Genomic DNA, 143,698 nt, shown 5'->3' on the forward strand with positions numbered 1-143,698 from the left:
CACTTTACCTCAAGCATAGTAGGTGTTAATTTTCTTCTGGCCTCTTGGCTGGTCTGACACTTACACAGATCTCTTGCTGTCATCTGCATACATTTGTATCTTGAATCTATCATTGCTGTTGGAGGATCATTCATACAAATGCATGACAGAGATAGATTCCTGTGGGACTCCCAGAATACAATGTATGAATGTTGATTGGCTATCACTTACTAAACTCCTTGTTTTCTTTGTAATAAAGATTGTTTCCATGCCCATGTAGTCTTACTAGTAAGATTAAAACTAGATTGTTTTGGAAATCATTGTGACAGTGTCTTTAAGATCAGATATAATCTTCACCTGGAGGCATCAATTTGCAGTTTCAGCAGATTGTCTTCATTCAAATTCAAATTTTATTGGGTGTAAAGAGGACCATCCAGCTTCAAGGTGCGCTGCAAAATGCTTACCTTTACTAATCATTTCATAATCACCAGACTGAGGCACTGAAATAATTGAGGCACACCCTTGGAAATATTTCTTCTTGAATGGATAAAGAGAATAGAATAGAATCGGAATCTCTTCAAATGCTACTTTCTTTAAGGGTCAAACAATAAATAATGAATACAGCACAATATATACTGTTTCACCCCCTTTAACGGGTGAAATATTGTAGACAGAAGGAGGATGTGATAGAGTTGAGAGGCACTGACTGCATACAGTGCTTTCATCTCAGTATAGCTATACAGTGAAGCACTATATACCAGTATGATTTGTGCCCACTTTGTAGCAGAAGACCTAGATGGCTGAATCAACTGCCAGCATTGGACTTCAAGTAAGCCTTCAGTTTTTGAATAATTCTGTAACACATGGAAGAGTCATTAAAAACACCAACATACCTGTAGTTCCCTCCCCAACATCAGTAGGGTTTTGAATGCAGCACATCATAGCTGAAGGTGATACAAGTGTGATTTAAGGTTTGCTTTTTTTTTTTTTTTTTTTACTTTGGTCTCACATTTGTCACAGATCAAAGACAATTATTTTGAAAATTAGAAGAATTTTATTTCTATTAGAAACAGAAGAGCATGTTTGTATTGTATTTTCTTCAATACAAGGTTGTTCAGTTACAGCTTTGTTCAAGATGGAAAGGAATGATGACACGAATGCAACATTCATCATTAAATAAGTGTGATACAAAACATACTTTGATCATTTTTGATTTCTAAAAAACACTGCTGTACACACGTGTCTACATTAAGAGTAACTCCATTCATCCATAAACCAGTTTTTAAATTAATTGTCCAATTGCTATTCATCTGGGATTCATTAAATGCTTCTAGCTACCATAACTGGATGTAGTGATCAACACTACATCTAGCCTAATAATATCATAATGACAACGACTGAATGTTAAACGATTAAACTGAAAGTGTAGGAAATACCCCTTATGCAGTCGTGTCACAAATATTGGGGGCGCTGTTCTTTTGAGCCTCTAAAGATGGCGACCCGCGGCGTCAGCGGCACACGTCAATCCTCAATTCAATTTGTAGCTGTCTAAATATAAGATCGGAGACCTACACTTTGACGTCCAGAAATTTAAATCATACAAAAAAATCTGTAATCTGTAAAAGTCTCGAGGATTGCAACACCTTGTTCAACGGACCTGACGACATATGTAAAACTCCAACTTGGAGTTAAAAGGTGGTTGCATCTGACTCACCGCTCTGGGCAGTAAATTATGCATGCCGCCAATCAACTCTGCCGATTCACTCAGCTCACCGAGCTGTTGAATTAGGTCGCTCGTTCAACTCCGTTTATCCAATCACAGGTGGGTACCCGAGGGGGCGTCTCCAGCTCATCAGAATTATAGCGTTACCGCCCCCTTACGCCTCCCTGCAAGATCTACATATAAGGTGGGTATGTGGTTAGCTTTCTAGTTAACTAGCTAAATTATTATCATATCGTCTTTGCCAGCTAGCTATCTAATGAGTGCAAACAAAAGACAAAACCATTCCTTCGAAATTGTTCAGTCCCTCATGTTCGGATTCTGCTGAGATGTCAGTTGCCTAGTGAATGTGACAGTCATTGTAGCTAGTGCTCTAGGGTTTCCATTCACTTTCAAGCTGACAGCGGATTTTTTGTGGCAAGTGTGCGTGTAAAACCGGTCTGCCAGCAAAAGTTTACAATTTTATAATATAAGTGAATGTAAAATATTTTGTGAGTCACTACAAAAAGTGACAGATTTGAGTTTATTGAAACCATTGCTGATCATTCTGAACGATGGAAGAAGGTAAGTCATTTATTTTATTGGCAACAATTTTTGTGTCTGGATGTGAGACATTCTTTTTTTGTCCTGAGGTGAAGACAATACAGAAACGTGTCGTTTTGAAACATTCCAACAGAGCTATCTGAACTCAGCTTGTTCTGTCTGGCATGCTCCCTTTTGCCAGTCTTTTTTTTTTTTTTTGGCTTGCATAATATGATTGTGCAGTACTGTACAATAGGGAAGTATTCCATGAAATCAGCAGAAACATCACTGTTCACACATTGTTATGGAGGAAGGTGTGATTTTCATAGCGGCACCTATGGTTTGGGCAGAACATAATATGGGCCAAATACTTTTCATAACTAATAGTCTTCCGTGTTTATGTATACTTTGTGTGCCAGGCATAGTATAGCAAACATCAAGGCATCAAGAGAATATTTTGTCACAAAAGAACTTACTAGTTTGTTCTCAGTATAATAGTTCTCATAATAGTTTACAGTAAAATTTACAATATAAATGTGAAAACAGTGGTATTAAAACAAACACTTTAATACCAATGGAAACCATATGAGATATCAACATCTGCATTGACTATGGAGGCTATGTTGTAGATATTTTAATTCAAGGCATGGGCATGATATTGGCTAGAAGTAATAAAGAATTGAAATATCCAACGACTGTAATCATGGTTATGCAGATTGTGTCTCAGACACAATTCATTGTTGTAGTTGTATTTACTTGTGATGGTTGACCACTTAACAATTAAGGGTGCACAGACTATCAGTATGTCTGTATGATCTGTAAGCCTATGTCTTTATAGCGTGCTAGGTATGGAAATCCCTTTTGTCTGCATTGCAGTTTTGTTGGATAAATTAGAATTTGAACACCAATTCTTGGGAAAAGTGTAGCAATTTTTGAAATTCATTTAAACTTGTTCGCATGTTATTCGAACTGTCACCAGTGCTAACATAGATATTGCATTGCTGCCTCAGATATACTCTATCCTGTAAGCATTTTAATATTGCTTGTTTGCACATTTTGTGAAATCTTAATGTGATCTTGACACATGGCTAGGAAGCAAGGGTAGGATTCACCCTTCTGTTATTATGGCCTGATAATTTCCTCTGAAAATGCAATAGCTAGCAAGCTGGCAAATGTCTGTTTTATTATAGTATGTTATACTTTGGCATTTTATATTTTGGAACAGGTTTGAAATGGATGAGCAACGTGTTGATTTGGTTATGAATGTGACAGTAACAGTTGCTGTAATTGAAACGGTAGCTAGCTAATCAGCTAGGATATGTTAAAGACATTTTATAGACTGACACTAACCTGAAAATCACAACAGAAACACTCTACGAATGCTGGGGATAAGGAAAAATGTTTGCTGGACAGGGCACAGTATCATAGCAGAACTGATACAGTTGTTTCTGAACAGTTGGAAAGCACAGGTACCTCACGAAATAAAGGATAAAAGATAATGCATCTTAATAGGGTGTTGGGCTTCCAGGAGCCACCAGGGCAGCTTCAGTGCATCTTGGTATAGACCTTTTGTGTCTGGAGCTGTATTCCTTGAGAAATTCAATCAACTGCTGTTTTATTGGTGGTAAAAAACGCTGTGACAGTCGCCACTGTAGATTCTCCCATAGTTGTTCAACTGGGTTGAGATCTGTTGACCGTGATGGCCGTGACAAATGTTAACATCATTTTCATGGTCATAAACCATTCAGCGACTACTCGTGTTCTGTAGATGGGTGAACTGTCATCCTGGAAGAGACTGCTCCCATCAGGATAGAAATGCTGCACCCCACAATGCAGGCTTTGTATTTATAGAATTTACCTGGTCCTGTGAGGGGCTGAGTGGACTTAAGACCATGCCAGGAGAGTGCACCCCATACCATAACAGAGCCAGCAGAATCTTTTACCTTGGGAGACAACAGGCGGGCCTGTAGGTTTCTTCTGGTGTGCACTATGCAGACTATGCTCAGACTTCCATGCCAGCAACACACCTCTCTCAAAGTCACTGAAATCTCTTCCTCTGGGCTTGCACAGCATTTTTATATATGACGCTGAGCATGATGGGATGTTAATTGCTTAATTAACCAAGGAACAACACCTGTGTGGAAGCACCTGATTTCACTGTACTTTGTATGCCTCGTTTACTCAAGTGTTTCCTTTCCCAAAGTGTTTTGATAGTTACCTTTATTTCAGACCACCTAGTCTGTCGAGGTATTAATCTTACATAAATGAGCCATACCCAGCAGAACATTCTACTACAGTAACAAGAGGTTATATTTCACCAGAAACTGCGATTTTTGACACTTGAAACCTAACTACAACATCAACTAGCCAGCAAATTTGAGTTGTGGCTATGCTTACTGAGCTTGCTCGCTGTAGGCCGGGAGAAAAGCCACTGGGTGATGCTCAAAGAGGAGGAGAGCTGAAGGCAAAACTAGTAGAGTACCACCTGTCACCCCCAGACCTGCTGTGCTCAAACAGAAAGCAGTTTGGTCCTTAGTATCCTTAGAATGCTTAGAGTGCTTTATTCTTAAACTCTTTAGAGTGCTTAGAGTTTAGTTTTGTACCTTGTCCGGAGAGATGGCTGGCTGCCTGCCTATTGAGTGTTGTAGCTGCTGAGAGTAAAAGGTGATACTCTTCTTTTCAAACTTTCACATACACAAAGGTTATTTAAATAGAGTGAGTGTCAGAGTTTAGGCATTTATTTAATCTGACATTGAATAAGTAATTTTACTTGACTTTAGTGCTATATCAGAGACTTTATCGAATATCTCAGGCATAGTACATACAAAAACTAAAGCAAATTAGTCATGTAACTTCTACATCTGGACAATCCTCTGCATTAAGCTCCACTTGATGTCTTTGTAGTCTGCCATGTCCACAGTGCAACATTGAAAGTGTTTTATATAAATCCTGCTTTTGTGCAAGCGCAACATTCCACAGTAATCCATTAATCCACTAATTTTTAGTGAATCCAGTCATTTTTGAAAACTGTAAGTTTGCATGCCAAGTGGTAGGGTAAAACAAAAGAGGTCACAACAGCAAGTTCCCGCTGCAGATTTAAACTTGAAAAGCCAGTGCCTCTTCTAACTAATTTCCTCAATTCACTGTTCCCTTTTGCTACCAGGTAGGTCCCGAGAAATTATTAAATTAAGTGTTAAAGGAAAGTATTTAGTTACTGAGATTTATACTTTTTGAGAGTATATAAAGTATGATGATACAGATTGTACAAACTGTACAACTGCGGAATCTGAAAAGAAAAATCAGAATTTATTTTTAATCACCTAGAACCTTGCCTCAACATTCACACAATGCTTTGTTTACACCAAAAAACCAACCTTGCTGTAACCTTTTAACAAGTATTTCCCTCCCAAACAAACTCATGAAAAAATTCCTTAATGGGTGAGAGTACCCTTCTTAGTCAATGTGTCTGCAAGCAGTCACTAACAGATCTTTACTAGAAATTACAGAAGTAACTCATACTGCCCTGCACACCACATGACTCAAGTAAAAACAAGCAAACTGCACAAATCTGTATGTTTGTATGTCATAAAAAACAGGCTTTTAAGACATAAAACATCTACATACAATTTTGCACAAATTCATTTACAGTAATGGTGAACATTGCTATAGTGTTTTCAAAATATCATGCAAGTCCAGACACACATCATATCTAATGTTACAAAGTCATTGTAAAGTTGCACTAACTATATTACCAGTTGCTACATTGGGACATCATGCATTTGCAAAAATATGCCTCCAGAGCTGTCATGATGAAGTCACAAAGACAAGTCAAAGCAAACCAAACCACAAATTTTCTGCAAAGTTGTGACTGATTACTGAGTTTACTGAGTATTGCTTTCCTCTGTTCTGACATGTTGAACATTGCTAGAATTCACTTTGGTTGAATGGCTGGCATTTTTCAAGACATGACTGCTAACTAACAGCGCTTCAAGACCCTCTTCTGAGATTATTTTACATTTCAAAGTATACTAGCAGCTGCAGTAGTATTACAGTGATACATTTTTCACTTTATTGGTGTGAAACAAGTTTTAAAAAAATCATTTGCAGTGTAAACCCTCACCTTTCCCAGAACTTAGATGGTACACCTGGCTATTCATCAGTATTCAGTATATCAGTGTGTTGGTGTTGGTAGACTGTACACATCTAAATTACTGTACATTGAGTGGGATGTCCAGAGTGGGGCAGTGAAACAGAGAGACGTTGCGTGTTTGTTGTTTGCCGCCGAGTTAGTTTTATTGTTTTGATAATTAGCGGGCCTGGAAGTTTCAGTTGCGGCCCTATTTAGTTAGAGGCTGATCGAGCGGCTCATTAGAATAATGTATTTCATCAGTTGTAGAACGAGCGTTTGATATTCTTCTAGATCAGTTTTGTTTCACTCTCGATAGCCAATTCGTGTAAATTTTTATTTTAAATGTTATTTTAAGCTAATACTCACATTGTCTTGTGCTTTGCAGATATAGTTTGTATCTTTTTACATTGTTCTGAAATCTCTATTAGTTTGTTCTCCACAGCTGCATTACTAATTAGCTGGTGTATCTTATTGACCTTCCGCCGACAACCTGTCCAGAACTATCGACCAGTCTCTGTCCTTCTCTTTCTGTCTAAAACACTTGAACAAGCTGTGGCTAACCAGCTAGCCGCCTTTCTCTCCCGGAACAACTTTCTTGACCCTTTTCAGTCTGGCTTCAGGGCTGGTCATTCCACAGAGACTTCCCTATTCTCCATTACTGAGGCTCTTCAATCAGCCAGGGCTTCCTCCCACTCCTCAGTCTTGATTTTTCTAGACCTCTCTGCAGCATTTGATACAGCGGACCTCGCTCTACTTTTATCGACCCTGGCTATGCTTGGGGATTGTTGACACCAATCTTCTTTGGGTTGAATCCTGCTTCTCTTCTTTTTCAGGGTGTCCTGGAACGATGGGTTTTATACGGGTGTCTCTCAAGGCTCTGTACTCAGCCCCGTTGGTGGCCCATTATGATATATTTTGGATTTAGTGTTCAGTAGCTGAGTATACTTGGCTTCCATTGCCTTGTCAGGTTGCGCAAGTTAACTTGTGGTAGGGCCTGAATGGTGTTATGCTAACACTTACTGGTCTGAGAGTGTTGTTAGCCTGGTCTGACACTTGCTCATTTAAAGGAATGGATGCACTTATGTTCCATTGTGCTGGAAGTTGCTCTGGATGAGAGTGTCTGCTAAATGCATGTAACGTAAAGGGGCAAAAGCTCATTTGGGCTCACGTTCCTTTCTAACCATCACCACGTGCGCAGCTGAATCGCATCTTTCTTTGATCTGCGAATCCAGAACCGTGACACTCTCACAGACCAGACCAGCTTGAGTGTTTGAATTGTGTGCTACACTGGGTAAACCTGTCCCGCTGCCAGGCTGATGAAATTGGGTGTGAAGCTTTCGTTTTATTCCGCAGAGCCGGGTGCGAGAGGAGCCGCTCATGCGGTGGTGAGGCGTGCTGTGTTTTCCCATGCTCACTCGCGTGGAACAAACGCTTTAAGCGCTCTGCCGGCATCGGTCCCAAACAAAAGGGTGATCGGGAGCGCAGCTGTCATGTAAAACCAAAGATGGTGGAGGCGCTTCTTTCGATGGACAAAAATGTTAACGCGTAAGCTTGCCTCTGAATTCAGTATTAGATATTATTAAAGGGGAAGCCGACAATTATATTTTTATGTGGTTCTTCATCATATTCTTTCACCCATGAGGGTGGAGCCTTTAGATCCTTTTCCAAACAGAAGCGAAATGGATCCATTATTTCAACACACTCAACCCTCCTAGTTTAAATGACGTTCTGGGTTTAGATTTCTTGACGCATATATTGATACATCAGTGAATTCTGCTCTGTCTGGTGTTTGCTCCTCCCCCAATGGTCAGACTATGTCAAACAACACGTCTGGCTTTAGGCACAGCTACATTGCTCATACACAAGGACTGCCAGTAAGAATTTTGAATGTATTATTGCATACTATTGAGCTGACCCATGAATACTTTTCAGTAATAGCTCATTTACCTGATCATGCATGTGTTTACTTGTGCCATGTAAAATAAAAACAGAGGTCAGTTCACTCCCAGTGGTGGACTGAACTTCATGTATTGATTAGGACTGCAGAATCATTTACCAGCTTCCAATGCCAACATCAAACACAAATATTCAGACTTCACCTTAAATTCCAGAATTTGGACTTGTCCTACACAGACACCCCCCCCCCCCCCCCCCCCCCCCTTACTTTGACACATTTAATGTCAAGCCATAGTAGCCCATGCTACTCTCCTCCAAGTCTCATTTTTTGCATTTTACAGGAAATCCGCGCCTTAAGATGACAGAGTTCTGGCAGGAACACTCTCAGCAGGCGACTGTGCAGGAGATGATGCTGGACTCCAGCGCGGAGCTGCTCACCCTGCAAGAGCTGCCCGAGATCCTGGCCATGCTCCCCAGTCTGGAGGGAACCACGGTGCTGGAGCTGGGAGCTGGCATCGGGTCAGCCGCCACTGCCTTTCTCTCTCCTTCTGTCTCTGACCTTAACATCATAACATCCTCTCGCTGTTTCGGCCATTTTCTGCTCTAGAAATGTTTGTGCGAATCACGTTGTAGCTGTGTGGATACTCAAACTGAATGCCTGGTTTTTGCGTCATTGATTAATGGTTACCTAATAACAGCCTTGCTGTGTTTCCAAATGTTTGCCATCCTTTCATCAGATCTACAGCTGTGTAGTCTGATACTTATCAAAATCAAAAGTTTAATCTAGGGGCTGTTGAAATTTGTAAGACAAACAACCTGTTGTTGAATCCAGGTGAAGGAGTGCATTGGCAGGTGTCTGTCTTGCTATCCATAGCTATAGAACACATTTCTCTCTGCTATTAACTTCCTCAGCTCAGCAGATCATAGTTGCTTCAGTCATAGTCATGTCATTATGTCTGGCTCTAAGCTCTAACTCATGATGGTACCCTTTCATACATATTTCAAAATATATGGAATGATAGAACAGGACTACTCCCTTAAAACCAAACCACAAAGCAGGAGGTTTAAATTTTTACTTAGTTAAGCCACCCCATAATGTAAAAGCTAGAAAATACAACCCACAAAATGCATCAGTAACATGATGACTTACATGACTTTTCTTGTAACCATTGACTGATGCAAGCAAACAAAAAATGGATTACAGACATTGTTATGTAATGAACACTTTACTGGTCTTCATCCAACTAATATTTTAGACAGCTCTGTCTAGTAATGGGGAGTCTGGTCAAAGCTATGATACACAGAAAATACTTTTCTATGATAAAGTAAAGACACCAATAATCATGTAGAAAAATTGCTTTGGTGTTTCAGTATGTGGCATGTGCATGATGATAATTACTTTGTTAAGATACCTTTTGTGAATGCTGGACAAGGCATGAAGCTCACAAATCTATCCAATGAGGATCACCTACCGAAAGAACAGGGCCTCTATTTAACTCCAATAACAACCAATTTGTAATCAGCTTTTGCTTGTTAAATTTGAGCCACGGAAGCTTCAGTCTAGAAGCTTTTCAGATGCATTTCACTAGACAACACATTTACCAAACGGATATTCATTCAGTGCACAGTTTGGGACGATCTTGGTTAATTACTGGGCAAGTGAGTTCCATGTTACTCTGCAGCTCTGTACCAAGTACTCTGTGCTTGCTGTGACCCATTGCCATGCCCCATCTAACCCGTCATCCACCATGGCTCTAACTCTGCAGGCGGTATACTCAGCATCTCCTGAAGCAAGCTCACCATGTCACAGCTGTGGACTTCATGGAGAAGTTTGTGGAAAAGAACAAGCAGGACAACGGTCACCATAACAATGTAGACTTCATCCAGTCAGATGTCACTCATTTGAATTTCTCCAAGAACAGGTGACCATATGCCCTAATCAGTCTGTAGTCTGTAAAGTTGAATTTTTCTCTAAAATTCACTGATATTTTCTTATTTTAACTGTGCTTCTCCTTTCGTGAGCACTTCACAAGCTATGGGTTTGCAAGAGTTAATCGTTTTCATTGAATTGTTCTAAATGAACCATTTACAGTAATCTGGCCTTTACTTTAAAACCAAATGTCAGGAATACAATAGATGTGTTTGTTATGGATGAATGATATTCAAGGATTCAGCAAATGCATTCCTGAATGTGCTCTGTGGACAGTCCTTCAGACATAGGGTTATATTCACTTGCTTCATTTATATTCAGAATCAAATCACATATGTCCTAAATGTGTGACAGTTGTGGAAAGGTAGATTCTCATGCTACATTTATACAATTCATACATTCCTTTTTAACAACTCTCGTAACAAACAGAACTTAGAATCTTTGTGGTTTGTACACATGCCAGAATCCAGAAGGTAACAGTACTAACATGGACATTACAGATTTGTGCAGACCCACAGATATTTATGTCAGTTGGATCAGCTGTTAGTGTACAAAATTGACTCAATTACTAGCTATAGTTGAACTAGTGGATCTGCATAGGGCAATGAATGAGCATGAGCATCTGTTTCTCTCTCTGACTGTCAAAGCAGCAATTGTCAAAGACAAGCTCTGCAAAGCTTGTTGGTTCCATAAAGGAGTCAGCGAGTGGCAGTTAAGACTAAACACCTACTTGTGGAAAATAGTGTGGAAACATAGCAAATGGCAATGAACCGAACTTGATTTCTGAAATATTATTTTAAAAGAAGCAAATACATGCACAAACACAAACTGGAACAAAAACCAGGAAAAGCATGTGAATATTAAAATCGTTGTGCAAGTGGCTTGCATGGAGAAGAAGATATAACATGCAAGCAGCATTGTATGTAGCAATAAGGTGACTACCCATGCATACAATTCCAGCTCTGGGTGTAGTCCTAATATGCACAGGGGTCATTTATAAGGGGCAAACTATATCAGACTTAAAGGCCTGATGGACAAAAATTGGATTCATTATAAATGCAGACTCAAACAACAAAGAACTGTCTGGACCCCCATGTCCTCCTGTATTGTTACTGAAAAACGCATGCTCAGTTTTTGAGAGACACGTGTTTGGTTTCCATCTCCAGGATAACTTACATAGTGCTGAAGGTAGTGTGTACATGTTTTACTTCCTCTTCCACTTCCTTGGTCCTACAAGAAACAGTACAGCATGGATCAGCAGAGCCGCTATAATTGGCGAATAAACCTTATTAAATGGAGTGTAGAAGCATCCTCAGATTTCTGGGTGACATCATGAAAGTGATCCAAAAACACACAGAGATTGGCACAAATTCTCAATGAATCTGGTAAAAAGCTGAATAACTGTAAATGTGTGCATCACATACACATTTTCAAAGCGGGTGTCCCCTGCTCCCTTTAATCTCAGCTTTTGTGTGTTCAACACTTGTGCCAAATGTCCCAAATCTACTGTAACTTTGGTGCCAGGCACTGTAGTTAGGTAGGGTGCCATCTGGATGGCTGGCCTTGTGCTCAGAGGGTATAAGAAATTATGTCTTAAATATATTCAGAGCCCCTACTGTTCGTTCATCAGTACTACAGGTGCATGGTTTAAACTTTAAAGCATAGCGTATGTATCCTGTGTTTCTGCTGCAGAGATAGAGTTGACTGTTCTGATAAGACACTGTAGTAGTGATTGCCGTATTAGATGGACGGATGAAATTTTAACCAAAAACATGAAAACAATGCATGCTTGTCTATTTTTTAGTGTATTGACTGAATCATTAAATATGTAGATGAAGGCTACCCAGCCATTAATCCTGGAGAGCAATTGTGAATGCTGGCTGATGTTGCAGCTAGGCATTTAACCACCTGATTCAACTTATAATCATAGATTAAACTGGTTTAGCTTTCCACCCCAATAATGAGACTGCTGAATTTCCACATTCCAGGGCCAGAGTTGAGTAGCTTGGAGTTGAGTTTATTTAGCAAAGACGGAGTAAATGTTTTGCAACTCTTAACAAAGGTGAGGCAGTCCATAGTCTGGGTCATGAACCTAGTACTTGTTTGATAGCAAATGTAACATTATGCTAACAGGAGTAGGATGTATAAAATCAAAGTTTGTTCCAGGATCAGACTGATCAAATGGCCATTAAACATTCCAGATCATAAATTCATGTAGACAAAGTAGACTCTCACCACCATTGCTCAGGCTGTTCCTTTTGCTGCTGTTCATTGTCTGTGTGGTAGCTCTACTATGTTGAAATTCAGCATCTTGATGACACTCAGCTGGGGCATTCCTTTGTAAAGCAAATGGTTGTTGTAGTCTTTTAAACAGTGGCCATCTTGAGTTGTAGTACACTGTGAAAGCTGAAATTCAGTGGTCTGTGGCAGCAATGTTTTTTTTCTTGTAGCACCTTGAAAAAATTGTTGTGAGGTCAGGTCCTGTACATCAATAGTAAATGTGATCAGGACAAATAGATAAATGGTTAAGCATGAGTGTGAAGACAATATGGCAGTCATAATTTTATGTATAAACTTATGATTAAACTTATTTTATGTATAAAAATTGCATAGAATAATTATCAAGAAATTACAGAGAACAGAAGATCAGTCCTAGCCAAATTTCATGCAAGATGGTTAATGAGAATTTCTCTGAAAGACTCAATGCAAACTATATTGTTTTCCCTATAAGTGTATGATTTACAAACTTGATAAAAGGCTGGCCAAGGATGCATGGCAAATCTCATGCACACTGGTACCCCAATACATGAGCATTACATTTTTCTTCATTTCTGCAGCACGTTGCAAGGATTTCAAAATATCTGTGACCTCAACCATCTCTGATGTATAACACCCACATGGGTACTGCATGGTGGTCATTCTGTGGCAAAATGCTCACTGCGTATCAACTGAGGTAGAGAGGGAGGGAGTGATTTATCCGGTTAAACTGGGGGATTATTTGGGGGCCAGGCTGACAGAGTCTGATTGGGAGTTTGGCCAGGATACTGGGGAATCACCTACACTCTTTTCCACTAGTGCCGTGGGGTCCTTGATGAGAACAGTGACGCATGACCTCAGCGTAAGGTCTCGTTGAAACGATATTGTCCTTTTCAGCACAGTTTCCCTATCACTGCACTGGAGCATCAGTCTCCTATAAGGTCCAGAGGGAAGACAGCCCCCTACTGGCCCACCGATGCCATTGCCAGACTTGCTTATGTTTTGCCAGGAGGTGTCCCACTGAAGTACTAATGAAACCCATCCATGCTTAGATCTGGCCATTAGGCAGGGGGTATTGCAGGGTCCTATGGCTGCTAACTATCAGAATTTTTTTTTGAGTATAAAAGCTGGGCATTAGTTCAGAAATGACATTTTTTATATTGCGTGTGCTGGCCACATTTTTCAAGAGCATTCAAATTTGGCAAACAAACATATGGCCAACAATATTGTTATACCTATTCTAAGATTAAAATTTACCCAGCAGTGAATAAGCTTTCAGGGCTTTATGCTGTTGGATTGATTTAAAAGAAATTAATTTGTAATGTGTGGTGATAATACTGGATTTGTACCCAAATCATGTCACCAATGGCAGGGTTTCTGTTACCACAGTATAGGTTAGGCAGCTTTCCTGGCCAAAAGATCTCCAGAACAGAGCAGAATATGTGCCTTTTTTCATTAGTGGAGAACAATAGTTAGGTGAGTGGTAATGGTGCTAGTTGCACAGGATTCTGAAAAGTATACATGTGCACAGTCACATGCAGGATGTACCAGTCACTTTAAACAGAGAGTGCCATGAGCACTGGACCAGGGTAAGATTTACCTACCCAAGTCCTTAAATCAACTATTATGGGCTATGAAAGAAGACTGATCTTGGACCAGCAGGGCTTAGTGAAGCTCTCAGACATTATTGGCTACATGGTGAATGCCGTGATGCTGAAACAAAACTTAAACCAGATTATCACACCAAAGACCAAAGATCCTTTACAGAAGCTAATTTTTAAGTATCGCTGACACTAAGATAATTACCCTCATTGTCTTTGTAGAAGTTTCAGACAATTTTAAGAGAAGCCTAAACTCAATAGTATTACATAAGCTTTATTAAAATTCCAATGCAATTCCACACAGCAAAAAAATAGTAAGTAAATAAATGAATAATTCATAATTTAACCAAACATAATGTTTTATTTTCAATCTGCGTAGAATGTAGATATATAAGTAATTATAAACTATAAAATGACTGCCTTTCTGCAAAAATAACAGAGGCCAGTCTTTCTATAAGTGTAACTAGCTGGAGAAGCGCTATGGTTTTTCACACAACGTTTGCGCTTTTCTAGCTACGATCAGGTTATATTGTATCAATGTTGAATAAACTGCATGTGTTTTATATCATCCCATTATCTGACCCTCACAGGGCTAAAGCCTTAGGTAGTAGACAGTTGAAACCTGTTCATTTTTGGAGTTCTCTCTACTTCAGCATGATAAAGTTCACGTATCTCACATGATATGGTGTTTCAGATCAGTGAGATGATGTTTGCATGATTGGACTGGAAAAAACACTAGCTTATATATAAAGTTTAAGTACTTAAAGTTACAGAATTACATAAAAATGTACAGAATATGAAATGCAGATCTAATCTGAAGTCTACACTAGTGTAATTTTATATTACAGATGTGGAAAATGCTTCAACAACATCAACAAAGGAACTTCATTTGTTTAGTTTTTAATGCTGGAGCTTACATTCAGATACCGATCATGATAACACGTCTAGCAGGTTATACACATTAATGCAATTAACTTTAAAACTTAATATACAACATTCAATACATAACAATATTGTCAATATAAGTATTACTGCACAGAGAAAACACAAAAATATATTTTATTATTTTTTTCAGAAAAATGTGCAACCAATGTTCAGCTACATAGTCAATTATAGTCTATTGATGGCTGTCAGTCAACATAATAAGTAGTAATTTGAAAGGTAATGGAAGTAACTAAACATAAATATTTATTTTGGGGTTCACCTGTCTCAGGTTTGACCTGATCTTCTCTAACTGGCTGATGATGTACTTGAGTGACGAGGAGCTGCTTTCTCTGACCAAGAGCATGCTGGTCTGGCTGCAGCCGGGAGGCTACCTCTTCTTCAGGGAGTCCTGCTTTCACCAGTCAGGTGAAAAGCTTTTACCATTCTTCCACTTCTGTGGTGATATTTTAATGATGAGTGTAATTCTGTTTAATTACAACCTCAGTTTCAAATTTGATTTTCAACTTCTGGATCAAACATGAATTGCATTCTGGTGGCTTTTTGTTATCTCTTTTGTTTCAGCTTTGAACTTGAGTTTGTTTACATATTACATTACGTTATTGGCATTTAGCTGACACTCACCAGAGTGACTTACGTAGCTTACAGTTTTTTTTACAATGTTATCCATTTATATAGCTGGATATTTACTGAGGCAGTACCTTGCCCAAGGGTATAGCAGCAATGCTCTCTGCTTTTTATGTTTTTATACTATCTATCAGTGTGTCTAGACTCCAACCATCAAACGCTTCTGAGTCTCAAAAAAGATTGTGACCACAAGTGTTGAATCTCTTCCTACAGGAGACTGCAAGAGGGATTTCAATCCCACTCGTTACCGCACGCCTGCCCAGTACAACCACCTGATGACGTCGGCGGTTATTGTGGAGGAGACAGAGGGAGCAGGCAAGCAGGCCTTTGGCTTTGACATAGTCATGTCTAAGGCAGTACAGACCTATGTCAAGGTAAATAGGGTAATGAGTTGTATTGGATCGCATTTTGGTAAAACAACAGAAACGTGGTAGGGGAACGAATTTTTGGATTTGTCAAAAGTTTGTAAGTTTGTAGTTTGTAGTCTTAATACAACTTTCACACAAAATGTTATCTTCTGTCCTTGACCTAGACAGAATTGACTGTAGGCATTACTATAGCATCCAAACATTGTATGATATATACAGTTATTGTTAATAGTCTCTATTATTTTAATGATAGAAATCAAAGTATAATTTAAAGTATTTACTGATTGATGCACAACAAAACTACTCTTTTCATAATGTGGCCAAACACCATGGGTACAGAGGCGGACTACTCTTTTTGGTTTTGGCTTCTATTACCCTGCATTTTAGGGCAGTAAACACCAAAGGTGCTGGATCTATCTTGTGTCATTATGAGTATAATCTGTAAGGACTAAACACCAAAACTGAGTGTGCCACCTATTGACATTTGGTGGTGGTGGGGGGTGCAAGAACCAAAGATCCTAAATATGCCTATTGTTTTTGTTGTAGTATTATTATTTTATAGTATGGAGGAGGATAACCTAGACTTACTTTCTGCTCATTTCCCCTTTAGGCTCAGAAAGAAGCCTTAGTCTTTTGTTTCTGTATTGGGGACGGCATGAGACCTGATATGCTGTTGCCATATCGCTACTATTTTTGCCTCGAACAGGACTTCTTGTCCTCTCCTGTTTCTTCAGTGGCACATTGATTCTAGGCTGCTGACGTCCACCTTGAAATATGAAGCAAGTAGATGGGGTGCTACGAAGTGGGGGGGGGGGGGGTGAGATGCGTGACTGTTTGTCCCGTTTCTTAAATTTTAAACGTTGTTAAATTTGCCATTCCTCCCTCTGGCCTTTCCAGATGAAGAACAATCAGAATCAAGTCTGCTGGCTGATGCAGAAGGTTCCACGCAACAGCGGCGCCAACCAGGGCTTCAACACTTTCCAGGAATTCTTGGACAAGCAGCAGTACTCGCGCCGAGGCATCCTACGCTATGAAAAGATCTTTGGCCCTGGGTATGTGAGCACGGGGGGGCCCAGCACCACCAAGGTAGGCACAGACAAGCTCTTCCAGCCTCACTCTGCATCACGTACACAAATACAGTTTTTAACTTAGACACAACAACCTTTCTCCTTACCAATACCTGTGTGCACCTCATTTGGGTAAATTTATGTTTTAACTCCAACTTCTGCATTACTAATGATCTGGGAAGCTCAGATTTCCCATAGCCAAAAATCACAAGCATTGTACTGTGTGTAGTACTTGTGTGTGTGTGTAGTACATGTGTTGTAGTACTTCACAGATGCCACAAAGACTGACATGCAGATAAAGGTGTATTTAATACAGCACCCAGTTTAATTGCCTTTATTGCTCATACTGTCTGTCCTGTGCTTTCTTGCTGTGGGTCATCAACCTGATAGGAGTTTGTAGACCTTCTGAATCTCTCCCCTGGTCAAAAAGTGCTGGATGTGGGATGTGGAATTGGGGGTGGAGACTTCTACATGGCGAGGGTGAGAGCTCATTGTGTCACCTTGGCATATTGTTTGGAATTATCTTAATTGTTTTTTGTGCTTGATGTGCAACTTTATTTACATACTTTCTTTTATAGACATTTGGTGTGGAAGTCCATGGCATGGATTTGTCATCAAATATGGTGGAGATTGCGATGGAGAGAGCTGTGAAAGAGAACCTGCCATTGGTGAGTCTGCTGCAGTGGTGTGTGCCGTTTCTGTCACCTCTGTTGTTCTTGTGAATAAAGCATACTCCTCCACTAGCAAGATTCAGGTGCTGAAATGAATATTTTTTTCCCTGCATTGTTACTCTGTGAACCGTAAATTAAATTCCACCTGGTTTGTTGTTTATCTTTGCACATATGTAGGATTAGTATAGTATTGCACATCAATAAGTAAATACATTTATGTATTTATTAGATACCAGATCAATGTATTGTTGTAAGTGGTACTATATAGATTTTCTTACCAAATTAATAATTATTGTAATGTTTTAATATTTGATTGATCATTATTATACATTTTGTATCTAATGTAGTCAAAATCAGTTCATGCATAATTTAATGTAAAAGTCATTAAATCAACCACATGCTGAACATAACAAGATCATATACATTAGCTGTTGCTACCTTACCTGCTTTACATACTTCAAAGTTCACATTTATACAGTGCAAATGAGAGGCATATTACTAGAATTTTCACAATTTCTGTGTCATGATTGTATGCATTTTAAGGGCATCTGTAAAATGCTAAAACTGATCATCTGGAGGGTGGTGTTCATTCCATTTTCCTTTGGGTGATGTTCATATTCTGGTTACATATTCTAATGTTTTGTTTTGTCATGTGCAAACCTTCAAAAACCCGATGCGTCCTTTCTTCAGGTTCAGTTTGAAGTGGCAGACGCCACCAAGAGAGTCTTTGCGGAAGGGTCCTTTGATGTGGTATATAGCAGGGACACCATCTTGCACATTGCTGATAAGCTGGAGCTCTTCAAGCACTTCTACGTGAGTCTTTAAACAGATGACAAAGCAAATGTGTTCTTTGTACTTCCGTAATGTCTCATGCATAATGCACAGTAACATACTTTTGAGGGGGTCCTGTGGTGGGTATCTAGAAACTGTTCAGATCATTGTAGCAGGATGCTTTAGCACCTCTGGTTTTAGCCGTCTTTGTTCAGCTAGCTAGCTTGTATAAGAAAACAAGACGTTTAATGATGAGAAAAGGCCATTCAGCTCAGCTATGCTTGTCATTTTGCCTGCAGTCACGCACTGTGTCAAGCAAGGGCCTCTACTTTCGCAATGAATACTATTCCGTGTATTATTACCTCCGAGAGGAAAACTATCTGGTGTCAGTGCGAAATTTCCCTCTAACTAAGGTGTTATGTTTATGCCTGCAGTCATGGCTAAAGCCTGGAGGAAAAGTCCTGATCAGCGACTACTGCTGTGGGGAACGTCCTTGGTCACCAGAATTCCAGGAGTACGTCAAACAAAGGGGCTACATCCTCTTCACCCCACAACAGTATGGCAAGGTACAAATCCACTCACTCAAGATTGCATACTTCACATCTGCTAAAATGCATTGTGGAGGCAGCTGCAAATGGTCATCCTCAAGCTGTTGTTATGCACGTATACAGTGCCACTCAGTGCCAGTGTCAAGTACCTTAAGATGGACAGATCTTATTTTGATTCAATAGTAATAGTCTTCTCTAACGTTAACAACACTAGCAGTGATGAGATGTTTGGACACACCTGATTAAGACAATGGGAAGCATGCATTCAAAGACATTTTGATCTAAAGACTTATGCTTAAATGCTTGAATTTGTTTTCTTAGACAAATATAAATTGTCAGGTTGATGCCTATGTATCTATTTCCTTCCAAAAAATTTTTTTTTTAATTTTTTGGCTATTTTGAAGAATCTAAAATACTAATTTTGACCCTCCAAACTTTTGACTGGTACTGTATGTGTATCACATCAGGGTATATCAGCAGTATATCCTTGTAATGTGACCTTGCGTGGTTCCTCCCCCCAGTGCCTGGAGCAGGCAGGGTTCACACGCGTGCGGGCCGAGGACAGAACCTCTCAGTTTACCCACGTGATCAAGACAGAACTGCAAAGAGCAGAGGCCATGAGAGAAGCTTTCATAGAGGTAAACAGACAACAGTCTTTCACACACACACGCAACACAATATGCAGGCAGTGACCTAATACTTACGTCAAATCGATGGTCTTTTTTTTTTTTTTTTTTTAATTTTTAAACTAGGAGTTCTCTGAAGAAGACTACAGTGCCATTATAAATGGGTGGAGAGAGAAACTGCAACGGTGTGAGAAAGGAGACCAGCGCTGGGGGCTCTTCTATGCTGAGCGAGACTGAGAGAAAGAGACTGAGAGCTTTGATAAAACGTTCAACAAGCAACCTGTACACTGGACTGTTGAATCTGCAGAGGCAATAACCTCACCTGGAGAATGGCTGTGTACCTGAACGGGGACGGTTTGCACAGTTAGTTGTGGAGCATATAAAAGTTCTAGTAAATCTGATCGCAGGCATGACTTAAAAGTTGATCGTTGATTCTGAAGTCGATTCAGTGGGCCAATTTCTTGTGAATTACGAGAGCACAAATACTCTTACAGCTGTTTTTTTATTACAGCTCTGTTAAGAGTTTGAGCAATTTTCATGCTGTAGGACCTGAGACTGGAAAATGTTTAGCAATGATAAGGATGTTAAACACTGTACTGTAACATGTACATGTAAATAGACAAACAAATGAAAAATACATACATACTTGCAAATAAAGTTTTACCTCCACATGGTCTGGTTCAAGTGCTGGCACCAGATTAATTTAGCTAGCTGTCTACATGTCTCCCAGCCCAGGGGTTAGTGCGTAAACAGAAGAAAACACTTTGAATTGCCACCTGGACCTACTGATGAAGTAACAACCATTAAGATATCGAGAATGACATACATACCCCCCATGGTCCAGGTGTACTGCTGTTCATTGATGTATTCCACAAGAGTCACCAGTAACCCCTTACTATCTTGGCAGTATTAGTTACCCATTTTGAAACTTACATTAGTTTTATGAAAATGATTGCAATTGCACCCTCACATATTATCCATGGGGATATGAGTAAAAGAAACAAGAAGTACAGGAACAATTTCGGTATGTTTGAGACTGCACATTTTATTTTTTGATAAAAACTATGGTTCACATACATATTTAGACAACGGAAGTACACACACGCACTTTCGCATGCGCGCGCACACACACACGCACACAAACATACACACATACAAATCCAGCATAGATGTCCTGTATGGTACCTGATGCTAGGTTTGTGTTCTGTTTGAACCTGAAGTGAGCTTACCAGTTCTGATACTGGGCTTCCAATGCATTTATGCATTATCTCCTATGGCCTTAGCGTTTACTTTGAGTGAAATACATGAGCAAATGACATTCCTTCACCTTTCAAGACTCATTACCTCAACACAAAATGCATATAAAAGCCTACAAAGTGTTATCAGTGTAATGATTGTTGTTCAGCAAGTAACATATTCACATTCACACATTCATATAAAATGTCTGATCCAAGAGTCAAAATTCAGTAATTTCTTCTGCTCTTAAAAGAAGCGTCTGGTGAAAATCTTTGGATATCTTGTCTTCATAAAAACATTAATAAGATGTTTTCCGCAAGTCACCCTTTTGCTCTTACTTCTACAGCTAATAATTGTAATAATTTATAATAGTAAGGCTTACCAAAAAATTACTTTTATCTTTGCATAATCATGCTAGTGTTCAATGTACATAAAGCACAGCGTCTGAAGAGTGTACAGAGTGTACAGAGTATTTCAGTCAGTTCAGACCATCATTAATATGTAACAAACTAACTTTTTACTTCAGTTATCATTCTTCACAGCTGAAGCCAGGTATCACACCATGGATAGTTTCACAGGTAGCTACATTTTATGTTATGTGGGACCAACAGACTACAGGCACTGTTTCAGCTGGGCAAGACAGCTATTTAGCAATCGAGACATCCAATTACTTCAAGCTACATACAACCACTACTATTACCAAGGCAAGCTGTTCAGTGCCTGCTCTACAACTGATACATTTTTCTGCGCTAGCAACCCTCTTATATACAGTCTTAAGTAATTCCAAGTTAGCAAACACTTATGAAGTGCAAAACTTCAAATCACTCTCTTCAGGAGGACTTCAATACTGCTTATGAGAGCAGTAAATTCTTTAAACACTCCACTCTGGTGAGATGAGAAGGCAAAATGGTAGCATCTCTTTAACTGATTTGCTTAAACGCTCTCAACTTCTCAGGGACAGATACCATTTATTTTTAGAAATAAAAACAGCAGGAAGTGTAACAGCACGTTCTGTAGTGCCCATTTTATAGCCACTAAAACTACTAAAATCATGAAATGTGTACTAACCTAAAAAGAACTTACCAAAACTGGGTACAGAAAATGGATGGCTACTCAATATTTCAGAACAATCGTACAAAGTTACACATTATTCTGAATATACAATTTTTTGTATTGGCAAATACTGAAAGCTTGCATTAAAGCGTAACAGTGTATTACCATACAAATCTTTAAGCAGTTAGGCCGTCAAAATCTAGCTGTAGCTGCTCTGAGTATAACTCTTAAAATATTCCAATACAGACAGTAATACTTTTACCAGACAAATCAGAAAACATCAGAAAACTGACTGTATGATGTGCAAATTTAATCAATGTACTTTCTACCCCTTTAAATGTACATGCCTCTAAATCTCACTATACTCCCATCGAAGGAGTGACATGGGGAAAAGCCTAGGAGTATTAAATTCCTTTCCAAGAAGACCTTTATGATCAAGCACTTCACTGGATCTCACGAGCTTGGATTCTTGTTGCTAACAAAGACATGGCTGACGGCAGATGATTACAGCTCTCGCCGATCCTCTCCTCCAAACTATAGTTATGTTTCGAAGGTATACCAGAACAGTGGAGGACGTGGGGTAGTAGTGTTTATTCATATATATACTGAAAGCTTGTGAGATACAATCTTAAATGGGCTTGTGCTGCACTTGTATCAATACAAGATTATTAAAAAACATTTTATGCCAAAGATTGGCATGTACTAGCACGGTATAGAGGGTGTACAAATGTTCAGTAACTTTCATTTTTTTTTGCTACGACGGGTACAGGATGTACACTGCTAAAGGCAGTCATTTTCCCCAGCCATCAAGCACGACAAAAACTGGAAGGTAAATCCTCCTCACCACTGCACAGCTTTCAAAAACTAAAAGTAACTATGGTAGTCTGCTTAACAATAAACAATACAAGAGAAATCAATTTTTCTCAGCTAATATTGTATATAATATTGTATATTATATATACAATATATAAAGGAAAAACACGTCAAGTAAAAATGTATTTAAACGTATTTAACTTAAAAGTGCAAAATGCAAACCGGGCTTGAAATTTCCCACTGCTCACCATTTCCAAGAAAACCACCACCCTGGCTCTGTCTTCTTTTTGTGAAAATGATCAAATCTCTCTCTCTTGAAGAGGCAGAAATACTGGACAATGGTTATGACAGTTTGAATGTTTCAGGATTCCCTTCCTTAAATCATTCCCACTATTACAATCAGAAATGAGTTAACCTGTTGTGTATCCCACTGTGACATTAGCCTTTGTTCTAAGCAATGGTATTTATCCTTGCTGGTCCCGTTGGATCACACCGACTCATTACCAATTTTCTGGTCAATAAATTGTGCGGTTGAAATAACCACTAGCACTAGGTGGTCAATCATACGTAAAAGCTTTAGTTAAGAATGCTCATAACTTTACTGCTCTTGAGCTTTTTGCACATTGAGTACTAGCCGATTATGCAAAAACTGAAATGTTCACGTGCCTATTTCCATAAGCCTTGTTTAACACCGATGTTTTTGGAGCGTACGTCTTTTTCACCTCACCTTTAATGCCGAGGTTTCTGTGTGCCTATGCACATGCCTTTTTACTCTCAAAAGGAGCATTACAAAGTGCAACCATTCTTCATATTTTCAGAGCGATAATAACTTATAAAATCTTTCATACTCAGATGTAGTCAACAACTCGATAAAGCCATACCGTTAATTAAAAAAACAACACTGGCATGAATATAGTAAAAACATCAGGACTCAAAGAAAATTCAATGTAAAAATGCCAGCCAAGCCTTCCTCTGGTGGGAGTGTCAGTGCAGTGACCTATCTGCAATACAGACTTGTGGTTGACGGACGTGCCTGGGGTGCCCTGTGGGCGGGGGGGGGGGGGTTTGGGAACCCCAGGGCTGGACGAGCCCTCGCGTTCTGTCATCGTCACGGCCGCCGTGCCCGGCCGGCAGCGCACACCCCCCCCCCTTACAGCGCCTCCTCGTCGCACGCGGCCTCCCCGACCAGCAGAGAGTGCTTGTCGGGCTCGCTGAGCGCCATGCTGTTGAGCGAGCGCTTGTCGGAGCGCAGCGAGTTGATGGAGGCGCGGCTGTAGTTGACGAAGCGGTCGAAGAGGCTGAGCTTGGGCGAGGGCCGGTGGCACTCGTCGATGCCGATGTGGATGCTGACGTCCGACAAGCTGCTGTGCTTCATCTGCCCGCGCAGCCGCGACTCCAGCTTCTCGGCGCTGGGCTTGGTGTAACTGCAGGGGAAAGGGGGCACACTGATGCTGCTGCATTGTAAACCAAGACCAAAATGTCACATTTCTAGATGGTTATGGCATTCTATTTTTTAGCTTATTTATTTTAATAATATTACTGTAAGTTTGTCCTACAAGGGTTTCTATACTCCATCAATTCTGAAGCATGTATCAAATTCAGAATCGATTTTTGAATTACTGTAACTAAAATGCATTTTGTAAAATATCATTGTATAATTTCTAACATTGTAACATCTAACATCTTTTCATTTCAATCACAGTTAAAACTGAATGATACCAAAATCTTCCTATTGTCATACTGCTCTGGTAAAACATTGTGGTACATGACTTTGTCACTGTTAGCATGGACGGGAGTGTAATTATACACTTTGCCTTAGGGTGACAACTTTCACTCAAAATCTTCACCAAATTATTTAAGCTGAAGCTAGAATACCCTGACAATATACAACAAAGAATCTCAAAAAAATCTTTTCGTTTTCATGTCTAAATTACATAAATAACTGCATGGAGTCGGTATCTGACGAACTGCAGGTCACATGTGGTGATGAACAGTGGCAATTTTATGTACTTCACTCACTCCCTCGGCTGCTGAATAGGGTGTCAGAAATATCTATCTACGTCAGTTATTACAGTACTGAAAAAGTATTCTGTCCATTATGGAAAAACAGTGAAGGGTAAGAAAGGCGGCAGTGTAGCATAGTGGTTCAGGAGCAGGACTCGTAACCGAAAGGTTGCCGGTACACTGCTGCTGTACCCTTGGGCAAGGTACTTAACCCACAATTGCCTCAGTAAATATCCAGCTGTATAAATGGATAACATTGTAAAGAACTGTAACCTATGTAAGTCGCTTTGGATAAAAGCGTCTGCTAAATGAATAAATGTAAATGTAAATGTAAAAGAGCTGGGGGAGACAGAGGCACCCACCATTTGAGTAGGAGGGAAGAGAGCACCACGGAGACAGAGGAAGCAGCCATAGCAGCAGAGCCCATCCAAGGCTGGAGGACGAGACCCACGGGCAGGAACACACCTGCACACACGCCACACAAATGACATTTAGCCAACTTTACAGCCTACGGGCAAAAAGAAGCCAGTCAAATATGACCATCCTGTTTCATACAGACATTTAGTGTTGACTGCAAATAGTCAAGTTTGGTTTACCTGCTATGGAAAAGACATCTGCTTAGGCACATGCCATTATTAATATATAAATGGTGATTAAAACGGTGAAATTCAAAATGATACATTTGAAAAGACAAAAACAGAAAATCCAGTTCACAACAATAAAAATGAATCATCTGTGCCTTGCTAATACCTACCAGCAGCAATTGGAATTCCAACAAGGTTGTAAATCAGCGCAAAAACAAAGTTGATTCGAATCCGTTTGACGGTCTTTTTAGACAAGTCAATGCTTCCCACTACGTCCAAGAGATCGTTCTGTGAACAAGGAGAACAATTAAACAGGAACAGCTCAACTACACCTCTGTGGATGTTTCAACAAACAAGAAACCTAGCATGAATGAAGTATTAAATCCTACTGGAAGATAAAGCACAGTCAGGAAGAAGTTTCTTCTGTAAAATCTGAATAAGTTCAGTATTAAACAAACTTAAAATGATGACTGTCTGTCTAAGTAACGCGTGTAAGATCCGTAACTCACAGAAGACCATGAATTTCAGGAGAAATTCAATCCAATCACTATGGCAAAAACCATATCAATGACTATGCATCAAGCTGAATCAGGATGTATTTTGCAGAATTATTAATCTGAAGTGTATATCAAAGGGGAGCAAACACTGAAAATTAATACCAGAGACACCCCTAACTTCCTAACAGTTCGTATTTAAATTGCGACACCAAGTTGAGGCAGTGCAGGTATTGTTCAACAAAACTGTGATTCCTGTAAAGTCCCTGTCACAACCTTAATGAGCGTGATTTTTTCTATTATATTTTCATGCAAACACATGGTGTAAAAATGAGTGAAATACACTCTGAAACAACGGATGGTAAGTGCAGTTTCTTTCATGCATTTCTTAGAGAATTATCTTGTGTAGCGTAGCTTTTCCGCTGGTCACTCTTAACCTTCATCTTGGCTACATCTGTCTTTAGTTTTGAAGTCACAGTGCTGTAATGTACAGACGAAGTGGCCCTAACCTAAGTGACAAAGTGGACTTTAAACTAAGTCCTCATAGGTGCCTAGCAGTATTAAAGCCCCTCTGTGCTACCCGTCTGTCCCCCGCTGCTCCTCACCCTGATCAGCACCACGTCCGCAGCCTCGATGGCCACGTCAGTGCCCGTGCCGATGGCGATGCCCACGTCCGCCATGGCCAGCGCCGGGGAGTCGTTCACCCCGTCCCCCACCATGGCAACCCGCCTGCCGGCCTGCTGCAGCTGCTCCACTTTGGCCACCTTATGAGAGGGCAGCACCTCTGCGAACACCTTCCTGATGCCCACCTGGAATGAGCGGAGTTACAGAAGGCGCCGACACAAAGAAAGACTTAGCTCACTATCCTGTATCCATGTGGAAAAACATGGGTGGGATTCTAGCCTGCATGCTTTCAGAGTTGTAGCGGTAATACCGTAGTTAAGCATGACACGCAAAATCTTTTAATTTTGTATACAGGCACATCTATTTAAAGATAATTTTCATTTAATAGCATAGTGGTTAAGGAGCAGGACTCGTAACCGAAAGGTTGCCGGTTCAATCCCCGCTGGGACACTGCTGCTGTACCCTTGGGCAAGGTACTTAACCCACAGTTGCCTCAGTAAATATCCAGCTGTATAAATGGATAACATTGTAAAGAACTGTAACCTATGTAAGTCGCTTTGGATAAAAGCGTCTGCCAAATGAATAAATGTAAATGTAAATGTAATATTCGGCATGTTTGTGGGCACAGTTAAGCTGGCGCCCCCTTCCTGCAGCAGGGTGCGGTGCAGGACCCAGTGTACCTGAGCAGCAATGGCCCGTGCGGTTTTGCTGTTGTCCCCCGTCATCAGCACCACCTCCAGGCCCATAGATTTGAGCGTGTGGACGGCTAACTCGGCCTCGGGCTTAACGGTGTCAGAGATGGCGATCATTGCGCAGAGCAGTCCTGAACAGAGACACGTGAAGACAGATTCAGAGCTTGACGGAGCAGGACTGAATGGAAGAGGACTGGGAGATGTCCTTCGCAGTGGTGACCTCACCGTCGATGGCCACCAGGACGGCGGTGCGGCCCCTGCGCTCGTGCTCGATCATGGCCTCGTCCACCTCCCGGCGCACCTGGAGCCCGTTCCTCCTCATCCACTCCCTGTTCCCGATTAGGACCGCGTAGGACGCGGACTGCACCTGGGCTGGACCCGCAGAACACACACAGTGTGCAAATAAGCATGTGCTGAATCCGGTCTCACAACTGGCCATATGCCTCAGCGGTTTAGATCTGTAGGATTCAGTGACTCAAACCCGACTCTCACATGCCTGACGTGGATGTGGAGTTTTGCTTTGCAAAATGTGGCGTGAGTGATAATCGTGACTCATCTTGTGTGCCACAGTGAACTACGTAATGGAAAAAGGGAAGAAATGACCAAAAAAAGCCCAGCGTGGCAATATTTCACAGTGAAAGAGGGCAATTCCAGTAAGAGAATATATATCACACAGCATTGGTGGTGTAAACTAGGCCAGATAAGACATGCTGTTCAGAAAACCAATGATAAACATTTTGAAGCTCATGCAGATGAAGCCCTTTGTTGAGTCAATCTGTCCCGTGACGGGAACACTACGGTTAGCAACAGCAGATACCACGATTCCACTGACCCCATGATGGGCTCAGATGATGTCAGATCCCTCAGGCAAAGAAAGGAAATGAAACTCAAACAGTAATGCTGAACAAAAAAACTGCAGCAGACTCTGGACAACACTTATGGAAAAACCATGCATGCATCTACTGGCAAGATGACAGTAGCACGCATGTAACATTTCTCTGCTGTGGAGACTAAGATTTGCACTGCTGCTTCAACTGCTGAACCAGGATACAAAATGTGCCATTGTGTCTCTGACAATACAGTCCTTGATATACAAGTAGTCACAGAAAAACACATGAAAATATCCACTGGTTACTCGTCAGCATTAGCACTTACATGCGACATCCAGAAACAAATGAACAAAGCATGCATTAACCACACTGAACTGATAATGGCTACAGTCACATAAAATACCAAAAAATTTAAATAAATCAGAAATAAAGGGGTCTCATTGTAGCATAGTGGTAAGGAGCAGGGCCTGTAACCAAAAGGATGCTGGTTCAGTTCCCTGCTGGGGCACTGCTGCTGTACCTTTGGGCAAGGTTCTTAACCCACAATTGCCTCAGTAAATATCCAGCTGTATAAATGGGCGATATGTAAAAACTGTAACCGACGTAGGCTGCTCTGGATAAGAGTGGCTGCTAAATGGCAATCATGTAATGTACTGTAAATACACTTATCCGAGTTTCAATGTAAAACATATGGCGGGTGACTCACTCAGGGGTTCTGGCTCCATGATGAGGGGGTGCGAGCCGGAGCCGGTCATGCTGTCGCCGATCTGCACCAGGACGGAGTTGCGCTCGTTCCTCTCCTCGCCATCGCCGCCGCCGCCGTCGTGCCGCTGCAGCGCCTCCGTGTTGCTCACCTGGCAGTGGATCCCGCAGCCCGGCACCGCCTGGAAGTCCGTGCACGTGCCCAGAACCTCGTTCCTCAGCTCCTGAATGAACGCAGGAGAAGCGGTGAGAACGCGCCGGTCGGGAACATTCTGGTGAGAGCCGTCAGGGGTACGGATGCGCGCGGACGGCGTCTCCTAACCTTTTTGCAGTGCTTCGCGATGGCCGCCCCCAGCGGGTGCTCGCTGTTGTTCTCGGCCGTGCCCACGATGGCCAGCAGTCGGGATTTGGGCATGCGGTTCGCCTCCACCACCAGCTTCACCTGGATCACTTCGGGGGTGCCGTACGTGATAGTGCCAGTTTTGTCAAACACCACCGTCTGAATCTGCAGAGGGAACAGCAATCATTTCAGCAACAGATAGATTATGGGCTAAATGTATGACATGATGCTGTACACGATACAATAAAGAAGAGGAGTTCAGGGTGCAGATAAATAGTTGCACATATAGTAGCTGCAGACTAAACGTGAGACTTACTTTAACGTCTATGTACTGACTTTCAGACATTTCAGAGAAAGTGTTGATGCTAGATGGCTATTTTTTCTTACCACGGTAATGAATTTTTTAATATATAGCATTTGAAACGGTCCTCTTATTTTAGTACATCATGAAAAGCCTCATGTTTCAAAATCAGCAGCCATCAAAGTACCTCATCCAGTTGACTTTTTTATTCACAATGTGACTTAAACGTAGACTTGCATTTGAATGCAGATTCTCGTAAAAATGAGATGGCACTATTGGATTTCAGGGCCTGTGGGAATCGCTCGCTCACCTTGTGCGCCATCTCGAGGGGCTCCCCGCCCTTGATGAGGATGCCGTTCTGCGCGCCCACCCCGGTGCCCACCATGACGGCGGTGGGCGTGGCCAGGCCCAGGGAGCAGGGGCAGGCGATGCACAGCACGGTGATGGAGGCCTGGAAGGCGAAGCGGATCACCACCTCCGTCTGCGAGATGCTCTTGCTGTAGCCCTGCAAGCAGGAACGCCCACGGTGAAACACCGGCGAGGTACAACAGGCGAAGCGGTCAGCATTGCTACGTTACTTTATGTTGCTGCAGCCAAGGCGGGAACGGGCACTCAGGAGAGTAAGAACTTCAGCTCTGATGTGTTGACACTACTTACCAGGCAGGAATGTAGAGGTTATAGACTAAGGCAGGGTTTGGGTGGTGGAATGACAATCTCACTGAAAAGTCAGCAGACATTCTGTACTGGAGCAAGAGCAGAACCGTGTTCCTACACAGTTACCCTCACCCCAATCTCGACCACACACCATCTGTTTTATTGATATTTGTTCATTTCATAAACCTGGACAGCTACATTTCACTAGTGGTGATAAATAAGGGCAAAAACATGGTTCAAATGGAGAACTCCAAGGCTATATGTAAAATAGTTTGACTGATGATGCCATTTCAAGGACTGTATGCATGGGGAAAAGAAGAGTGGGATTCTAGCCTGCCCGCTTCCAGACATGCAATGGTATTATCTTAGTTCAGGGGCAGCCAACCCTCTCCTGGAGAGCCACTTGTCCTGCATGTTTTAGATCTCTCCCTGCTCCAACACAGCTGATTCAAATGATCAGTTTGTTATTCAGCAGCTTCAGGAGTTCATAACGAGTTGATCATTTGAATCAGCTGTGTTGGAGCAGGGAGAGATCTAAAACATGCAGGACAAGTGGCTCTCCAGGAGAGGGTTGGCCACCCCTGTCTTCGTTAAATAAGACATGTGAAATGTTTTAATTTTGTAAACAAGCACATCTATTTAAAGATATTTTATTTTAAAATTCAGCATGTTTCTGTGCACAGTTAAATTCAGTGATCTTAGAATCGACACAAAACATCATCCAGGTAATTCAGGTCCTACCCGAGTTTGGCCCATGATGCCCGTGATAATCCCACATTAGTAACCCCACATTTATTTTATCATGAAACGGTCGGAAAGATGTCGAACAGTGCGTTCCGGGCTGTATGTATTGATAGTGATTTTGTGGTTGTGATTTTATAAGGTTGTGATAGGGACTTTAAGGTAGGGTTATATACGTTTTTAGTAGGTTTTTACTGCTTTAAATGTTTACCCATTTCCCCCCAGTTTAGGACCATAATATCTGTGTGACAGGTTAAATCCATGGCCAAGGTTTTCCCATAGTTCTGAGTGTGTATATGTAACTAATGAAAAGGCAGTCAGAACATTCATCTGGGCACAACTCAGAAACACTGACATAATGTATTCAACTTCAGTCTTGCCTTTGCTCTGAATTCAGCAGCTGTTAGGGCATACTAGTTCAATGGTGAAAACTAATACAAAAATCATATATTGAAAATATATTTCAGCTAAATCATTATATTGAAAATATACGTTGTTGAAAATATACATTAAATATTTAACATATGTTGCAGTATACGGCTGCTTTGCATTAATATAACTTGTATTTAAATGTATTTGCATATATTTTTCTCAATGTACACTTTAATTAAAGCAATGGACTTTACACCTTTAAAACTGCACAGCGTGTTTCTCTCACACGCTCTGCAGACGTGCGGCACCAGGCAAAGCCCGGTCTCCCCGGGAGCAGAGACTGCTTATAAAAGGCACAGGAAGCCTGGTATCAGCGGGCTGGAGTACGCAGGAGTTCAAGTGTCCTTCTCAAGGGCGGAGGAATACAATAAAGCCTTGAAGGTCAGGAGCGGAGATACTGTAATCTACCCGACATTTGATAGGGAGCCGAAGCATTTAAAGCTGAGGAGTGGCGTGGTCCCTGGGTGACGTATGGATGAGAACACCAGCTGCTGACGTGTGGACGTATTGTGGACTTTTTAAATCTTCACTAGTTGTGACATTATGTAGCTCATTACAGAAGTCTAACCTTGAAGTGATAAAAGCATTAATCTTCATTTCTATGTGTGGCGGCAGTATAGCATAGTAGCAAGGAGCAGGGCTTGTCCCCGAAAGGTTGCTGGTTCAATTCCTTACCTGGGCACTGCTGTTATACCTTCAGGCAAGGTACTTAACCCACAACTCACTCGGTAAATATCTAGCTATATAAATGGGTAAAAAACTGCAACCTATGTAAGTGGCTCTGGATAAGAGGGTTTGATAAATAACAACAATGTAATGTATTGTAAAGAGCTTTTAGTATATCTGGTCCACATCAGACTTGGGGTCAGTTTCATTTCAATTCAGTCAATTCAGGAAATGAAATGAAATTCAATTCAGTAACTCAGAAAGCCTACTAGAAATTGAAAAGGACAATAAAAACACTTACCGGGAAATACTTCTCAACCAGAGCGAAGTCAACGCATCCAATAACAATCCACGCAATGAGGGTCAGGAGGGAGATGCCCACGATGAAGGGGACAAAGTATCCGCTGATCTTGTCTGCAAACTGCTGGATGGGAGCCTGGGGGGTGGGGAGTGAGGGTTAGGTGACACGGGTGAGTCAGACTTAATGACCTACTGATATGATAAGGGGAATAACCTCTCTCATATCAGTGATGAAGAAATCATTTACACTTCCTAATCAACTATAAACTAGTGTACTCAATTAAGAGCGGCAGTGTAGCATAGTGGTTAAGGAGCAGGACTTATGACCGAAAGGTTGCTGGTTTGATTCCCCACTGGGGCACTGCTGCTGTACCCTTGGGCAAGGTACTTAACTCTGAATTGCCTCAGTAAAAATATACTCAATAAAATATAAATGGATAACATTGTAAGTCGCTCTGGATAAAGCGTCTACTAAATGCTTATAATGTAATGTAAGAATAAAACGAGCAATTATTCATTCTAGTGTGCTTTGAAGAACAGTGACTCAATGGGAATCTACTGACCTTGTGGAGTCACAGCCTGTGATGCTGTTGTGCTGTATAATTATTTCTGCAACAGCATGCAACTCACATTCAATGTAATTTGGGATCCTATGCATGACGAGCACGTGTCCGGAGTCCGTTTTTACTGCCTTTATGACCAGTGTGCGCTTCTGAAAGCTGTGTTGACGCAGTGGAAGTTACGAGACGGTGCCGCACCTTTGACGTCTGGGCCTCCTCGACCAGCCTGACGATCTGGGACAGGGTGGTGTCAGCCCCGACGTGCGTGGCCGTGATGAGCAGGGAGCCGTTCTGATTGATGGAGCCGGCGATCACAGAGCTGCCGGGCTTCTTTGTCACGGGCATGGCCTCCCCTGGTGCATAAAGAGAGGAAGAAACTGTTCTTAGGCAAAGGGGAATATCACATAGCACCAATGCTGAGAGCGAGGAAGAGCAGCAATATCACAAAAGACAGCAAAGCAACAATTACAGGAGACTATTATAATCAGATCGTTATAATCCAGATTGTAAAATGCTGATCTAAAATGGTTTCTATGGTTCGAAACTCTTTGTTTTATAGGTATTCCAAAAGTTACTAAAAAGAGGCTAACATAGAAAAGCGTCTCACGTAAACTCTGGTCACTTTATGATAGTTACGCCTTGCAGGATAACCATTTCCCTAAAGTCTCTTATACACATTATAATTGTAACCCTGATTTAGCTCTTTTAAAATCTGCAAAAGGTTTGCTAGCAGTTTTCACAATTCTTGTTGAAATTCAGCGCATGCATGCTGAAACTGTGTATCCATCAATGCCTTAGATGATGTGGTGTGTTAAGTGGCTGACGACAACTGCTTCTGTGAGCACTTAGGAGCTACAAGTGAAGTTCTAGCAAGCTAGTAAACTTTCCTGCTTCCTGTACAGTGGTAGGTTTGAAGACCCATGAGATGTTATCTCAGTGATTGAGATGTTAAAGAATGCTAATTTATGAGCACATCACACAGTAGTAGAAATGACAAAGCACTGTCATTAGAATGGCAAGAGTGCAAAATTAATGTTTCTCGCCTCTCCCAATTAAGCATAACCACTATGCCAAACCCTTAGGGTCATAGTGGATATGACTGCAGGTAACCCTGAGAAGAAGAGTGAATTAAAAGTTAGTTTTAATGTACAGCATATAAATCACGATCTCTTCATGAAGCTTTCAAAGTCACATCCCTGTAACAGTTCAATTACTGCATTATATTACATTACAAACCAGTAACCTTTTGGGTACGAGCCCTACTCCTTACCACTATGCTACACTGCCACCACCATTGCTTTAAAATCCAGAACTACCTGTGATGAGAGACTCATCTGCCATGGAGTGACCTTCGAGGACTCGCCCGTCCACAGGAAACTTGCCCCCCGGCACCACCCGAACCACATCACCCCTCTGGACGAGGTCAACGTCCACATGCTCTTCCCTGACAGGTACAACAAAGACGATGCACGGGAAGAGAAAACAGATAAACAAAGCTTTCTTCAGCCAAGATTAGCGTCGTACCAAATTTAAAGTTAAATTCATAACCGATTCATATTACACATTTGTTTCAAGCCCTAACAGCAAATGTTTTAGCTGCATATATTAATGAAAACTGCAGTGTCCATATACCTCAGCACAGACATGTCATCATTCAGGATGACAATAGTGGCCTCCGTCGCTTGTAGGGACATCAGCTTGGACAGAGCCTCAGAGGTTTTGCTCTTGAAATAGCACATGAAACAGACATGGTTACAGGAAGACAGCCGACATCCGCTCCACTTTCTCCTGGAAGGAAAATCCTTTGTTGTGCACCTGTATTACCAGCTCACTATAACAAATCTACAGCCTACAAGAACGGACACACTGCTGTAATACTTCAGATGTTGTTCAAGTGTTCGTGTATTGAGGTCACGTATGCTGCGTCAAGGGCTGCTGGGAAAACGGAAAGGAGATTTACCTTTGCTATCTGCTCCAGCCACCTGCCCAGGGAGATGAAAACAAAGAGCATGGGAGGCGTGTCAAAGAAGGTGACGGGGTTGGTCTTGGCCTTCTCGATCATGGCCACCAGCAGGATGACCAGGGAGTACGTGAAGGCTATGGAGGTGGCAAGGACGATGAGGACGTCCATGTTTGCGGTCCTGTGTTTCAGAGCTTTGTACGCCTGAATGTAGAAGTAACGGCCTCCAATGAACTGCAAAAGCAAGAGAAAAATAATTATAGTCTGTAGCATAATTAACTGCAGTGGCAAGCTTTCCTCATATGCTCTGGCATATTAACTGTAAAACGTGTAAGTTCACAATGTTAAAGTAATTATAGCTATTCCAGTATATATCAATTGTCATTTTCTGCAAAGCCAAAATATGAAAATATATGTAGGGATCTCTATTCTCCCATCCTTTCCAAACTATCAGAAAATTCTAAAATACAGTCTTTAATGGTTTATCAGCTTGTCCTAAGAGTATAGCTACAGAGACTAGCCATTCAACTGTTTCAGTGTGCCATTTGGCAGGAAACTAGAGTCAGTCTTTAAAAATATCATCTTGTTATGGCAATAACAAGGTTTCGTAACTGACTGATAAATGCATGGTCAATAAAATAATTTTTATGTAGATTGGGGGGGGGGGACAACTATGTTCATAAGCTTTGCCTCCAATGTATTCTCAATAACTTCAAGCTTCGTTCTTTCATGAGATCAGGATCATGAGACCGAGCTGATTCCACAGGGACCCCTGACTGCTTGTGACAGATTCTCAGCACAGACACGCTCGCACGGCTCCCGCTACCTGCACGGGCACGCAGAAGAGGAAGGAGATGAGGTTCATGATGGACAGCCCGGGGAGCAGCTGCCGCTCCAGGAACATGGTGGAGTGGTACTGCTGCAGGTCCGGCGAGCTGGCGTTGTGCTCGTGCTCCGTGTGGACGTCGTGGTCGACGATGATCATGTAGATCATCATCCCCATCACGGGAACGCAGAAGAAGAGGCTGACCAGGAAGGACTTCCGCCACCTGGAGACACACACGCGCACACACACACTCCAGCTCAGAAACAAGGAACGCTATACACACGCAACCACAGCAATGACTAAAAAGAATGGTATTAACAGACCACTGTATGGCCCTACACATGAAATGATTTCATTAAACAGAACAGCAAACAGGCAATGCTATTTAGGCCTCTATCACTGTTTTCATTTCAGGCTTGTAACACTGAGCTGATGCATTCTTTGTCACACAGACATTACATGTTATGCTGAAAGACTAGACGTAGACCTGTGTGTGTTGGAGGACCCTAGCAGTGGCATCTGTGACCCGACTTACTGCCGTATTTCTTGACTGTGGTCCAAGTGACTGGCAGAGCGATCTTTCTTCACGAGAGAGGCCTCAAAGCCCAGGTTCTGTCAATCGGACACATTTTACAAATCGATCAATTCTCATTGTTCCAATTTGACGTCTGTACGGGTATTTAAAAACTCTCGTGTCGCACTGATCCTCAAGCCTTACGATGACCGAAACTCACCTCTATCAATCTGATCATGTCACGTGGTCCCGTCACTTCTGGGTCATACTTGATGTGGGCTTTGTTGGTTGCCAGGGCAACAGACGCGTAAACAATCCCTTTCGCCTTCACCAGGCTGGACTCGATTTTGTGGACACAGGAGGCGCATGTCATGCCCCTGACCTTTTGGGAAAACAAAGTACGGGCATTACGAGAGAAAACTATTATATTTTTCCCACAAATTCAAAAGGTGGCAAAAAGAACACAAAAAAAATATCTCACCACGAGTTCAAGGCTTCCATTGGAGCTGTCGATGTTCTCCATGACGGAGGCAGTGAAGCCCAGCTCTGTGATGCACTCCGCGATGCTGTGGGGGTCGATGACCCCGGGATTGTAGCGAACCTCCGCCTTACCGGCCATAAGCGCCACCAGCACAGAATAAACCCCTAGACCAAAAATACGAACATCTGCATTTCAGCAGCTGCTCTTTTCCAGAGCAACATACAAGGCATGAGTGCATTTAATGTTACGTTTACGTTACATTTACGTTACATTGACATCCAGCAACCACTCTTATCCAGACTGAGTCCCACAACTGAGTACAAACTGCTCATGAACATCCAGAATAAGCAGCTTTTCACACTATCTAAGCCCTCCTATAAGACCAACCGCTAAGGTGAAAACGACAGAAACAAACTGACTTTGCACTGGAGTAATGCGCTGGATACTGTGCTTGCTCATATACTACAAAATGATAAAGCAAAACAAGCCGAAGGCATATGGCCATTGCTTGATATCAATGAACAACGGCACTGGAGTTCGTTGCGTGTGCGCTCTGGCCTCACCGTCCTCGTTCTTGAGGTTCCTCTCTATGTTTGCCACGCAGGAGGCGCAGGTCATCCCGCCGATCTTGATGAAGCACTTGGCGAGGGTCTGCGCACCCCCCCTACTCCCCTCCTTCTCCCTCTCCCTCTCCTTCACAGACACTCGCCCCGTGGAGGAAGGCGAGCTCGGCGCAGGGACAGGCACTAGGGAATTGGTTTCTGCACAGCACGCAAGAGCCATGAACGTGTGTCTTGCAGGACCACGAAATATTTTCTTTTAATGAATTGCATATAAGCTCCATCATTTTCAGTTTTAAATGATTAACTTCTGTATTTTATGGGTTTTTTTATTGCCCAAATTACTTGAAATTCATCGCTGAAAGTCAATGTGGACCTATAGCGCCATCTGCTGTTGCCACATTGTGACTGCATTTCTCCAAGTTAAGATCAGGTTTCTCACAACAAAACTTTAAAAAAGCTGAAAGCTGTAGAAGCTACAGAATGGCTGCTCTCCAGATGGTGCTGCAGTGACATCCACTCTCAAGCCAAGTACATTAAAGAAAAGAAAACAAATAGTGTCATTGAAAGGAAGAGGGCAAGAAGCCAGGTAAGTAGCACTAATGCAAGTATATCAGAATAGCAATCAAGATCTGGCAGCTGAATCTGTATGTGCTTTGTGTTTCTCGGGACAGTCACTGGGCCATTAATCATCGCTGCACTTGCATACTGGCAAACTCATCCATAGCCACTGAGTGTCATGTTACCAGAATACTGGCAGCTTCCTCATATGTGCCCGGCTTTGCGCCTTCTCAGCTCCACTGGTTTGCAACTTCGATTTCCCCTGATTTTTTTGCATTTTCATTAAAAATTGATTTCCCCATTTTTTTAATTTTAGAAAAGAAACCCTGACAAATTTCTGACAAAGCTGTAAGCCTCTTGCTGGAAATATACAACAATCCACAAGACAGAATGGGAGTCATGCAATGGAGAAGTAGCAGATAGATTTATTTACTCCCGAGATTGATATATTTACTTCCACAACTGCTGAGCTATGTGTGCAAGTACCGTCGCTGTACCACAACACTGACAACGCTCTGTCAATCTTTAGGGGTTAAAGGGTTAAAGCAGGCAAATTTACCAGGCAGGAAGGCATCGAAGCCCATGTCCTCTATGGCTGCCCTTAGCTCCTCTGGCGTGGTGACCAAAGGGTCGTACTCGAACGTCCCGCTGTGGTTGGCCAGCGACACCCGGGCGGACGTCACCCCCTTGTGCTGAGACAGCATGCCCTCGATGGACTGCACGCAGGAATTGCAGGTCATGCCCTCGATGCGGATTTCGGCGACCGCCCCCAGGGGCTGACAGAAGGCGGGTGCGGGGGTGTGCAGGGGGGCAGGGGGGAGGGTCTCCGCAGGGGGCTGACACTGGAGCACGTTGATGAGCCTGGGGCTGTGATTTAGGGCGGCTCCCTCCTTCTTGCGGGACGCCTCCACCGACTGCACGTCGGGTAGCTGAGCCGCGCCGTCCTGCCCGTTCCCCGCAACGACCGCGCCCTCTGTCCCGGGCCACTCCGGCTCTGTCCTGCCCGGGGACAGGACCGGGGCGCCCGTCAGGCGATCTGTCTCCCCGGCAGACAGCTGCAGTGGACGGGGCTTGGATTTCAGCTGGGCCTTGAAGCCCGCCAGCGTGATCTGGCTGATGATCTCATCCACCGTGATGACGTCAGGCAGGTACAGCACCGTGGCTTCCTGAGACTCCAGAAAAACTAAAAAAATAATGAAAAATAAAAATCATTAGAAATTACAAGGTCAAAATACTGTTTTTTAATCTCCCCAAATTACTGTACCAATCTGAAGGTCTAACAACATAATCTAAACAAATTTCAAATGTACCCTGGATCAACTGTAACAAACAAACTTAAAATTTAACTGAAGAGTGTGATACAATGAAGTTATTAGAACTTATTAGAGGTACATGAATGTGCTACTGTAAGGTATAAAATTAGTTAAATTAGACACAAGACTAATCAACTGGTAGCATTCTTTGCCATTGTTAAGGTCAAAGAATTGTCTCAAAATATTAGGCAGTGTCATGAGTAAGATAAGTTGGTCACAGCTATGTTATCTAGGTATAATTCTCAGGTGAATGTAGGTCATTTCAGGTATAAAAGTCACCTTTTATCTTCTGAATCCCTTTCAATTTCCCGATCCTCCCTTCGATGGTAGTGACGCAGGAGTGGCAAACCATTCCCTCTATGTGCATTTTCACCAGCTCCTCCCCAAACGGAGCGGGCAGCTGCCCTTCCGGAGTCCTGGACGTCCTTTCCGCAGCCAGGGTGTTCAAGGCCTCGCCCAGGCGCTCAGAGCTTACCACAGAGGGAATGAAGGTGATGGTGACCCCCCTCTGATCCGGGGCCTCCCTCGCCTCCAGGACCCCCTTCAGCTGCGACAGTCTGCTTAGCGCCTGCTGCGTGGACACGGGGAGGTCCGCCGGGGCAAGGAGCTTGGTTTCCGTAGGCACGTCTTTGGTGGCGGCGGAGTTCGCCTGGCTCGCTATGAAGCCCATGTCCTCGATGGCATCTGCGAGGGACTCTGGACTCTGCTGGCTGGGGTCAAACACCACGGCAGCCTGCTTCATCTCCAGGGACACCTGCGAGAGGCAAGCGGGTGACACTTCCTTAAAACTCACCTGCAGTGGCGGGGGATCCAGCAGGAACACTTTTACGTTAACTGAGATCAATACAAAACAGTGTCAAGAAATTGATTCCTTTAAATACAGCCCATAATCACGGACCTACTTTCCAAACTTTTACACTGTTTTAGGACAGACTAATATTAGCATCCATGTACTGTAATTATTTGTCGCAAATTCAAGCGCATTCAGGCATAACAAGGGAAGAAATGTACTTTGAGTTGCTGAAGGGGCTAAGCAGCAAATTGCTGAGAATCAGGACAGCAACCATATATTTCCTTGGCCATTTAACAGTGGCCTGCCTAGTGCAGTGATCCCTGGATATTGTCATTCAAATGGACAGAGTAGATTAGAGGATGTCCAATCAATCGGCTGACATTCAACATTTCCCACTTTATCTTCATCAGTTCCACACAAGCCTTCCTGATAATGCCTTCCTAAGGGCATCCAAGGGCAAAGGTACTTCAGCTGCTTCTGTTACCCTCGGATAAATCAAACTAATTAAACTGCATTTTGTGCTTGTTTGATCAGCGTATTTTTTAAGTCAAATGTTTTCAATAATCACACTTGAGTACATCAGTATCAATTAGCATACAGCACACAGTACATCGAGGGTGAGTCAAACACAACGCACTATTTCTCAAAATTACCTTAACTTTTTTTTTAATCTGTAAAGCTATGCTTCAGCTAGACATACAGCTTTTGCAATATTTTGACAGTACTGTGGTACACGCATATACATTTATGTGCTGATTCAAGATATTGCATCTGTTTCAAAGAATGTGGTCTGAATGTGGTTTATTTTTGCACAGCATGCACTACATACATTTTGATTGGTTTAAAGGTTTCATACTCAGTTGGATTTGCCAAACTGATGGTGAGAAGAAGGTGGTAAGTCAATACTGCCAAAGTCCAGGTACCACAAACCTTCAGAGTCCATGTCCATGGGGAAAAAAATTAAACCCAAAATGTGGAAACCCTACTCCAGGGACTCAAAAACTACACTCAAAAAGGAGGCCTCAGCACACAGTCTAAAAGCGAAGTGCCTCTGACACAGTGAATAATAATAAAATATGGTTTATAAGCAACATCTAGTGAGAAAATCACACATTGAAAAGCGTTATAGTAGGAAAGTCAGTGAGCGAACCATGAACGTTTTTTCGTCGTGGGAACAGGGCTGTCAGTGATCTGCAGATCCATCTGTGTTCACAGCACACCACTGACATCAGATCATACCACATAATCTCCCCCACTTGCTGACACCACCACCATCCGCATCCTACCGCAAGATTATAATTTTTCCAATACATTTGGCATAGAGGGAAAATGATCAGGACAATACATTTATTACAGATTTTCTTTTGCAAAACCGGCCTTCTAAAAAAAATGATACATTGTTTTGCTTTGAAACTTCAACTGGCATGTTGGATTTTGTTGGCTTGTTTACATCTCCAATAAATTTCATGCTGTGCAACAAATATTTTCTGCCCTTGCGCCTGGTCACAAGAAAGATATGGATCTGAGTGCAAGAAAGATATGGATCTGAGTGCAAGAAAAATATGGATCTGAGTGCACTATCTAGCAATTCTTCTACTTCAGTGAGGTACTTGAGACTTTTCTTCCAGGGCTTCAGTAACACAACAGTCCAGTGGGCTATACTGTAAAATTAGGCAGTAAAATTAAACATAAAAGGCACAATATGCGTAAATAGTAATCTGGAAGCAGCTGATTACATTAACAGATATTTATATTGTATCTTGGCTAATCTTCACACTGCATGTACTCAACTGATCACAAAGACAACACTGGCTAGACATGAAAGGAAAGGAAAACATTCTTAAAGATACAGTAGCATCTACCATAGGGTGCAATTTTTTAAGACTTTTTTTATACTCATGTTCTCTAGCAAATGGAAGCTTGCAGGAAACACCGTTTGACTGAAAAGTTCAAAAAGCACATCACTAATGAAATTACCTAATGAAGTGATTTGCTTTTGGCCCTGAATATGTCTTAGGGCTACAAGCCTCGGTAACATCATTCTGCAGGAAACGCAGTTTTGTTAGTTTCAGTTCTGCAAAAGGTCAGCCCTCTGTTAGCCAGAGACTATTGCATTATCTCCTCATTGGGCTCTGCCTGCAGGGGAGAGTGAGCAGTCAGGGACGGGGCTGGCCATATTAGAAACCTTTTCAGAGCATCTGGCAGCACTGCAGGCTGTTGTTTTTTCTCGATTGCAGCAGAAACCCAGCAGAGGAAAGCTGTAGCAAACCGGATTATCAGTACAAATCGAAAAGCCCTGCATAAGGACTGTTAAAGCCAGCCCACAATGAAGGACATCCTGTTCCAGGTCTCAGTGTTTACCATGTCATCAGCAATGCTATTCAAACACCATGCAATGCAAGTATTACATACTGTACTCGGCACAAGTAAATGAGTATGTGCATATGGAAATTTGTTTGGAAGATGCCTTGCTGGATGTAACCGGATTCATTTTCCTAATGATGGGGTATAGACCCACATTACCGATGCTATATGATCAAAAATGTATGTGAATGAGTGCCCTGGTGTGTCCCAGAGAATAGCCATGATGCAGCACTCACCTGTACCTGGAAGACCCCTGGCATCTCCCTCACCCGCTGTTCAATACTCTGCACACAGGATCCACAGGTCATCCCTTCCACTCCCACTGTCACAGAGCTCACCGCTGCCTTCAGAGCCATGGTCCCCCACTCTGACACAGGACAGCATATAAGAGAGGGAAATCACTGACCATTATGGTTCTACAGCTCGATATAGAGCAGCATAGAGAAGACATTACTGAAGTCTATGGTTCTACAGCTTGATATAGGACAGCACTGAGAGTAAATCACCGAAGACTACGGTTCCTCAGTTTGATGTGAGCTAGCAAATAGAAGAGAGGACAGTACAGTACTGACCACCATGGTCCCCTTATCTGAAAAGCTCTGGCAGAGAGGAACAGAGTGTATAAATGACCATGATGACCTCTTTAATAGTGAGCGGAAAAGAAAGTGCACCAATACCAAACAGCTGAAACAAAACTAGCCTTTTCTGGTTCACTCTGGCTCACTTAAAACTGGTTTGCAAATGAAACTACTGCCATTCATAAAATGAAAACAAAATGAAAATGAAAATACTTTCCCCTCCTGGAATTTGTTCTTTCTTTAGATTCACCCTCACACAGTATGGTACTGATCTCATGGGCAGGTATTTTACCTGTTTTACCAGAGGTTTGCTCTGCCAGGTTCCAGAACAATGCATTGTACATCTGATCATAGGAAAATAACACATTTGCCAATACAGAGCACAAGCTTTTCTATCAAATTCCAAAAAAAATTATTGCATTTATAACACTTTACTTCCAGAGCTCTCAAACACATTCCATCCAAAAAAAAACACAATCGTTTCCTTTTTTACCCGAAGTACTAATGCAAACAACCAGAGAGCCATTACTATCAAAAACCTATTACATAGACTTTTTTCTAATACACTAATCACACTTCACACTGCATGACATTCATCACAGACACTGAACTACACAACGCAACAAAACAAGCAAATGATATCACTGTGAGCGTCTTACCCATCTAGGACCTGCAAATATCACAGAACTTTTGTTTTGTCACAGTAACTGTGATACATATATCTGCCTTCAAAATAATTTTATGTCAAACAAGACAATCAAAAACTGCGGGGGGAAAAAGTGTGGCTAAATTTGTCTGGCTTAACTCTCAGGCGTCCTCGCAAGCACGAAAGACATCGCAATAAAGATGATCCATTCAAAAAACAAAGATGATCCACTCCCTCAACTACCTTCATACAGAGTATAAACACACTGTCCATGAACCTAAAATGTACCTTTTTCCAAAGAAAGAGAAGAAGTGTGTATATATTTAGAATGTTCCCTCCTAGAGACAGAGCTCCTGCTCCTTCATCCGTCAATCTATCTTCATCTCGCTCTGCTGAGCATCTACCGGTCTGAGTTTAATTTAATAGCCAGAACAGACGATTTCCATCGATTTTGGAGTCACCCAAGCAACACTGAGTATTGGATCTGACTGCAATTAAAGCCTTAGGCATAACGGAGCAGGAGAAAACATTTAATTGGGATACACAACGCTTACTCAAAGACTACACCAGCAAGAATGAAAAGGATTCATTCGTACTGCAGTTCAGTTAGTCACACACTGCTGTTGGCTTGAGGTCTGGTTTACACTCATTCCTTTGAGAGCAAATAGCCACTGTCAAAAGAGCATAACTATTTTTACATTACTGTTAATTGGGAACATAAATCACAAAATGAATAAATAATGTTATGAACTTGTTTATTGTAGCCCCATTTAACAGGAATTTCTGCTACTCTCCTTCTGGCTGTCCTGAATTTTGGGTGCTTCATACTGTCAACTTAAGAACTTTAGTCCACATTCCTTACAGCTGGTGGACTAAAGTTACATGTGACATCCTACAATAAGCAGGACATCAGAAAAAAAAGAAATGGCGGTGCTTCCGTTCTCCCCAAATGTGTTTAAACACCACATTCTTTTGGATCTTTGTTGACATAATATGGATTGTTACTCCTGCTATTCAAGAACTGACTCAAAGGTACACAGATCCTCGAAACCTTTCTGATGTGTCACTTATGCTAGATGAAATTAGTTTAGTGTTATATGCATTCAATTCACTCTTTTCACTGCCCATTGGACATGTGATGTGCTTCCCATACTGAACTAGAGTACCCTACACACAAACACACTGATTATAATTGTGAAATTCCAGTGTGCAGTCAGTTCCCTGAAGACACATTACATATTTTGTTGAAAAAACGGAAGCAACAAACCCTTAAAATAGATGAACCACTGCCAAATCCTGCTGGGTCACGGTCTTTCTCACGCATGTGACTTAGCGCAGACTGCTAGGGTGCATTACAAGCTAATGCAGTTTGGCAGCTGGGTGAACACTAAGCCACAGCAATTAGCAAATACTGTGGCAATTAACTACTTCTTTATGACACACCTGTGCTTCAACAGTTACGCACAGTTTACAGTAATGGGGAAAGGCAAAAGAAAACACAAAGCAGACTCCAGTTATATAGAGTTTTTTAGTGATTTATCAAAGGGTCTCAAACTCATTAGCTACCATGAGGATTATTTACATTACTTCATGCTGTTTAAGGGAACGCCCATGATGAAAAATCTACCTCGTACAGATCACATCACTCCACATAGGGCCTTGCAGTGGCCTTATTGTGGGTAACTTAAATAACTTACATTTTTACATACTATCTACCTATGCAACCAATCCGTTTATGTGCCTTACCTAGGCATACAATGGCAGATCCTAACCTAGAAACTCAACCAACAACCTGAGTCCCCAGTCCTGCCCCATATCATGCATTCCATTCTCAGGCTAAGGATAAGGTTGCAGAGACAGCTCAGCCACTTCTTTTCAAAGACACCAAATCATTACGCGCACAAATACGCTCTCGATTACATGACATACAGGTCTGCCTTTGCCAAAGCCACAAAACCAGTGTGGTTAGTTTAAGCTGCCAATGTCTATGCAGTTAAGATTCTGCCAGGCCGTCAATCTTACAGTCCTGAGGCCTACAGAGAGAACACTGGGTCAACCTTTGTTTCAAGTACGGTCACAGGAACACTAAAGCCTTGTGCCTGCACAGAGAACACTGGGTCACCCTTTGTTTCAAGCACAGTCACAGGAACACTAAAGCCACCCGTTGTTTTACAGCAGGTCAGAGAAGCAATAAGTAAACCCTATTTGTGACCCCGAAAGCCTGTTACGGCACATAAAAATTAGTAGCTTAGGGATGTACTTAAGCCATGGAATACAAGTGTAGACCTTAAAAATATTGAATCAAATATTAAAATCAATTCTGGAAGCAGCTGGTAAGCAGTGCTAGGATAAGACAGGTGTGAGGCGTCCTACTGTTTGATTTATTTAGCCTAAAAAGAAAATGTTGCAGCTACCCATTTGCATGGCCATTTAAAACAGCATAAGAAGTGCAGTAGGTTGAACAGAGTTTCTCTGTACATTTACATGTCAGACAAGATCTCCTTCTGGATTTCTTAATTGACAATAGCATGATGGGGATGCCTTCTGCACACAGCTTTCATATGGGAAGGTGTCCCAGGTTACAGAAATGTAGACTAGTCTCTTTCTTATGCCTCCGTGAGAGAATTAGTGTCATAAAAGGACATCAAGATCAGAAAATTCTGAACCTTCAGATATTTGACTTCAATGAGACAGTGATGTAGAAGAGATTAACACACTTCACCAGGTCTAACCAAAGGCATGCATAGACTGCAGCCTCTAGGCTGCTTCTGTGCCTTTGTGGTGACTGAATGCTGTGCTGCACTTCCTTATGGGACCCACTCTCTCAGCCACTCTCCTCTGGGACTGTGACACTTCTCATTTAAGAAGGCTTTTTTTATTAGGAATTGTGTCAGCCAACCCTGTGGGTGAAGTACACGTGCTTTCTGCAGTGTGTTCTTGAAGAAGCAGTGTGGTATTGTGGTAAGGAGGAGGGCTTGTAGCCAAAGGTTGCTGGCATGATTCCCAGAAGAGCCACTGCTGTTGTATCCTTGGGCAAGGTCTTCACCTAAACCGCCTCTGAAATTATCCAGCTGCATATAAATAACATGTAAAGGCTGTACGCTAAATCAGCTAAAACTTACACAGCGTCTAAGCGCGTGCTGAGCAAATGTGTTGTCTGCCCAGCTGTCATGCCTGTCTTTGGCATAGGGCGGCTCCACAGATACACTGTGCCCAAATCTAGAATCCTTCCCTGCAGTTCTGTCACTAGCACATGCTGATCAGGCACTCATAATCTCTGCCTTTCACCCACTGCCCCAGTCGTCTGAGGAGAGTCATGAGTTTCATACACTCTGCCCTGCAGTACCCAGTTGTAACGGTGTCGAGTTTGCAAACGGACTGTTTGCTCGCCTTGGTGTAGACTCCCGGGGACACAGCCATTTCCAAGCGGAGATCTGCGCACACACTGTCCGCCATGTATGCAGCCATGGGCACGCCTGCCTGTGATGGCACAGCGCTACACAAAGGCTCTATTTCTCCAAGGGAGCCTCAGTTGATTCCATCTGAGCTGAAGTGAACTGGGTTACCCTGCCCATGTTCAACAAGCATTACATATTGACATGTAGACAGCACATCAGCTGGGTGTGTAGGGCTGGTCACTGCAAGTTCCCTGAACCCAGATGGATGAATGGTATGAGGCTGTAGCCATGTAATCAGTTTCTGTGCATGTTAATAACAGACAATTGTGCCTGTGTCTGTTTACATTTTTTGCTCCCTGTTTAGTGGTTCCCCACCTCTGGCGGGACCACAGATGACCCAGAATCTGCAACCTTGAAGATGTGCTCTCTTGTTCAGATGCCCTCACAGCCTGGTTGGCATAATCACCTCACCTATGCCATGAAGTGCACCGTTTTGTTGATTTGCCACTGAGACCAAAGTAAGCTAACTATGTCAGTTTAGCGAGGTTCTGTGGAGGCAAGGCACTTAGCTAGCTAGCAAACTGAGAGTCTTCAACTCAACGTTAACTGCTATCTCAGTAGCAAGAGTAACCGTTTCCCAAATTCTGCTATTCTCATCTTTTCCAAACCACATTAATGTTGACCAAAGAAATCAAACTTGCGCCAATACAAAGAGCTGTGAATAACCATGATCAAAGCCAGCATATTCGTGGTTTACATTAATATTAGTAGCTCTAACTACCTAAAGTATAGAAACGTGTAACTAGTTTGTTCACTGCCTGAAAGAAGCTGTCAGTCGCAGAGAGCTGCTGTCCTTATCTTGTTATCCATAAACGCGAGTGGTAAACATGCAAAACAGCTGAATAGGACATCATTTTAAGGTATCCCCACGTCTTGAAACAATGCAAAGCTGTTTTTCACAAACTGCCAAGTATGACATACGTGTAGGGAAGAAATTACCTTGCCACAAAAATGTTAAAATGTAGTTAACTTTCATCTTAACGACATGTCTCGAAATTTATCACTTTTATTAGTACTAGCTTCTTAGCATTAAAGTTCAAGTGAGCTAGCAAGCTCGCCGTTTTGCTTGCGATTAAAGAAATATTACCAACGTTAACGTTACATATAGCTACATAGCCATCTGAAAACATTACTGGTACTATACTTTAGGTCGGCAGAACAACTTACCCACAAAAAATGTCCAGTTTAGCTTCTGACAGGTTTCTTCCAAGCTAGCTAGTTAGCTAGCTAATAAACAACTCAAATCAGTTTCTTCAGATGTGACGTTAGCTGGCTAGCTAGCTAAGTTAGCTAGCTAGCTCGCTATCGTACGCAGAAGTTAGTCTTGCTACGTAGCTATTATGATCTGATCACTATTTTCAAGGGGATAATCTGCCTAGTTTGTTTATTAGCTAGGTAACAACCAGTATCCAGCCAAGTCTTCAAACCAGGTGATTGGCGGTGTGTGTCGGCTGCCGGCTAGCTACATAGCTTAGTCTAACTTATCTTTAAGTTATAGTTAGCTAGCCAACCAGCTCGCTTTGTAGTGCAGCAGTGCGACGTTAGCTAATTAACTAGCCCAGATAACTAAACTACTTTAGTGCTGACGTCGATGACTGTTCATTATCAAGCTACTAGCTACTGCTTTCACTCCCGTCCCGTCACCGGCACTGGCAAACACGACCAGTGTGATTACAGGCAATCTTTTGTAATGTGCCCCATTTGGGATTCATTTACTCGACACACAACTCCTCTGAACGCGTCAACATTACTGCCCCGACACGAACTTCCGGTAGAATTTGGTGGTCGTGTTTCAAAATAAAAGCACGACGCAATCTTCCGTATATCAACGATTTCACGCGACTGTTTTTTCGTTTTATCAAAAGAAACAAGAGTTTTTTTATTTGTCGGCGCCATATCTCCTGCAAGTACTAGATACACTTGTGTTCTACATGCAAAATAATAGCTAAATTATACAATTAGCTAAAATAGCCGAGGTTAATATCCACCAATATCCATATGACTAATTAAAATAGCGAGCTTCCTATCATAGATGAGAAATTATTAAATTGACACATGGGACATTTCAACTCCATTTCAGCCACACATCCAGGTAAAGAAACGCCAACTCAACTGAGATAGTATCTGGTGATAAAGGTATCTTAAAATTTATTTATCTTAATAATATACTTTATATTTTCGGGCTAGGGTATCTACCTTAGTTGCAACAATGCTAATTATCACAATACTGAAACTGTCCTATTCAATATCGAAATGTATACATAGCGCTGTATTCATCATCTTACAAAGGAGATATCTATGGATTAAATCGAGGCAAACCGTTCATATTTTAATGAAATTATGAGTAGAGCAATCTTGCAACTTTATCCTGTCAGCCTATTGACACACATGTCAAGAATCCATCCTTATTTCACACACAATGCGTTATTTATCACATAGCAACTCCACAAAATGAATGCTCCGAATGATCGATAAATGAAAGTGACCAATCAAATCAAATCCCCCTACCTCAATATCCTCTCTGCCTATAAAACTGCGTTCACAGGGCATTTTCGCGCAAACAAACACTCTCAGAGTCATCACTTATAATGTGGCCATAAATGGGCAGACTTTCACAATTTAAGCAACAATTTGACGGAAATGAACAGTGTAATCAAATGCAAAAGGGGAAATGCGCTGCAATGTTCGTCTGTTGAACGGCTGATGCTTGAGAAAACAACTTCAGCCTAAAACCCCTCGGATGTAAATTATAAAAAGGAGGCACGATGAGAGATAAAACCAGTGTGTCACCTCGTAATATTTACACGCCTCTTTATTTAGTTACAGCCCTTATATCCTCACCTCCACTTTATTTTCATAAGACACACGCCCCTTTCATGTCCCCACGCCCCTTCTCGCCGGGCGTTCTGATACTGTCAAGACCGGACCAACTCTTCAGTCTACAGAGGGGCGGATGGTTTAAACGAAGGGGCACACATTACGGCTAAGGCCTCGAAAACGTTCCCCTCGATCATATTTTACACGATAGGATTAATAATTTAAACTTCTTTGCCTTTCACTTTCAGTGTGCCAGAAATTAACTTTATACGCTGTTCCATATTTCAGAAGTGAACTGTTCCGATCGAATGTTCTGTTACCCTTTTTCTGGGGTCCATGACGTCACCATAGTTGTTTGGGAGAAGAAAAGGCACAAGCAATAGAGCCGTCAAAAATAAATCGTCTTGTCTGCGATTTTATGATTAAAATTACCCATTTCACGTTCTGAAGTAGCCATGTCTACCCCGGCTAGAAGACGACTCATGAGAGACTTCAAAAGGTGCGTTTGCGATCGTTTTTACTGCCTTATTTTCTCACTGCTTGGCCTAGCTGGCCAGCTAGACGGCTGTGTTTGTTGGTTGCTTACTAACGAGCTGCTGTATTCAGGTTTCGATTGCCGGGTCTTAGGATCACTGCATTTACAGGGAGTTCTCGTTGACACAGGCAGTCAGCTACCTAGCGATGTTCTTATTTTAGAACGTCTACAGATGTGACCTTTTTAAAGTAGAGCACTGCTTTATAATACTTTCTACTACGATTTAACTAGCGGTGTAGCTTGCATCTGTAATCTTTTTAATCGTAATCACTAGGTGTTATGGTTCGCCTCTCTAAGGATGTCCTTTTTAGGACTAGTTACATTGCACATTGTGTCATCATTAAATTTGCTAAAATTGGACAATAATTGTATTGTTGTCTCAATAATAGTGTTATGTACCTGAGTGTAGGGGAATTCTTAGCTGTCACAGAGCAGGACGCTGAGATTAAGAAACGGGAGAACGCAGAGGTGGAAGCCTGCGTACATTCTCCTGTCTCTGGGGAGCGTAAAAGGAAGAAATAGGTTAAAGATCATTACGCGTGAAGTGGGACTGTACTGTATTGGACCCTCCCAAGATTTTCTTGAGAGTTAGCGCCCACATTTGAGTATTGGGGATTCAAACATGTCCACTTCTAAGAATTGATCATAATCTAGTATTTGTTAACAAAGTCTTGACAAATTCAGATCTCGCAATACTTGCAAGGATAAATTACCATATGACCGCAGAGGACATGGGTAAGGCTTGTTAGGATGTTTAGTCTTTATATGTTCATAACCATATTTTTGGCATTTTACTATAATTCAGTGAGAGCACACCCAGAGCTTTTCAAATGACACCATCTTGATTGTATCTTGTGTAGAACATGTCAGTAAACCACATCTTAAGAAAAAGATTCGCAATATGAATAAACATTTTGGCCGTGTTTGAATCTCCATAACATGCACGTGGAAACTTTCAAGGAAATCTGACAAAGTCATGCCAAAGTTGTACACACAGGCAAAGATACCCACAGGCAAGAATGCACTAGATGGTTAAAGACATACTGAGAATGCTGACTGTTGTAGAAATAAACATATACATGTAAATCAGCAATTGAACACTGTTCCTTATGGTCTCCACAAAAACAATGTCAGTGTACAAAACAGCAAGTCACTGACTCATTATTTACTCACCCATTCTGAACAAGCATTTTTCCATCACCACCCAAGTGTTGGTCCTCTGTTTTTTCGTCTTCCCATCTGAAAAGAATATGGTTGATACCAGGGTGCAAGACATCTCCATTAATATAATTCACTGATGTTGAAAATTTGCACCCCAGATGTGCTATAGCTATGTTTTGTTGCATGTAGTTTGATTACAGTCCCAACAAAGATTATTATATATACTAATGCACTTACATTGTAGCTATATGAATCTATGTATGCCTTTTTTCTACACATTTGAAAACTCTCAGAAAGTGTTATGTGTCAAACTGTGAGAGAAATGAAAACACTATCCTCTAGAACAGATGAAAACATAAATTATGATATTGGAATATTTTTGATTTGTAATGCAGCAGGAAAATTAGGGTGAAAGATAATGGTCAAAAACGGTCCTGTTGTGGTTATGTATTGTGTGGCCATTTGAGATTGTATCTGAAGTCTGCGTGTTTAAATGAGGTTAGATGGCACAGCAGTTAATGTTAGTAATGAGTCATACCTTAGGCTCAATGTGGCTCCTTCTATAGGAAGCCCCCAAAAAGGGCTTATTTGTCAGTGCTGTATAGGTGTTGGGTTATGCCACGCCAACCCGCAAATCTTCGGGTGGTACACCTGCCACCGCAAATATTTATGGTTTTTCTGGGAGTAATTCAACCCTGCATGTAATGATAGCTTTCAAAATGTTGAGTTTACAAAATCATGAATTTGGTATCTTTCTTTTGATCATCAGGCTTCAAGAAGACCCTCCTGCTGGCGTGAGTGGAGCACCATCTGAAAATAACATTATGCTTTGGAATGCAGTCATATTCGGGTGAGTTGCCTGATCTCTCGGCTGCCGTCCTAATGAGGTTACCTTTGAGGGACAGAGAGAGAAGCTGTGTAGACACGACGTTTGGCTAAGCACATTCACTGTGTCTCTGCATTTGCATTGCACACGTGAAGTATTGAATTTAAAAATCATAAAAACACTGTCACTCCGAGGAAACGGTCACCCAGAGTGTTATGACACGTAAAATCATTCAGTGTCATCGTAAATTCAGTCCTAAAAACGTTGATGTCACTTTGTACATATGTTATTACAACTTACAGTTTAACAATACATAACCTATACATTCAGCAGACTTATTCATGGTGGCACAGTTCATTTTACATAACATCCTCTCCTGGTTCATCCAGGTGTATTGGCAACCTGTATACCTCTGCACTCTGACAACTAAGCTGGGTTGAACAACTAAACTGTACTAGCAACCCTATTTCTTATCTACCCTGAGTAGGAGTAACAGCTTAGACACCACAGAGTACAATGCTGTATATAGGAGGAAAGGCACACGGAAACCCACATTTAGATTCAATAGAAATGCAAGTGTACAAAGCTGGAGGTAGAGAGAGAGAAAGAGCATGGGTGCAAGAGAAAAAGAGGCTTGTTGGCCTGGTGCCCACATTCCAACACTGTGTTTGAAATGGGAAATGTAGGCAATGGAAAGCACCCATGCACAGGGCACAAGGAGGTGAGAAACTGCATATTCATTAGACGAAATCGAACTCTGACACCTTCTGGGCATTTTATGGTAATTCAACTCATAATAAAGCTTTTAAAAATATCCAACCTGTTGCCATGGTGGTATCGCGCAATCCTTATACCAGGCATCAGAGACTAGGCTGCAAGCACTCCTGTATTCATCTTGCATGTTGTGTGAATATTTCCTGGCCTGTTGATGCACTCACTACAGCACTCATCAGTAAATGTATGTATAGCTATATAGAGGAGTTTAGAAGACAATACATGAGGCAAGGTTTTTCATATATTTTCCAATATTTCTCAGTAACTAGATGTTTATCATTCATGCAAAGCAGCTAACACGGCTTGTTATTCATTATTTCTCTGACTCATTACTTGCAGACCTGAGGGCACCCCATTTGAAGATGGTAAGTTAATGATTTTCTCTCTGGGAAACACAGCATTTGATGTCAGAGGGTCTCATTTTGAAGAGCCCTGATGTTGTGATTGGCAGGAATAATAGCTGTGACTTGTATAATGGCTAATGAGGTCACAAAATAAACATATAAACCACACTATTTATGATGATTATGATTTTGTGTTTTCATGTCTGTAGAAGAGTAATATCTGTCACGGAGAAATTGACAGCAGGTTTGGCCCCTGTAATTCCTTTTTCTCTGCAACGCAGGAACTTTTAAGCTTGTGATCGAGTTTTCCGAAGAGTACCCAAACAAGCCACCGACAGTGCGATTCATCTCAAAAATGTTCCACCCAAATGGTGAGGCATGACAATCTGTCTCCCTTTCAGTGCTGTACCACTTAATTTCACTATTTAGCTGTTACGTATTTGATAGGTAATATCTATTAATATCTGTTTATTAATATCTATTTTTTACATATGTGTGCCTGTCTGTGTCACTCTCACATGGCACATGGCGTGGGGTGAGGGGAGGGGACTGTAAGAGGTCGGAATGTACACACGGGGTAACAGTGCACTGTCTGACACCACGATCAGAGTGGGATCAGTGCTCAGTGAGTTAACACTGTGCTCAGAGATGGTGTGTGCAGTAACTAACACCACGCTCAGACACAGTTATAGTGACTTACAGAACAGATAGATTTCTGGCCTGTCACCTTCCAATGCTAACATGAGGTAGAAACCAAGGTGTGAGAATTTGTTGTGCTCTTACACTAGTTACACACATTTGTTGCATATCTACACCTTTCATCCATGGAGAGTTTTTAAACCTTTACAAATTATGATACCCTATTCCAGTGACCATTTGTAGGTAGTGATTACTGTGTGGGTAATTATATGAAATTATTTTCCTGCACTGTGCATGAAAGATGTAAGAATGTTTTGTAACATAAACACGTTTTGCTTTTGCAGTTTATGCAGATGGTAGTATATGTTTAGACATCCTTCAGAATCGATGGAGCCCAACATACGACGTCTCATCCATTCTAACATCCATCCAGGTGGGTAGGGGCCTCGTGACACCCCCTGCAGGATTACTGCTGACACTGCAGTAGCATTGTACTACTCTAGCTGGGGATCTTAATCACATTTTGTCTTTGATTGGCTGTCCAGGTGGATTACATCATTATTGTCTCAGTGGTACTGCGAGGCCACCCACAAAGAGGGGTTTGGCACACGCGTCCTATCACAGTGCGTGTTTGGATCCGAAACTCTCAGATGACTCAGTCTGTTCCTTTCTTTTGCTCTCAAAGTCCCTGCTGGATGAACCGAACCCTAACAGCCCGGCCAACAGCCAGGCGGCCCAGCTGTACCAGGAGAACAAGAGGGAGTACGAGAAGAGGGTGTCAGCCATCGTGGAGCAGAGCTGGAAGGACTCCTAACAGCGGAGCACCATCCTCCCCCCCTTGCTCCTCCCACAGTTTAAATCCAGTCTTTCATTTACCTCATCAAAAAAAAAAAAAACAAAAAAAAAACCCAAGGCAACAACAGAACAACTTTTAAGTGCCACAAGGAAAAGAAGAGTAGGGACTTTTACTTGCCAACACATTAAAAAAAAGCAACCTTTGAGGTTTGTGTTATTATTGTTCATTTTTTATTGCATGATGTGAAATAAGTTATTGCTAACAGAACTGTAATATATCTCTTTGTGTTGGGTTGATGTTACTCTTCAGCTTCTACACAGACTTATTTTTAAATGTTTTTTTTTTTTCTTGGTTTGAACAGCATTTGTTGTAGTGTCTTACTGGTGCAGTGTCAGAAATTTTTTTAAGAATTGCTACTTCATGAAATTTTAAATTCTGCAATATCACTCTTGTATGAAAGATGTATTTTTGGACAGCCATGAATCCAAGCAGTTTGACTGGTATTGCTCGTGATTGTAATTTTGGAATAACTTTTCCATTATTATTAAAACTAGTGTATATAGAGAACATCAAACACGGTTATCCTCGAGTCTCTTGTCCAGGCATGTGTGAATGGTGTTGGATATGAATGTAGGAGTTTAAACCCTCATGTTATATCAAAGTAGTGTTGGCACAGATGAGTGATTCAGTACCAGTGCAGGAGACTCAGATGGGCTCAGAAGACAATCCACTGCCTGTAGGAGATTGCATATATGTATCTAAACTGAGGCGGATTTCAGATTTCCTCCTCCATTTGATTCCCATTAAGCTGTTCCCTGATCTGAAACCTGCTACTCTCCAACAGAGCAATCCTTCCTCCTCTGCCTCTCCTGTCCTTTGGTTTTTATGCAGCGTCAGATTACAGGCACTCATACCTCCTCCTGTCTGACCACGCCCTGATACTGTGTGGTATTTGCACATGCAGTTGCGTCATTTCACTGTATGTACCTTGTCATGCACTCACATACCTAAGACACCTTTGAAGAGTTATGTGTAAATGTGCTGACACGTGCTCCTTAAGGCAATACCAGGATTGGGTTGCTGCATTTAAGACCAGACTTCAATTCAGACTTTAGAACTCAGTCTTCACTTCAGACTTAAATTTTTCTCAGTGCATATACTGCTGTCACTGAGTGTAATCTACGAAAGAACAATTATTTTGTGGATTTATTAATACACGAGTCATGTCAATAATGTAATGGACAAACATAAAGTACACTTCTCTGAAACTGACAAAAATCAAGCCATAGCAACTTAACGACCACAGACAAACGTTCCTGGCTTTTTGGGATCACCTTTTGCTGTGAAAAGCATTAGGCGGGCTACTAGCCCCTGTGCCTTGCTTTACAAAGCCATGCATACCATCACTGGACCACCATTACTGTTACCACAACCCTCTGTGACACTAATTCTACACTACACGCTAGTGACAATAGAAGTACTGATGTTACAATGCACATGTGTATATCAACCCACTCAACCACGCCATACCTACATTACTCATACCTCCTCCTATCTGACCACACCCTACTACTCTGCAGTATTTGCACATGTAGTTGTGTCATTCCACAGAGCCTACCTTGTCATGCACTTGCATACTTAAGACACCTTTGAACAGAAATATGTGGAAGGGCAGTGACATGTGCTCCTTCCCTTTTTCTGAAGCCACCCATGAGAGTTTGTGACCACACTGAAACTTTGTAATGACACTGAGTCATGATTGATGACCCTATAACCACAGTCATGCATATACAGAAGTAAAGAATATGTAGCACGGTCATGTAAACTCTTGGCTGTAGTTACCATGTGTTGCAGTGTCTGGATTTGAGGGTTGCATGCTATAATGTAAGAAAGACATAATGATGAAGACTCAATACATCACATTTCAGCTGCTTAGCAGACACTCAGTCTATACATATCTTACCATTTTTACATGTTATCCATTTACAAAGATTGATATTCACTACGGCAAATCAGCGTTAAGTGCCTTGCCCAGTGGTACAATGGCAGAACCTCACTGAGGAGTCCAACCAACCTTTGGGTTACAGGCCCTACACCTTACCATTATACAATTCTGTTACCCCACTGTTGGTAGTAATGGAATAATAATGACGACCATAAGCATATCCACTCAGCTGGAAAGTTGAATAAGCTCAGCTCAATTAACATCTATTTATTGGTGGATACTAGTTACTGAATCCATATGCGACTCCAAAGTTTTAAGTGTGGAGCCGCTGCGCAGGGAAATGCGCTTTTGAGTGTCATGCCCGTTTGTGCCCAGATTTTTTTCAGAGTTGTAAGGCACATTTTATCAGTTGAGTCTCTCTGAATCATGTTATGTATTTATTTTTTCCATTTTGTACTTCGCTTTGAAGAAAATAGCATTTTTATGACTGGCAACAATTGTTGCCAGTAGTCACACAACTTGTCACCAGGTCAAATGTCACCTAATAATAATAGAGAAATAATAATAATAACAAAATAATAATATAGTCATAATAAATAATAACAAAAAGGTGGAGCCTCAGGTTCCCCCTGTATAAAATTCAAAATAACAAACAATTGTTATGGACCATTATGAAATGGTTTCTTTATTCTCAATTTTTTTATACTCAAAACCTCAACAAACAGTTTTTTCTTAGAACCTCTAAAAACATATATATATATATATATATATATATATATATATATATATATATATATACACATATATATTATATATATATATATATATATATATATATACATATATATATATATATATATATATATATAAACATATTTCTTCCCATACATTCCATCATCTTTCATGCATTTTCTACTCAGTATGGTACTTCTTGAAGCACTCCACATGTAGTGGCACATCACACTTTCCACACGCAAATGATGTGCGTCCGCCACAGTTCTTGCATCGCTTGTACCTGCTACCAGTGTTGCAGGGCCAGTGGTTGAAACTATCAAACCTGGTGGCATCAGTTATCGCCACCGCCATTGAAGATCTTCTGCCCTGCCTACTTGCCATTGTTCCATGGCGCTGGAGGAGGGTCTGGGCTACCAGCCTCTGGAAGGAGAGGAGATCCTTCTGCCCGCTTTTCCAGGACCTAAATGAATGACAAAACAAGCATGATAGATGCATGAATGTGCCATGTTTTTGTTTGCATATGATGCTATTGATGAATCATCAATATCATCCTTTCTACATCGTCATGCCCTATAAGTAGAATGTTCTGTAAAAGCAATATCACACTTGAGTTTGTGATGTTGGTCTGGATATCATCACTGTTGCTCTTGTCGACCGAAGAGCACTAGCGATGACCTCGAGTCAAACATCACAAACTCGATTGTGATATCGCTAAATAACATACAGCCTTGTGTACCTGTAATAGCACCAGCTGTTCACCATGGCACTGTTCAGGGCCCAGCTGAAGCATGGCCACCACCACTTCTTGGACCGGATGTTGACTCTGTAGCGGCTGACAAACTGGTTATGCAGGTCCACTCCTCCCATGTGTGTGTTGTAGTCCTGGATACACTTAGGCTGTCTGACCTTGTCCATAGTCCGCTTCTGTTTGTTCCATCTCTTCACCTCAGTTTCGGTGAATTCCCTCTCCATGTTCGACACCACAGTGACCACGCTGTTGTCATTCCACCTTACAATCAGCTTCTCTGCCTCAACCAGATACTCAGCATCACCTCTGGGTGTCTTCTTGAAGGTCTGGGGTGCTGTGAAGGGAACGTTATGGAGCTGAGTTTGTCGCAACGTGCCACAGCTACCATAGCCTCTCAGGGTCATCTCATCCACCAGGGACAGGGTTGTGAAGAGGTTGTCGTGGTAAAACTTGACTCCAGGTGGCACTTCAGCTTTCTCTGCCAGGCCAAGAACCACACTTGGACCCTGACCAAGTCCAGTTTCCACCAGATGTGTGTGGCTTCCTACATATGGCTCCATCTGATGGACAAACCCAGAGGAGGATGCTAAGCTCCATATTTTATACCCAAAACGAATAGGCTTCCCTCTAATAAACTGTTTGCACCCATGCCTTCCAAAATACTCAATCATCATCTCATCTACTGCCACATGTTCTGCTATCGGGATTGCGTTGTTGATGTCATTCAGATGCTTAAAAAGGGGACGCACCTTGAATAACGGGTCAGCTGTGATCTTCATGTTGTCTACTAAATGAACAGAAGACATAATCTCATCAAACCTGTTCCTCCGCATGGCATCTTTTACAGCAGCGTTGCTGACATCATAATCGTCTGACCAGAGAAGACGCCGCCTTGGGACTGTGTTGTATCCACTGATCAACAGAATACCATAGAATGTCAGAAGTTCATCCTCAGTCAGGTTGAGTGTTTTCCCTTTTTGTTCGGCGTAGAGATTGGACATTTCCAGTGTGGTATCTCTGAGGGACTTGGGATAGAATGTGAGGAAGATATCCACTGGATCATCTGATGTGAAGCCAGGATCATGTTCTTTTGGGACATAGTGAGGGATCTGATATTTTTTGTTGGCTTGTTCTGGTGCTTTGGCTGCAATCTTGATTTTTTTGAATTTCTTGTCTTGGTTCTTAGTTTTGTGGAGCATGGGCCCAACGATCTCACTGGTCACCTTTTCATTTGTGCCACTGACCTTTCTAGTCTCTGTCTGACCCACTGAGGATGAACACCCAGGATCATCATCGGGGGGATTTGGCAGTTGCATGTCTGAATTAGGTAGAAAGCCTTCACCTTTCAGTAATCTCGATGGGAGGCGGTTACGGTCACCAGTGGCCTCGTCATCAGATTGGTCACTGTCACAGTCTGTGTCATGTGCATGCATTTCTGACTCAGGCACAACTGTGATGTCCGCCACAGAGTCAGAGTCCTGCAGTATGGCCAGGATCTCTGCTACGGTGTACCTAAGGAAAGGACAACATACATGATTGATTTTTATTTTGACCTATGTTATTTTATGAAAAATGCTTACATACATAGCATACCAGAGGGAAAAGGGGGATTTGTGTGTGTGTCTGTGTGTGTGTGTGTGTGTGTGTGTGGGGGGGGGGGGGGGGGGGGGGGGACCAAGGGATAGCGTGTGTCAAGAAAAGTGCACCTCCAACTGCACATCAACATTTTTAGCTAATGTTAGCTAGCAAGAAAATGATGTATGGTAACGTATAAAAATCCTATACACACAGGCCTTGAATACCTGTGAATTTACTTAGCTAGAAAGAGTATTCTAAGAGGACTAAAATGAGCCATTGTACATCATTCTACAATTTTAAATAAGTAAATTAGGAGCAATCCTGCAGACAGTGTTTTCCTTTAGTTAGCGACACGCCATGTGCCCACTGGCAACTTTTGTTGCCACTCACAGAAATAAGCCCATGAACAAAAAAATATTTATCCTAGGTACAATTTTTGGGGGGAGGGTTACTCTAGAGACTTGAATGATTAAATAATTATAAATATGTTTGGGGGGAAAATCATAAGAAGTTTATGAAAATTACAACTTTCCAGGAAGATTTGCATCCGCCATGTCTTCAGCCGGAAGGAGCAGGAAGCAGATGATGTCATGCGATAGGAAGCACTTAGCACGATTTTTAAAAAATCAAAACCTTTGTCTAAGTTGTCTACTAGCATATAAGTGGAAAAAGTTGCATTAGTACCTTTGAGATTTTTTATTGTGAGTCGAAAATGACAGTGATACACTTTGGCAACAATTGTTGCCAGTGGGGCAAAACGGGTTATAACGGTTAACGGGTATCCGACACCGTCGCCCTCTCACTACTGCCCTCTTGTGTGTAACAGTGTCATTGTGTAAAAACGTTAAAGAAGGCAGAATTCCTCGCCTTAATTATCAGCATTGTTCATGATTATTTGTATGAAATATATTTATTACAATATAGTGGCTCCTTCAAAACATCCTCACATGTCGCTCATAGGTGGCCTATTACATTCAAATATCTATCACGACATACAGGCTACATAAAATTAAAACAGCCAGTTTCAGCATTGATTAATTATTTGCGGTAGCTGCGGACAGAAACAGGCACCTTTTATATTTATTTAACTCAAATGACAGCGGGGGATGGTTTAAGGAATTAACTATCATTGATGAATTGCTGAACTGTCATGACTTGATCACCGGGATGATCTGTGTGTTTATAATTCTGACAAATGAAAGGCATTTTAATTTTCTATCCAGTTATTAATTTGTAGTCAATTAAATTAAATTAGTTCTCCGTTGCAGCCTCCCTACCAATGATCAGTCATTTTACATGTGCCACGTCACGATCTTATGTCTGCGGTGACAAAGTCAGCCTAATTGCTGAATAACGGTAAATTCGTGCATATTTTCTCAAAAATGTTACGACGGATCGGATTCATTGCGGATATTTCATTTGTATACAGACTGCAGTCATGTATACAGTTTTCACATGAAGTCCTAATTTATCTAAACAGTAAATGCCGCTATGTTTTTTTTACACATTCTAGATGCCTGGCGCAACGCCTGCAAATTACCCCCGGCTTGAAACGGAAAGGTGGAATTCGATAGCATTTCAGTGTTCAGCTGAGCTAAGGTTAATCAAGCGGTGTACATTATGTACAAGCCCCTCTGGTTTTACGCGTTGGTGACAGATTCGCTCAACGGCTTGCTGTCATTATAGCTGCAAGGGTGGCGCACTGATGTAGTAAGCGTTTGGTCAGTGTTAACATGCTGGTAATGCATAGGGGTTGTTGAAACCTACCAAAGAGGATCAGCGCTTTAATACTGTGAACCGTAACATTTCTTCTCATACTGGAAAGAATAAAGAAAAGCGAAGAGGAGGGGAGTGGCTGTTAGCTATTACTAATAACCCGTGGACCTCTGATTTTTTTTACAGAAAAGTACATCTGCGTTCCCCTACTCCATAGCGGCAGTGCTTTAGCTTCATCCAACTGCTCTCTGTATAAAACAGGCTAGAATTTAGGTCTCTGAATTACATTAACAACCTTTACTTGCCCATTAGCCTGCTTCTATTTCACCCGCGTGACATGTCTGCCAAGAAGTTCTTCCAAAAGAGTCTACTTGATACCTACACAGGTTTGTACCTGAATAGGTCTGCCAAGGTGCTGTGACACCAAAGATCTGAATGAACAAGAAGTTTATCTGCATGTGTTCCCTGCCGCCAGCCATCTCCTAGAAAGACCCATTTCATATTCAGCACTGCATCTACTACAGAACACCTGACACAGAGCTCTCTTCAAAAACAGTGGTGTTCCAGCATACCCCTTTTTGAACTCAAAGAATAACAAATTGTGACTTGTCGTCTTTTAATGACATGTCACCGGAGAAAACGGAACAGATGTGATTGAGGTGGTTAAGGCATTTTGTAGTTCTTTAACAGTAGTAATCAAATATACATGGTCATATGTTCAAGTTTTACTGAACCCAAGTATTAAAAAAGTCTTCCAACAGGGTGATTTTTAAATGCTATTTGCATGTCCACATGTAGTCTCTGGTTTAAAAAAGTGCATTCAAATGTCTATGATGCTGTTCAGAGGCGCTGGGAAACTACTGCTGAGAGTCCAGTTTTCAGTTTATGTGGAGATACACTTACAGATTTCTTGTGGGGAGAGCAGTGGAAAAAGAAAGAATAATTTGAACAGTCAGATTTTTTAAATTACAGTTGCTGATATATTCTTCGAGGAAAAAATGTGAAAATTGTATATCCAAATGTTCAGCCAGTGGGGCACTGGTGGGTTGTAACGGGTTGAAGTTACAGATGTTCCAAGAGCCCGGGTTTGAGGTTGGCTCTATTCAATGTACTGGGAAAGCCAGCGGAACCCCTCTCCGTAACCCTGCCTCTTCCGTACGCTGCACATAAACACCTCCAGTGGTCTTGTGTTCAGCTCCTTCATGGGGACGTTACCCTGAAAACAGAGAAGATGTGATTGGATATCTCTCCTGTCACTCACAGCATACGATTCTTCTGGCAGCTCTAGTGTCATTTTGTCTTTAGGAAAAATCCAAAGTAAAAAGAATTTCAGCTCTCATAAACAAATGCTGTCTGTAGCAGAAAATAAAAGGACTTGACCGAATGGTGCGTTTTATCACTGTAGTTTGTAGAAGAGCAGCCAAAAACGCAGAGCTTGTGATTTTGAATTATATGAGGATTTGTATGTGTTGTATACAAACTGAACATTACATTTTAAAATGTTTGAATTATTTTCCTCTGCAAACTTGTCTTCATGTGTAAAGCTGGTGTGATTTTCTCATTCTGGAATCCAGCAGTAGAAGAGCGCATTTCCTAGCATGTTACTTTGGGTAAAAGCAAGAACTGGCAGTGTCATTTGTGACTGTATTGTGCTGCACTGGGGAAATGATTAAACTGCACATGCAATGCAGTCTGGATACAGGAACGGTCTGGATACACTTGAAAAGGTGAAAGGCATGCAAGATGGCTTCCCCAGAGTGTTATTTCTAAATAGAAACTTCCATCTGAAGTGAGTGATCTGAATTTTAAGAACTGCTAAGACAAAAATATTGATTTAATATTTTTATTTTAATGTTTACCTTGAAACATCCTTAATTCTAAAATATTCTGTTGCAGTGTTCTACTTATTAAAAGTGCAACTGAAATTGTGATTGTCACTGTTACTATTTGACAGTGCTAGTATTTATGTATCTACACACATTATGTATATTATGTATGGACGTAAGTATGCATATGCACATACACTTCTGGATATTTTCAGGAACAAGTACGGTTATAGAGGAAACATGTATGAGAGCTTTAATATACGTATGCTAATCCACTGAACCAAGATAAAGAATCAGGGACTGTGATAGACACTTGATAGACACTTCATTGTTTCAGTTGTCTGTTACACAAAGGGTGCACTTGAACAGGTACTACGAAGGTACTATGAATGTTCACTTTTTAGTATAGTTAATGTCTGTTTAAATTCTTTGATTTGGCATATGCAGCGTAATGCAAAAAGTGGATGTGGGCCCCTCACCTTCCCCGTCGTCTGACTGTACAGTCCGAACAGCTCTCGCAACTGCTCTTCGCTGATGGCCTCCGGTCTGTCGATCTTGTTGCCGAGAATCAGGATAGGCACGTTTCCGATGGTCTCATCTGTCATGAGCGCCTGTCAATCACAGCACATACCCTCAGCCCTGTCAGTCATTACCCAGCGAGTACAGACAGCCAGATGAATCACAGGACATTCTGACAAGCACATCGCTTGAGCTGTGTCAGCCCTGGCGATCTCGACAACTTAATTCAGCATCACCGCTCACTCATACACATGGTAATGAGCATTTACTCAAACGGTATCTACATCGAAATCAAGGTTGCAAACAGAGAATACATCTGAAATTTTGTTAAGAATGTTTGCAGGCAGTTCATTTTTGTGAATATAGTTATAAGTTAACTAGCAGCCTTTATAGAACAATATAGATCTAGTACAGCAAAACGGAAATATTCTGTTGAAGAGCATATTACTATTACATAGGTTACAGTAAAATAATTTTTCCTCTTTTTATGTCTGTAATTATTGCAGTAATTATTATTATTGCAGTAATTATAGTTTGTCAACATATTTGTTTGGAAGCATCAAGGGTTTATTATTAGTTCATTTGTTTGTCCCATGAAAACCTTATTGAATGGCCATTCTCTAGCCCCATGAGAATACACACTGCCCACTGGTCAGAATTAAAACAGCACTGTGGCCATAGCTCAGCCCTCTGTCAGCAAAACCATATATTGTGCAACTGGCACAACCACTGATTGCACCTATTCAAGGAGCTCTGTTTTCTCAAGCAGTCCATGAAATTATATTCAATATAATAAAAATCAATCACGTCATTGATCAGATAAAAATAGCCCAGTTTAGTCAAGTTGTACCAGATTGGAAAGGAAACTTCAGAGACCAGTCAAGCCCCAAGCCAAGCAGTGCTAGAGTACTAATGTATTCACCACAGAAATATGGCCACATAGATGTATGGCTGAGACTGTACCAATACTAACGTGGAAACAGTATATTCACACCATTACTGTAAATAACACTGCACTTCTCTACATATCACCACTGTAGACAACGCTGAACTTCCCAATACTAAGCACTGCGTCTGTTTGTGTTGTATTTCAGATGCAAGGCACTCACGTCGAGTTCTGCTTTAGACTCTGGCAGTCTGGGGACGTCTGCACAGTCCACCAGGAAGACAATTCCGTTGATGGCAGGGAGGTAGTTTTTCCAAACTCTGCGGGCTGAACACACAGGGGGCGGTTGAGAGCTGGGCTCAGAATATGACTGCAGAACAGGCCAAGGTGCTCAGGGAGTATGTACCTTGTGCGTGGCCACCCAGGTCGAAAGTGGTGAACGTCATGCCAGCGATTGTGAGCTCTTCAGAGGCTGAAACAGAGCAGCCAGACCAGGGCTCTTATATGACTCTGAGGCGACAGACGATTACAGCTCTGATAGGCCATTCAGTCTTAAGGAACAAAGAACAGCTAACAGATCCACATTTATGCACACAGACAAATAGCATTCCTGTGCCATGTTTAGTCATAGGTTCTGCTGAGAACATGAGGCATGACAGATGGAAATTCAGTTATTGGAAATGACTGCCATGATGCTCACAGCAAACCAAAGCACCCATCACTGGGACTGCCAAAGGAGCACTGCCTGTTTCTCATTCTGCTAGACTCTGTACAAACCGATGCTGTGATGTGTATTATACTCTGATTTTCAGTCTATGTGGTGACAGTTTGTGCACAGAAATGCACACAGCTTACTTACAGCAAATACACAGTGTTTTTCAGAAACATCAGCTTACTTGGGTGTAAAGTAGGCACGTGCTGTCCCAATCTGTCTTCTTTGAGCATGTGCAGTAGCGTTGTCTTGCCAGCATTGTCTAGTCCAAGAAACACTAACTTTCCTGATTTCTTATACAGACCTGAAATTTAGCAGATACAGCACAGACTCAACAAAGCAGCAAGTACATTTCTCCCAAAGGCTTTGGCCATGACAGCTTGACAGGACTAATAAAAAGAGCCTGAATTTTTTGCTTTTAATACAATGCTAAACAATAAACTTATTAAACTTAGTAAAATGATTTTACCACAATGTATACATAGAAAACTATTTTCAGTTTCCATGTATTTTGGGTCATTCCATGTGAAATGGGACTGAAGTCAGCAGACCCAGAACAAACCAAAAGGTCAATGATGTAACAGGGAACATGATGAACCTTTCATCACACCAATTTTAAGATTATTATGCATCTTATGTCAATCACATGGGTAGGCAAAAATGACCATATATATCAAAATCTTAGCAAATGAAACAGAATTTTTTACTCTATTAAAATCTCCCCATGATAAGAAAAATTTCCAGCTTTCAAGAAAATCTGAGTTGGGCCCACTTCACATGCCATAACTGTGCTGTGAATATATCTATCATCATCCTGAAGGAGTGGACCAAGATCAACATCAGACAGTCCAAGTTCCACAATGTCCAAGTTCCACATCTGTCCAACCCATTTACAGAATCACATATTATTGACAACTACTTACCAAGAAACTGCAATACACCACTGAAACCACTGTAAATCCAATCAAATATGAAGGACATATCCGGATATTGGCCAACCTGGAAAAAAACAGGAACCTGACATCAAATGGAGGTCAGATATGTGACTGAAGCCTGTGAAGTGCCTATAATACCTGTTGGCGAAATCTAAGCTTGGTGAAGGAAATTAACCACATGGGTATGACAGTTCAATATGCATAAACATGACAATATCTTAGCTCTCTGTTTAAGTGGAATGTGTCATCAGGCAGACTGTTTTTCTATTCCACTTTCAGGACCCCTACATTCTCCCCTTAATCAACAAGCTTTCAACCTCCAGCACAGCTCAGGAGTTAAAGAGTCAGGAATGGAAAGACTGGGGCCACAGAGATTTTCCACTGCTATTTAACCCTGATAACACCTTCAAGAAAAATGTCTCAAATGTGTCTCACAAACTGAGCAGACTGTTCTCCAGCCTCATAAAGCAGAAAGGTTTTGGTCATGATTAAGTTAAACTGTTGAACTTCATGTAGCCCTTTTAGGCTATTACCTTTTTGATGCAGATACAAGCAAAATCGACAAATTTAGGCTTCATACTGTTGATTACAAACCACCACCTCAGAGACCATCTGTGCACAATGTCTGGAGCCTAATCTTATGTTTCTCAAGAGGACCTCCCTGATATCTCTCCTAAGATTCTGTACCGCATGATAAGGAATGCATCCAACTGCTGGTTCCTTAGAAATATTATCTTTGAAGTTAAGCTGAACTGTTCAGATAGAGCATGAAGTTCAGGGCAATGTTCACGTCCACTGAAGGCTACCTTCTGAATCCAGATCTCAACAGTGACATCACCAAAATTGTGACATGTTACTGTATGTTACCTGACAATACCATTATTGGTACTGGAGGGTCAAAGGTTAGAAACATGCAAATAGGCCCTGTTACACGTCAGTTGTTTTTTCTTTTTCAAACTGTGAATGCTGAGGAAAGAGACTTGCTAAGAGATGTGACAAGCATACATGAAACAGTTGCAGCTTCAGTATAAAATCATTCAGACATTAAACTTTCACCCACTCAGCTATAAAGATACATATATAGCAGTACTGGGTTAGCTGGGGTAGTGATGTCACACTAACACGTGTACACTGTCTCCAAACCTCAGCGTAACAGCAGGGAAATGAATCCTGTCCAAAAAACCCAGCCATTCCTTTCTGATATACAATTCTTTCTACAAACATCACGCTGCTACATCAAACAGTGTGGTACAGAATGTTATATTCTACAACCCCAAGACAAAAACTAACAGAGTAAACAAACACAAATTATCCACATTACTGGCAAGTCTATGGAGATGCCATATTCGTTTACATAAAGTAACGCAGATCCCAAAGGGTCCGATTATGATAGAAGCAATAATTAAATATGCAATAAGTTACTCATCAGCTTCAATTGTATAAGCTTTTCAGGAAAATATGTTCAACGAGAATTTAATCTTCTGTTAGCATTAACAAATATTAACATGAAAACATAATACTGTAAATGCTCACATAAATAAGGTTATGTTAAGCTCAAGAAATGACTAAATTTTGCATTCATTGTGTCAAGATTTTGGTAAAAAAAAAAAAAAAAAAAACTCAGGGTTGCTACCAACTTTTAAAACGGTGTCAATATGGTTATTAACTTGTTAGGAAGCGAAAACAAGTGAATTCGTGTTCAATGGAAAGAAGCATACAAACCTGCTAGTCATGTCCACCCTGCTAGCACTGAGGGACATTGAGTCCTAGGACTGAACAGGAAGGGCTAGATACTTAGGCTTGCTAACCCAATAGGCACAATTTGTGTAGCACTGGCTAGCTATCCACAACACAATGTCTTATGTAATACTGTCTTTTCAAGCAACACAAAGTGACTCGTTAGCTGGTTAGTTAACATGCTTGATGGAACGCTGTTTCAGAGACTGCACAATTACAATGAACTAGTTAACAGTTGTTTAATGGTATGCAAGACAGCCAGTATACTAACCAGCTAGTTAGCTAGCCAATTCGCTAGAATATTCTAGAATAACTAGACATACATATGGGCTTGTTAATTATTTGGCTGACTAACATACTGATATCTGTACAGGGGAGCAGGTAGGTAGTACAGAAAACCAGACAATTTCCCGTACAGGTATTAGACAGTTTGTTGAAGATTTTACCCAGCTTATCATACATAAATCCACGTGTCATTCTTACAAACCGTCACATATCTGGTGTCCACAACAACCGTTTATTTCTACCATCTAGGACAGCTGTCATTACGTTGCAAGTAAGCTTGACATATGAGCTCGTCTTACCAGTTAGTTCACACAACAGTTAGCACATTAAATAGTTCGCATTTCGCTATTAAGACAAAAACATTCGTTGAAAACTCACCCGTAAATTTATGCTGAATACTAGCTAAATTGTTTAACGTTAACTCTTAAATTAGTGACAACCAGTTTTGTCTCCGGCTGTTCCCCACCTCTCCCATCCAACTCTGTGTTTCACAACAGTGATCACACACTGCACAGAGCTGCTGCCGCTATTACTTTGTCCGTCCCTCCCTTTTCCACATTCACACGACAGTTTCCTGTGCGTGTTTCACAGTAACCTCTCCGATTTGGAAACAACTGAAGAGATATTCTTTCCACATAGAGTGAGTGAAATCTTATCTCTGAACCAACTTATAGAACTTACTCATTGAGTTTCAGTGTATCATAGTGTATATATATATATATATATAGTTCTACGAAAAAAGCCTGTCCTAATATTTTGTAGTTACGCTACAACTGACTGCATACTACCAAATGCTTTGCGGGTAATGAAAAATATTCATATCTGAAACCTATTTTTAATGTTTTGTCATTTGAAGTATTTTAATGTACTTTTTACATACCATACACTCATTCATCTAGATATGAACTTCAGTACCTGTAAGTACCTTACTCTTACCTTATTCAAGCGTAAAACAATGGTACCCCCTCTGGGCAATTGACCCTTTAGGCTACTCGATTAGTACCTCATCCACTGCACGTTATTGCAGCATTGCAGCATCGAATCAGAGGTGATATATCTATTGCTCTACATCATTACGGCTGTGCTGTACCCTCTGTACTGCCCCTACGAGTGACCTGCATGCCAGAGGAATTGGTTCTCAGATGAATTGGCTAAAACAGAGCTTTCATCTGCTGATTGAGCGAGGAGAGACCTTTCTTTGCATTTAGTCAGAAAGGTAAAATACCTGACAAGGCGCTTATAGGCCCGAGTCTCATTGGAAACGATTGTGTTGTCTTGAGTGAGATAAATGATTGCTGTAATGCATTATGCTACATCAATTTCCCTGTCTAGGTGTAATGTGCCAAATGAATAATGTGATAATGATGTCCACCCTACACATTTTCAGCATTTTTGCAAGATCACAGCCAATAAACAGAGCGGCTTGAGGCTGCCATCCATGATGCAAATGGTCTTTGTGAAAAGACAAAGGAGGGCTGGGTACTTTGTGTCCTTGACAGCAGATCTAGCATCAGTCTGCTCATCCCTAATCATAATTCCAACCATCTGAAGTAAGATTTAGATTCTGATCCTGGATCAGCTATTAAGGGCAGAAGCGCCTACACAACACAAACGACGGGGGGTGGGGGGGCAGTCTCAAGAATGAGGTCATTAAAGTGCGTCCGCTTCAGGTTGCCTGGCTGATATTGCAACAGCTGCGCTTGTGAATGTGTACTGAGTAGCCTATATTTCGTTCATTTAGGTAATTGTATATTTCTTAGAAAATGGAAAACACTGGAGAGACTCAAAACAGTTCCGAAGAAAAGAGCACTATCTCTGCATCAAAAAGAAGGGCAGAAATCCGGAGGCGAAAATTGCTGATGAACTCTGAAGACAGAATGAACCGGATAATGGGGTTTAGCGGCAGTAAAAAGGACAGTGTAGACAGCGGTGAGTATTGGGCTCTATTCATTTGCCGCAACAGATCGTGTATAGCACGAAATAACATTTATTCTGGCTAGCTAGCTGGCTAATCGAGTGTCCGTAGCCACTGGGTGCAGGGGGCGATATCTAAGCGGTAGTCTAGCTAGCTAACGTAGAGTATTTCGCGTGGAAATACTGATGCGTCGCTAGCTGGTTAGTTAACGTTAGCTAGCCTCCATAGCTTGCTGACTAGGTGTTATCATTTAATTGGCTGGATGTCTAACTGTCACCATGACAAGTGAGCACAAGTAAGTTATCACGCTAGCTAAAGCATGTGTTAGTTTTTAGTGACTGTAACTAGATGGCTAGCTAGCTATGAAGCTAACCTTAGCTAAAACGAGAACTTGCTATTCACGACGTGCTTGGCAGATGGCAAGCAAGCATTTGTACTCTTGTTAACAGTCAAATGCTACTGCTCATGTAACGGTGTTCTGCGTTCTTTGGCATGGGTTAGTAAGAATATTTGGTATTTTGATGCAAAGCTCTCTGTACTTTTTAAAGTATTCACTGAAAATATAGGCACAGCAACATAATACACCTCTGTAAAGAAATTAAGAAAATATTTAGCAATTTGACTTATGTCTATAGAAGGTTGAATGTATCCTAATCAAGAACACAGATTGAAGGAGCAGTGTTGCTAGCTTTGTTTTTGTCTTCTCCACCAGAGGTTGAAAAAAGTGTGGCTGAGCCCAGAATCCATCTGGACCTGGAGAAACCTGAGACCTGGCTGTCTTCAGTCCCTTCCAAGAGACAGTCCCCTCTCTCCAGTGAGGTGGAAAGCACAGAGAGGAAGTGTTCACCTGTGCCGGAGAGCAGGGAGGCTCTGGGGAGCCTCACGGAGGAGGGGGGCGCAGCTGAGCTCAGACAGAGGTCACGGGGAGAACAGCCAGCGGATGGCCACGGGGGGCTTCAGCAGTACCTGTCCCGCTTCGACGAGGCCATGAGGTTACGCGAGCAGCTGGCCAGTGAGAAGCCTGCACAGGAGAGCAGCTCAGGTGCAGAGGAGCTGGACGCTTTTCGCCTCTTCCGGCTCATCGGCAGTGTCGTTCTCGCCATCATCGTCCGTGTGTTCGTGTGCATGTACCTGGTGGGTTACGGACACTCATTTTAGGTTTACTTCAGGCATTAGGCATTGTCTACCTTCTTTGTTGGCAGCCACTGAAATAAGACAATGTTTGGGTCATGCGGCAGTACTGTTAAAGATGCTCTTTCCTCTTATTTTCAGTCCATATTTGCTCCGTTTCTTACCCTCCAGCTGGCCTACATGGGGTCCTACAAATATTTTCCAAAGGTGAGTCGCTGCAGTAGTACATGTTTTGAATCCCTGTGTTTGCTCAGGTATTACCCAGACTAACTCACTGACACAGAACAGTAGTGTAGCAGTGGAAGGGATATCTTTATTAGAGGCGATAAAGGAGTAGCACATTTCTGTACTTGATTCACAACACAAAATAAATAATGCTTCATACAGGATGGACATAAAGTCCCAGTCTGTTTCTGTGAAACCACTTTATTTCAACACATCAGCAAGTACAGTATTTATTTTTTACAGAGCTTCAATCCTGCCACCTGCTTGAATATCCTGTCAAATAGCAGAGCCAATTAAGCATCACTCCCCTGTTCTGAGAGGTTTAAAGGTTGTTAGAAAGCCTGCTGGACTGCAGCTCTCCTGTACTGGAGATGAGTTGCCCTGCTGTCTTGTGCCTGTTTGCCTACTATATGCACTTTTGTACGTCGCTTTGGATAAATCTGCTAAATGATTAAATGTAATGTAAATGTTGGAAAAGACATGGTAAACGTGAAAACCCGAGGACAGAAGTGAGACTGACCTAGCTCCGTTTATGACCGATCAGGGGCACCATGGGGTCGACAGAATGAGTCTGTATTCTCTTTTGAGGCTTTATGCACTCTGTTCACGCAGGGCGAGAAGAAGACAAAGACCACAGTGCTGACCGCCGCCCTGCTGCTGTCCGGAATCCCGGCCGAAGTTATCAACCGCTCTATGGACACATACAGCAAGATGGGTGACGTTTTCACCGACCTCTGTGTTTACTTCTTTACCTTCATCGTATGCCACGAGGTACTCATCCTGTTTGGGTCCGACAGCCCCTGAAGGACGGGGCCTGCACGGCTGTCACTTGTCATCCTGTAGGTGATGTGGTCAAACATACCTTCCACCCTGCCTAACCCAAAGACGCCCAACTGGACTGTACATCCGTTACTTTCATAACTGCTTTCGACTGTCATAAACACATTGCTGCACTACAAGGAAAAACCATGCAACACCAAGACATTAGAAAAACATGCTCTGATACACGTATAGGTATACCTCAGTTAATTAAATAAATGCATTCCATATGGTCATTTTCTTGTCAAATTTATAGATCTAGATAATGGTGTATAGGGATGCACTTTAAACATAAAGTAAACGTTTACTTATTAAGTTTACTAGCATGTATTGAACCTACATTAGCTAAGATGCATAAACATGCACTCCTCTCAGAACTAGCACTACTGTGAGTGGCTCAGAACTAGCCACTGTCCTTGGCTCCAGCTCTTAATGTCGCTTGCATTCTGCTGCAAAGACTTCACCTTTTCTCCTTGGTTTAAAATGGATTTTAATGTTAGCTGTGCTAACCTAAATGACTTTACTTTATGCATTTCCCACCTCTGCCCTCCTTACAATCTGGGTTTTTTGTGTCAACAGCAATTAATTTACATTTCATCATTTTACATTTTTTGCCTTTGAAATCCACTTGCATTCACATTACAAAACGATGTGGAGGAAACGGTTATTTTCATTACTGCCATTAGTGAGCTGTGGTAAAGGGAGTTGAGAACTGTGATTCACCCTGCATTAGCAATGGTTTGAATTGCTTTCCAAGAGATTTTTAATACATAATACTTAATTATGAAAACCTGTTTGTTACAAAGGAGCTTCATTCTCAGGCTTTAACTGAGGTATACCTGTATATTTATATATATACATGCAGTATGTACAATGTGTGTATGTATATATATATATATCACAGCTTTTATTAACTTTGCAGAGAGCTAATCGTCATATAGTCATAGCTGGTAATAGCTGCTTCATTTTATACACAATTAAACAAGGGGTTAATGCTGTGTGAAACTGAATGTTGATAACTAGGATAACTTTTTTACTCTGTTAAAACACTGAGGATTTCATTAACTGTCAATTTTTTGCTGAATTTGTGTAAATATTTTCTCACTTTTGGATGAACTTTTCACAAGTTGACTACTTTAAGAATGTGCATAAGCTTCCTCTGAATAAGAACGTAAAATATGGAAATCTTAGGGGGCATAATTCCATAAGCTGTGCTTTTTAAAAATGTCAGTATTACTGTGGGCATTTTTTTACGAATCTGTGGTAGGCCTGTGGCAATTGATATATCCGTTATCTATGAAAATTGTAAGTGGTACGGTCAGACAGGCCAGCCATTCATCCAAACCTCTACATCATACTTCCGGTGTTGGTTGCATGTTACACTTAAAGTGAATTAATTCTCTGTAATAATATTGTATTGTAATTTAAAAAAAAAAACTTCATTTTCATTTTGTTTTGTTAAGTTAATAAATGTAGTGGAAATGTTTACCACCTGGCTTTTAAGTACTTGCTACCTTTTGGTGTTTTGTTTAAATATTTTATAAAAATATTTACACTATAAAATACTTCACAAATATGTAGATTTGAAATAAATGCTGGAGAAGGCCCTTTTGTGTTGATATAGATAAAATCTTTTCAGCCCAAGTGATTTCACACAATATTATCTTTAGAATAATTGCATGTAACTGAAATGTGATTGAATGATGTAAAAATTGTAATCACTACTGTAAAAAACAATGTAATCAGTACATCAGAGTTTCATGGAAGCAGATAAAAGATGCTCGGCGTCAAAATGGATGTGTTAAGTCTCACCGAAGAAGATACACTTTTACAGAAATCTGAAAGAAAATCTGAAAGAAAGAAATCTCGGGGATTGGTATTGGTTACAAAGGCAATTTCAAAGATAATTTAGAGGAACACGCCTATAGCTAACTAGCTTGCCACAGATACATGCTTGGCATACTGTGCTACTAAAGTGACAGTTAAAAGTATATTTTATTTGCTAGAAGGAAAAAATATTTAAGTAAAGCAGCCAAAAAGCTATCAAATTAACCAAATTCTCACTGCGGCACCTACAGGAGGATCCATGCCTTTCTTGGCATAAATACTGTCTTTGGGGGAAAAGGGGTCAGCTGTAATTTTCATAACTGTGGATTTTACTGTGTAGAATAACAAGTAGAAACATTGAGTCTAATATTTTTTACCTTGTAACTACAAATAACTTGTGCATATCTTATTGTTTTGCCTTAATACCATTTGATATTTTAAAATACCCTGAAATGTAGACTGTTTTATTTTACTGTCTACTGGAGTCTAATAGAAACTATCCTTTATTTTTTATGTATTTGTATGTAATTTAACATAATTGTAATTATATCTTCACTGTCACTGATAGCTAAAGGTTTCATATCAGTCACTGCTCTCAATGAAGTATATAATTTATTGTTTTACATACTGTACATATACATTTGTATTTTAGAACTTCAGATTTGTGTAAATCTCTCCATCTTAGTCAGACAATTATCTGAGATCTATTGTGTTTTGGTCTTGCCTATGAGCTCCACATACTACAGCTCTGTCAGGTACAGACATCTGGAAAAGACTGCAACCTTGAGCAAGACTTATAGTCGTGGCGTCAGTCTGATTGTTTTTCTTTTCATGTACAACTCCGTGTTTGAAGTTATTTCAGTTAAATGTAATGTAATTCAGTTAAATTTTGTCAGGTACTATTAAACTCTCTTTATTAATTTTTGGAGAATACCTCAATGTGTCAAATTTAGAAAAATAAATAGTCTTCATCATACGTTTAGTCAAGAATTGGTTGTCTATAGTGTAACAAGGATAGGGTTCAATAAATGCTATCAATATAATTTAAGATCTGCACCTGCAACTCTTGTCAAGAAGCCGTTCAACGGGCATTTGAAACGTTTTTCATGCATGAATCATTCATAGTAGATCATATTCGAGTTTTCTTAAAGTTACAGGCCAGTTGGGTGTGTCAGAGCTCCACTTCTAGTTTCCACGCACCGCAGTTTAGTCAAGGAAGGGAATAAATTGTTATAACGTTCCCACTTTTCTTGGGTCATAATATGTAATAAGAATTACACATCTGCCCCTCTACAGCACCAGGAAATTAGAGTTGGCTGGTTCGATTGCACTGACGTCAATACTGATTTTAGGCAGTTAATGCAGAATGTCACATTGTCTCGCCTACAGTCTAAATGATTGTGGCAGGCGTTTGTGGAGCCAGCACAGGTCTGCTTACCGAGCTTTAGTTTTAGGAGAATTCAAACGCTAGAACGTCACGGAAATAGATCTGCAACAGCGTGATATAGCAACGTCTCGGTTTTTCTTTATGCGTCCTGGGTACTGAGGATAAAGAAGCGGCTCGAAGTTTATGAAAATTTTAGCGTTTATTTAATCTGGTGCTGCCGCAATTCCCAGCTGGGCGAACGCGCTTGCGCAGTATTCCATCCTGCTTCCCTGCTGCTTTATTAATTTTTAATGGAAATGGCTGCCCTTCTCATCTAAAGCTCAATGCTACAGGAAAAACACAAACCTGAAAATCGAACTAGCATCTTAGTTATTCTGGTTTTCTGAAGACGCAGCACCTAGGCTAAATTAGTCCGTCAGTCGCTTACTGTCCGCTGCAAAAACGATGACTCTGCTTTAGGATTTAAAGGATGGGAGATATGTCGTTTTTATATTTAACCATTTACATTCCATGATCCACAAACAATTGAGGTATGGTCATTCTGTGTTTGTGTGTTTTTGAATGGTGTATTATGCAAGGTCTGTGTTACAATGCTTGCTCTTTTTAGCCGGCAAGCATCTTTGTGCAGATGTGGTGATTGACTTTCATCGGGCCATTTGATTTTCATAGTGTGGCAATGACGAAACCAGACCCGTTTGGCTTTAACGGTTGGAGGACGAAAAAAATACAAAACCGTTTAAGAGCTATACGATCTGTTGAATAAATTACAGTATTAAAAATGTAAGGACGGGTTGAGCGAGGCTAGGCCGAATATGTCTGTGTCTGTGCTATCGCACAGTTAGCTTGCTAACAAGCAGTGCCCCCACAAGCTAGCTGGACGTTAGCAATCTCTTCAGTGTACAGTATGCGTATTTTAAATTACCGACATGTGGTAGAGATCTAAGTTGAACAAATTTCAGTGTTTTATTTATGTGTGTTATATTTTGTTTTATTAGTTAGTGTGTGCCCCATGCACAGTGTGGAGCAATAAGGTTCCCCAGGCATTTCGAGGTTCCGTGTGAATGTTTATATTACTACCCTGCCTTCCGTTAATTGACGTTGGCCTTACTGTTGTATCCAGTTGAAGTACAATTAATTTGTACCTCGCATTGTTATAAGATTTACTTCAGCCTTCACGTGTATTTTTATTCTTATAAACGAATAGATATTATTAATGTAGGCTATTTTGAGGATATAGATTAGATATTATATGTATGCTGTGTAGTTTGACAGTTGAGGTGATGCTCCTTGTTAGTATTGTACAGCTATACAACTGTACTGTACAGTCTACAAGCTGTACAAACAGTTGTCTGCACTGCTCCTGACTACTCAGGAGCCTAATCTCAATGAAAATGTGGGTCTCTGCTTTGTTGAGGCACCTGCACCTCAGTTGACAGCTGTTCTAATGTGTTTTGCTTTTTCAGAGGAAAATGATGCGCCAAGTTTCCGGTAATAACGAGTACTGCATGAGTGGTAGGGCATCCTGCCTCGCGGAAGATAATGTTCATCCCACCAGTCATTATGACCTGTGTACCTCACAGTCCAAGTTCTACCCACCAGCCCCTCCACCCCCGTTACAGCTTTCACTACCACCCCTGCCCCCTCTGCCACAGAACCCCCTCAAACCCATGTCCTGTCAAAGGCAGGATGCCCGCAGTGAGTCGCACCCCCAGAGCGTGGGTGTGAAAAACCCAGAGCAGTCCGAGGACACCAAGAAAAAGAAAGTTCCGGGGCGTTCCGGGAGGAGGGGGCGGCCCTCTGGAACCACCAAGTCCGCAGGCTACAGGACCAGCACCGGTCGGCCTCTGGGGACTACCAAGGCAGCGGGGTTCAAAACCAGTCCAGGGAGGCCTCTGGGTACGACCAAGGCTGCAGGGTACAAGGTGAGCCCAGGGCGACCCCCTGGCAGCATCAAGAACCTCTCGCGTCTCAACAAACTGGGCTATGGCACCTGCAGCGGGGCGGCATTCCCCTACAACGTGATGCAGAAGCGAGGCCTGTGTGGTGCCTCCGGGGAGGAGAAGGACCCGAACCAGTAGATCCTGCTTTTCTGTTTACTGCATCAGTTAGCAGGAGCAAAAACTGGAGTGAAAGAGCTGTGGGCTAGGGAGAGTGCTGTTATATTACTGAACCTTGTGGAGCAAGAAAGGAGGAGTTATTATTTGATTGGCATGTACTTCCACTGTATGTCTGCCTCAGTCAAGTCAGGTTTTCATATGAGTACACATGAAACATGTTGTGTAAAAAAAAAAGAAAAAAGTTATTTTGCATTGGAAGCATATTGCCACAGGACTTACTACTTATCCATTTTAACTATTATCTAAAAAACATGTCATTTATGTATTTAATACCTAATTTCATTGTTTGCTGTGTCTTGTCTGAATTGATTGTTCGTTACATTTTTACATTTACATAATAGCAACCATAATCCCTTAATAAAAAGTGTTTTTTTAAATACACATGTTAGTACATCTGTGCTCACATAAGCCTTGATGAATTTCAATTCTAGAAATCAGAGGAGAGAGACAACATAGCTGTACATACACAAAGTGAAGCTTTGTTCTAGAGAATGATATTATTAGATTTTCTCCCCATGAAGGCTGTTAATGGTAATGCCTGCTCTAGAGACAGGTCACTTTCATAGGAGTACTGTAAAGTATTACTGGTCTGATACTATAGGTACTCCTAACAAAGAAATATATAACAGGGAACATCATTATATGTGACAGCTGTCACAATTATTGCTTATTTCACACATTTAAATCCACTCACCAGGGGTTAGTGGTTAATGAGGAGCCACACTAGGTTTCAAAGGTGTTGTAAGTCAAGGGAGGACAAATTTAAAAAGGTCTGCTTACATTTATTTAAAGAAAGCTTGTAATTATAATTTGTTGGGTTCCTCAAACCCCCTTATTTCACTTTAGATTCTTTGAATATTCATCACATGCTGCAGTGATATGTAGCCTGTTTGTTCATGTGTGTTGGTGTGAATAAAGGTACTGTGGTGTTTTGTTCATGCTAAAACCCTTTGTTGTTTTGTAAATTAGATCAAAACCACAGCTTGTTTCTCCCACACTTTTGATAAACTATGAAGTTGAAGTTGGATAACTGCATTTATAACAATTACAAATCATCAATCAAAAAATCATAAGCATATGCGCAATAGATTTCACTATGGTACGATTTTCACTCTGTTACAGTCCTGTGGCATTACTTTTGAGTGCAATATATTTTTCCTGATGTACATTATTACTTTTTGTCCTGTATCATTATTATTATGTTTATTAATAATCTCATCCTGGATGTTAAAAGCTTTGTACATTACTTTGGGCTGTCTCCTGAAACAACTCGTAACACTATTATTTTTTCTTTGATCTATATCAGGGGTTAACAGTATTGTGAATAAAATCAGACTTTATAATGAAATAATTTGAAATGCTCATTGAAAAGTGACAGAAATATTTTTATCCATCTGTTTTCATAGTCCAATCTACATTCTGCCTGTTTGCCTTCAACCAAAGAATGAGTATAGTCTGCTTCTTTTAAATTGTATTGTCTTAGAGAAAAAGATCAAAATAGCTGGACAAAAATCAGTTAAACACTTCAGCTCACATGATATCTTTTTTGTGAAGTTTTACTGAATATTTTAATGTAATGGTGAACATTGTCTCATGAATGAACACTATATTATTTAAGATCACCTTAAAGGCATCAGTACAGTTCTTAGTCATTTTCCATTTTCAAGAGGTTTCCAAACAAACCAAAAAAAAAAAAAAAAACTGAATTAACCCCCTCCCCCCTTCAACTTAATACATAGACTAGAATGTAATCCACCTTTTTCATTCAATTTTACATTCATATTAACCTGCTTTTTGTAATGCCGTTCAGTTTGTCATGTTTGATACATGTATATACTTGTATAGAATGCACATATATTTTTATTAATAATAATATTATCACTAGTCTTTATGCGGTTATGAAGTGGTAAGCTGTGTTCATCCTGACATGAGGATGAACCATGAGTCTCACCATCCTCACCATGGGTCTGCTCACTTGTAATGTATTGAGTCCCTACCAGACTGATTTGTTTTGAGCATTGAATGAATATTCATCCGTGTATTATCAGACCTTAATAGCTAGGCCATACACAAAATGATCACTCATCAAATATGTTTATGGGAGCACAACAACAAATAATTTGTTTGTAAAACTGGATTTCCTGAGGTAGCTGGTTATGGTCACTGTCTGCACTGTAAATATTTTATGCCTAGGTTTACTTAAGAAGCAGCAGCAGCAGTCCAAAATAGACATTCCTCATTGACAAACTTCAGTTTTATGAATGTAGGTGTGTGTGTGTGCTTATTTGTTAATGGCTTGTTGACAGATGGAAACCTCTGCGTGTAGCTTTAATGCCTGGAAGTAAGAGCTTCTTTCCATGATGTCAACACACACAAGAAAAGGAAAATGGTGGGCAAATGAGAGGCAGACCCTAAAAGGGTGGGATGGGGATGTCATTGACAGCAATGTATGATGCTTAAATGTTTCTGCAGAAACACTGGATCATATACCTACATATCTCTATTTGTCATTTTAATTTGATTTTATTTTAAAAATGATGTCCAATTGTCACTACAATGTGATTATACAGACACACTTAAATGTATTTTGTTCTTTTTTCTTGCATGCATATAATAGTCGTGTAATAAACTTTACATGGATATCCTGCCTGTGGTTTATTCTTTTAAAAATACTTTTTATCAGTCCTGATATACTGCTGCAGACTGACTTTAGGAGGTGTCTGGGATATTCACACTAAAACTGGTATGATAGATTCAGCATTTGGAAAACACTCAATAGTTGTTACAATATTCACTGATCTATTTACATATGACCTTATTCTAATAGTATATCCCATTTGTTATTGTGAACAGACAGCATTCAATGGCTAATGCCAGGGCACTACCCTGCTCTCTGCCTTCTAAATTAGATGTGACACGAAGCAGTACTTTAATTCAGCTGAAATGCCAAAAGTATTCAGCTGTTTTTTCTGCTTTTGTATTTTCAATAAATGTCTTTCAAAATGTTCAAAATAATATGTTCGGAAATCAGACTAATTTGCGATACACTCATAGAACCGAATCCGTGAAACTGCTACACGTCTAGACCTAGATTAAAATGTTAGCAATCACTGGGAACGCGACAGCTGCAAGCCACAGCGAAACCACATGTGGTAGGTGGAAACGATACAGCTGCAAACGCAATTGTTTTTCAGGCAATCGTCAAGGCAGCTAAAACTAAAACGAGGGTCCTGAAGGGTGAGTTACAGAATGCTCGCACACGCTAAATACCCGATTCTGACGTGACCGTAAGAGCAGACCGTGTGTGCTATGCGGTGGTTAATGTTTACACTGAGGGTGAGGGCTAACAGCACGGAGCAGTTTCCTCCTTCTAAACTGTGCAACATACTGCTCCCCCGACTTTCATCTAAAATGGTGAGAATTCTGTTGACGTTGTCTTCGTTTGATCTGTTTTGCTCAGTCGCTGACTACAAATGCACCAATAAACACTACCTAAAGTTTGCAGTCGCTGATGATCTCATAAAAAGTAGAAAGAGGGAAGTTAGCTAACGTAATTGTAATTGCACTGTGTAATGCATTATATGGATCTATTTTTTGTTGTTGGTGTAAGCTTCGTGTTCGTTTGCCACAAACACCTAGAAAAATATATGGCTATAATGACATTAGGTAAACTATGTTAGTACATGTAGTCTAGATGGATCTCCGCTACGGGGTCGTAGATCACATGTGTGCAGAGTGAAATTGGGATATCTTTGAGCACCCTAGAATTGCAACTCTATCTTTTGCGACAGTAATCTACCCAACAGTCATTGAATCTCGTAATTGTTGGAGACGTGTCATGTGAAATTGCGTTGTATCAAACGCTTGCAAAAAACCTTCATTTGCCTCTTGAAATTTGGCATGAATTTCCGCGCAGTCGTATAAACCAGTTAGAGCACAGGAACAGGGTACAGGCGAATAAGTAACTAGCAAGGAATTCAGCAGAGAGTTTAGCTACACGCTACAAATGTGTTTCACCTGGGATTCCATAATCACTGACCGACAGGGAGATCGTATTGGCCTAATATACATGTAACTGCTATTTATGCATATATTTTATGAAACAACAGTTAACCAGCTGTTAACCAACAGCAAGGTGCTTTAGGAAATATTTCACAATAGTTATGCCTGAGGCTGCCATAACACCCCCCCCCCCCCCCCCCCCCCCCAATCACACACACACACACACACACACACTGCCCCCCTACCTACCTCCAAGTCTACACCAAGTCCAAGTCTACTGTGATAACTATGTGATTCAATCAGTGGACCATCATGGTAAGAATATAGGGCTTGTTTCATACTTTATCCAAAAACAATCCTGGAACAATATACACTCACTGAGCAATTTATTAGGACCGCCTGTACACCTACTCATCCATGCAATTATCGAGCTAATCAGCTAATTGTGTGGCAGCAGTGCAATGCTTAAAATCATGCAGATACAGGTCAGGAGCTTCAGTTAAAGTTCACATCAACCATTAGAATGGGGCAAAAATGTGAGCTCAGTAATTTCGACCGTGGCATGATTGTTGGTGCCAGACGGGCTGGTTTGAATATTTCTGTAACTGCTGATCTCGTGGGATTTTCACACACAACAGTCTTTAGAGTTTACTTAGAATGGTGCCAAAAACAAAAAACATCCAGTGAGCGGCAGTTCTGCAGACAGAAACACCTTGTTGATGAGAGAGGTCAATGGAGAATGGCCAGACTGGTTCGAGCTGACAGAAAGGCTACAGTAACTCAGATAACCACTCTGTACAATTGTGATGAGCAGAGAAGCATCTCACAATGCACAACATGTCAAACCTTGAGGCGGATGGGCTACAACAGCAGAAGACCACATTGGGTTCCACTTCTGTCAGCCACGAACAGAAAGCTGAGGCTGCAGTGGGCACAGGCTCACCAAAACTGGACAGATGAAGACTGGAAAAACATAGCCTAGTCTGAAGAATCTCAATTTCTGCTGAGGCACACAGATGGTAGGGTTGGAATTTGGTGCCAGCAGCATGAATCCATGGACCCAACATGCCTTCTGTCAACAGTCCAGGCTGGTGGTGGTGGTGTAATGGTGTGGGGAATGTTTTCTTGGCACACTTTGAGCCCATTAATACCAATCAATCATTGCTTGAATGCCACAGCCTATTTGAGTATTGTTGCTGACCATGTGCATCCCTTCATGGCCACAATTTACCCATCTTCTAATGGCTACTTCCAGCATGATAATGCACCATGTCACAAAGCAAAAGTCATCTCAAACTGGTTTCATGAACATGACAATAAGTTCAGTGTTCTTCATTGGCCTTCCCAGTCACCAGATCTGAATCCAATAGAACACCTTTGGGATGTCTTAGAACGGGAGATTCGCAGCATGAACGTGCAGCTGACAAATCTGTAGAAATTGCGTGATGCAATCATGTCAGCAAGGACCAGAATTTCTTATTTTAACTGAAGTTGCATGTCAAGAATAACAGCTGATTGTGGCTATTTTGTTTGATTGTGTGCCCCTAAGGCTGAAATGCAGTAATAGTCACAGGAAGTTTTCCAGCATGTTGTTGGCTCAGCAGTACAAATGAGTGAGCCAGCTTTACAGAATATTTGAGAGGATTGGGTTAAAATCAAGCTGTGCTTCTCTCTCTCTCCCCCCCCCCCCTCCCCCTCCCTCCCCCAGGCCTCAGACTCGCATTGGCTGGCCCCAGCAGAGAGGGAGGCACTGCTGATGGAGCTGAAGGCCACGGGCTGGGTGGAAGTGGAGGGCCGGGATGCGCTCTACAAGGAACTGGACTTTAAAACCTTCAATCAGGTGAGCCACTATGCATCTCCCGTCTGTCCAAATGTCACCTGTCCATTCATCATTTGCTGGTCCAGCCTTCACCTGCATCAAGGCTGTCACTGCCAAACAGGTGCAGACCTGACACCATTATCATGTGGCCATCGAAGGCCATTCAGTCTGTGCTTTGCTCCCGGAATTACAATGGCAGGCCCTCATAGTGGACACTACATACTGGCCACTTTAGCCCTGAATGTTCACGTTACCACACATACTTGCATTGGAGAAGAGCTGGTTACTGACTCATTTGGAGTGATGCTCTCTGCCACTCAGTAGACTAGATGTCATGTAATGGATGCTAGTCATAACAGTTATAGTCATAACTGTCATAAATGTAAATCATTTTGGGTAAGTGCATTTGCTGAGCTAATCAAAAATGTAATGTAATAATAATGAGGTGTCCAGTAGGAGGCGACAATATGTGGCTGAAAAAGCAGACGTCTATCTGTGGAGAGAGCAGTAGAAAGACTGCTGTGTGTGTGTCAGTATGAATGCAGTACATGTGGCTGCAGATCTGCAAGAGAGAGTTTTGTAGAACTGAGGGATTTAACAGTAATTTACTTCACTTGGTCTTTAATAATGGCTGTCATTTGTAGTGAAAGTTGAGAAGAAGCAGACTCAAGTCTGCAATTGGTGGCAGAGTCACATTTCATGAATATGCCAGTTAGGAGAGGATTTGCTTTTAAACCAATCAGACAGAATCACTGATGCTAGGACTTTGTTTGGGGCAAAAAATAAATCCAACCATATATTAGCCCAAATACTTTAAAGCCCCAGTGTAATTTCATCTCGGAGTAATTCTGCTCGATAATGGCAGAGGGTAGATGGAGCTATGAATTGAGCCCAGAGATGATGCATAAACAATGGTGTCACTGTTGATTCAATTAACTGAGGAAGTAATCAAAGGCTTAATTGAGATTGCAGTAGGAAATTGCAGTCTTCATTATGGTGTTGGCGTACTGGGCTGAGGGATTTTACTCCTTTCTGTGAATGATAGAGATGACATAATCGCTCCTGAATCGCCGTTGATTGGACAGAAAATGTCCACACATCTGAGCTGGGTTTTTCCTGTCCTGCAAACATGAACTCAGACCCGCACTCAGAACTCAGCACTCAGAGGGCACTTTTAGAAGCAAGTACACTATATGAACAAAAGTATTTGGCCACACCTGTTTTTCAGGGTTTGGGCTCGGCCGCTTATCTCCAGTGAAGGGCAATCTTAATGCTTCAGCATACCAAGACATTTTGGACAATGCTATGCTTCCAACTTTGTGGCAACAGTTTGGGGAAGGCCCTTTTCTATTCCAACATGACTGTGCCCCAGTGCACAAAGCAAAGACTATAAAGACATGGTTTGATGAGTTCAGTGTGGAAGAACTTGACTGGCCCGCACAGAGCCCTGACCTCAACCCCATCAAGCACCTTTAGGATGAACTGGAACGGAGATTGCGAGCCAGGCCTCCTCGTCCGACATCAGTGCCTGACCTCATAAGCGGTCTACAGAAGGAATGGGTACAAATTCCCAGAGAAACACTCCAAAATCTTGTGGAAAGCCTTCCAAGAAGAGTGGCAGCTGTTATAGCTGCAAAAGGGGGACCAACTCCACATCAAAGTACATGTATTTGAATACAATGTCATTACAGTCCCTGTTGGTGTAATGGTCAGGCGTCTGAATACTTTTGTCCATATAGTGTGTCTCACTTCTACTACCCCTCCGCAAAGCAGTTTGAGTCAGGTTTAGTGAGTAAATGGCTGCATCCGAATGTGAGTAACTGCTGTTCCCCAGCACTGTAAGCTGCACCGAGAGAATTCATTTTGTCTGTTTTATTTTCCAAAAGGCTTTTGGCTTCATGTCCCGCGTGGCTTTGCAAGCAGAGAAGATGAACCATCATCCCGAGTGGTTCAATGTTTATAACAAGGTAATGGTACGCCTTCACGTTCACATGTGCTCTTATTGTAAAGTAAAACATCTCTGCAGGTGCACATTGCAGTGAGAAATGTTACCACTAGCTAAGTGTCTGAGACATGCTCATTCATGCGACTGTCACATTGTTTTTCTTATCTTTTTATTTCTACCTTTTGGTCACAGGACTTCTTCATTTTCATGGGAAAATACTGCAATTTGCAACTGTACCATTGCCTAATAAATTTATTATGATAAATGATTATTGTCAGATGAGTTGTGACGAATGTGAACTTTTTTTTTTTTTTTTACTTTTCTTGGTGTCATTCCATCCAGAAATGTGATTTTACCAAAACTACACAATTTTGCTTTTCATAATTCCATCCACTTTCCCTTCCTTTTTCAGGTCCAGATAACCTTGACAACACACGACTGTGGAGGGTTGTCGAAAAAAGACATCAAACTGGCCAAGTTCATCGACAAAGTGGCTCTCACCATGTAGATTTTTTTTTTTAATTCCCGTCGGTTTTTTGCAACTAAATGGGTATTATGATAGAGAGAATGTATGAAAATCATACAAAATGGAAATATAGTTTTTGTTGTTAATCAGTGATATTTTAGTCACTAATTGTATATACACAAACAAATCTGTTTAAATGAAAAGTGGATTTTTCACGTGGTAGCAGTGATCCCTAGAATGAGGTTTTCTTGCATTCGAGTTAAATGAGCTATATTAATAATAAAAAAAATAAGTCATTAGTGTTATTTTTGCAATTTGTACACACATGTTTGTCCTAACAAAGATTTTCCACAAGAATAGCCCAATAACAGGTTGGTTGGTTCTGTGTATAAGACAGATAATCAGTTACAGATAATCTCACATTTGGCCAGCAGGGGGAGGCAGCTATTTTTCTTAACTGCAGACATGTACAAACAAGCTCTTTTCTCTGGCAGTTTAGCATTTACCACGAACAGACAAATATATGGAAATGGATAAAATACATCCAGGAAGTGCAGTGTTTGAACTGTGATAAATGTTACTTTGAAGAAGCTTTACTGTGAGTTTGTGCTGCTGGTCTGCCTCAGTTTCAAATTAGGATGAATTGCAAAGGGTAAGCCATTTGCACAAGACCTGTATGTACCCCCTCGTGCAAATCACCAGTGTCTCACTATTATGACAGTTTGCAAGTACATACAGTATTTAAGACAAGGCTTTTAGGCCACATGAGGAAGTGTTAGTGTGTGGCCTGTTGTAAAGCATGCTGATTTGTGATGTGTAACTTGACAGCTGTGAAATAAAGTTCCCTGACCAATGAACCTGTTGTTTCAGATTCTGAGATGGATTCAGAAATCATAGATGTGCATCAGACACTCTGCCCTGTAACATGAGAACACTTTGAGCACACCATCTTCCATTCATGGGAAATGAAAAGGGTCATAAAATAGTCACACTTGAGCTTGCAGCAAAGACATATAAAGGGACCAATCAGATGTGGGTCTGTTACATGAATACACTGAAGAACTGGGTTGTGGTGGTCTGCTTTCTGTGATGAATTAATTTGTATTATGAATAGTTGTGTGTTCATATATTTAGACTCTGCCTGCCATCCTGCATAAACTCAGTGTTGTGTCAAGAAGGATTCACTATATTTATTTTAGAATTAACATGATGCTGCAATACATTTGAAGTGAACATTCAAAAAGTCAAACTTGAAACTGCAGGTTTGATAAACCTACACTATCAAAGTGTGGATTTTGGCATTAAATACAGGCTATGCAGTGCATTTATAAGTATAGACATGCACACATTAAAACCTTGCCCTTTTGAATGAATATCACACAACACAATTAACTGTTACTGTGACTACAGCTCTGTATGCTAAAATATTGCCATCTATGCCATGTACTGTACCACAGAAATGTAGCTTGTATTTTTCCACTACCTTAATGTGTATCATTAATTATGTATCACTTGAACACAGTGCTGTGTTCAAAATGACTGATTAAAAACTCTTATTGGATCTTAAATCCATTTTGTAATATCTGAAAAGATATGATATATGGCTGACATTTTTGTGCCACATTACACATAATTAATTTGATGTGGGATACCTCTTTGATGATTCATCTTTATATAAATATTGCACTGATCTTGACAGCATTTGACATGGCATGACTGCATACTGATGCTGTATCCTATTGATGTGACCTTTGTATCCTGGTTATGGGGTATTAGAGGATGCTTGCTGCAAAGTGCCTTGAGGTCCATGGGAGGTGCTGTATATGGAATCTATTACTCAATGGAGAAGGATGGATGGAAAAATGAATAAAACATTCCAACGAGGCTCAGCGGGAGACATTGTTTCCATATGAAATTCTATATATGAGATGTCACAGCTGTGTAAGTTTCCTTTAATGTTTCTTGTGTATTTGAAGAATTAAATAAGGGATTTTCTCTGTAGACTCCATGCAGTCAGTCTTACAGACACAATACAAGTGATTATACCTAACAGACTGTAATAGCCAACCAGTCAATGGCACCAGGGGGATTCCGTAAAAATACAATGTAAATATTATAATGACTAGAGTAATATTATACATGAATTTAGCCATCCCACAGTTAATTGACATTTTTGTCTGCCCTTGAATGGTGCTGTGTGTGGTAAATGAGGTGATGAAAAAAAAAAGTAAAATATTAGAAAGCTAATCTTTCCATGGGTCACATTTGATTCTGCAGCAGAAATGCCCCTTCTTCAGGTACCCTGTCTAAATTAATTAGAGCATGGCTTCTATAATAAAACATTTGATTCTATTATTCATGTATCTTTCACAGTATGTACATATACCAACATCCTAGTGTAGTGTGGCTGTCAGAATAATACTCTACATAATAATAATACTCTATCTTCAATGTTTATTGTAAGCCTGTAAAAATGAGCTTAGAGATCAACTTTCAATTGGAAAAAAGTTGCAAGACTTGATTATCCTGGTATGTAAAACCATGTGGCAGGATGTGAGGTGAGCTACCTGTGCCTAACTAAGAAGGCATGGTGACATCATTATTATAAAGATAATGCTGAAAGCGTTGTGGTAGGATTGAGGCATTCCCAGAGAGTGTGTTAAAAAGAGAAAATTTTAACTGTCAGGATACAATTCTAATGAGTTGGATGAAAAATATGGCTAGATTTTGGGAACAACTCACCCAGAGAACAAGGGCTGTTGAGTCCCCAGATTTTAGTTCAAAGCATAACGTTGACTCAAACCTTTAAGGAAATATTTCTTTTTTCACTGCTTACACATACCTTTGGTGGAAACAAAGAGTAATGCAATACGCACAAATATATATAAAAAAAACAAGCAGGTGCTGAAATTATTAGGTCAATGTATAGGACAAAGTGTTGAACATTCTGTGCAGCTGCTGTTTTTCCCTTGTAAAAACAAATTTTTATCCTTAAAAATTAATCTGAAATTAGGGTGTACCTGCTGTACTTTATTGGGAAACATATGTGCATGTACTATGTACTACCATAACATATGCAGATATGTTTTCATTTTCAGTGTGTAGTATAATGGGCATGCTGGATTCAGATCTTTTATTAATATCAAAACACACTACACTCCAGTAAAACATGCGGTTTGTCTATTTACACACAACAAATCCCACATAAGGTCAATATTAGGAAGAGCACTCCAGATCTCAGGTGTCTGTAAACATGGATGTGCTTTGTCAAGGTCAAAACACATAAGAAAATGAGAGTTAAATATATTCATGATAAATCTTATTTTTACCCCTTTTTATCCTGTTTATTTTTTTTTTAGTTTTTCCAAACTTCAAACAATAATGCTGCCTTCAAATATGTTAAAATACCCAAGAGAAATACGTAGTTTTCCTAAGTCAGTTTCATACAATATTCACAAATAGTTTCCACCACAATGAAATCGCAAAAAAAAAAAAACAAAACAAATGTTGTGCAAGTTCTTCAGTGAACACATTCATGTCGTATAATCCATCTGGGAAAAAACTGAAAATGAGACCAATTCAGTTGAGCTATCTCTCGTGCGAGTCCACTGCCAGGTCAATGGAGCCAGTTTCATCTGTCAGCTGTTGAACTGACAGGCGCTCAGACTAGAGCTGTATCCAAACGCTGGGTGCTGCTTGCCTTTGAGTCTCAGAGTAGCGTCCCTGTAAACACCGTACGGTGAGCCGGAGGGGCCATAATGGCAAGCGGGGGAGGGCATGGACGAACTGATGGAAGGGCTGCTGGCGTTGTTGAGGCCCGGCGCGGGCACGGCGGACACCGCGGAGTGTCCCATGCCAGAGGGCATGGCCATGGGAGACAGGGAGGCTGGAGAGGGGAACATGGGCTGGGAGGCCAGCGGGCTCATGCTGTTGAAGAATGGGAAGTTCTTGGCGGAGAGCGGTGCCGGGGGCAGGGCCTTGCTGGTCCAGTTGCCGTAGGTGTAGGACGGGTACACGTCGTCGTAGGGCTGCATCAGGCCGCCGAACTGGGGCAGGTAGCTGCCCTTGCACAGCTCCATCTGGTTACGCTCGCGCTTCCTCCATTTCGCTCTGCGATTTTTAAACCACACCTAGAAGATAAAATAGGGCATTTCTGTTCATCTGGAGTACATACCTCATAACAGTAATAATAATGACAAAAAGAGGAAGCTCTTTTGGTCACCATTGTTCCTTGAAATGATAAGATGATTAACACAAGCAGAACAATTTGCACACCCTGACTTAAAACCTGGGTGTTACGTAAAAAATGGCCATAGCCAAAATTTATTATTTATTTAACATAGAAAATTGCGTGGATGATATGTGAGTTTTTATAGGCCTATTTATAAATGTATATGACTTTCGGTCCAGTTGAAATTAAACTTTTTCTGAATTTACACAGCATATGGCGGTGTAGAATTTGAGCTTTCGAACCTGGCGATGTCTTAGACAAGCGTATCATATTTATGGCTGAAGAATCTAGTGCTTTCTTTATTATTTACGCAAAACGTTACTACATTCAAAACTAAAGTATAGTGCATAATGTTACTCATATAACAAAAATCAGACCTGAATTAAATATATAAAACCTGTATTAAATAGATGGTACAAATATGAAATTGATCTGGCTTTTTGGTTCTCACATTTCATTGATCTACGTCACCGCCAAAGGCAGACTACAGCGAATAAGTTAAAACTTGATTGAACTCGTTACTTCATTAGTTAAGGGGAAAACAAACGGACTGCCATGTGAATACATAATGCTCATTGTCTGATGAACATTGAGTGCTGTTGTGAACATGTTTTCGTTTTATTCTAAATGCAGATTCTGAAAATGCAAAACTACAAAATATGGGGACTACAAAATATACATTACATATGCATATACATTATATACATTACATATACGTTGCAGAATTGTATTGCATATTTTGTATTATATTGTATATTTCAAATAATATTAGTACTGAAAACTTCAACCATATGATCCTTTATTCTTTACGTATCTGTAACATCTACAAATTGTTTCATATCGCCCCGGCGTCATTAAGCTAATTGATTTTATAATAAATTTAACCTATAAATGCACCTCAAAATGTACCGCTAGAAATAATGCCTGAAGTAAATTCAACTGAAACATGCATTTTGGCTGCTGTTGCCACAAGTACATGTTATCCCTGTACTTTATCTGTTTGTTGATGCAGTAGGTTACTCCTTAAATATTCAACGTTCCACCCTTCTCCTAACATGGAATGAATCCTTGAACACATAATTCTCCCAATAATGTTGAGCAGTGGTAGGCCGCACGGGTTGCTGTTCCAGCATGCAAAGGAACCATTGCCTGTTTGAACTGACCATATATAGGCTAGTAGGCTATATTCATGTAAAGTGACAGCATGAAACGAGTACAGGGCAATTGCCAGATTTGTTGGAAACATTACTTAGCCTTTAGTCTAAAACAGACGGCAAAATACAAGCGTGGGAGGAATTATGCGTTAATTTAAGAAACGCTCGTTTTTCGTTTAATGAAGGTCTACGGTTCGGTTTCACCGGAAAGTCTCGGCAGCCGGCTTTGCCTCCTCACCCGAACCCTGGCCTCCGTGAGGTTTGTCCATACAGCGATTTCTTCTCGTGTGCTCATGTCTGGATAACGGTTCCGCTGGAAAGTTCCCTCGAGTTCCTGCAGCTGCTGACTGGTGAAATGCGTCCGCTGTCTCCGCTGTTTCTTCACCTTGGCATCTTCGCCTCTTCCGCTGTCGCCCCGGTGATCCGCACCCCGCTCCTTTTCTGCAGATCACATTTTGTTTGGGCACATTCCCGAAATTAATACACATCATTCCAGGTTTCGAGTTATTTATAAACCCCCTTATCTAAGGTGGTAGAATTTATTTTCTGCCTTTTCAATCAGTGTTTCAAAGCAGCAATTTCGGTAAAATGAAAATAGTCGAAGTCAATGTAGTTGAAAACCGGTGACTTTATTAATTTCACACCGATATCTTAGTTTCACAAATATAAAGTTTTAGTGAAAGTATTTGTGAAAACTTTAATGGTATTGGTAATTTCATTGATAAACATTTGTGTAACAGACCAGTACGGATTTAGAACTAAGAGGTTGAAACCATTCGCGTTGATGATATTAACAGAGGAAATTACTAAATGCTACTAAAAATGCTATGGATAAAATTTGCAGTAGTACAGGGATAGCCTACATCTAAATCTTTTTTAAAGGACTTGATCAGCTTGATCGTGGAATGTCACTTTAAAAATTAAACTATATTGTATTAAGGGGCAGTAGGTAAAAGGACTAAGCCATACATATGGAAAACAACAATTTTTCAGTGTTGAGATAATATAAGGAAAAAGGTAAAGCTTAGTAGATGAAAAAGTACTTAAACGCGTGAAATGAAAATGGACTGGAATTGTAAGTACATGCTTTTTCTACTTCTTTTTAATCTCGTATGTTTTTGTGCCTTTCAGATCATGCGTATGTAGCCTAATGCTTGACATACAAAATAAATACAACTGCCAAAATAAAAACTGCATAAATAATTTAAAAGCTAGCCATATATGTTCCTCAGCCTATACCAGAATATAATGGATTATATTGGAGCAGAACATAATTTAACAGAAGAAAACAGAAAGTTTTGTCCAAGTTATGTTATTCCAAATATGTATCCAAAATACAATCAGTCACGTACTTGTTCACATAAAGTAACATCATTGGTACAAACTGTTTATGCTAAAGAATATGGTTATCTTGGGTTGTATGTTTAATGTTATTGTTGATAATATACATATATGTCTTTTGGAACATAATTCCTTTTCCCACCTGCATTCATTTGGCAGGGATGGAAAAATATTTATTGTAAAACAGCCTATTTATCATTATATTGTTTGCAATCGACAAAAATGTAACATTCCTTCCTGAACGCTATGCATGCTGAACAGCCTTTAAATGAGGCAGGATTTTTTTTCAGCCCGCTACCATCCACAATAGGCGCGGACTATGACGTTATCACAAAGCACAGAAGCGTGTGCGCAACAACAAAAATGTATATGTGCATGAACAGATACTGGTGCTTGACACTGTGTATAGTGGTTTGCTTCGTATACAGTACAGCCCCAAAAACTCCTTCCACACCTCAGCCTCCCCCTTCAGGATGACTTTATGAACTAATGATGAAAACGGGACACTTAAATATTCCACAACTGGAATACCCAACACAATTTTATAGCCTACCTCTAATTAAAATATGCCACATAGTTGCATACAGGTCTGTTTGTCGATTTTATCAAGCAGAAATAAAAGGAGAATACTGCAAATAATAGCAAAAAGTAACTCCGATATAAATTGAGCGCTAGTTGTTTTGTTTTTCAGGATTTCCCACTTTGTAGGTCTAGGCGATTTTTTTTTTACAATTACACTCATTATATCAGAAATCTAACCTTTTCACTCCATCCATTGATCACACAGTCAAATTAGAACTGTCGGCATTTGCTTGTTTATGTTTGTACTTTGAAGACGTGCCTTTGCAGCTGTAACTTCTGCCTTGACTTCTGTCTAAACGCTTTTGGTAAGTGCGTCTATATTCTCTACATCAATCTACAACGTGCATACATTTAATGGTACCAATGAAACCAATTGCGCTGTCATTATACAGTATCGAAATCACAGGTTTACTGTACCTGCAATCTCAGCGTCCGATGATTCGCTGCTTGAATGTGCTTCTGTTTCCTGCGCGCTTCTTGAATCTCGTGCTATATGAAAGGTGGAGGCCATGTCGTGCGCCGGTCTCGCAGCTTCAGGAGTTCTGTTTAAATGCATCCCACCTTCAAAAGAGGGATACCTTTCAAATAAGGCAAATCAATCCTACACGCCATCATTCAGCACGCCTTTTTTCTACAGCTCTTTGTAGTCAAGAAGTGACCACGTAGGCCTAATGATTAGCTCGTAGGGGCATCAACCAGGCTTTCATAGCTCCGTAGACCTTCTCCCGCATTTCCTCTGATGTACCAGAATGCCTTCGGTTTCATCGGAAGGAAACTGTGTACTTTATCAATTTGAAATGACCATAACATAAACAGGATCCACCCAGAGTGGAACCCGAAGCGTCCCCTCTAGTCCCACCTACACGGAAAACCTGGTCATATCTGTTTTATAGAACTTTTGTCGTTATCACGAAGAAAGACGAGACAACACCTGCTTATGCGGCATTGGACTTTTGGAAGGGCAATTAAATGAGACATCGGTGGAACACAGAGAAGCAATAGGTATTAACCTGCCCTTTTGCAAAGATTTAAAGGCGAGCAGCGACACGCAGTAGATCTGTATAGACATGCACGCCTTGTACAGCCTGTCATGTGCCGCGCGCAGTTGCAGGCGCGCTTACAGACCCTCTCTGTCCCTCAAGCGCTAAAAACAGCGTTGATACAGCCACTGACGGGGCCATATCAACTGAAAGGAAAAATCATTTAGCATTCCCAGAGAGCACTTCTCAAAAACTCCCTATTAAATAAGAAGGTATTAATTAAAGCGAAAAGCACTAGGCACCCACAGCTATTATATTGCTTATAAAGTAGGCCACCATTTATTCAAGTTTACGGAATGATGCGAAAGTATTTCTGCGATTCGGAGAGAAGCGCTGATTCTATGCACGCTTAAGAGCAAAAACGTTCAATAACAAGTATAGTGACAATGAGTAGTCTACATTATGCATCACAAATGTATATTGTACAAATGTATATGTATGTCCAATACCGATGGTTTACAGCGCGCAGGTAATAGCTGCATACATTGACTCACAGTTATGCAAGTTTTAAATTGTTTTCTGACTTATCAGTAAAAGCATTCTATATCAATTATCTTTCTAGATCAGGTTGTTGTTAACACCGTGATAGCTTTTGAACAATAAATTATATATACTTTATTATAAACTACTGTAACTTGAATGTAATAAGCACATAGTTTAATACAAACAAAATAAAGTAAAAAAAATGTTTGTTAAATTCCCACAAGTTAATAGGACAATAATAATTCCATTTGAGGGATTATATTAGGTACAAAGCGTTCATAAGATAATAAAAAAACGCACTGCAAAGCCAGTCTGTGGCTAGGCCTACTGTTACTGTAACCACGAACTGAAATAAGATATGCTTTCATCAGATGTTGCAATGAGAGAAAGTAATATACTTTTACAGAGTGTGGTGCAATGCCGCTCTCTTCTTTATTTTACATATCCAGACATTTACATATCCAGACATCCAGATGCCTGGTGGTTACTGATTCCCTGCGCTAACAATTGACAACAGCAAGAGGACGTTTAGGCTATATATTTAATTGACAAGTCTAACTGAAGTGAGATGAGTAGGCTATTATATATCCAAATCATTGCTCCTAATTATGTTTTAACTCAAGAAACAATTAAACGCAATAGAAATGGACGTGAATCCTGTCGATGTCCTACCCACATTAATTTACTGAATTGCAAGTCGACTGCGTGGACCCGCTTTATGGGATTCCCATATTCCCATACCGCACACATTTTTGGCGGTGGATAAATATTCCTCAAAATATTCAAATTCAACGGCATCAACTAAGTTATAATTTTTTTCCTCGCCTCGTTGAAGTTGTCCTCGTTTCAAACTACTGCGTAAGTGCAATACACTATGTGCTTAAGCGTGAGAAGCAAGTGTAAAACAGTGGTATGCTGGAAATGGAAAGGCTTGTATTGTGCTCTTGAGTTTATTTGGCCTATCGCAAAAAGAGTCAAATCAGCATTACAGGGTTATATAACATCATTACATTACATACATTACATCACAGTTCGTAAAACACTCATGGCATACTGAGAATGAGAAAGCTGTACTGTGCGCACGATTTTTCTTAATTCACTGAAGATAAGGGCAACCTTAAAATATCATAGCATCGTACTTTCCACCCGCCACACTAATGACACTAGTTACCTCCTCATCCCTGAATGGCATTTACCATTTACCTAGCGGCAATCCTAATACGCTACATCTGCTATAAGCGCTGCAGTCAAGATTGGCTTGTTACCATGGCCAAAAAATATCCATGAAGTTACTATTATAAACAATGGTATTAAAACATGCGGGTCGAGGCGGGACTTATCTCCTTTATCTGCCTGTGTTAGACAGCGAAAGAAGATTCACATTAGCAGATTAATCTGGTGATTCATGCAGGAGGTTTGATAACGGATTTTATTAACCAAAATATTTTATGCTATTGAGTAGGTTAAAATGGTACGATGGAATATTAGGGCCACACTGAGGAAAAAAATCCGAGATTTCCAGAATAAGGCTACGTGTTATTTTAGAGGGGAAATATCAGAAGAAAACTGCATTTATCAAGCGTTTAATGATAAGATGATTAAGTAAAGTTACCTGTTGACTGATGTGTGTGGCGTGGAACGACGCCTGAGACAAATACCAGTTGCCAGAAGCAGGCTCAGGCAGCCATTGACTGTCCTCTCGCCCGTTTTGTTGGTTGCTGGTAATATATTTTCCTAAAAATTGTGTTTTTTTTCCTCTGGAAATTTTACGATTTTATTCTCGTAATGTTATGATTTTTTTCTCGTAAAATTACGACTTTATTCTCGTAATATTATGACCTTTTTTTCTTAATTATGACTTTATTCTCGTAATATTACGACCTTATACTCGAAATCTCAGAACTTTTTTCCCCTTTTTGACAGAAGTCAATTTTTGGTAGTAGATTTTTACATAATCTTCGTATAGCTTTGCATATGTAAACATATGTCCATGCATGGACACATAGGCCTACATGTAGACGCTATTTTTACCCGTTACTTCAAAAATGAGTGCACAAGCAACACCCAAGCATATTTTCAAACAAAAGCCACAAGACATGCCTTAATAGTGTAGGCCTACCTAGGCGCCAGCAGGTAATTCCGTCCTGACACAAATTAGGCTATTATCCATTTTAAAATCCCGTAGATATCTTCACAGCACGAGACAAAACAGTGCTCTTGCTAAAGCTTACCGTGAAATTATAACACGGCAAACATAGGCATACTTATCTTAATTTATTTAAAACATCCTTTAGAAAAATGTCATCATTTTGGGGATGTCACAGATGAGTGTAAGTACGGCGAGATAAATATGCACGCATGAAACAGCACATTAAATCTGTTTGATGAAGGTGTCATATCCCTGTCAACGTTTAATTAAATGAACAAATAAACAACGGCCACACATAGTTACAGACAAAATAACGAGGTGACGCTTTCCGAGGTTTACATTACGCTCTGTCCAATCCCGCATTCCAAACTTGCGTGAATTTGTCGACACCGAAAATCGTCTTCTAGGAGCAGATTTAGGTTTGTAGTGGTCGCGTATCTTAACGCCTTTGCTTCTTTTATCTTGACAATAACTTGTCTTGAAGCATTGGTTCAGTTACACCCGCCTTTATTATAAACACAAGATGCACATTCTCTTTGATCTGCTTCAGACGCTTGACTTTTGACGTTAAATATATAATTTGTTGAACGTCAAAGAAAAAAAATGCAGCATTCACTTACATTCGCTCTTTAGGGTGCATTTTATGCAGCTCATATGTGTACTGGAGCAATTTGTTTGGAACTGTACGCGGATTTTTCTCGAACTTGTTCAGTTCAAGTAATTTACCCATGATAACACATTATGTTGAATATGACTCAAGATTAGAATTCTAAATTATTGCAGTAAAATAGTAATATGGTGTAAACATGCTGGTATGTAAGCTAAAGTATATCAAGGAAATAAGAATCTGACCAACATTTAATTTTTGCCACTAAATAACAAAATAAAAACATGGAAGAAAAAAGGGTAGGCCTAATTTTCGCCATATGTTCTGTTTGACTGAATGAAAACAAAGACCGTATTGTTTCCCTCAACTTTTACGTAGCCTAGTGTAGGCCTACTATTCGTTATTAAAGCGCAAGTGTTGAGAAAAACTGCAAGTAATGAAAGCTTAGCTTTCTATTAAATTTCTTAAGAAAAACCCTTTAGGGCACTAATGGAATCTAATGGAGTTTAGCTTTTATGTTCCCATAGCCATTTCTCCTTTCATATTTTGTGTAAACATTTGCGTTTACATATATGCAGTTAAGAGTGTTTACAAAGGTGGCTTTTAACTCTTGTCAGTAAATGTTTTATGAGCTACATGTTGTATTGCGTCTGTATCAAATATTTGCCATGATGATGAGCCAGATAGGCGTACAAGTTCAACAACCACGTGGTAAGTTAAACAAAATGACACAAATTCGCTGTTCACTGTAAATGTGCACGCTGTATGGCTACACCTCTGATCTTCATTCAGTGTCATCGCCTCTACCACTTTACTTCACAGAGCATCGTTTGAATGCTTTGAGCAGAATCTGCATCGCTTCCTTATAGCTAACTTGATGAAGCTGTAACTGTGTTAAATTACACAACTTTAACAATGTATTTGGTAAAAAAAACGAACCTTTTTCCTTCAACCTACAATTCTTAAAATTATGCACATGAATACACTTTATTGCAGGCGTATGTTTGAAAAAGGTAAGTTAATACAGACCGACCTGGCTTATAACAATATATGGTTCCTCTTCCGACGTTGCAGCTGTATGAATACCGGAGAAAGTCTGCTGGATGCACCTCGAAACACCTATTTCACTTCAGCGTTATCGTTAGGAATGAAAATAGCCATGCGTTTAGGTTTAATCCACGCATATCCAAATAATTCTTCCGAAATGATTTCCGCAATAAGTGTAGCATGACATTTCAGCGTAGAATGACCCACCTTCGCTCGTCACAACCGATAGATAGGTTTGATACCATTTTTGAAGAAGAGGAAAAAAAAACACTAACCATTGATTTCCCAGCACAGCCGGATGATTCTATGATATTCGATTTTCCCCACATGTAGATACTGAGCATCTATGGTCCCGCAGGTAGGTAGGCAAGCCACGAGCTTTGATACACTGCAGCGTTGGCATTTTCTGTAGGCACCGCTCCCACTCTAATGACGTAGCGCGATTCCCTGTTTCCTGTTCAATAGCGTCCAATGGATTTCCCTCATTGGGTATGAGGGGTTACATACAGAGATACTGTAGCAAACTGATAATACGAGGGAAACTTTACGATCACTGAACAAAACCAGGTAATAATATCAATAGCAGAGTAAAAGAAAAACCGCGTATCAGCTCCACATAACCGTTGATCAACTACAAAAAACCAAAATAACTGTAATTTCAACTTACATTTTTTTTAAAAATATATACGCTAGTCATATTTTACATATTAACAAAAGACGCCTACAAGTGACAACTTAAAGAACACGAGTCAATTTATTTTGTACTATGTAGGTAACTAAAATCAATGCAGTCTACAACACCACGTTTACAAGTGATTTCACGCGTTGCTTCCCGCTTTCTAAATTTTGTTTCTGTCACTTTTCAAGTTTTAAGACTTCTTCAATGGATAAGCAAACTAAATTTTATGTTACCCGTGGAATGCCTGGCATGTGATGAACATTTCCAGCGAGGAATTAAAACATTTACGCGCGGAAACGGAACTAAGAATGACAGTTAATATGACTGGTGTTTTCTTCATTATATTACAAACTGCACCAAACTGCACAACGTATAAAGCCCCTGCAATCCAACTATAATTCGCCCGGTATTTAATTTTAGGGGGTGAATTCGACCACGTGCTGCATTTTCGATTATTGTGATTGTTCTTCGGTAATTTGAGCAGCTCAGAAGCCCATAATATTGTGTGATATTTAGAAAAAGCTTTGTTTGTTTTTAGAAATTGAAGACTCCATAGATATTGCGGTTTGAATCAAAGGCAAAGGGTTCCATTTGCTGTACGAAAACATAATTCATAAAATTCATATTAATTCTGCATTTATAGCGTTCATAAAAACTATGGCTATCTTTTTCTCATTAAACCTGTCAAGACCAACAACAACTATCAATTTGCTGCGCACAGTTTTAAACAAAAAGATTTACGTCACAGAAATATTTTATTAAACAGAGCAATGGACCAGGAATGAAAACTGTTTAAAATATTAATGGTCAATTTATTTAATTTCCAGTTAATTTTTCAAAAAGAACGTGTAGCTACATTTTTGTCATTTGCCAACACGTACCCTACATATTTTTCACACAATTCAAAGATGTTTGCATGGAGTCAATTTAAAGTAGGCAGTTTGTTTAACAATTAAAATACAGAATCATTTAGACAGGTTCAGTCTTCCATACCATAAAATATAAGATCACTATGTATGTATAGTGATTAATTGGATTGTCAAGTTTACATTACTATATTGGGGGTCTAAAGGCTATTTCAACGTCAGCCCAATGCACAGTCAATAAATTGGAGTCACATAATTTACACTGAAATCAAGATGAAGTTAATGTTTGTTAGAAATAGCTGCAACACTATGAACAACTATGTGGGATAGAAAAGAATTTAAGAATTTAAACTCAATTTAATAATGAAATAACCCAAATTTTCTATCATACTCTTACATGGAGCTTTGGACATAGGCTATATATATCAAAGCGCAAAACAGGCAAAAGCCTTACGAAAGCAATGTTTACTTTAAGGCAATGATTTTCTCACACCTCGCCCAAGATCTTGTATTTTTAAAATTTACTTTGTATCATGAACTATTAGATTCCATGCTGAGTAAATAGGTAAATTGTCAGTAACAGCAATAATTTGTTACGGATTCTATAGGCACATCTACTGTTTATTTGGTCGCATTGGAATTAGAACTGGATCCAAAGTATAAATCTTTTTGCTTTGGTACTTTGCCTGTAGTGTTTTTTTTTCTGATACATCATGACCAATTCAACCCACATTATCATTTAGACTTGGCAATCCATTTATGTTCAACTGATTATCGAAGACATGCATTGCTTAATTGCTTTGGGATTATTATTGGCACTGATGAAACTATGATTATATTATTATAAGATATTAAAGAGACTATATATCACAGAAATACGTAAATGAATGCTGAGCTGAAATAAATAAATAAGCCATATTTATTCGAAGGTTATTTTTCTCCTGCTTCTCTTGCTATATTAGCCTAGAACCATTGTAAACCTGCATAGAAAAACATGAAATGATCATCGAATTCTTTTTAAATTTCACAACTGTTTTACACATTGCCTTGGGCATTTAGAAACAAATTTTAGTAAGGTGTTATGGAGTCAAATTTAAGAGAAAATGGAAACGTGAGCATTAAATGATTTAAAATGAGAAGCAAGTATGCACTATTGTTCAAATGATTAAACATGTAATAATCATGGAGACCGATAATCGATATGACATAGGCTTTATTTTGTCGCGTTAGTCATTTAAATTAAATGAATGCCAATCCCGTTTGACACCTTTCTGCGTCACCTCTGGCCGAAGGAAAAGGACAAGTAATCTGTAAAAATATGGAATAATGATCTCCAATAAAATCTCTCCAACAAGCTGCAGTACCTCACCATAAAAGCGCTCAAAATAAGCCTGAATCTATTGGCTAATTCTATATCATTGTCGAACACAACAACACCCACACATTTGAACCCCAGTGGGAGAAGTCAGACCTGCCATATTACAATTAATGGTGAAAACTTGATGATACTATTAGTCTTTATTGAGCAGAACTGAAAATTCTAATAAACCAATAAGGTGTAATGACAAAAACTTACTATAACATAATGTACCAATCTGTCTCGCCATTTAATCCTATTAGAAAAAAATCCACTCAGTCAATCGAGTTTAATTTCGTCTCAGTTCCCGAAATACATAGTGTTAATAATGATAATTGTTTTATAATAATAATAATAATAATAATAACAATAATAATGTATGCATACACGTTGCATACAAAGCTGCAGGAATTTAACGGTTTTTGGACTCAAAAGAAAAAAAAAAAACACAGGAAAAACATTACCAAGCAAAAATCAGAAAGGAGATTAGAACAATAAGAGACAGGAAGGCTATATATTCTGAACTCATTGCAATACAGCATAAACGGAAAAACAGGCCACTGAGTGGAAAGTAGAGTGAAGCAGACAAAAAGGCAAAGACAAAGTGCAGATCATGGTGCGACAGCAGACACTGCATTTATTGTGGCTGTGCAAATGCTCTTGGATGGTAGGACCCTGGGAGATAGGTAGCAGATGGCACTAGAAGATGGCCTTCCTGATTGGCTGAATGGCAATATTACTGCTACTACTACTACTACTACTACTACTACTAATAATAATAATAATAATAAAATGGTACAATGATTCAAACTGATTGATATAAATGTAACTGAAAATAAATTATGATAGTAGTATAGGGAGAATTAAGTCCTTGAATATGAATTACAAATGTAAAAAAATCTATCATTTTACTCAATTCTCATATTATTTTTCCTGATTTTTGATGACTACTGAACTTGTTATGAAGTGTGAGTACATAAAATATAATATTGCGGTGAGTTAATAAGGAATGGAATCTTAATAATCTTATTTGAATCTTGTGAGCTGTGCCTATTATGACAAGAACAATTACATTTAGAAATTACATTTATAGATCTTATTTAAACCATGAATGAATGATTTTCTACAGAAATATTGTAGCTATATCTCCAAAATTATAAACAATGTTTAATGGTTTCATACCACATTTGACAACATTTAAATTTCAACACATCCCAGCAATTGGATTGAAACTGGTGACCTGGCATTTACGTACACTACGTCTAATCTGTTGGCTACTAAACAAACTACATCAATTGTGTTTCAAGAAGGTTTGAAGTCCAAGCATTTACTGTAGATAAATTACTGATGATGTAACATATTGGCTAAAATTTGTCATTATGCAGAATAGTCCTGTAAAATGCTCTTAAGTTTCACGCAAAGAATTTTTTTTTTATTATTAACACACGTTATAAAGAGTTGGCAAAAGATCATACCAAAAATGTTATGTACATGTTCCTGTAAAGAATGTTTTGAGTTTCTGCAGGTGGATGGTGGAAGGGGGTCCCTGTCTTTGGACTTTGGGCAGCTGATCGTATGACGACTGGGGCTAGTTTCGTTTTTTTTGTTTTTTGAACATTTAAATTGGAAATTTAAATTGAATGATTTATTCAAAGTTCATGGCCCATCTACATCCAAGTCAAGGCAACATTTGAGGTTGAATGTGTGCCATGCACTGTGTTACCAGTGTTAGCAGATTTACCTTGGTTTTGCATCTTACATTTCTGAGATGAAACAATCATTTATGGTTAGCTTGAGAGATCTTGATGAACTGAATGCCGTAGCTGAGGCCTGTGAGAGTACTATTGATAATCTAAAAGCAACACAGGTGTCCAAAATGATCCCCTTCTGAAGTGATCTCATTGAGCAGAGTAAAAGCGCTGACACAGTTAAGGAGCAATGGCTGCTGTTAGTCTTTTCTCTCTCTCTCTCTCTCTTTCTCTCTCTCTCTCTCTTTCTTTCTCATGCATGTAGTTGCATGCTTTTATAACCCCTTACCTACATAACTACCCTGAACCAATCCATTCTGGGAGACAGAAGACACGCTTTTCAGAATGATCACTTTACAGTACATACAGAGTTAAGTGCAGTAAATGCTGTAATTATGCAATCAGAACAAGTTCAGTGCTGCCCCGGGGTGTCGCAGTGTCACTGCCGCCTCTGTCAGGCACAAGGAACTTCAGGGGCATGCAGTCTGTCCAGTCATTTAGGAGGGAGATGTTGAACAAATATCACTGCAAGAGGCAGTGTGGAGGGGGTCGGACTCAGACTCAGTGCCGTGCACGGGACTGCGAGGGCTTGCCTCGCTCCCCGAACCTCTCAGACGAGAGGTGAGTGAGAGGAACACACAACAGCACAAAAATGGGCTTGGCCTTGAGAGTCTACAATGTTGAAGTTCAGATGGAGGATCGCTCAGATTGTCTAAAACAAATGGGGACTGTTGATATGACACTGGATGAAAAACAGCAGCGCAATCTGTACGTCTTCAACCTGGCTGTTCTTAAAGACCATGCTGATTTAATGTTTAGACCTTTCTGTGCTTTGGTTGGGACTAAGTGTAACCAGAGGCATTCCTGTAAATCAGACTGCATTTTTTAAAGAATAATTGTCCAACACAGTTCTGATTTATATCATGTAAAAATACACAATATAATCCTTTTTTGTGGAAACATCTTGGACCCCTTAAAAGCTTTGGCTTTTATATAACCATCTCCATGTGTCCAGTGTTCTCTTTGTGGAACAGCCTTGACCATATATAGTTTGAAATTAATAATATTCACATCATGCTAGTTTACAAATGTAAACAATTGTGATGGAGATAATTTTTTGAAAAACCGTGCCTGCTCTCCTCTAAACATCTCATGAGTCTCTTGTTGGGGTCTGAATGAAGTCTGGCCTCTGACAGCATCACAGTCCCTTAAACTTCTGAGCTTACTTCCAGGTGTCCCAGAATCCTCTGCTGCCCACTGCCACTTTACCCAGACTGCACTGCAGTTGGACTGGACTGCATGAAGACAGCTGATCAACATCAGTAACTGATGGGGGCAGAATCATTGAACCCTGTTATCAGCACAAATGAAAGTGCTTTGACCTGGAAACTCAATCTATAAAGTTATTTTGGACACAGCAGGGGAGCGTGGATGTGAATCTTCCACAGTCTTCTATCCTGGAACAGTGTTCTGGAGGCTGCTGCTAAATAAAGGTTTATAAAATTGTATTTGACTGATGGCTAAAGCGCTCTCTTGATAGATAGTATTATTTACCAGTTCCTCCACATCTGGAGTCTGATTCTCCGATTGGAGCACAGGTGTGGCCAGGACCCCAGGCCCAGATTTACAACAATCATCTGCGTGTTGATGCATCCCTGGCTAATTCTAACTCATGTCCTCTCCATACTTCCTTTCTGTCTCTGCCTCAGAAGTTTGGGCAGACGAAGATGGTGGTATGGCCAACCAGACAGCCTGGCGGTAGATGAAGTGGAGATACTGCTGGAATTTCCAGACTCATCCAGACTGAACACTGAATTCAAGCTTTACAAGCTGAGTGGTTTGAAAAAAGAGATGGTGTATTTGTATTTATGTCAAGTGACAGAAGTAGAATCTTGAATGTTTTTGATGGTGTTAGAGATACCTTCCTTAAATTGTTCTCTCTCGCTGTTATTTTTGACAGTGCTGTTTTGTTTTGTAGGCTTTTAGACCAATTTACTTTCTACTTAAAAGTTACAAGTTTCTCTTCACTGAGCTGTACAGTACTAGCGCTCTCTATGCTCAGAACATTGGCTCAGACAGAGGTGTGAAAATAACTGACTGTTATAGCTCTGCTGCCCTTTTTTCACTGTGACAAATTATTATGTAAAGAGTATTTTACATATGGAGACACTTCCAAACACTAGGACAAACTTGTGCTGTCAGGCATAGGCGTGGTATGGAACTCAGACAGAAAGACACTGAACAAGTTGCTGTCACAAATGAGAAAGGAACTGTCAAAATAAAGCAAAAAGTTTAAAACGCTGAAAGCCGAAAGTGTGTGCATTAAAAGCAAACAGCCAACCAAACTGATGATTTATAAAGAGAGAGGTGGATATAGAGAATGCTCCCAGCAGTCCTCCTTCCTCCTCCTCCCAAAATGGGAAACATGTGCACTCTTAAGGCAGAGGAAGGCTGGAGCTGCTGACCTCACTAGTGACCATTACCAAAGAAGCACAGTTGTAGGCTCCTTGGCAACCACCTTAAATCAGACTAATAGGTCTTTGTGAGCGGAAGCAGTAATCAGGTGGGATTAACTGGTTCAGTCTTGATTTTCAGGCATGGCAGCCGGTCCTTTGCATGGCTTGTGGCTTGCGGATAAAAGTCAGACTTACATTTCTCGAAATTACTTTTGTTTTCTATTCCTACAGAAGTATCTTGAGTATGCAGCGTCAAAAATATTCTCATAAGAGTATGAAGGAACAGAGTAGAAATGTACACTGAAACACACATTTCCTTATAGCTAGACTATCAACCTGGCAATCTTAGCTTTTAAACAAAAACACATAGTACTGAAGATTTATAGATCCATAGATTGCCAACTAAAAATATGGAGAATACATCTAGTCTGCAAAAATCTTATTTCTACCTTTCTTATTGATTTACCTTCATAAATATTTACCCCGTGCTTTGTCTTATCATAATATACTGCTGCTCTGTTACTATGGTACACTGTCAGTTTAAAATAATGCAGAATAATGCACCTAGTTGTGTTTTTATGAAAGAAACTGAGGTTAAGTGCACAAGCCTGCTCTTTGTCTGGCAAAAGACAGTGCTCCAGAAATAATTTATCATGGCCTGAGATTCCTGCCTACCTTGGTTTTGGAAATGGGGACAGAGATCCGGGTCATGAACTAGGCAGGCAACACAACAGATAATCACATAAAACTGGATCTGGACCTATCAGACTGCTGGGAGAGTCATTAGTGTGGGGCTCTGCACCGCCACTCTCTCTGTCCCTTCTTTACCTGTCTCTAATGTACTCTTATCTCCCATGTGAACAATAGAGTACCCATCCTCCATCTCTGTCTCTGTGCTTGTGACTTTCCTCTTGGGTGTGTCTCTGCACTTTGCATATGCAATTGTGTGAGTCATATTCCTCCTACACAAGGACATTTCAGTCCCCCAAGCAGAAAGGTGCCTTTGGGGTGCTTTCATTTAGTCTAGATTCTAATGCCACATGAACGCTAAGAAGTTATGTTACACTTCCTATTGCACTTGGCAAAACCATGGATTTCCCTCTTATGTGTAGAGTCCACATTTGGGTACAAATAATAAAGCATTGTTTTTTTTAAACCTCACAACCAATTTCACATACGCATGCTTTGTCTGTCAAACACCTGGATCTTGGATTGTGTCCAAAAAGGCATTTTAATTCTAACCTACTTTGTTTTTCTTCATCACTAAGGTATGAAATGAGGTGTGAGCAATTAATTTTGTTTTACTTTGGTTAAATACCATCCTTTTGCTGCCCTGGTGATACATGGTAGATGATACTTTTTCCATACTGAATTACAGTGCCAAATGTATTACACTGCTAGTACAAGCACATTGCTCAGAATCAGAAAATTCCTACAGGCAGGCAGTTCACTGAAATGCTGCAGAGTTCTATTGCCTGTGTGCGGGGCCAGCACCATGTGGACATAGGTCACGTTATAAGAGTCAACTCCTACACAGTTTATGTGTTGAACTGTAAGCTAGTTCACTTGTGTGTAAATGCACCATTTTTATTAATTAGTTGAACAGTGTGAGGGATAACCCAGAACATGTTGGCAGAGATTCTTGCAATTAATTGTTTTTGACACCAAACTCTATTTTAACAGTAACACTTTGATATTGGGGAAATGAATAGAGGAAGGGGAACTGTGGGAGTGTGTTTTTGAATGATTTATCGGTGGAGATCTAGTGTAGCTTGCCACCCACCATAAGTAGCTTTCTGTCCAGAATGTGTCTACTGCGTAATTTGTTTGCAACCTGTTTGGAAGTGGGTTAGCTGATGAATGCCTCTGGTTTCCACATTCCAACCACAAATGGAGGCACGTTGAAATGCTCCTGGTGTATGTGAACGTCATCTGTTTCAGCTCTTCTGACAGAATTTGTGCTGTGTGCCTTTAGCTATGGCACCCTTTAAAGGCAATAGTTAGCTTCAGAGGAACAGAATGGATAGATAACCTCACTCACAGAAGTAATAAAATCATTCAACAGGGTTTGAAAACAAGAGACTGATTTTTAATGAGATGGGCAATCTGGTATCATGCAGTGTGTACTAAATATATGTGTAATAAATACTAATTTATTTCACTTCCAAGTGCAACAGAAACAGCTACAGCTAACCAAACATATCATCCCAACCTAAGGTGTAACCATTTAGTTTTGACAGGAAAATGATGGCTGTGTGAAGGACACTTTACAACTTGCTGCTTGGAAAGTAGATAGCTGGCTAACTGGTTGACAGTTTAATCCAAAATGGAAAAATGCTGCCCATTCAACAAGCTACAGTAGTAGCTGATAACTAGCTAGCTGTATCCTCAAATCCTATACATAATTATATAACTACTGTACTTGCACAGTTTACATATTAAAATGGCAATCACTAGTTCATCATGGCACTGGAATACAATTCTCTGTAATGATTTCTAGTTAGTTAGTTATTTACTAGATGCAAAGTATTGTATACTTGTTATGTTAGATCATCCCTATTTGTAGCACAACTGGATTTGCAGTAACACTAGTAATCAACTAACTCTTTATTACTAAGGGATTTATTTGTGCCTTCATGCAAGAACTCCAGAAGAAATCCAGCCTTAGTTCAGAGAGGTGGCAATTTTTTAAAATCTCATATTGCATGCTGCATAATTCTGTCTGACTGTATGTGGAACTGCAGGAGCAGCTAACCTGCTGAAAGAGTTGTAATGCAATTTCACTCAACGTGCTTTTTGGCACATCGCCCCATTTGGCATTTCGGTAAAGCAAAATTGATTGAAATAAGACGCTTAGACGTAGCTGAGCCCAAGTTTTGCTGGTCAGGTCAGCTATTTCAACAGACACAGACAGACACAGCTGGTTTCCCCTGTTTCTTGCAGACATCCTGCTTCAGCTGAGCTGTGTGAGCCAAGAGGAAACTCACTGCACAGATACAAGCACATCTCCAGACTACTTAATCAGTCGGATTGTCTATCCTCCTCTGTCTCCTCCTCTTTGTCTATGTCTATGTCTCTATTTCTCTCAATTTCCTTCTTTCCCAAAAGGATTCTATTATTTAAACTTTGTTAGCCTTACATAAGTTATTCAGTCTTGCAAAACCACTTTAGTACAGAAATATACTAAATCAACCCTGCCTCTTCTCCCACTTCCAGAACTGCATAAACATGAATATATTATCAAAAATTAAAAATCAAGTAAAAATGAACCAAATCAATTTGTATTACTTAGTAAAAACAGTTAAAGCAAGGTAAATATAGCATTTATTTTCCTGAACAATGAAAATGTCTCTTTCCTCTCCATCTCCCTATCTGGTTTCATGGAACAGTAGCAGATTACCTCCTTCAAGGGAGATGTGGATAGGATGGCTATTGACACTAATATTCCACTGTTGTGCCTTCCCTTTTCCTAGGTCATGCTCATCACTGCTAGACATGAGGCTTAAGGTTAAGGTTAACTTTCTGAATGACTGATGGGGGGCCATTTGAGGAGGTTTGTCAAGGTGGTGCTTACAAGGCGAACGGGACCATTATTACAGGTATAGGATGATGTAATGACATCCTGGCTCAATTGAGAAGGATGCGCTGCCCAGAGGACTGACTGTGAGGAAGGCGGCCAATGCTTCTCACAAAACAGAACAGAACAGAAGCCACAAAATTACAAAAAAAATCAAATAGTTTATTTTAAAACACAAAGCAAAGAAACCCAACCTTGGATGCAAGCTGCTCACAAGAGTTTTATAGCAGCACCCACACACCTGTATTTAATGTGCTTCTGATTAGGCAGGTGTGGCCCATTAACTAATGGCTGGCTTCACATTCCCACCAGACAATTACACTGAAAAACAGGCAAACAGTTAACGATCAACCGGTTTTGATGAAATTGATGAAATATGATCTGCTCTTGGCGGGTTTGAATTGAATAGAAGAAAAAGGGCCCTTGAACATTTAACATTTTAACAATTAACACAACCTAACAATGAACCACATTCAGTTTCTTGGGAAGGTGAAGGCTCTCCTTCACACTGAGTAAAACCACACATTCACCCCATTCACTATGGACTACAAGTGCTGCTGCTCTTGAGATTTTACATTTAAACTGCCCTTGCTAATTACGTCTTTCCATCTTAGTTTTATATTCCCTGTCATACGCGAGTGTTAGTCAAAATTATTGTCCCTTGAAATATTATCTGCCAACAACATCTCTGGAGGAAGAACATTTCTTCAGTGCACTCTCACTCTTAGTTCTGCATGCAGCTATAATCCAGCTACCATGAGGTCACTCTGTTCACTTTGTGAGGAATTCTGATTCTTCTGAGAAACGGATAGCTAAGGGGAAATTGAGAGTGGTAGAGACCTGTAAAATCAGTCTGTATTGCTGTCCCAGTGATGAGACTGGAGAGGTGGCTTTTAGTAATTAATTAATCTTTCTCTGAGCCCACTGCCCACTACTGGAGGTACATGTAAAATCTAAAGACATGTTTGCTTGCAATTTGACTGCGGTTCTGTCCCTTTGGGAGATATGACAGTGGCAAGGGATAAGAGAAAGCTGCACGGGAGATAAGACAGCATGACTGTCCTCCTGTCAGTGATTTATGGCATTATGACAGGTTTGAAAAATAATTCTGGCAGTATTGGAAAAAAAAAATGTTCAGGAGGCATACATACTTTTTGCTTGTGGAATTTGATATGTGATAAGAATTCTCCCAGACTAACTTCTCTGGAGTTCAAACTGTAAATAGACATTTCCTTGCCTGAAGTTATCATTTTGGGATGACATTTATATATATTTTTGAATTCATTCATTTTCGGCAAGAAGCACATTCTCCCATTGCTGGAAAAAGTCACATCGGATTCATGAAACACGTGGAAACATTCAATTTCACTTTTACCCATGTTCGCATGAATCGCAACTGTCTGTTCACAAACTTCCGTTCAGATTTTTATGTTTGTAATTTTTAAATGTTATTTTATAATATTATGTTATATGTGTGTACGTGTACATACGTACTTATTCACATATATGTTTATCGGCTTTTGTGTTTTATGATTTGCATTTGCTTTGAAGTTCACCCTCCCTGCATCTGAAATCTTACTTTTAAAAAGGTGACTCACACTGGATTAGTGCACATTGTTTCATAAAGAGAAAATTATATGTCATTACAGGGTGATATTTTCACTTGTGGTGCCAGAACATTCCTTCCCTCAGAGAATCTGCTCTTACTGTCTGGTATACAGGTCTAGTAAAGACACATGTTACACTGAGATAGGTCTGGGCACATGTAGTGGAGTGTAAAGAATAACAGCAGAATAATATCAGAGTAATATCAGAATAACTGGGAATGTGCACAGTATGTACACACAGCCTGGTTGCCAGGGGAGATGAACAGGTAGAATCCCAAAAGCTGCATGTACAAAAGAATGCACTCATTCACAGTTCTGCAGTTAGCGTCACTCCAACGGCTGTCCGAATGCAGAGGATTAAAAGAAAGTGCTCAATGCCTGAGGGGCAATGTTCCAAAATTACAGTAATCTTTCTGAGTTTTATGACCCCATAAAACGGTCTGTTGAGTTCGTTACACAACATTACCAAGTGAGAGACCTGAGGCACTGGACCTTGGATGAATTATTTCAATAAAATTTGCACAGCATGAAGTGTGTGTGTGTGTGTGTGTGTGTGTGTGTGTATGTAGGGGGGGGGGTCACTTGATGGGGCAAGTTAATGCAAAATACCTGTGCTTTTCTCAGATAGTGAGAAAAGATACCAATGTACCATAGCTGAAAGTATCCCTTTGTGTATATTTATGTGTATTTATGTATATGACTCCAGGGGAGATCTCATTCCGCCAGAAATCCTGAGATTAAAGTGAAATCATGTATTTGTCTGCTAGACTGGTGGGAAAACATAGATTTCAGTTTTTAGGTTATGTCTTACCTCTTGTAAAAATTAGGTATTTATATTCACAGCATTATTTATAATTTTGAAATGTATGCAGTGAACCTGCCACTGCCACATAATTTCCTACTGATGTAGCTGACATTTAAGTTCAAGTTTATTAACAGGATCTTTATATACAAATTAGCCTGCCAAATTATAGATAAAATCACCCACAGAAAACACTCAATTAAGTGATAATGCTAATACAGGGAGAGAAGAAGTGCGTCAGAGAAAAAAGTACGAATAATCCTTTACGCTAAAAAATTCTAACATCTGGTTTTACAGCTTGCAGGTTTTGAGAATTGTTTTATTATTTATGTATCCCAGCTCTCTTCCAATGACTGAAATACTTGGCATAAGAAAGACAGGTAGACTTTCTGCTGAGTGTCGTGGGGGGGCCATCATGCCTTGCCAAGCAGCTAATCTGGGCTTAATGCTTTTAAAATGTATTTTACTGTGTTGGGAAGTTCCTGTACTCCAGACAGGCATTATAGATGTAGCACAGTAGTGGGGCATGATCTTCACAGATCCAGATCCAAGCAGGAATGCTGTAATGTAAGCATGAACAAGCTACCATGTGAATAGCACTAGCTTTACAATAAAAAAAACCTAAATAACAAAAGTCAGCAAAATGGCCAATAATTAAATGGTTGCTCAGGGGATACCTTGTCTGAGTCAACCTCTGGCCATAGAGATCGTATGTTTTTACTTTGTAACAAGAGTTTAATTCCTGGTTTTGCATATGGTGTATTTTAGGTTATGTTATTCTTGCATTAGCAGGACAAGTAACAAGAAAATACCTCATACATTTGTGTACTCCTCTCTTAGTAATGTACACATGTACTTACTGACTCCTCCCCCAGAAAAGTACACACACTCTTTGACTTGCAGTACGAGAGGTAGAGGCCTTGAAGGCAGATCTTCAGTCAGAGTTTAACAGAAAGCCTTTTAATCCTGCTCCTTTCCTGCCTTTGGGGCAGGCTTTGATTCTTGCCGCATGACAGCGTCAGTGTTTCTGAATGGATGGCACGTCCTGACCCAGAGAGCGGCGTCCATCTCAATATATTAACGCGCTCCGTCTGAAGGGGTGGATTTACTGCGGTCATGTGCCCATATTCACAGCTCCTGGGAAAACAGAACAACGAAAAATGGAGAGTCCAAAGGGAAGAGGTGGATCATTCTGAGATCACTGTAGAGAGAGAGAGAGAGAGAGAGAGAGAGAAGGAGAGGGAGAGAGGGGAGAGAAAGAGAGAGACAGAGAGGGGTGATAGAGAAAGAGAGATGTTGGAGAGAGAAGGGAAGAGGTGGATCATTTGGAGATCACTGTAAAAAAAGGGAGATAGAGAGAAAGCAAGAGAGAGAGGGGAGAGGGGAGAGAAAGGGGAGAGAGAGGGGAGAGAGGGGGGAGATAGAGAGAGAGCATAGTACAGGGTTATAAAAATGAATGTGTGGCGTGCTGCACCCTTCTTTTGCTGATGTGTTTTGACAGACTGTATATGGTCCGTTTCAGCAGGAGATTGGGGAGTGGGACCACACCCTGTTTCTTTGACTCCTGCCACAGGAAGCCCGCCCTAGGGCCCGTCACGAGGGGGGAGGGGGGGCGGTCTTCTCTGCACTGCGGTTTGACAAATGCATCAACTGCAGAAACAAACTAAGGACAAAAACTGTGCGTGGAGGGGGTGGCGGGGGCGGGATTGGGCATTGTCTCACCTGTTCCATCACACGGGAGAAAGAGAGGACATTTTTTTCTTTTTTTTTTTACGCAACATGAAATTAATTACAGGGTTTGAAAAATGGTGTGGGCTCTTTCAGGCTCTTGAAAAATGGCTGTCTCTGTTCTTTCTTCCTGAAAAGTTGAAGTCAAGTTCACAACATTCACAAATAGGGTGCAGCCTGAGCTGCAAAAGCTTTCGATCAATGTCAATTGCATCTTTCACTGCCTGTTGGTTTCTTTCCTTTTTTCTGGAATTTCACAGCTTAAAACAATTCAGTTTAGTCACCCTAAAAGTGCAGTGTGTTCTGTCTGACATATTGTCTTATTGATTATATGTGTATGCTGAAGAATTTTCACACCTGTGGGATAACTCCCACAACTTCGGATTAAAAAAGACATGAAAAGAATTTACATGCAATGTAAAAGTGTTGTACATGCCAACAATATACATGCACATGTTTAATTTCTGTCAAAGATTAACCTGTTTGTAACCACCTGTTTTCTAACCCACACAAACGGTGAATACGACTCTTTGTGGATCTGTCATATAGGCACACTTAAAACCGCCCACGGGTGTTCTAAACTTTCCACTCTGAAAGATTTATGTGACATGTTACACCTCCACTGTGTCATTTTCGCAAGGAAAATGGGTGTAAACATAATATCATTTTGAATATTTCATGTCAATATCCCACCTTGTGGTTAAGCCGTTGTAACCCCCACACAGGCCGAATAAAGTATACTACACACAGAGAGCATGGCACCTCGCATGAAAGCGGACACAATTGAACGAAACCAGGAATTACTTTACGCTATTAAATGCATCAGTAGAAGATGATCTTTGGTATTGAGGGGATACCTCAATTAGTCATTGAATTCTGACTTTTTTGTGTGAAATAAGAACAGTAGGAAATACAGTACTTCAATTGTATTATGTACTTCTATTGAAGCATTCAAAGGCACACTTTATGGAGTCACTTTCTTAACCTTTATTTGACATTTATTTAACCAACATTACAAAAAGGTCAAGTTCTTTATAAATATACTGTTTTCATGTGATTTTCTGACATTTCAATATCAATATGTAATGTTGAAATGTCACTATCTGACATGAATCATATGTCATCTTCATTTTTTCAAACACCTGTTTCACTTTTATTGTTATATATTTCACCATCTGTTATAAATTGTTGCTCTTTAATGACATTAGCTCTGCTTTAATTGAAATGTTTCAAACAGGTTTCTAAAGGGAGTAGTCTTTAGGACCTCTGCCATCAGCACAGCAAACATTCATACACACTAGATGCATGCACCCACACATGTATGCTCACACCACGTAGGCACTCACAAAAGCAAACACCACACACACACACACACACAGACTGAGCAGACATTCCCGAGGAGAGTAGCAATGTCTTTCTGTGTGTGATGGGTGAGTGGGTGGCGTATGGACATGGAGGAGCAATACCTCCATGCAAAAAATGCAAAAGAATTCATTGTCAGTATAATTTCTATTTTGCCCCTGGGGATATTTAAGGTGTTCCAGACCAGTCAGACCAGATTGCAGATTGTCTTGGTGAAACTGGTGTCTGTCACTCAAATGATGAGGAAGTGAACAGGCTTTGGCAAGGCTGTTTCTCTCCAAAGAATTCTGGGTAGTTTCCTCCAGCATGTTGATCAGTGCCAGCATATGTGCACTATGTTGTTATGGTGCCAAATTAATCTAGTTTTCATGTGCAGGTGTGATTGATTTGCTATGCAATTTGTGTCACAAATATGGAGGATCCGCATCACTACAATCAAACAGCAGTCATGCGCAGCTATCAGTGGGTGCAGACAGCCAGACCGCTGGAACGGAAATGATTGCAACAAACTCCTTAAAGTATTATTCTGGTGTCATGCGAGGACATCATATCATATCATATTCTTCCTCTCATGCCCACACAGATATTCATGCATTCAGACTGTGCACTTAGTGGTTTCCCCGCCTCGTCCGTGGAAAGCTACATTGTTAGCCCTGCTCTGATGGGGCCTCGTCACCTTGTGAGAATGCTCTTTTCTTTTCATACTGATCTTGTGAGGCTATTTTGGTAAGTAGCTGGGATTATATCAGATGTATTATTTTACCATGGTTTACCCAGACAGTCGGGAGAGCTGTGAATGGGTGGGAGACGAGACTGCAGAGTCTTACGTTACAGAGATTATTAGGCTAATGCTTGTGGATCAGAAAAGGAACCCAGGCCAACAGCCATTTGGGTGGGGTGATTTTAATTCACCTTCACCTAAATTCACCTAAAGATGAATTAAATTCACCTATTTCCTGGAGAGACTGCTTCCTTGGGTCAATGTTAAGACACCATTTAAAGAGATAATTTGGGTGGATTAGAGTGTGCAGGTATTTTCTCACATTGATTATGTAAAAACAAGAACTATACCTTTGTAGAATCACAGAATTTCATCCTACAGAGACATTTGTACTCATCACAGATAAACGGGAAGGCTGTGACTCCATATAACCCAGCTACCAAACGCAGGCTGCAGGCTTGGGTGGATCTTATTTGTATATTGTCCTGTCAAAACTGCTTCAGAGAGGCTTGGCTTGGTCGTATCCAGTACTCATGGGTGGTCTTCAGCGCGAAAACTGTCTGGTCTGCAAATAATCCATCGTCACCCCACATTAGGGCCTCTGTGACAACGTAGTGTGTTAGTATAACTGCCACACCCAAAGGTGTGTTCAGAAGTCTTTGTCCTCCCTTGCTGAGTAAACCTCCTTTAAGCGTCAGCCAAACAGACGCTTTACACAAAAGATTCACGGAATGGCTGTTTGCTGATTCACCCCAGTTGCTCTTACTGTCTTTGCTTCCTTTACTCAGAAACAGTGAAGCTGGCAGCCGTGGGTATGAGAGCTCCACCCATCTGTGCGGATATCTTGGCTTTTTTCATTATCATATGCAGAATAGATCGTGTTTGTGTTACTCTCATTTATTCAGATTAAGCTGAGGGAGAGGGAAGATCTGAGATAATATTTAGATAAGTGTAATCCTGAGATCTGTGATCATCTCCTAGAGCTGGTGTCCTCCTGGTGTCTGTCTAGGATGAATAGGTAAAAAGAAATGATACATTGTTTGACGTGGTGCAATGCAAATCCACTTCACTCTAATGCACATCATGCATGCATATCACATCAAGACATGTATATCAGAACGCCGTGTGTCTGTGTGGGTTGGATAAATGAGATCTACAGTGTAAAGGGACCAATACTGGCAAGAGAGAGATTTACAGAAATCTTGGCAAGCAGAATTTGAAATAAACTGCTATCACATTAGATTTGGCCAGGATCCATTAACAAAGCAGCAGGAATGTCAATCCCCAGAGTGGTGGTGGTGATGAAAACTTTTAAAGGGGTCTCACACAGGGGACAACGTGATCAAAAGTGGTTGAGAAATTATCGTCATTCAGAGACAGGAGAGGGGCCAGGCACTGTCCTACACACAGCCTGTTCCTATAATCAGTTCTCTCTGTATCAGGATTCAGATGGTAGCCCCTTATCTGCTGTCAGACAGTTGGAAGTCACACTTGCAGGAACCGCATTTAACAGTATGCCTGCCTTTCCCGTCCCCTTTTTCGGGAGCTTAGAGGAGCCATGAAGGAGTCTTAAGTCTTCATCATAACCTTGCTCCTACCCCTGAACCAAAGGGGACAAAGTAATCAGAGTAATTAGACCATATAACACCATGCTGTGGCATTTTTGAACACAATCAGAAAGTGCCATCTACATCATTTTTCTACTCAAAAATGAACTGGGCACAGACAGCTGCTACCAAATAAAGAAACAACAAAAAACAGACACCTAACTGCTGATTCACTTATAAAAATTCATCAATTGACTTATAACATATAAACTGTTCAAACTGATAAGGCAAAGCAGTACAGATAATCTGACCTGCTTGATAACTCCCTACTTAGCCAGCTATGTCAGTAATATACAGACTATAATAACACTTGTGTTTTATACTGTAAATGTGTTTCTTCTTCTTGAAGGGTATGAAAGGAGATGATGAGTCCTGATAAGATTTGTTATTAACATTCACTGCTTTCTTGCTAGCAAGCTAGCTATAATATGCTAGTCTGTGAACATCTCAGTGTCCCTCATTTACAAAATGCCACTGCCTGGCACTTCATGAATTCTGCCATAATATTACAACAGCCACCTGCGCGGTGTTGCAGTGACATTTATTACTCATTCTGGACAATCTGGAGTTCACAGATGTGCGAACACTCGGTAGTATTTACACAGGAGAACGCTATCATTAGATACCTCTGTCAAACAGTGCTTGCTGTGCGTTAACGTAATGAGCCCTCCTTGCAGGAGGATTAGTTTCACTTTCTGGAAACCGATCTGAGATAAGTGTGTGTATGTGTGTGAGAACAAACATACATTCTTTTGTATATTCACATCTTTTCTCTAGCTATAGCCAAAATGCAAACAACTGTTTTCTCCTGATGGCCAGCATGTGAGATGGCCAGCAAGTGTGATCCGACCGCAAGGAGAGTATTTCCATTTCCGCAAGAATTTCCATTTGTTTTCTCCTGACGTCTGTTTTGTGCAGGCAGTAATTCATTTTTGTAATGACTGGGACAGAATCAGACAAGAGGGAGGGGCAGAGAGAGTGGTTTGGAGTGGAGAAAGACATAGAAAGGAATGGAAATCACAGCAAGGGGCTCACTGAAAGGTCTTGGCTGAAGTTGCTAGGGAAATGAAGGGAAGGAGGAGAACAGGTTAATCCCTCCCTCTCTCCCTCCTGTCCTTTCTGCTAACCCATCTACATTTACATTTACACTTATTCATTTGGCAGACACTTATATCCAAAGCGACTTACAAGTGAGGTACAATACAACACAAGTGAAAAGCCATACTGAGTCAAACCATCTCCTTTACTGAGAGCAGACCAGGGCCATAACCAGAGGAAAATTATACCAAAGTCACCATTATCTGTGTGTGTGTGTGTGTGTGTGTGTGTGTGTGTGTGTGCGCATGTTGGCAGGGGGTTCTGGAATTTTTTTCTCTGCTGCTTGATTTATCATAAGAACATGGGCCCACAGTCTTGGGGGGACAATAAAGAAGGTTAGCATGATTGCTAGTGAATTATAAACCACCTTTTGCATCAAAGATAACTGCCTTCTTCTTCTTTTGAAACAACTGACGCCTGTTGTTTTCCACATGTGCAAAACAAGACTCCAAAGTCCTCTTCAGAAACAAATATAAACATGTGAACTTGGCCTAAAATATGCGGCCTCATCACGTTGGATGGAAAAACAGATCCTAATTCTGATATGTATTTTCTGTCTGTTTTTCTCTCGCTTGTGATGCGTGACTTGGAGCGTTCCATTGAATTAGCTGGTCTATCTGTTGACAGGATGTCTTGACAGTTTGCGATCTGAGTGCTGACTAATGCGGAGGTGAATGATGTCTTGAAACAGACATACAGAACCTGGTTTCTCAGCTCTGTGTGTGCAAGTATATCTGTGTGAGCACTGTATGGGCTGATATGCATCGGGTCCACTTCCTCTTCACCTTTCTCCCCCACATTTTCCAACATTTCATTCAGGACTCTGGAGACCCAGCTGGTTTCTGTCTCTGTACAGTATATACTGTATGTGTGTACATAGATTCCAACTTCATTACACACTACAAAAGAGGAGTGTTCCCCTCAGATCAGTATGTTGATATACACATTTCATACATGTGTTATGAAGTCTGAAAATCTCAATAAATTAAAAATATTTAGTAAAAATATTTATGATAAGCTTCCACTGTCACACAGTCAATAGAGGGCATACACATTTTCGGAGTTAAAGCAATTATTTTCATATCTAAATGACAGTGATCCTGAAAAACAACTAACTGTGGAATTAGTCATCAAAGATAAAAAGTAAGACAACTGAAAGAAAAATTGTAAACGTTCACTAAACCTCTTGACAGGGGGGTGACTAACTGAATGAGCCAATGAGTTTTTGGTTCATTTCCTAAAAAATGCACTCACAAGAAAACCTGTAATTCTTATTGATCAGAGAAGAGCACAGAAAAAGTTTTTGCTGTGGTTGGTTATCTTTTTCATCAGGGTTTTGAATCAGTCCATCTACTCTAATGAAAGTTCTGGCCAGGGGTAGGACATGTGTCATTGAATTGAGGAGGGGGTCAGGTTGCAGGCTTAAAGACATGGTGCAGAATGCTTATTCATGCACGAAAGATATACACATCATAAAACTCATCAAATTGGAATTTTTGACATGAATTTAACTGGGTGAGATGTTCACGATGATAAAATCCAAAAACATTTAGAGCACTTTCAAGTTTTATGTGTAAGATGAAAGTGCCTATTTAAAAGAGGTATGCCTTGGACCTCACAGAGGCTATGTTTCTTGTCTGAGTTTTTTTTTCTGTAGCACATGTTTAAACAAAAATCATGATTTATAAATTACTGAAAATATATTTAAAGGTTTATGTGTTTTAAAAAGCTTGAAAGCATCACATTTAATAATGTTTATTTTAGCAGGAAACCCCTTTAATCAAGGATTCTGGTGTTTGATCAGATGGTTCACTCAGTAATTTCCACTAAACACACTATCAGGGGACAAGTCACAACACTCACCACTGTTTTACGCCAAGGACTGAAATGCAATTAAAGATCAGCTTTTATCATAGAACTCCATAGCTTTGAACGACTGTGCCAATATTTGAAGGATGCTCTTTCTAGTCACTGAATAATTAAAGTGTTTCAGCTGATTGATTTAAGCAAATAATAAATGTGGTGCTTGTTACATCTGTTATATCTGAGAATTATAGAATCATAGATACTGTGGAAGAGACACTGAGGGCCCCTATAAGAATTCAAACTTGAGGTGCCCACATTGGCAGCCAGCTCACTTCCACACTGCCACTTAGGGCCTCTCCACAAGGCTTTATTGCTTAAAGCTAGATTGAACCTGGTGGCTCAGGGAATGATAAAATGAATAAAATTGGGCTGGGTTTAAGTTAACAATTGTTTGCCCCAACTGCACATACCTTTTAACTGCATGTGAATACTGTATTCCATGGAAAAAAAAACAGGAACTGTTGGCCACAGCACATTTCACATAAAAAAAAAAAATGAAAATGATTTCATTCTAATTACTCTCCTGGCTAGTTTGAAATGGGCATATCCTGGTGCTTTGGCCACTGGCAAGGGGAAAAAGGAGAGGGACAAACGGACCCATACAAATAACTCCCTCACACAGCAACTGGAAGAAAGTGGAAATGGACAAAATGCAAACAAACAAATTTAGAAAAGACCAACTGAAAATGGTGAATACTGGGTATCTATAAGTCATCTAAATCTACTGTACATTCTATGTGGTTACTTAGCAGAATAAGAAACATGAATGGATTCATATTGCTCTGCTTCACTTTCTGTGTCTAAAAGCTACATACCAGGCCACTAAACTAGGCTGACCTGGATTTTAAACTTTAATGACTTTTAACTGGACTGACCTGGGAGCTAAATTAGATTGACCTGGGTTTCAACTGGGGTGACCTGGGAAATAAACCAGATCTAAGACTATTTGATTAGCACAGAATAGCCCAGTGAGAGCTGTTCCCTCTCCTGTCAGGGCTTAGATTACAGGAAAGTATGGTACACTGCCTTGTTATGATACATTAATGGGTAAAAGCTTTGCTCCTTATTTTTGCTAAAAGTCTGTTCTTCATTGAACAATAAAATCAGACTTGAGTGGTGCATAACAATTCTTGTTTCCAGGTTTCCAGTTGGTGACAGTTGATGAGGCTCCTCAAAGTTACCACAACCTGTCCAACTTTACTTTCACTGTTATCAGTGATACCTTTCAGACTCATCTCAGCTGTGGCCTGGTGGATTACATGGCAGATCTACTGCTTTTTTTTCTTAAATCTGCACTGTAAATCTAGGCTCCGCTACTGGCAGCTTTAGATTTTTTTTTTAAAAAATCTGCACTTGGTGCTCCAGGGTGAGAAGTGAGGGGTCAGGGGTCAGGTGTGTGTATTTCGGCAGCCTTTGCAATGGGAGGAGAGCTTATCCTTAGCAGTTCTCACAGCAGTAGCTCCTGGCAAACCCACTCCTACTTTTGGCAGCAAAATCATTATAGTTTCCTTTTTTAGGCTTGTTTTAGAATGTTTCATTCTCTGAAAGATATTTCTACTTCATAGGGACATTTTGTTAGAATAACTCAATGTTATTAAAATTTTATCACATAGAACAGAGCAGAAATCGAGCAAGCTACTGCCACCCGTGGCTCATTACTCAACACCGCAACAAGAAGTTCAATGATACAGTGGTCACATACACACACAGGCAATGTAAACTGACTATATGAACTGGAGGCCATCTTAATAAGAAAAATAGTTCACCATAATAATGGGTAGTATATCATATTTCATGTAAAAATGTAACCTACATGAAGAGAGTGAGTGCTTTGTGCCTCAGACAGCATAATTCTCAGAAAGTCTCCAACTGCATTCCCCTGTCTGTCTATCTCCCTGCACTCTCTGTAAGGCCTGAGGAGTAAGAAAGTAAAGCCTGAGGAGTGGAAGATTACAGCACGTAGACTGATTTCCATCTGATCAGGGGAAGGGTCACTTACTTTCAGCTTCCTTTTACTCACCTCCTTCAACTTTTAACATGACTCATCGATTCCTTCATCTTCTTTGCACACAGAAAAGGTCAGACATGGAGCTGAGTGACAGGGCTTACATCATTCACACAGAATGGTGTGGGGACTGAAAGGAATCTCAGCTGCCCTGAGGAGCAGAGTGGGTGTGTTTTCCGGGTGTGGGTGCTGTACTGTGTCGTGGGGGGCTGCGGTCTTGTAATGGGAAAAACTGCAGTTCTGTGTGATGAACGACAGAATTTACAACATGGTTTTTATGACCCATGCGCTATCAACTGCAAAACCAGGACAAGTGTGGTGCGGTCTGGACAGTGTCAGAGAGCACATCAAAGAGCAGTTTCCCCGTTTAGGAGCTACAGCCAACCACAGCATCAAAGCTTGCCTCCTCATTGGCCCAGCAATCAGCTGAGTCCTGTGTGAAACACTGAAATACAGGACCAACTCACAAGCAAATGGTAAGCCCTAGAAACTCACTCATAATCAATTTTCATTTGATTAAATGTATATTTATGTAAAAATGATTCAGTCTGAGAAATTAAAAAGTACTGGGAATCGGCTAAGGCAGGAATATTTCTCTTTTGACGTGTGTTTCAGCCCACAGAATAATTTTCTTGCTGTCAGGACTTGCCTTGTGGTTGCCCTCAACTGACAGATACTACGTGCTGACAATAAAAATAGTGTAGCCCTAACAAACTGAAACACATATCAGGATGTTGTAAGTGAATCCATGGCTACACCCATAACAAATATTGTATTCATTTCATGACAAAAGTAACATCCATTTAGCAATATCTCCTGCTGACATTAATTAATGCTGCTTTCAATCCCCCATTCTCTAGAGTGCAGGGATTATTTTCATTTGTAATGTTGGTGATAAACATTTCAACAGCTCGTCAGTTATTTAGTGTTCAACTTCATCTATTCTACTCCTACTCCTGTAATCATTAACAAATGAGGGATTCAGCCATTACCATTCAGACCCGCCTTCATATGGTGGCAAGTGTTTCAGATAGAAGTCTGTGCTAGACTATGGGCTCATACACAGGGAGAAGTCTGCGCCAGACTATGGGCTCGTACACAGGGAGAAGTCTGCGCTAGACTATGCGCTCGTACACAGAGATAAGTCAGCGCTACACTATGCACTTGTACACAGAGGGGCCTGTGCTGGTCTTCCTGCTCATACACAGAGAGACACCTGCGTCAGACTACTGGCTCATAGAGAGAGAGAAATGTATACGTTGGCATACTGGCTCATACACAGAGAAACATCTGTGCAGGCCTGTTGGCCTGTACACAGAGACATGCCTTCACTGGTGTACTGATGAACAGATGATTTAAAGTGACTGAAAGCACTTTAACCTTTACCATCAGCAAAAGGAGGCTCAGGGGGACTTGGGAGTGAAATATTTAAACTTTTTAAATATAATGAATAAGATGTGTCATGGAAAGTATTTCGAGATTGGTTCTGTCAAAAGCAGAGGGCCCCAGAGACTGATATTACTGACATTACAAAGCATTCTCTTCACATGCTTTGCAATGTCAGTGTCAGAAATGCATGGGATAGCTTGCCAGGATTTGTAGGAAGTTCAGAGACTGAAGTATTGCTGAAGACCAAATTGGTTGCAAGGATGGTCTCACTTGAATTGTGCTGGTAATTAATTTTTTCTCCTTTTTTCCTGACTTTGGAAATGCCAGTCATGCACATCGAATTTGTCTCATTCTGCAGCTTCCTCTGTATTCAGGCAGAAACACTGAGCATTGAATGCAATCCTCCAATACACTTGTTTACAACTATTGTCTATTTTTCCCCACACGTCTATTTTACCCAGTGCACCACTAGAGGTGTCCACTGAACGGAGGGTAGCCCCAACCCCCACTGATGTCATCTGTGAAACTTATAAGTGTCTGAAGGTTCACTGGAGGATGCCACTGCTTAGGTAGGATAACTTGGCTTTCATAACCCACCTCAACAAATACAGAGCCAATTATTTGATAAGAAAATGATCAGTCAAGATGGCTTTAATGACTCATTGAGAACAAAAATCATATGGTCTAATGCTCTCACTCCATTCTGTCTGACTCTGGGACCTGATAAACCTCTTCCACATTTCACCCATAATGACAGTGCTGACAGATGCATGCAAAAAATTAAATAAACAGGTCAGACTCAGCCTAGTCACAGAAAATGCTCCCAAAACTCATGCCATAGAAGTAGCCACACACCTGCTTTAAAGCTGCTCCTGAGGTCAGGTGTGCTGGCTACTAAGACAATTAGTGTGACAATCACAATCACAGGCAATTAGCCTTTTTGAACTGAGTTGATGGAAAACAGATGTGTTGTTTGATAAGATTGGTTTAAAGACAATTGAGGATCCTTGATCAAACAGCTGAAAGTTCTCCTTCCTTCACAGCCATGACCGTGATTGTGTTTTGTGCCGTGTTTGCCTGTGACTGGGAGAGCGGGGTGATTGAGCTCTGCAACACTGTGGGAGGCCAGTGAATGTGTTCCATGCACAAAAACGCACAATCTCATGTAGCCCCATGCTCAAACACTCACACTCCCACAGGCTAACCTGCTCACACATTCACACTCACGCACTCACTTGCCCCATGCTCAGCCACTCACTCACACAGGCTAACTTGCTCACACTCTCACACACTCACATAGCCCAACGCTGAAGCACTCAATTGCTAAAACACTGACATGCACTTACTCAGCATGCCCCAGGCTGATACCCTCACATGCTTAATGTGTATACGTAACTGGGATTTCTAATAAAATGACTGGGTGTTCATCACATAAAACCAGGTCTGTTCACTCCCCAAACTGTGACCTGCTGAAACTCACTGATGTCAACCACTCGAAACCACGGCCAGCTGACTGTGTTTGGCTATACCACCTGACCTGTCTGATAACCATCTCTACGGTCACCCACACAGTGCTTTGGAGACTGCCTCCACTGTCGCTTACGATCTCCAGAGAGCCCCTGCATGCACGCTGTGATCGGCTGGCCATGCCTGCAGCCCTGGCAGCAGTGATCCTGGACCCCTGCAGGGCTCTTCAGCAGAGCCTGAGCAGTGAGGCTGGAGTGTCACCCCGGAAGGCTCCCCTCTTGCAGCGATTTATAACCCCGTAAAGCAATAAGAGCCGGAGTGCAGCGCAGCTGTAATTCCCCTCCTTTTAGTGGGGCTCTCAGAGCAGAAATGAGTGCTTGACCCTGGCCTCATATCCACAGCTCAGAATAAACACCGAAAGCCGCTTCACACACTCAGCCCTCCCGGGAGCACACGCAGGCACGGCCAACATCTGCACTGCAATCACTCTACCTGCCTGGCTGCTTACATGCCAAGTGCAGGAAAAAGACATGTGAGTTTTGTTTGTGAGAGTTGTTTTGCTAATGGCTTCACCCACCATACAGCTGCAAGCTCAGGACTGCAGTAGACTTCATATCCTGCCAAGAATGAACATCTCTTTCTACAATTGCAATGTATAATAATATATAATATTATAGAAACAGAGTAATGGAAACTGATGGAATACTGAAGAGTCAATCACCTTTTTCTCATTAAAAAAATAATAAAACAAAAAATGAGTAAAATATAAGTAAAATCATAAAAACAATAAAAATGTGATAACATCCTTCCATGTGAGAGACACTCATGTTCACAGATCTGTCTGAAAGATGCAGGAAAAGCCACTCGGCTGAGTTTGAGCACCACCGTATTCATATCATTTCAATCTGGCTTTTCATATTCCAGACTTGCTTGACAGCACGTACTGTGTGTCTAAGACTAGGATGATCTGCGCTAAACGCAGAGCCCATTGTCCAATCATTCTCCTTAAGCCTCGCACTCACTGGGAGCTGAGCCTATCAGGTTTCACATTGATTTTACTGCACATTACGTGGATTAAGTGCAGGAGCCACTCAGTCTAGATGTGGTGTCTGTTACAGATAACATAAAAAAGTATAAAAGTTCAGCTGCAGCTCCCTCCTAGTTGGCCTCCCTGCATTTGTAGCCAGACCTTCTTCAGCTCATTCAGAATGCTGATACTCGGCTGGCCCACAGTGTCCCCAAATTCTTTATACCCCTTCCACTGGTTACTAGTAAGGGCTCACATCCAGTTCAAAAGGCTGGTGTTAGCCTGCCTAAGGGGAATGGTTTGTCCTCAGCTTTCCTCCTGCAGCTCGAGGAGGCCTGGCCATTCCTCCCAATCATAGTTATGTGTTCCAGTCACATCCTCTGTCTGTTCTGGCCCCGAAGTGGAGGGGAAAGCTTCCCATGGCAGCCAGGACAGCAGAGTTGTTGGCCATCTTCTGCCATGGACTGAAGACCTAGGGCTTCAGACTGCACTTTGGCTCCACTACCCAAACTCAACCTCCCTTATTGGTGCAATTTTTTTGTATGGGAATGTTGGAGACTTACTGTCAGGTAAGTTGTATTTCACATGAATCAAAGGATATGCACACTAGTTATCAAAGTATTGTGTAAGGGGCTAGCACATATATATGCTATATATATGGTACATATATAACAGCCTTCATGGCACTTTATCAATGCACTTAGTACTCATGCTGGTATCAGTGCTGCTGACTGCTGGTTAGGGAAAAGGCTGCTGGTAGTGAGTCAAATGAGGGTTAGGGTGCTATCCAAGATGCTGCTCGACCTGGACAATAAGCTAGAATTCTGACGCTCTGAGATGGTGAACACACTGAGGAGGTGAATCTCTCTGACCATCAGACAGGTAGCGGTGTGTGCCAGCATTGCCCCTCCCTGATTACATCTGAAAAGTAAAATTCGGAACCGCGGTAGGAGCTTTTCATTCGCTGATGCAGCCATCATCCATCTGACAGCTATAATTCCCCCTGAGCCCCTAATTGCTTCCCATTGTTCGCCCGGGCTTTGAGATCGGTGGTTTATGAATGACGTCTTCGGGCACGTCGGAGCCGTTTGCAGACTCCGGAAGCAGGGGGGAGGTCCTTTTGCTGGCGGGAGTCATTGAATTCAGTGCCTCAGGTCCCCAGGCCCCTCTCACTGTCTCCCTGCTCGGACCACCCGCGTCGATCTGCCTGTCGCTCTCTCCCGCTTACAGCCTGGGAATAGTTCCCCTCTCACAGTGTCGCGGTTCTTTCTGAGTGAGACACGATTCTCTACTCTGCTCTACACCACTTCCAGGCCACTCTTCTGCATACTGAGAAATGAAACCCAAACTCCCACTGGTCTTATTGAGGAAGGGGTAGAGGAGGGTACCTTGGCCCTCAGGGTGCAGCTGAGGGGGGGATATGCACCCCGAACCTTGATGAGCTGATAACTTGTAGAGTTGTTGGCCTTGACAGTTCGGCACTTGACACCCAACTGGTGAAGAGGCCACAGTTCATCCATGGGGAATTGCCTCGGCCCCCATATCAATGAGGAGACAGGCATGGGAACAGGGACGGGGGGGAGGGGGTTCACGGAAAAAGGTAAATACCTGTCACCTGAAGTGTGCGAGCCAACAGAACACACCCGTGCCGAGCCGCCGGTTTCAGTACAGCCCAACCTGCTCCAGACTCACCTGAACAAACACCTCCCGCACACACGTTGAGGCTCGGCCAATAAGGGCAAGGCCCAGCTCTCCGCTCGGAGCTCCTGAGGCGTGTCTGCAAGCGGCAACGGTGCAAAGCGCCTTTGACTGCGCCGTGCAAAGAGCAGAAACACAAACACTCCCTGATGAAGATGCTGCATGCTCCGATACCCCTGGTCTCACCTGTCAGCCGCGAAGAGACATGTGCCCTTATTAACACACCTCTCCCACATCAGTCTGTGTGAGGCAGACAGCGAGAGAGGACCTGTCTACACAATATTGTGCTGAACACAGTACCTCGCTCTCCAAGATATTCACCGCCTGTTGTTTTAAAAAAGGTTTTGATTACTGTTTCCCATTAATTTACAGTGTCCTGTACAGTCCTAACAAGTTATAGTGCTACCAAACCTGCAGCACATGGTAATATAAATGGCTACATAAATACCTCATATACATTCATAGGATAAAAATACCATAGAAAACAAACCGATGGTTAACAATATGTAAATGATTGTACAGTCTATCAACTGGATCAATCTATTAATTAACCATGTTTACACCTCATTCAAAACCTCAAACTGAAGGTGGATCAGGCTATCACGCCTTTTCTTCACAGAATTCCAGTGTAATCTCTGCAGCTGCCTTCAGTTGCTTTCCACAGTCCAACAGGTTATGGTGTGCAAATTAAAAGGAGCTCTGACGTGTTACGACACTGGAAAGTAAATTTATTGGCATTTACATCAAAGAACCACACATCATTCACCAATACACAACACTTGCCAAACTGCGCATGATTTCCCAAGAGAAAACACACCTATTAAATTCATTCTTGACATTTGAGCAGATCAGGAGGAAAGAACTCCAACTAAGAGGCACACCAACTGGCACAGATTTTTCTTTGCTTCCCATTACAATAAGTCTTTAACAAGTCATATTTGATAGGGAATTTGACTGGCACTTGACAAGTATTTTAAGCATACTTCTATATTTTAAATGTTAATAAATTAACACAAATACACACTTATAATTAGATTCAGTGTGTCCCTCTATGTGTCGATCTATTGAAGCTATAGAGTGCTTCTTCATCTACAGTATACATGGTTTTGCAACCGCAGTCTCAGTGGCTTCAGTTATATAAGCATCTGACTCCTGATCCACTGCACACATCAGCTGGTGCTCAGCATTTTTCAGAGAAAGGTTTTCCTTCATGACATTCAGACACAAGCAGAGACACCGAGGTCCTATGTCCATACCTGTAGTTGTCTCTACAATACTCTTCAGAGTAAAGCATATTTATTTAGTCACCCCCTGAAGGCACAGGGAGCCCTACCACCCATCTGTAGGGACAATTATCCTGACAGCCCGTTCCTCCTCACAGTCTGACGGATAGGCCATTATACCACACTCTTTTGTTGTCAGTCAGCTTTAAGCTCTCGGATGAATAAAGTGAACTGTGCACTGCAGCTGGGATTAAATTAAATATACTCTCCTAATCCTGTGAATCGGACCATCACAAAGAGACCAGAGATCAGGTTTCGTGCACTGACCAGCAGGACTGGGAGACTCGGGCTTAACCCACTGGGTGCTGAGAGACCCTCTCCTACAGCTAAGTTCACTTCAGTAATGAGATGGCCGGGCTTTGAACAATGGCTGTACAAGGTCAGAGAGAGAAACACCTCACTGGCTCACATCCTCACACCCACACGCCAAAGTTTTCTTCTAATAAAACAGAAGAGTTATTATATGTAAATAAAAACAGATCCAGGCAGCATACAATTCAGATTACATTGAGAATCTGTTTTGCTGTACCTATTCGTACAGGTTCCTATTCATTTTCATCACATGAAGTCAACTGTGTTCTTTAAGATGCTCGTAAAGGTCTTTGAGAATCTTTTTATAAATGACGGAATGGCCCATTTCAGAGCTGCATTTGCGTCTCAGTAAGAATTGCCTCTTTCATGTCACTCAAGAAGGCAGATTTTGATCTGTCAGAAGTGTCTTCCTTTCCTTTACTTACTTTAAAATATTATAAACGGTACATGGAAATTATCCAGAATATTTGAAATATAAATGTATTGAAATTTTGAATGCCTTTTTTTAACTTACTATTGCACCGGAATGAGCATTTTATTGTACTGTGTAACTGACCCCAAAATGATTCTCACATATGTTTTTGATCACTATATGTGGCCGATTCTTACAACAGTATGTCTTCTAGTGGAATGCACTGTAATCCAAATGACAGCCTGTAAAGAAACTGAGGGAATAATCAACTGAAGCTGAGGTCACCCACACATGAGGCTCTACATTGACTAACCGTGACATCTAGTGGTGGATCAATGTCATTACACATCCCTCTCAGGAACAAGTAGCATAACAGCACACTTCAATCTAGCGTGATTGGCTGCAGCTCACCAACATGTAAATAGCAAATAACGTTCCTATATACCTTTTACATGTAACTTTTTAGCAACTATCAACAAGGAAAATGTATATGCATCTGTAATAAAAACACTAGGTGCTAAAGGATATTGCAAATTTTCATAAATATTTTCTGAACTACATTACATAGCGTTTTTAAGTTATTCTAGGCAACCAAATTATTCTAGGCAAACATAACCAAAGAACACAAGGCTAAGCATCCAGCTAAAAGCACCCCTAGTATATTTTGGTTTTGGATCATCTAGCAACCCAAGACACCAACTACTTCAGCACTACAACAATTAGAATGACACACGTCTTCAAACTGTCAATTAAAGAACCTGGATATTCAAACACCTCCCAGAATAATTCCACTTTAAATGAAGCACATACATCACTTGATCTGAAACACAGACCAGAGTACTGGAGACTGGTACTCCATCCAGTCAATCCTGAAACTGCAGCATAACCTCTCTTCCTGTGTGAAGTCTGGAGGAGACACAGAAATATGCTGACCTATTCTGCAAATGTCTGACTGATCTAGAACTCTGGACTGTTCCATTTCTATTTAAATGAGAGCTTGTTTTCCCACTACCCTGATTTTCTAAGAAACAAGCAACTTATTCTGACAAACACTTTGAAGATGGAACCAAAATGACACGTTCCAAGTGTTTCAGGTCTGCCTCAATAATACTTTAAAATTCAGTGCACAAGAGACTACACGGGTGTATAAGGTTTTTTTGGTAGTTTTTTTTTTATTTTTTAAGGAAAAGCATAATTACTAAATTACAAACACCAACAGCCAATCACATCAGCCTACAAAGCAGATATGAGTATTAAATGTTTTTATACAAGATTTCATTCAAGTATTTTACATTTGTCCTTTTGATTTTTTCATTTCATTTTTTTATAGTCTAGGATATCTTTATGGTGAACTATTAACATTAAAATGGATCATATACAGTGGATTTCTCTTTATGGCTTAAATGCAGTCTGTCCTTTTTTTGTCGCCATACATTAAAGCCAGTCACCTCCGAGCGGTAAGAAATGGTTCAGCGGTCGGTTACCACCAAAAATCTTCAGCGGGAAAAAGGGTGGCCCTGCCGCTTGCTCTGCACAGCATCCACCACCTTCCCCCACCAGCCACGCCCCCCCCCTCCACCCATAGAATTATGGGGCATCTAGAACATCCGGAGCTCAGAATTAATGACAACTTCTGTACGATTCATTGCATGTTCAACAGCCCCTTTACTTATCTCAGCTTAACCGACTAAATCCCACAAAACTGAAAAAGCTAAAAGTAATGTCAATATATTATACCTTGAATATCTGCTTCATTTTAAATATTCTCAACCATGATGGCAAAAAAAACAAACAAAAATAAAACAAAAAACTTATTGTGAAGATGTTTGAACAGAGTGGAACCTCTACAGTGAGTTACTAGTTTCTGTCAGGAGCACTTTCTGCAGACACAGACAGACTGAACATGTACTTTTGTGTCCTGTACATGCTGAAATGATCTATGACGCCAACTTGAGGACTAGCTTATGTAGAATGTGTTTATTGTAAAGAGAATTGACCACAATACTGGTTTTTGGCTCAAGATGCATGTATCTGAAAGCCTGCCTAGCTGTCCAGTGAAAGCCCTACAGCTTCACTGTAGCATGCAATTTGTAAACAAATGTTTGCAACTTTAAAAAAAAAAAAAAAAAAAAAATCACAATTATAAATTAAACAGGGCTTTTTAAAACTTATTTTGTGAAGACTTCTAATTTCCCTTTCGTGGTGATGCTTTCCCATTTCAACTAATCCATAAGCAACGCCAACACATACATTTTGACAGAAACAGAACTTAGGTCTCCGCAAAATCACCTAAAAAGCATTAAAAGATTATAGGAGACCATTTCATTAAAAAAGGTATTGTACATATACAAGTAAGGCAAATGTATATCATCCATGAAACGTAAATAATCAGCACAATCTGATCTGATATTGTTTGTGTGTAGATGTGAGGATGAAGTAGTCCTGCAGGATTTTGTTAATGAACTGGACCGGAGCAGAGGGTCTCTGGGTGAGGTGCTCTGATGCTGAGCGGGAGGGGTACCAGCGGGAGGGTGGCGGAGGGCACCCAGGTTGGTTAGCCATGTGTGTCTCGAATGCATCGGCGTGTCTGGCGGAGTCCTTCGTCCCCTGTCAGCAGCCCCAGGTCCTTCCGTAGCACCAACAGCGTAAGGTGATTTGCAATAATCCTTTTTCAAGTATTCAGAATCGGCGATTCCAGTCATCTTCTAGTCCGGGCGTGGGGGGGGAGACGCGGCCTGCTCTGAGGGTGCAGGGGTTCTCTGGGGTACGACTGAGGCCACAGCTTTTAAGGGTGGTGGCACAGACGGAGCATAATTAAAATAAGGCAACGTTCAAATGTCCTGTTCAGCATAGGGGACAGACACACAGGGATAATTTTCTTACACTTTTGTTTTTTCATCTGAACTGGAATCAGTCTCTTTCACTCTGCTCCACACCTGTACAGTAAAGGCTACTGCCAAAGCAGAAGTCAGTGTCTTCAGGATGCTACTTAGGGCACTCCCCTGCTCCCTGGCCAGCACGGTGGTGCCCGATTGGGAAGGGGGGGGGTCGGCCAGAGCACAGCCATATGCGTCCACAGGCAAGAGAAGAAATGGTGCGGTTTGGGAAAAAGAGCAACTCAAAGAAACACAAACCTTTCCTGCATCATCGCCGCTGCCTCGATGAAATGTTGGTGCTCGACGTTAAAATTAATTAAAAATTACAACAAAAAAGTCTGTAAAAGGAAGAACCTTGATTCTCAATCCTGAGCCAGTAGGGTTGTGGTGGTGTGGGTACGCATTAGCGTTGGGATGTATGTTGTGGACACACACGCATTGGCATTGCAATGTATGTTGGTGTCACGCCTGTGTTAGCGCTGGGGTGTATGTTATGGGCATGCCTGTGTTAGCTCTGGGATGTGTGTTATGGGCACGCCTGTGTTAGCACTGGGATGTATGTTGGTGTCACGCCTGTGTTAGCTCTGGGATGTGTGTTATGGGCACGCCTGTGTTAGCACTGGGATGTGTGTTATGGGCACGCCTGTGTTAGCGCTGGGATGTGTGTTATGGGCACGCCTGTGTTAGCGCTGGGGTGTATGTTATGGGCGTGTCTGTGTTAGCGCTGGGATGTGTGTTATGGGCGTGTCTGTGTTAGTGCTGGGGTGTATGTTATGGGCACGCCTGTGTTAGCACTGGGATGTGTGTTGGTGTCACGCCTGTGTTAGCGCTGGCATGTCTGTTATGGGCGTGTCTGTGTTAGCGCTGGCATGTCTGTTATGGGCGTGTCTGTGTTAGCGCTGGCATGTCTGTTATGGGCGTGTCTGTGTTAGCGCTGGCATGTCTGTTATGGGCATGTCTGCATTAGTGTTGCGACCCCCCTGTGGCTGCAGGACAGATTAAAAAGACAGTGAGGTGAGAGGTCATGAGGGTGGTGTGGGTCACTGCTGCGGTTTCTGCTCGGACGCTACGGCTCTTGGGGCTGGGATTTTGGCGTCCTCTTTCAGGAGGCCCTGCGGAGACGGGACCGAGCTGGACCCTGATTGGTTGGAGGGTCGGCCGGAGGTGTGGGACGGGTGGCGGCGGCGTCCGTCCCCAGTGGAGGGGTGTCTCTTCCGACCTCCATCCTCCATCGGCGGCTGTGAGGACGGACAGATGCACACACACCCACATGAGTACAATATGACTTACCGGGATGAAGCTACGACTGCTATATTCTACTGCAATTCAACACTGCAGTTCCACTGCAATTCAGTACTTATATAATAGTTTAGCAGCAGACTACAACAATCGAGGACTGGGAAAGGGGCGTGGCCAGAGAACACCACGATTCATCAGTTCATACTCACATCAACTCTGAAATCCTCTAGACGTTTAAAATTGCTTAAACATTCCTGCAGTTTGGGGTTGATCTCCAGGTTCTTTGCTTTGGAGTATTTAAGGAATGCCCAGAACTTCTCAAGACCGTACAGTTGGCCTGCAAAGACAAGGAGGAGAGAATAAGCACTGTCTAAGGCTGTTTGACAAGTTCAGGAAATGTCACCGGCTGACATTCAGAAATCTCACCAGCTTCAAAATCCCTCATGGTTTCCTCCTGGAAGTCTTTGAATATCTCTGGCCTGAACTTCTTCTCCAGCCCGTAGCTGTAATACCTGAAAAGGCACTCCAGCCCGTACCTGGGACACAGCAGCAAAAAAGGAGGAAACTGACACACCTTACAGCACAGTGATTAACCCATACGATCCAGTGTATGGTCTACGCTACACAGGAACACTGAAGCGTATGGGTGCAATGCATGGTACACAGCCCGCATTATTCTCACTCTCCAGCTGAGCCTGCACTCAAGAGCAAGTGCCCTTACCGCCTGCGCCAATCAGGAGCCCCCTTCAATGGAGAGATTTTAAGGCTACTACATGCGAGTACAGCTCAAACAGAGGTGCATTTACAGCCAGTGTGCGATGGCGATTCGTGCGATTCAGAGCCGACGTGTCTGGTGCTCTCGGTTCACCTGTAGCCCTCTTTCCCGTCCTCCACCGCCAGCTGCCTGAACTCCTCGTACATCTTTCTGTTGAAGTGGTCCCGCAGGAAGAAGGACCAGAAGCGGAAGAGCGTGTTCATCTCCTGCGACTGACCGATGCCCAGCCGCTTGCGTTCTGCCAGGGAGCGAAATGCTAATGTCAAACACAGTGAGGGGGAGCTGTAGGCGGCAGAAACCAGCCTATGTTACACAGCGGGACCGGGAGAGACTGTTGGCGGTAAGGTTACCGTTCAGGCAGCGGCGCCGGTACTTGTGGTACACTTGCTGGGTGAAGCCGTTGTCCTTAAGCAGCTCGTGGGACGGGTGCTGGAATTTGGGGAGGGACTGGGGCGTGTAGTTTCCCAGGGCCGGCGTGCCCTCTGAGGGGCTGGCGTTGGAACTGCAGAGGAACAGAGCAAAAACTCACCAACAAGCAGGCACGCAAGCACTCAGCATGGGTGTGTACAGTGTGGCTGTGGCGTAAGTGTAAGTATAATCGCACGCGGAGGCGGAGTGGGTGTGGTGTGTGGTGTAAGGGCGTACCTGACGGACGTGGTGCGGGACCGGTGCTCGCGGGAGTCCATCACCCAGCCCACGTGGCTCTCCATGGGAGGGTTGGCGCTGTGGCGGGTTTTCCTCTTACGCGGGGTCTGAAACACACAAGGGATGTTATGGGGCCACGCGTGCAGTCACCCTCCCGCCCGCCCGCCCCTACGCTCACGCCTCGGGCGGGTTACCTTAGCGTCGACCGGCCGCCCCTCCTTCACCACCGGGTAGAAGCGGGGCGTCTGCGTGGGGTCCTTCAGGCGCGGGGTGCGGGGGGTGCGGGGCGTCCTGGCGCTCCGGTAGGTCGGGGAGTCCGGCACGGTCGTCGGGAGGGAGCGGGCGATGGTCGTCGGCTCTGGGGCACCAAAGAGTTTATTTGCCAAGGCATCTGTGGGGACTGAGGAGAGAGAAAGAGGCCCGTAAAGCCCACAGTGCTGAAGAGCGATCCAATGCCCTCCCAGAGACACAGAGAAGGCCCCTCAAAATCACAGCCACTGAATACTGAAAACACTCCGGCACAATGCCCTCACTGGGATATCCTTTCACCAACACCGAAGAATAAAAATGAAGTCCTCTACTAAACCATATCTCAACATTCAATACAACTCTATTATCCACTCAATCTCTTCAAAATTAAAGTGAATTTTTTTTTTTTAGTTTTTTTTAGTAGGGCACTGTAGAACAACAGATGCAATTCAGATGCACACGGGCAGCAGCTATTTTTAACGCTGCAAGTCCCACAGTGCACCACGGCAGAGGAAAAACAGACTGGACGTCTGGAAACAACCCCACAGTCATCCAAGTGACTCATGGGCGCCTCACGAGGCAGGAGAAAGTGAGAGTTCCCACTGGGGAAACGAGGCCAAGTGTGTTATGTCACTGTAGGCTCCTGGTCATTGTCAGCTAATGACACAGCTCAGACTCGAACGTGTGAAGCCTACAGGGCTCAGCCTGCACACTTTAACCAGCTGATCCACTCAAGGAACTATTTCAACGGATGCACTTTGAATCTGGGCATGCACCCAAACTGAGTGTGTGTACAATTTATAAGCAGAGACACACTGTGCACAAACTAAGCCCTGGGATTCTTCAGCTCTGGGGCATCTTTGTTTTTCTTACAGAGGATGAACAGAGTAGATGGCCAACTACTGATCTGGTTCCAATGTCTCTCTACTCTGTCATAAAGCCTTTGGACAGAGGTGCATTATTATCCTCCAGCATAAAAGTGAGGATTTCTACTTTTTGTTCACCCTTCCACTGCAGACTAGTAAACTGATTAGGTAAACTGGAACAGATGAATGGACATAAGATAAGGGTCGAGAAATGCTATGGTTTGAGAAAGAAATATGGTTAACTGCTGGGAGGCAGAAGATGCAGCAGGATAGCCCTTACTCTGTTGGGGGCGGGGGGGTCCAGGGGGCACCTCCTGGTTTGGGTCGATAGGCGGCTCCGGGGTCAGGCAGTCAAACTGCTCCCGGGTGATCAGATGCACCTTCTTGAAGTTCTCAACTTCTTGCTGCAGATATGAGACACACAAGGTCTGTTTTAAACCGATCATCAGCTGTGACTACATCTAGCACCCTGGAAACCAACAATCATGTGACTGGGGGGCAGAAGAACTACCTGCATTCACGCCAAAACCTTCCCACCTCCTTCATCACTGCAGTTTCTAAATGGTAACTCTCTGGACTAAGCCCTGATGTTCTGGCAGCGAGTGGAGTGTTCAGGCTGCGGGACTCACCTTGATGGTGGCATACTCGGGTTCGTAGGTGTCCTCCCACAGGTCCTGCTCGTAGTAGTAGAGCCCGTCGTTGATGACCTTGGCCAGCTCGGCTGTCAGTTTGGAGCGCGAGGTGTGGTTGCCGGTGCGGTCGCCACCCGGGTGCTTGCGGAGGTAGGGGGGCGTCTGGGTGACGATGAGGATCTTGTTCACATCGCGGTCGTCGATCTCGCCGTCGGAATCCTCGTCCGACCAGTCGGTGAAGGTGTTTCTCCGGCCGTCGATCTGCTCCATTTCCTCGTCGAACAGGAAGTCCAGCTCCTCGGGCTCTTCCTGCTCAGCCCCGGGGGCGGGGCCTGACTGCACCGACGGCCGGGACTCCTCTGCCTTCTGCAAAAAAGGAGGGTTTGACCATCAGCACCAAGTGGGAATGGGGCTTCCACCAGTTCCATGGGTACATAGCTTTTAATCACGGTTTTAATCCCAGTTTTTGACAGCTGGATATACGACAGGTACAACATGTAGACATGAATAACTGGGAAATGGACAGAATGAGACCCTCTGCTCTTACAGACAGGATCACACTCAGCTCCTATAGACAGAACAATATGGTGTAAAAAATGGTACCTCACCTTGGGTCTGGCAGGTGATGGGCGTGGCCTCTTCTTCACCTCTATCCAGGAGTCGGAGTCCAGGTCAGGCAGGCTGGTGGACAGCCCCTTGGGCGTGGCCTTCAGGGAGCCGAGGTCCTCACCGCGGGCTGGCTCTGGGGCAGGCAGCACTGGAGACCCTGAGGCAGGGTACATTACAGCCCTGAATGAGCACTGCGATTCCCCAGGACAATGCTGTCCCTAAAAGCCTTAACCGCTGCTGCTCCACATAACCCTCACAGATCACTGATGTTCCAAAACAAATCCCATGACTGAAATGCATGAATCCCATGACTGAAGGGTGAGGGGTCTGAAGGCTGCAACTGCCTATTCTGGGATTTAGGGGACACATATTTATGTAGGTTTCAAGGGGCGAAGCCAACGCTTTACCATTTCTGATTTAACAAGTCTAATACGCCAACATGAAAGTAAGTAACGCTTACAGCTTCACTATGACGTGCCCCTGTTTGAAACAAAGTATTACTGTCTACAGCAGTGTTTTCAGGAAAACCGGATGAGAAGTGTCACGCGGGAATCACCTGTCTGGTTTTGGGAGGCCTGGCGGGGGACAAACTCAGGACAGTGGATGAGCTGCGTGAAGTCAGTGTGGGATTGATCGGGCGCAGAGAGGCCGGGGAGGGGCCACTTCTCCGGCTCCACCCTCGGACGGACCTTGAGGTCAACGCACTCCACCTCTTTGCTGTCCTTCAATGCCTGCAAAAGGGGGAGGGGCTCAATCTCATCACAAACAAATTCACACAGAAACACACTCGCTTGCTCCATTTCTGCAAAGAAATAATATTCCTAAGGAACTAGTGAATCATATGTACGGTCATCAAAAAAACCAAAACTGCTTATGTTACTGCTATTTGTCACTGTACAAATATGTTCTTATGCAAACAAAAGTTATTTGCAGTTATTAAAATGTACTGTATTAGTCAACAACTGTAATAATATTAACGATACTAATAATACTACTACTGTAACTGTTACTACTACTAATAGTAATAATTGAGCAGGCCCGACCTCCAGGATTAAGCTGAGCTCAGTGGTCAGGGCCTGGACTCGGTGGAAGCTGGCTATGAGGGTGATGGGCAGAAAGCCGGCCTGGTCCATCTTCCTGCGCAGGAAAAAGTCCCTCTCCAGGTTGTCGACGCTGAAGTAGTACTCACTGCGGACAGACAAGCACACAAACGCTCAAATGCGCAGCTCTCCTGTACCGAATGAAATAAAGCACAGGGAGCTGGGAGGACAGGTTTGTCTGTTAATTTGCGTTTCTTGATGACCTTTGAATGTGGGCCGGCCCTTGAGCGCGACAGGGGCACTCACATTTGCCTCTTGATGTAGTCCTTCAGCAGCTCCTGGTCCACGGTGTACAGCTCGCTGCTGCTCATGTGGTCGTAGTAATAGGTCACGCTGCTGTTGAACTTCTGGCTGTACAGCCCGTCCTTTCCCTCGTAGGGCTTGTACACATAGGCGTACTCAAAATGTCCTGAGCACAACGACATCTCTGCATTACACAGAATCCCCTTTATTAATAACTGAATATGTGCTGCCATGGGAGAATTAGTACATGTGACGAAGTGGTTTTAATAAAAGCACATTCTAACCTGAGGCAAACAGCAAAGACAGTATAGTTCTGGATACCGTCTGAAGCATCGCCCAAGATGTAGATTAGAGTTCATCCCAGTACACATAAGTATACAAATATACTTTTTTGCAGTAGACTGGACAGAGTAGGAGAAATTCTTCATTAAACAGACTTAATACAGAGCAAGCTGGTGTAATGATATGGAAGAGGTACCTCTGCTTCCACCCCGACCACGCCCCCGTCCTCGCCCCCTGCCCCGGCCACGCCCTCGGAATCCGCCACGGAAGGGGGTCCCCTCGCTCTTCACACTCGACACCTCGTCCTGGTCATCGCGCCACTCCCGCTCGTACTTCCCGCTGTGCCAGTCTGCAGCGCGCACACACACGCAAGCACACACACACACACACACACGCACACACACGCACACACACGCACACACACGCACACACACGCAGAAATAAACAGTCACATTCGACACAAAGCATGTTTGAACGTACAGGCTGACAGCGTGCGACTCATAGCTCAGCTGTGACCCCGCCCCGCCCCGCCCGGCCCTGGGTGACCCACCCCTCAGATCGTTCCTGGCGGAATGCGTCTTGGCGGGCTCGTTCTGTCGGGCGTTGCTCCTCGAGGCCGACCGCTCTCTGGGCCCGTCGGACGTGACCTCGATCATCAGGGGGACCCACTTGTGTTTGTTTCCTGAAACAGCGGGAGGCACAGCTCGTCAGCCAGCTCTTCCCCTTCCAGCTTAGGATTCAAAAAGATGTTGCAAACAGTCCCCTCAACACCTGCTCGGAAGTACTATTAGTGAGTCACAACAAAGCAACTCAGAAAACAGACCAACAAAAACTCTAATTCACTGCACTCATACAACTGGTTCTGTTAATGTAGCACACTCCCCTTCCACCACAGCCACATTCTCTTAGGTTCAGCTTTTCCTGGGTTCATTTCCCATTTGAGTATATTTTAAAGTTCTGTTCTACAGTAGCCTTTTCTGAACGTCCTGCTGTTCCAAAGCTGTCCTACAGGGTTCAGTGTTCCACCAGTATTCCACCCCAGGGGGAACCTGGGGAAATGACCTCGGCTAAGACTGACGTGGCCCTTATCTGCAGACCAGGGGTGGGCGAAAGCAGATTTGTGCACACAGCCGGTCAGACTCTTTCCTCTTTCTCTCTCTCCATCTCCCTCCCTCTCTCTAGTCAAACCGCCTGCTACGGCCAAAAACAAACAGTCCTCTAAAAATGTCCTGACGGACCTTCCTGTTTTCGTGGCTGGTCTCTCAGCACCACGTCCCTGGTGACCCTTGCTCGTGCTCACGAGGGGACACACGGCTCTGGGTAAAGTACAGCACTAACACATGCAAATCAGGTAACATCTCTGCACGCTCCAGCTCGGCGAATGGGCTACGAGCGAGTATGGTGCTGGGTGGAGATAGTGAAGGAAATCAGCCAGGTGCAGGCATCAGACCGAACATTAATCCCGAGAGTCCCTACTGTAAGAGACTCCTGAAGTATCTGCAATGTGACACGCACAGACGAACACAGCTGGTGATCCCCGTAAGAAGCGCTCAGCGGAGGAGCAGAACCCACCTCGCTTCTTCTGACCGTATCTCTGGGCGTCATCCTCCCTGTTCTTCTCCTCTCCAGAGTCGTCCGACTTTGTCTTCTGGTTCTCCTTGCTCTCCTCGTCCCTGATCTCCTTCGAATCCTTCTTAGCGACGGCTCTCTTGGGTGCCTGGCGCGTTCAAACAAAAGCAGAAAATGGTGAAAGGTGCCACTGAGAACTCAGAAGACAGGCGGATGAAACGAAAAAAGGTTTTTTTTGGGTGTGAAAAGTCAGGATCAAATTGAAAGCAAGTCCTAAGGACGAGTGCTTGAACACTCCAGTGAAACACAGTAAGTATACTAAATGGTAACTAAAACATGCACCACGAAAAAGATTCAAACATACATTACCACAAAAGCAACCATTTCACTATATTCTGTCAGAGGGAAAAATGCTTTGGTATAATCCGCCAATCACAGCAGGGCAATTCAGCTTGTAGCCTCACCATTTCGGCTTTCTCAACACATGACAATGCTGCCCTCATCGCTAAGCAACCTAAACCACAGCCCACAATGCTTAAACAAGACTTAGAGCCAAAACAAAGCAGAGTACAAGCAACCATTACAAACTGCCTCTTTGTGTTTTTAAAATAGCTTTTAACTAGAAGCTACAGAAAACAGTTGAAACATTTTACGAAAAACTGCCACTTCATTAGTCTAGACAGAGGTCATAGCAATGGTTTTGCACGCCTGACGTTCAGATGGGTGATGAGGGGTGGGCGAGCTGCCCCCATTTATAACAAGTATTTACAACATTATGATATATGCTATATATTACAGCATTAGACCACATATCGGCAAGGCATCAATAAATCTAATGTTATTCATAAAAAAAAAAAAACCAACACATACAGACAGTCATGGCAATCAAAGTTAGTCAAAGGTACAGACAAGGTAGTCAAAGTTCCATGGTATTTACATGACATTCTTAAATTATATAGCTTAAATTATATTTACATTTCCCCTTCTTTGTTATACATTTAATCTATAATCGTATAGACTTTTAATTAAGGCAGTTCTGGTGTCATTTTCCATCTACTGGCCAATATAATTTGCAGACATCAAGCATATTTTCGAGGTCCTATTTCTCCAACAGGATTATGTATTTTACTAATTTAAAAACAATTTACCCAAAATTGAAAAATTACCCTTTTGCTCATGGATGATGTTGCTGTAATGGTTGATCATATAAGTGAGCTAGCATCAGAAAACCCCACACTGCCATGAGCTGATACCTCTGGCTCGGCCACTCAGTGGCTTTCAAGTGCACGGGTTTTACTGACAACACAAAAGCCTAATTCAAAAGGCTCCTCTGCTGACCTACGTGACCCCCGTGCCTTGCGCAGAACATGCAGGCGCTGCCGCATTCACACGCTCACGTGCCCTCTCGGGTGCTGTGGGAGCTTCACTCCTGTGACAGCGAGGATGTGGGGAAAATGCAGCAGCGACTGAACAGAATTTTCGCACTGAAAGCGTATCTGTGCCTGTGAGAGACGCGCACCTGTGATGCAGCTGCCCCCCCCCCCCCCCCGCTCTACCTCAGCTGCCTACTGCCCGTTACCCACGACCACCCTCCCACCTACCTGCAGGTCCTTAGAGGCAATCTCTCCCGGGGTGGGCCAGCTGTTGGTGTCGACAAAGTCTCCGACCTGAGAGAGAGTTAGGAAGGACAGGATTAGGACGTCACGTTGCTGGTCACAAATGAACAACACTGGCAACCATAAACTAGTGTACTTTATCCCTTATATGTCCCCTTATACATTCCCTCTAGTATACAGGATGGCGGTCAACTGAAACTAAACTGCACAGAAGCTAAACTCACAGACGACAGGGGTTATCTTTAGCAGACTTCATGCAAATTCTCTCGCTTCCTCAGAATTATTGTACGTCTGCATACCAGGAAGCGCAGGCGCATGTTCACTTTCGTTAGTTGTACGTACATGCTCAGATAGGGGTCAACTTTGAAGTGCAGCATAGCCAGAAGGTGGTCGGTTTAACTGGTATAACTGTAACAGAGGTGTAACTGTAGTATACATGGCCAGGAAGTGGTCAGGCTAGATGTGTAACTGTAACTCATACTGGACGTGAGAGAGAGACAGACAGACAGACAGACAGACAGACAGACATACTTTCCCTCCTCTCCGTGTCCGTGGGGCTCCTGCTCTCACCACTCTGGTTGGTAGGGATGGTTCTGGAATAATAAAAAAAAAAAAAAAAAACAGAAACAAGAGGTTACAGGCTGCTGAATGTCATAATACAACAAACGCCTGACTGCATTTTCAGTTATTTCCAAGTAAAGACAATCAGCCGGGATCAACTCCCTTTGCAAACACCGCTTTCAGCGCCACACGCGGGCTCATTCTAACCGCAGTAACGTCAGCTTTAAGGTCACTCAGATGACACGCCACTGCATCTTATTAGACTCCAGCACAGAGCCGGCAGGGAAACGGATTCTTCCCAGAACACAGAGGGGTCCTGTCTCCCGGTCCGGTCTGCACGTGGCCGCTGAATGGCTGATAAAAAGGCACGGGGACAGGAGCAGAGTTCACAGAGCCGCGCCGTGAGCACACGGGGCAGGCGCAGACACACGCTCCCGCAGTGGGCGTGTCGGAGCTGGCCACGCACGCAGCGAAAGGTCACACCGGGAGAGCCATTCCGACGAAAACGGCGAAGTCAGTTTTACCTCCATTCCTGCTCACATTTAGCGTCCGGAGCGAGACACAACTTCTTTGTGTCTATGACAAACAGACACAGTTCCTTTATCTGATTACGATGTAAAAATACTTCGCATTCTTGAGGCCAACACTCTACACAGGGTTTCTCAAATAGTGGGATAATGTCGGGCCTTCGTGGCACACTCCCATAAACCACACAGAAAGCTGGAGGAGAAGCACAGCCGATGAGCCCGAGTTCATCTAATCAAATTTTCAAACCCGGCTAGTAGGATTAAAAATTGAATAATTCTGTATGAAATAAAAAAAAGGACATCTTTTT

The 143,698-nt window shown here is 41.6% G+C and overlaps 10 protein-coding genes across 11 annotated transcripts in view; 5 read left to right on the forward strand and 5 right to left on the reverse strand.

Annotated features, from left to right (window-relative positions):
* The first annotated feature begins 1,926 nt into the window (after nt 1-1,926).
* Nucleotides 1,927-20,322, forward strand: pmt (phosphoethanolamine methyltransferase). The gene is made up of 12 exons (XM_036547724.1): nt 1,927-2,263; nt 8,588-8,765; nt 10,013-10,168; nt 15,247-15,383; nt 15,816-15,976; nt 16,868-17,056; nt 17,428-17,517; nt 17,616-17,705; nt 18,399-18,521; nt 18,914-19,045; nt 19,549-19,665; nt 19,780-20,322. The coding sequence occupies exons 1-12, from the start codon at nt 2,254-2,256 to the stop codon at nt 19,888-19,890; spliced, it is 1,494 nt and encodes a 497-aa protein (XP_036403617.1). The 5' UTR covers nt 1,927-2,253; the 3' UTR covers nt 19,891-20,322.
* Nucleotides 20,323-23,902: 3,580 nt separating this feature from the next.
* On the reverse strand, nt 23,903-48,433 carry atp7a (ATPase copper transporting alpha). Its single transcript, XM_036548519.1, has 23 exons — nt 47,901-48,433; nt 42,288-42,418; nt 39,174-39,648; nt 38,141-38,764; nt 37,024-37,221; nt 36,461-36,624; nt 36,200-36,361; nt 36,001-36,077; nt 35,466-35,688; nt 34,640-34,873; nt 34,312-34,403; nt 33,996-34,123; nt 32,878-33,032; nt 32,121-32,255; nt 29,637-29,831; nt 29,008-29,190; nt 28,690-28,909; nt 27,379-27,525; nt 27,142-27,284; nt 26,443-26,646; nt 25,514-25,631; nt 25,122-25,224; nt 23,903-24,179 (listed from the first exon to the last, which is right to left on the reverse strand). The coding sequence occupies exons 2-23, from the start codon at nt 42,405-42,407 to the stop codon at nt 23,906-23,908; spliced, it is 4,374 nt and encodes a 1,457-aa protein (XP_036404412.1). The 5' UTR covers nt 42,408-42,418; nt 47,901-48,433; the 3' UTR covers nt 23,903-23,905.
* Nucleotides 48,434-49,782: 1,349 nt separating this feature from the next.
* Nucleotides 49,783-55,185, forward strand: LOC118791017 (ubiquitin-conjugating enzyme E2 B-like). Its single transcript, XM_036548224.1, has 6 exons — nt 49,783-50,049; nt 52,016-52,096; nt 53,186-53,211; nt 53,472-53,561; nt 54,174-54,262; nt 54,515-55,185. The coding sequence occupies exons 1-6, from the start codon at nt 50,006-50,008 to the stop codon at nt 54,641-54,643; spliced, it is 459 nt and encodes a 152-aa protein (XP_036404117.1). The 5' UTR covers nt 49,783-50,005; the 3' UTR covers nt 54,644-55,185.
* Nucleotides 55,186-57,482: 2,297 nt separating this feature from the next.
* Nucleotides 57,483-61,562, reverse strand: LOC118791202 (piggyBac transposable element-derived protein 3-like). Its single transcript, XM_036548489.1, has 3 exons — nt 61,558-61,562; nt 58,042-59,565; nt 57,483-57,765 (listed from the first exon to the last, which is right to left on the reverse strand). Exons 1-3 carry the CDS (start codon nt 61,560-61,562, stop codon nt 57,483-57,485), a joined length of 1,812 nt encoding a protein of 603 aa, XP_036404382.1.
* Nucleotides 61,563-62,011: 449 nt separating this feature from the next.
* Nucleotides 62,012-68,698, reverse strand: LOC118791311 (GTP-binding protein SAR1b-like). Of its 2 annotated transcripts, none has more exons than XM_036548624.1 (7): nt 68,626-68,698; nt 66,214-66,289; nt 65,475-65,594; nt 64,985-65,050; nt 64,802-64,905; nt 63,653-63,784; nt 62,012-62,563 (listed from the first exon to the last, which is right to left on the reverse strand). In XM_036548624.1, the coding sequence occupies exons 2-7, from the start codon at nt 66,269-66,271 to the stop codon at nt 62,447-62,449; spliced, it is 597 nt and encodes a 198-aa protein (XP_036404517.1). In that variant the 5' UTR covers nt 66,272-66,289; nt 68,626-68,698; the 3' UTR covers nt 62,012-62,446. The 2 variants fall into 2 exon arrangements, with proteins under 2 accessions (XP_036404517.1, XP_036404516.1); XM_036548623.1 differs by having other exon boundaries at nt 66,214-66,307; nt 68,626-68,632.
* Nucleotides 68,699-69,916: 1,218 nt separating this feature from the next.
* LOC118791493 (calcium signal-modulating cyclophilin ligand-like) lies at nt 69,917-72,903 on the forward strand. Its single transcript, XM_036548868.1, has 4 exons — nt 69,917-70,176; nt 70,875-71,296; nt 71,435-71,500; nt 72,131-72,903. Exons 1-4 carry the CDS (start codon nt 70,011-70,013, stop codon nt 72,320-72,322), a joined length of 846 nt encoding a protein of 281 aa, XP_036404761.1. The 5' UTR covers nt 69,917-70,010; the 3' UTR covers nt 72,323-72,903.
* A 2,673-nt stretch (nt 72,904-75,576) lies between these two features.
* Nucleotides 75,577-78,789, forward strand: LOC118791348 (UPF0461 protein C5orf24 homolog). Its single transcript, XM_036548670.1, has 2 exons — nt 75,577-76,081; nt 77,015-78,789. Exon 2 carries the CDS (start codon nt 77,021-77,023, stop codon nt 77,627-77,629), a length of 609 nt encoding a protein of 202 aa, XP_036404563.1. The 5' UTR covers nt 75,577-76,081; nt 77,015-77,020; the 3' UTR covers nt 77,630-78,789.
* Nucleotides 78,790-80,944: 2,155 nt separating this feature from the next.
* Nucleotides 80,945-85,957, forward strand: LOC118791446 (pterin-4-alpha-carbinolamine dehydratase 2-like). The gene is made up of 4 exons (XM_036548806.1): nt 80,945-81,082; nt 83,379-83,510; nt 85,376-85,456; nt 85,847-85,957. The coding sequence occupies exons 1-4, from the start codon at nt 80,978-80,980 to the stop codon at nt 85,940-85,942; spliced, it is 414 nt and encodes a 137-aa protein (XP_036404699.1). The 5' UTR covers nt 80,945-80,977; the 3' UTR covers nt 85,943-85,957.
* A 3,581-nt stretch (nt 85,958-89,538) lies between these two features.
* LOC118791330 (pituitary homeobox 1-like) lies at nt 89,539-98,863 on the reverse strand. Its single transcript, XM_036548649.1, has 4 exons — nt 98,810-98,863; nt 93,626-93,769; nt 91,524-91,726; nt 89,539-90,030 (listed from the first exon to the last, which is right to left on the reverse strand). Exons 2-4 carry the CDS (start codon nt 93,762-93,764, stop codon nt 89,539-89,541), a joined length of 834 nt encoding a protein of 277 aa, XP_036404542.1. The 5' UTR covers nt 93,765-93,769; nt 98,810-98,863.
* A 34,520-nt stretch (nt 98,864-133,383) lies between these two features.
* LOC118790896 (la-related protein 1-like) overlaps nt 133,384-143,698 on the reverse strand; it is an 18,915-nt gene continuing 8,600 nt past the window's right edge. The window contains exons 2-19 of the mRNA XM_036548025.1: nt 142,834-142,895; nt 142,288-142,353; nt 140,690-140,834; nt 139,668-139,799; nt 139,314-139,466; nt 138,839-139,001; nt 138,536-138,680; nt 138,049-138,223; nt 137,492-137,649; nt 136,881-137,249; nt 136,532-136,655; nt 135,331-135,536; nt 135,137-135,243; nt 134,842-134,993; nt 134,585-134,729; nt 134,143-134,252; nt 133,926-134,053; nt 133,384-133,715 (exon numbers count right to left, since the gene is read on the reverse strand). Coding sequence (XP_036403918.1) covers nt 133,518-133,715; nt 133,926-134,053; nt 134,143-134,252; nt 134,585-134,729; nt 134,842-134,993; nt 135,137-135,243; nt 135,331-135,536; nt 136,532-136,655; nt 136,881-137,249; nt 137,492-137,649; nt 138,049-138,223; nt 138,536-138,680; nt 138,839-139,001; nt 139,314-139,466; nt 139,668-139,799; nt 140,690-140,834; nt 142,288-142,353; nt 142,834-142,895 — 2,738 coding nt within the window. The 3' untranslated portion in view covers nt 133,384-133,517. The remainder of the gene's footprint in view (nt 133,716-133,925; nt 134,054-134,142; nt 134,253-134,584; nt 134,730-134,841; nt 134,994-135,136; nt 135,244-135,330; nt 135,537-136,531; nt 136,656-136,880; nt 137,250-137,491; nt 137,650-138,048; nt 138,224-138,535; nt 138,681-138,838; nt 139,002-139,313; nt 139,467-139,667; nt 139,800-140,689; nt 140,835-142,287; nt 142,354-142,833; nt 142,896-143,698) is intronic.

This window comes from Megalops cyprinoides, chromosome 16 (genome assembly GCF_013368585.1).
Source record: "Megalops cyprinoides isolate fMegCyp1 chromosome 16, fMegCyp1.pri, whole genome shotgun sequence".
In the NCBI taxonomy this organism is placed as follows: Eukaryota; Metazoa; Chordata; class Actinopteri; order Elopiformes; family Megalopidae; genus Megalops; species Megalops cyprinoides.

Coding starts and splice junctions, on each gene's coding strand:
- pmt (XM_036547724.1), top strand. Junction 15,384..15,815: donor GTCCTGCTTTCACCAGTCAG/GTGAAAAGCTTT, acceptor CTCTTCCTACAG/GAGACTGCAAGAGGGATTTC. Junction 19,046..19,548: donor CCCCACAACAGTATGGCAAG/GTACAAATCCAC, acceptor TCCTCCCCCCAG/TGCCTGGAGCAGGCAGGGTT.
- atp7a (XM_036548519.1), bottom strand. CDS start 42,407: ATGGCTCTGAAGGCAGCGGTGAGCTCTGTGACAGTGGGAGTGGAAGGG. Junction 36,625..37,023: donor GAACCTCAAGAACGAGGACG/GTGAGGCCAGAG, acceptor TTTTTGGTCTAG/GGGTTTATTCTGTGCTGGTG. Junction 36,078..36,199: donor ACATGATCAGATTGATAGAG/GTGAGTTTCGGT, acceptor TCCGATTGACAG/AACCTGGGCTTTGAGGCCTC.
- LOC118791017 (XM_036548224.1), top strand. CDS start 50,006: ATGTCTACCCCGGCTAGAAGACGACTCATGAGAGACTTCAAAAG. Junction 53,562..54,173: donor AAAAATGTTCCACCCAAATG/GTGAGGCATGAC, acceptor TTGCTTTTGCAG/TTTATGCAGATGGTAGTATA. Junction 54,263..54,514: donor CCATTCTAACATCCATCCAG/GTGGGTAGGGGC, acceptor TTGCTCTCAAAG/TCCCTGCTGGATGAACCGAA.
- LOC118791202 (XM_036548489.1), bottom strand. Junction 57,766..58,041: donor AACAGCTGGTGCTATTACAG/GTACACAAGGCT, acceptor TCATTCATTTAG/GTCCTGGAAAAGCGGGCAGA.
- LOC118791311 (XM_036548624.1), bottom strand. CDS start 66,271: ATGTCCTTCATATTTGATTGGATTTACAGTGGTTTCAGTGGTGTATTG. Junction 65,595..66,213: donor TGGTGTATTGCAGTTTCTTG/GTAAGTAGTTGT, acceptor GCTAAATTTCAG/GTCTGTATAAGAAATCAGGA. Junction 62,564..63,652: donor ACAGTCAGACGACGGGGAAG/GTGAGGGGCCCA, acceptor CTCTGTTTTCAG/GGTAACGTCCCCATGAAGGA.
- LOC118791493 (XM_036548868.1), top strand. CDS start 70,011: ATGGAAAACACTGGAGAGACTCAAAACAGTTCCGAAGAAAAGAGCACT. Junction 70,177..70,874: donor AAAGGACAGTGTAGACAGCG/GTGAGTATTGGG, acceptor CTTCTCCACCAG/AGGTTGAAAAAAGTGTGGCT. Junction 71,297..71,434: donor TGTTCGTGTGCATGTACCTG/GTGGGTTACGGA, acceptor TCTTATTTTCAG/TCCATATTTGCTCCGTTTCT.
- LOC118791348 (XM_036548670.1), top strand. CDS start 77,021: ATGATGCGCCAAGTTTCCGGTAATAACGAGTACTGCATGAGTGGTAGG.
- LOC118791446 (XM_036548806.1), top strand. CDS start 80,978: ATGCGGTGGTTAATGTTTACACTGAGGGTGAGGGCTAACAGCACGGAG. Junction 81,083..83,378: donor CCCGACTTTCATCTAAAATG/GTGAGAATTCTG, acceptor TCCCTCCCCCAG/GCCTCAGACTCGCATTGGCT. Junction 85,457..85,846: donor GGTTCAATGTTTATAACAAG/GTAATGGTACGC, acceptor TTCCTTTTTCAG/GTCCAGATAACCTTGACAAC.
- LOC118791330 (XM_036548649.1), bottom strand. CDS start 93,764: ATGCATTTAAACAGAACTCCTGAAGCTGCGAGACCGGCGCACGACATG. Junction 91,727..93,625: donor ATCGGACGCTGAGATTGCAG/GTACAGTAAACC, acceptor TGTGATCTGCAG/AAAAGGAGCGGGGTGCGGAT. Junction 90,031..91,523: donor TCACGGAGGCCAGGGTTCGG/GTGAGGAGGCAA, acceptor TTTATCTTCTAG/GTGTGGTTTAAAAATCGCAG.